A 144,179-nucleotide genomic window follows, 5' to 3' on the forward strand; every position below is an offset into this window, starting at 1 on the left:
GCTGCAGTCTTCTTGCCTTTTGGGACCATGTCTTCTTTGCTGCAGTCCTGGGCTGGAAACACTGAGCCCGGCTGTACTTTAAATGTGGTGCCTGGCATGATGAAGCAGCGAGGTGATGGCATGGCAGGCAAATTGGAGCCTGCCCACCATCGAAACGGTGTGTATCCCGGGAATGCATAATTAATGAGGCGGGTTTGGGAGGACACAGCGTGGAAAGCGCCATTGCAGCTGGCGGGTAAAACATCGTTTTACCCACCCACTACTGCACTTAGTGCAAATCTGGGATGATTCCGCCCACTGTGTGTTACACTCGCTGTGTGCTTCACTCCCTGTGTGCTTCACTCCCTGTGAAATTCCTTCTGTTGGCAGTTGTAGTACTGATATAGTACTTGTGGGGCAGAAAGTACCTAGATTCCTCCAGGATATTACAACCCACATCAATAATGCATTTGCTGTCACTGATTTCTAGATGCACCACTGTAAAGCAGTCCTCTACACTTTTATTTTTCCTTGTGATACATATCAATGATACTTTGGGTATAACTTCAGCTTAAGGTATGCTGTGCATTTGTCTCCACTGCACACTCAGTGTAATTCCTTGTTTCACATCATGGTCAGGATCATTATGTTTCACTTTTATAGAAATAAGAATAGAATTATGAAAGATGATACCAAAAAGTGGCGAAACTCCAGGAATCCCATGTAATAAAACAGGATTTAACCTATTCAACTATCATTAAGGATTGGCTCTGTCACTGGCCTATATTGTAGACTCTTAATGTTGGTTGTTATTTGGTTACCTTATTTTGTCGGTTTTCTGTTGGCCATTGTTCAGTGGGGGCACTCTTCCCTTGGAATCTGAAGGGCATGGGTTCAAGATTAATTCTAATGGGTTGAGAACAAAATCATGACGAACACTCCAACGAAGTAGTGAGTGAGTGCTCCATTGTTAGAGCTTCCCTCTTTTGGATGAGACATTAAACAGAGGCCTTGTCTGTCCTTTCAGGTGATTGCAAAAGATCCAGTGGTACTATTTCAAAGAAGAGCAGGGGAATTCTTCTGGTGACAAAAACAAAAATACCTGGAAAAACTCAGCTGGTCTGACAGCATCTGCGGAGAGGAACACAGTTAACGTTTCGAGTCCGAATGATTCTTCATCAGAACTAAGGAAAAATAGAAAAGAGGTAAAATATAAGCTGGTTTAAGGGGGACTGGGACAGGTAGAGCTGGATAGAGGGCCAGTGATAGGTGGAGATAACCAAAAGATGTCATAGACAAAAGAACAAAGAGGTGTTGAAGGTGGTGATATTATCTAAGGGATGTGCTAATGGTGACATTAAGGATAGAAAGCAGGACGAGCAAGGTACAGATATCCCTAGTGGGGTGGGGGGAAGGGATCGAAATAGGCTAAAAGGTAGAGATAAAACATTGGATGGAAATACATTTAAAAATAATGGAAATAGGTGGAAAAGAAAAATATATATAAATTATTGGAAAAAGGGGGATCGGAAAGTGGGTGGGGATGGAGGAGAGGGTTCATGATCTAAAGTTGTTGAACTCCATATTCAGTCTGGAAGGCTGTAAAGTGCCTAGTCAGAAGATGAGGTGCTGTTCCTCCAGTTTGCGTTGAGCTTCACTGGAACATTGCAGCAGGCCAAGGACGGACATGTGGGCATGAGAGTAGGGTGGTGTGTTGAAATGGCAAGCGACAGGGAGGTCTGGGTCATGCTTGTGGACAGACTGAAGGTGTTCCATAAAGTGGTCACCCAGTCTGCGTTTGGTCTCTCCAATGTAGAGGACACCGCATTGGGAGTAGCGACTGAAGTAGACTAAATTGAGGGCAGTGCAAGTGAAATGCTGCTTCACTTGAAAGGAGTGTTTGAGCCCTTGGACAGTGAGGAGAGGGGAAGTAAAGGGGCACGTGTTGCACCTTCTGCGGTTGCATGGAAGCTGCCATGGGAGGGGGTTGAAGTGTAGGGGGTGATGGAGGAGTTGACCAGGGCGTCCCGGAGGGAACAATCCCTACGGAATGCCGCCGGGGGGGTGGGGGTGGTGAAGGGAAGATGTGTTTGATGGTGGCATCATGCTGGAGTTGGCGGAAATGGTGGAGGATGATCCTTTGAATGCAGAGGCTGGTGGGGTGATAAGTGAGGACAAGGGGGACCCTATCATGGTCCTGGGAAAGAGAGGAAGGTGTGTTCTTCTGGTGTCCTGGCCAAATTTTACCCCTTAACCAACATCATTAAAATATCTTGTGTCCATGACATCTTTGTCAATCGCTCCTTAGCTCCCACCTATTCCTGACTTTCTATGTTGCTCCAGCTTTTCTGTGGATCTGGAATCACATATAGGACAGACCAGGTGACCTAAAGGACATTAGTGAACCAGGTGGGTTTTTACAACAATCTGTGATAGTTTCATGATGACCATTACTGAGACTAGCTTTCAATTCCAAATATCATTAATTGAATTTAAATTCCCACCAGCTGCCATGGTGGAATTTGAATCCATGTCCCCAGATTAGCAGCCTTGGCTTCTAGATTGCTAGTTCAGTGACCTTACCACTATGCCTCCACCTCCTCATGCTCGAGTAGTTGTAACTCCTATTGGTAGCTTGTAGCTTGTCCATTGTGATACACTGGTCCTTTTACAATTTGCAGGATATGTGGTGATGGGCTGGGGCACTTCCCATGGCAAAGAGGGTTCCTGGTTTCCATGTACAGATTCATGATCCTTGGGAATGAGTTACATACTCATAACTGTGAGATTTAGATGGTTTGCAATATAGGGTACCTTTATGCCTTTATGATGTTAAAAGTAATTTCGGGTGGTTCGCTTGGAGGAGAAGCATTGTGCTGGCTGGAAGGGTTTCCAAAATATATTTTGGAGGGATTTGTTGCTTCAGCTTCTCCTTTCTTTTATTGGCTCAGTGGTAACACTCTCATCTCTATGCTGCAAACCCCACTTCAGAGACTTGAACATGTAATCTAGGCTGACACAGCATTGCAGAACTTCTGGAGAGCTACAAGATCAAAGGTGCTGCTGTTCATATGACATGTTAAATCAAGACCCTCTCTGATCCCATGGAACTATTTGAAGAAGGGTATTTGAGTTCTTCAGATGTCCAATAACCATGGCTTTCTATAGTGTAGCAAAACATTCTTCCCCTTTATATTTTAACCCCCTAGTTATAAAACTTAACATTCCATTAGTCTTTACCTTTTTTTTGTATCGCAGAATGGTTACATCACAGAAGGAGGCCATTTAGCCTTTCTGTTTCTGCTAGCTCTCTGAAGGAGCAATTTACCTAGTCATACTCCCCTGCCTTCTCCCCGTAATGCTGCACATTCTTCCATTTCAGATAATAATCCAATTCCCTCTTAACTGCTTCGATTGAACCTGCCTCCACCACATACTCAGGCAGTGTATTCCAGATCCTAACCACTCGCTGTGTGAAAAGTTTTTTCTCATGTCTCCATTGCTTCTTTTGCCAATTACCTTAAATCTGTGCCCTCTTATTCTTGATCCTTCCATCAATGGGAACAGTTTCTCCCTATCTACTCTGTCCAGACTTTGTATCTTGAATATCTCTATCAAAGCTCCTCTCAACTTTCTCTTCTCCAAGGAAAACAGTTCCAACTTCTCCAATCTATCCATGTAACTGAAGTTCTTCATCCCTGGAACCAATCTCGTGAATCTTTTCTGCACCCTCTCTAGTGGTTTCACATCTTTCCTAAAGTGTGGCACCCAGAACTGGACAGTCCTGTAGTCCCACCATGCTGAGGAGCCCAGAAAAGTCCTGGGTCAGGGGTCTCAGCAAAGGGAGTGTGGGGGGTGCTGGGTTCAAGAAGCCAGGGGGGAGAGTTAAAGGGAGGGGAATGCCCTGCTGAGAGGGTGCCTCTGATGGGCCCAGGGAACTCACAAAGGATGTCCCCCCATAGGAATTTATATCTTTTATAAAACACCACACTTATAGTTCTTTGACCCGCAGATTACAAGAAAACAAACTGACTCACTCAAAATTTTGTTATTCTTAATGGGGTTAGTTTATTTGTACCCACAATTACAGATTTAACATGGGCACAGCTTTGAAACGATTATAGAACAATTAAACAATTAAGTCAGCATGGGTTTATGAAAGGGAAATCATGCTTAACTAATCTACTGGAGTTTTTTGAGGATGTAACTAGTAGAATAGATAAGGGAGAACCAGTGGATGTGGTGTATTTGGATTTCAAGAAGGCTTTTGATAAGGTCCCACATAAGAGGCTAGTGGGCAAAATTAAAGCACATGGGATTGGGGGTAATATGGATTGGGGGCATGGATTGAGAATTGGTTGACCGACCAGAAAAAGAGAGTGTGAGAATGGTAGGTGGTGACTAGTGGTATACCGCAGGGATCAGTGCTTGGGCCCCAGCTATTCATAATATATAGAAATGACTTGGATGAGGGAACCAAATGCAATATTTCCAGGTTTGCTGACAATACAAAACTGGCGGGGTTGTGAGTTGTGAGAAGGATGCAAGGATTCTTCAGGGCAATTTAGACAAGAGTGTGTGGGTAACCACATCGCAGATGCAGTATAACGTGGATAAATGTGAAGTTATACACTTCAGTGTGAAAAACAGAAAGACAGTATTATTTAAATGGTGATATATTGGGAAATGTGGATGTACAAAGGGATCTAATGGATCTGGGTGTCCTTGTACACCAGTCAATGAAAGTAAACAGGCAGGTGCAGCAAGCAATTAGGAAGGCAAATGGTATGTTGGCCTTCATTGTAAGAGGATTTGAGTTCAGAAGTAGGGATGTCTTACTGCAGTTATACAGGGTCTTGGTGAGACCACTCCTGGAGTATTGCGGCAGTCTTGGTCTCCCTACCTAAGAAATGATATACTTGCCATAGAGGGAGTGCAGCAAAGGTTCACTAGGCAGATACCGGGGATGGCAGGACTGTCATATGAGGAGAGATTGGTTCGACTGGGCCTGTATTCACTAGAGTTTAGAAGAATGAGAGGGGATCTGATTGAAACATATCAAATTCTAACAGGGCTAGACAGACTAGATGCAGGGAGGATGTTTCCCCTGGTTGGGGAGTCTAGAACCAGGGGCCACAGTCTCAGGATACAGGGCAGGCCATTTAGGGCTGAGATGAGGAAAAATGTCTTCACTCAGAAGGTGGTCAATCTGTGGAATTTTCTACCACAGAAGGCTGTGGAGGCCGGGTCACTGAGTATATTCAAGAAAGAAATTGATAAATGTTTGGATATCAGGGGCATCACGGGGTATGGAAAGTGGGAATATGGCGTTGAGATAGAGGACCGGCCATGATCATATTGAATGGCAGAGCAGGCTTGAAGGGCTGATTGACCTATTCCTGCTCCTAGTTTCTATGTTTCAAATGCTTAGTCATGCCAACAGAACACCACTGCTTCACATGCCAATAGTAAAGATTTTTTTTATTAATTCATGGAATGTAGGCTTTGCTGGCTGGGCCAGCATTTATTGCCCATCCCTAGTTGCTCTTGAGAAGGCGGTGGTGAGCTGCCTTCTTGAACCACTGCAGTCCATGCGGTGTAGGTATACCCACAGTGCTGTTATGAAGGGAGTTCCAGGATTTTGACCCAGTGACAGTGAAGGAATGGTGGTTCCCCTCCAAGTCAGGATGGTGAGTGACTTGGAGGGGAACTTGGAGGGTTACAGACCTGCAGCTGTCTCCTTTGATCCTCTGGCTTCTCCCAAGCCTATATTGCTTTAAATCTGCATCCTGAAGTTTCTCCCTTTAAACTTGGAGCCTTTCTCTGCTCCTCACTCTTAACTTTACTTAACAGAACCTTTTCCAGATTCCTGTTCGATCCCTTTGACTAGGTCGTCTTCTCCGGACCCCCCTTCTGTTCTTTGGGGAAACCTGCTTCCTGCAGCTCCCTCCTGTCCAGCTTCTCCTGGCAGCTTGTTTCAACTTTAGATTGGGACTTGCTATCTGTCCCTCTCCTATACTGATTCTGCTGGCAACTCCCTTCAACTTTAGAGTACACTGACCAACTGAACTCAAACTGCTTTTGGTTTCTGTGTGTGTCGAGCCTCCCTCCCTGCTAGGTAACAGCACAGTTTTTTTCTACTTTGTTTTAACTTTCCTAAACCACTACCCCCCTTGATAGCACGGCTCTCCATTTCAAGGGTCATAAAAATTATTAAAAATGCAGGCATCTTTTAAAGTGAATTTAAAACTCCAAATTCTCCCTTAACATACAAATACAGAAATACAAATCAAACTTAAACATTAAAGCTAAAACTCATTCCTAACACCCACCAATGCAAAATATAACTTACTTAAACTAGCTCTATTTCCTAACATTGTAAATAACCGAAGACCCAGCATTGGTCTTTGTGGCACTCCACTCATCATGGCCTGCAAATTTGAAAATGCCCCATTTCTCCCTACTCTTTGATTCCTGTCCAATTAACCAATTCTCTATTCAAACAGGCACTTCTTAAAACCTAGATTCACAGAATTATTCCAGCACAGAAGGAAGCCATTTGGCCCATCGTGTTGGCATGGGCTCTCCGAATGAGCAATTCACTTAGTGCTATTCCCTTACCTCCTCCCTGTAACCCTGCACATTCTTCCTTTTCAGATAATAGTCTAATTCCCTTTTGAATACCTCGATTGAACCTGTGTCCACCACACACTCAGGCAGTGCATTCCAGACCCTAGCCACTCGCTGTGTGCAAAAGATTTTCCTCGTGTCGCTTTTGCTTCTTTTGTTAATTACCTTAAATCTGTGCCCTCTCATTCTTGATCCTTTCACAATTGGGAACAATTTCTCCGTATCTACTTTGTCTACACCCCTTATGATTTTGAATACCTCTATCAGATCTCCTGTCAGCCTTCTCCTCAAGGAAGACAGTCCCAACTCCTAAAATCAATCTTCATTACTGAGGTTCCTCATCCCTAGAATCATTCTCGTGAATCTTTTCTGCACTGTCTCTGATGCCTTCATGTCTTTCCTAAAGTGTGATGCCCAGCACTGGATGCAATACTCTAGGTGAGGCCGAACTAGTGTCTTATACAAGTTCAACAAAACTGTTACAAACTTTAGATAAATGTAACACTTTTGTAATTTTGCCAGTGTGTGTTCTTCAGGTATTAATGCCAACCTTCTCCTCCGCCAACCCCCACCCCCAACCCCCACACACACCCGACACCTCTTCCCACTCCTGGTAACCTTAGCTCCTTTCTTTGCTGCACCCCGGTTCCTCTTCCTCTCCCACACAGCACCACCCCACTCCTCCAGCTGCCTCTCTCATTCAGCTCACTCCATGCCTCAGTTCCGCCTATGTTGGAAACAGTACTGGATGGAAAGGTTTTATGACGTGGATCAAACTTGATCATGTGGTCACAACGATTTTGTAATTTGTATTTTATTTCGAGATGCATGACTTGAATTCAGTAGTAATAAGCCTATCATGACTTCAGAGGTTTTTTAGAAAACTAAATTAAACATTTATTAACAAAAGAAAAGATTTCAAGCACAAGCACATACATAGGTCTACAAATTACTACTATAGTAACTCTTAAAACCCCGAATTAATCTGACTCCCAGTTACACCTCCGTTAAGGCAACAGTAAAAACAAATAGATTTAAACAGGCCTAAGTAAAGCAACACAATGCCCTGAACAGTCAAATTCAAAGTGAGTTTTCTCAGCTTCAGTTCCTGTAAACAGCAACTTGATGCACAGAGACTGGAGGCTTTTCACACTTGTGTTAGATCTTAGAATACCTTCCCCTCTTACACATAGCCTCATATCCTTTATACATGTTTCTCCCCTTTTAATGTAATTTCCATTGTTCCGATATGTTTTTGCAACGTTACGTTTCTCATAATATAAATCTTTCATAGTGCCAATTTTATCAGTAACTTTTGGGGAAAATAAACACACTGTTTGGCTTGGTTTCTTCTGGCTGGTATAACACCTTATCATCTCTTTGAAATTCAAACTACTCTGGGTTATCTAAAAATGCAAATTTTCCTTACACCTCACATTCTAAAACTTCAGCCATGTTTACGTATTTAGTATTAATATTTCAAACCAAGTTTCCTTGTTGATAACTCAAAACCTCCAGACCAGTTGTCTCCAATTCCGTTAAATCCCACATACACACAAACTAATCCAAACCCCACTATTAACCTACCTTTACAATAAATCACAATAATATTATGAAAATTATTACATTTTCATGACAGAAGAAAGAGGAGCAGGTGGGGTGGTGGGTTTGGGGGGGTGGGGGGATGCCAAGGGGATGGTAGAGGAACCAGGAGTGCAGAGAAATCATGAACAACACGTTTATTCATAATTAGCAACCATTAGCAAGCCATTGTTAATTTTGTGGATGGGGACATACGCATTTGGAAGGTTGGCTCCTGGATTTACACCTGAGATTACCAGCCCTAAATTTTTGCATGGAGAAATCTGTGCAAGCTCAGGAAAAACATGCTCCCTGTTGCTTTAAGAATAGAAACAACAGGACCATCAATGTGGGAGAAGCCCATTGTTATGAACCCTGTAGAAACTGATAACTTTTCAAAGAGAAATTCGAACTTCCAGTTAATAGTTGAAAGAATGACACAACAAGATTTCACATTATAAGCGGTTTACTTTAAAAAAGATTAAAATCACTATTGACTGAACACTATCTTTGTAGGCAACTTATACTTTAACCACGGAACAGAATGCTCCGTTTTTATTTTTAGCGCAACTGAAAAACACACTTCACAAGTATACATTACACTGCTCTTTAACTAGACATAATTTTCCCAGAAGCAGTCTAAACTGATTTTTAGCTCTTGAGGGTTTACTTCTGTTATTTTCCTTTCTCAGCTTGGTAACATCTAATCCTAGAACTGTCTTTCACGGTGCAAGTTTTCCTGGAGACTTCTCCCTTTAGCTAAAGCTAGGCAAATCTTCCAGACTCGTTTAACTCCCCATAAATTTTGTCCAGACATGAGCTTCCACCCAGATTCCAATGTCATGAACCATAGGGACTTTTGACCTCTAGCTGCTCTCTCTCTCTGTTGGACATTGCTAGACTAACTTGTCTGTGATATTCAGTGATATTTTAGGAAAGCCTGTAATCCAAAAGTTTCCAACCTTTTTTGCATGAGGGGCCACATTTCATTTTTTTCTCACTCATGGGCCCTTTGAGCAAATTTCGGAAAGATAAGGCATTAGAAATTTAGGAATAGGGGCACCTGTCTGTTCTATCATTCAGTTAAATCTTAGCTGACGTGTACCATAATCTTCTTTACCTGCCTTTAATTCATATTCCATATGCCCTTCCCTAATAAAAACAAATGACAGTCTTAGTCTTGAAGGCTCCAATTATCCCCCCAGTATTCAGAGACTGTTGAGGGAGTGAGTTCCAGATTTCCGCTACTCTTTGTATGGAAAAATGCTTCCTGATTTCACTCCTGAACAGCCCAGCTCTAATTTTAAAATTGTGCCCCACTGTTCTGGATTCCCCCACCAGAGAAAATAACTTCTCTGCCCCATCAAACCTTTTTATTTTACAAACACTGCAGTTATATGTTTGCGACCTACAATATCCAATCAATTGCTGCCAGGCTCATTCTACAGTACTCCATAAATCAGAATAAACTGTTTCCAATGAAGGTTTTTTAAACTGCAATTCATCAGAGCAGCTACATTAACACAAGATGTAATACATGGGAGATAATACAGTAGAAGCTACTGAATTAAATATTTGATTTGCAATTGAAGGAGATTGTTTGATTGATGCCAGCTTATTCTTCGTGCTCCATAGCCACTCTTTCAGATTTTTTTCTATCCCCACCAGTGCTCCCACTCCAGCCAGACTTTTGACCCACTGATAGTGTCACTATGAAGCCACTTCCTGGGAGTGCTCGAGAGGCTAGGATGACATTGCAATTTCCTTGGCGTTCCCACTCTAACACACTTGGGATGGCAGTGATTGGCATAGTCACTGACTCCATTCTGGACAGTAAAAGCATTTTGATTTCAGCTCACAGACAGAACTCATCACCTGTGTCCCTGATGAAATCAGAGAGAAATGTGGCGAGGATGTTGTTAATTACCTGTCCTTCCAGTGTCACATTGTTGGATTCCTTGTTGTCATTCTGTGGGTATAGTGTTATCTGTAAACTTCTCAGGAGATCTGCTTGGCGAGCCTTGCTCCTTAGATATATTGAACCTTGCTGAATATTGATTGCAGACAGCCACTCCTTTGCAGACCCATTGCCACCACTCCAGTGCTCAGACCTCAGGCTGAGTGCCACCACTCACCTTCCCACTGCTCCTCCAATCACAGGCTTTCTCTCCCGCATTTGCTGAGGCCCACTGGTGGGCTGGATAGAAAGCTTTGGCGGGCCAGACTGTGCCCCATGGACCGCATGTTGGACAACCCTCCTGTAATCTGATCTTTACAATGGCTTCCTCCGTACCCTTTCCATTTCAAAGCCCATCACCATGGCATTGTGCATCACATGGGCCTTGTATCCAGGTATAGATGCTGATTAGTTATCCTTGAGAGCCCAAATCTCTTTCAACTTGGAACTAAACAGACAGATTAAAGCACAGCTGTTTAAAACTGACATTTTCGACACTTATTTGGCACTTTGGAGACTCACAGCTGTCTTTGCCATAGTCTGCAAGTGTAAAAACAATGAACCTTCTCAGTGAAACAATCTGGGGCCCCCTTTAATCTCTAACAATCAAACTACCAGGCTTGCTGTCAGGCAGAACTCAGCACAGGTCACGTGACCCCCTTCATTTTTTTCCCCCCTAAATTTAAAGACACAGTCCCAAAAGATAATAATCTTATAAATCTCATAAACATAACACCAGTCAGGAACATCATAACTTCCAGATTTCAGCATAACTGGACCTGCCAAAAGTTGTGGTACTGTTGCTTCCCTTAATAGCGGTGAACTTCTCAGCATTTGCTGCTATTGAGTAAGGAAAATTGGATCAATTTGTGTCCTCAACTGTGAAGAGATAGACTGGATGAGATGCATCCAAAGATATTGATGGAAGTAAGGGTGGAAATTGCAGAAGCACTGGCCATAATCTTCCAATCCTCTTTAGATACAGGGGTTGTGCCAGAGATCTAGAGAATTGCAAATGTTACACCCTTGTTCAAAAAGGGTGTGAAGATAAGCCCGGCAACTACAGGTCAACCTTGGTGGTGTGAAAGCTTTTAAAAACAATAATTCAGGACAAAATTAAGAGTCACTTGGACAAATGTGGATTAAGGAAAGTTATTTTGGACTTGTTAAGGCAAATCAGGTTTAACTTGCTTGAGTTGTTTTTTAATGAGGTTACAGACAGTTGATAAAGGTAATACAGTTGATGTGGTGTACAAGGACTACCATTTAAATTACTGAACTAATAAACAAATTAACTGGTTGGTAGCCCCTCAAAGAGCACTGTAACAAAAATCAAAAACAAAAGGAAACTTGTAACCAAAGGTTGAGGAACAGCTTCATAAGATAGTAAAACAGAGGCTGCAACTTTGCACATCCAACGTAAACATGGAAGACGGACTTGTCAAGGCCACAGAAATTATGGGCAGCCTGGGAGAGGACCTGAAGGTATTTGTGCACAAATCATTGAAGACGGCAGGGCAGGCTGAGAAAATGGTCAATAAAGCATACTGGATTATGGGCCTTATAAATAGGGGCATGAGCACAAAAGCAAGGAAGTTATTGCAAGGGCTTGGCAGGATAGATGTAGATAGGATGCTTCCCCTGACTGGTGAGTCTAGAACCAGGGAACATAGTCTTAAATAGCCTGCCCCTTATTCTGAGACGAAGAGGTGGTATTTCTTCACTCAGATAATGGTGAATCATTATAATTCTGTACCTCAGAGGTGCTGTGGAAGCTCAATCATTGAACATGTTCAAGACAGAAATCGATAGCTTTCTAGATACTAATGGCATCAAGGGATATGGGGATAGTGCATTAAGTGGCATTAATGTAGATGATCAGGCATGATCTGACTGAATGATGGAGCAGGCTTGATGGGCCTATGTTCCTATCATAAACCTGTATGTAACACTGGTTTGGCCTCAACTGGAGTAGCGTGTCCAGTTCTGGGCACCGCACTTTAGGGAGCTTGTGAAGGTATCAGGGGGGTGCAGAAAAGATTTATGAGAATGGTTCCAGGGATGAGGGATTTCAATTACATGAATATATTGGAGAAGCTGGGGCTATTCTTTTTAGAAGAGAAGATTGAGTAGATTTGATTTGATTGTGGTGTTCAAGGTCATGGGGAGTCTGGACAGAGTAGATAAACAGAAACTGTTCCTATTGGCAGAGGAATCAAGAACCAGAGGACACCGACTAGAGGTGATTAAATTACAGTGACACGAGGAACAACTTTTTTTAATGCAGCAAGTGGTTAGGATTTGGAGTACGCTGCCCAAGAGTGTGACGGAGGCAGGTTCAATCAAGGTTTTCAAAAGAGAATTGGATCATTGCGTAAAGAGAAAGAAATTGCAGGCTACAGGGTAAAGACAGATAAGTGGGACTAAATGAATTGCTCTTGCAAAGAGCAGGCACAGACACAACAGGCTGAATGGCAACCTTCTGCCAATTTGCACACAGTAGGATCCCACAAATAGCAATTGGAAAATGACTAGGCACTCTGTTTTAGTGTTGTTGGTTGAAGGCTAAATATTGGCCAGAATAGCAGGGAGAACTCCCTTGCTCTTCTTTGGAATAATTTCACGGGATCTTTTATTTGAGAGGGCACATAGGACCTTGGTTTAATGAATTAACTGAAATATGGCACCTCTGATAGTGTAGCACTTCCTCAGTGCTGCACAGTGGCCAGAATGCCACCACTGATCTATGCCAAACACTGGGTAGTTCAGTTGGGTAGTAGCAACAAACTGTGTAATTGTATGGAATTCCTGTTTGTAAAGTAGGGCAAGGATCACTTCTATATCAGTACGATGATGAACACAAAGATTCTGAGAATTGAAGGGGGATTGCAGGACCTAGAAAATTAATTTGGGAGTTGAACTGAATCTTGTGAAGGCTTCAACACCGCCCCCCCCCAAACCCATGACATCCACCACTTCGAATGAAAAGGGCAGCAGACACATGGGAATACAATCACCTCTAAGTCACACACCAATCTAACTTGGAACCATATTGCCTCACTAGGTCAAAATCCTGGAACTCTCTCCCTAATAGCACCCTGAGTGTATCCAGGCCACACGGACTGCAGCGGTTCAAGGCGACTCAGCACCACCTTCTCAAGGACATTTAGGGATGGGCAGCAAACACTGGCCTTGGTGATGTCACTTCAGCCGATTACAGATGGGAAACCATACATGCTGAAGTTGCAATCATTTTGGTAGAAGGTAATCAAGAGTCATCCTGACTGGAGCCTGTCCATTTTGTACAGTCCGTGATCTACATATTCACTGCTGTGACCGCCACTGATCATCATTGATTTACACACCCGCCAATGAACCACAACAAAGCTGTTCGGTTTATTTATTCTCATCTTTATTTTTCTTTTTTAAAGTATTTTTTAAAATTTGTTTCAAATGTGATCACTGTAAAGTCGATCACAAGCGTCTGAAAACAAATAAAAATAAAAATAATTGTGATTAATGTCATCACTTCGAACAACTCTGCAAATGCGTTAATGCATAAAATAGCCCGGCGGTAGGGTGGTGATGTGAGGGAGGGATGTGTGTCGTGGGGTGGGGAGGAGAGAGGGTATTTAAAATCAATTCTAATACCATTAACAGTTTACAGGAAGAGACAGGCTCAAGGGCACCATATACACGGATGCAAAAATGCAAGATATAGGAATGATTTCGTTCTCATTTATATATATATATATATAAATCAGTGTTGTCACCAGGATTTCTAATGCACTGGTCGGTTAAAGCACTCAAGAAACCAGTACACACTTGTTGTAAGATGTCCCCGCAAGTTACTCCGACAGCCTGTCCTGCCGCCCCTGCAGTCTTCTCGCTCCAGATATAACCCGAGTTTGGAAGCACAGATTCTGTACATGGTAGAGCTCGGGACATTTTTTGATTTTGGGGGAAAAAAAATCCCCTTTACTAAGGGGAAGAGCGGGCTCGACGCTGGAAAACATGTGCCACCCATGGTAACTCAAACCCTAGTGACAACAGAGATTGCCTTTTATTTAAAAAAAAACACCATTAGTCACATGTACACAATAAGCTTGTACAAAGGGATCTCTTTTGTAAGCTCAGAGTCCACAGTTACTACAATGAGAAAAAAAGTTACTTTTACTGCTTTGAAAAAGTGCTGTATATATTTTACACAAGTTTAAACCCAGCAGATCTAAGCAGAGTCGTTGTAGAAAAGCTCGATTTTAAAAATGAAGTCAGAACGACCTTCCAAACCCAACTGAAGATTTTTATTTCCAAATATATGTTTTAAAACATTACATAATTAAAACAAAAGAGTTGAAACGATAAGGAGTACAAATCCAAGAGGGCGGGGAATCTGAGACAAGGCTGTTCCGGTTGAGCTAACTCCAATGAACACAGGGAGTTCCCACTCCCGATTCCAAATCCTCCGAACCGTGAATTGAGTCCTCGTTGCCGGTCACTAACACAGTAAACTTCGGAGCTGCCGAATAAACCAGAGGATGTATTTTTCCCCCAAAATAAATTGACTCATTAGGCGGGAGTGAATTACAGGCAATTGCAATAATACTGTGTTACAGTCAGTTATAGGCTAAAATGGGATTCGGATAGGTTAGAAAGAGAATTAAAAGCCTGTAAGTTATGGACTGGAATCGGGTCAGCAGAGGTGGTGATGCTCACCCGTGAGTTTTTGAAAACAGAAAACGCGGGAGATATTGCACAGCTCAGACCGCATCCGCAAGGAGAGCACAACCCAGTTATTTCAAAGTAACATCTTTCTCCAGATCCCTTTCCCTTGAAGCATCGGCTGACCAGCTGGGCGCCTCCAGTGTTCTATTTCCGTTCGCTTTAGGCAGTCGGTTTGCAGGCTGCAGCCTCTGTCCAAACCTGATGTGAGGGTTCAACCGAGACCTGCCTTCCCAGGACTCGTAAAGCGAGAGACACTCATGTTTTCACCTTCATCCGGTTCACGAAAGAGCTGCTGAGCCAAGTTTAATGAGCACCTCAACCTCCTCTACTGGGACACTTCGGAGGCTGTGGTTTTTCAACTGTAGCTTTCAAGATAGGTTTCCCAGTGCAGCTGATTTTATTCCATTTTATTTGAGCCCCGTTTGGGGGGGGGGGGGTAAATTAAAAATCCTTTTTTCTACTGCTCAAACAAAACCTCAGAAATCTTTACTCAACCTTATTTTGGGGGTCTGGGATAACTATCAATGAACGTGAGTAAATTATCTTCCAAGTGCACGGATAGAACAGCAATCTGTTGGGTCAGGGCCCAGTCTGATACAAGTGACAGATGCTGCTGGGTTTATTATCCCAACTCTCAGTGTAGGGTTCAGTTAGGGATTGGGAAACTGACTGCTACAAAATGCACATGGGCATCAAGGTGGGAACCCCATTCCATGATGATCAGGTACTCTAATACTGAAACTTCAGTCAGGCATTTGGTGGGGGGGGGGGGGAAAAGAGATGCGCTTTTTGGGGAAGAGAGAATGTGCAATAAATTTTTCATTTCACACTCCTACCAAAACATCCCACCTTTCAGACATTGATGGACGCAATAAGGCAGCAGACTATTTGGATTTCAACAAGGGCAGACTGTGTTCAGCAAATCATAGACCCTACATGGGGCAGACTGCTACCACACCACATCAGCTGGAGCAGCTCCCATTTATCACCCAACCTCACATCTCTACCCACTCTTCTTAATTAAAATACACTTCTCATGTAATAAACCAGCATCATTCCAAGCTCTGAAGATCACATTACAAAGTGCAGAAGTTGCAGCTTTTGTCTTTACAGTGCTTAGCTGTTTATTGTAAAACCAATATTGGAAATAAACCTGTCAAAGTAATAATGCCTTTCATAGTTCCTCTTTAATCCATTCTTGACTTTAGACTGAACAGAACTATATTAGACTGTAACATCATGTAATGGTGGTGGAGGTTAGGTTTCACAGATTCCATTCATTTGGTTAATACTATTGTTTAAACTACATGCAATACCCATAATATAAATTCTTCTTTCACCAATGGGTAGGATATGTGAATATATTCAAGTTATACACAGCACCAGAGAGAGAGAGAAAGGGTGGGGTGGGAAGGAGGAGGGTGTGAAAGAAATTAAACAAAGCAGCACTTTTAACATGAGGCACAACACTTGTGGAACCTGGGAGTGTTAACATAAAGCTGAAATCTTAAGATTAGGTCACACCGTTCTCTCTCCCCTTCTGAATTGCACATGGACGATTCCTCTCCCAGCCTGCAGAACTCTTAACAGAACCGACATTAGAGCGACAAACACTGCCTCAATCGCACAGCAATTTTTAAAGAACCTTCAGTAACTGAACACCTCACCTGTGCCTATAAATACCACAAAAATGAGAGAGTGAGAAGGGTCTGGGCAATGGAGCAATTTCAGAGAAAGCAAATTTGAAAGAGTAGAAACAGAGGGGTTCTGGGTGACTCAGCCTTCATCTGGCACTAGCAAGATTCTCCACTACACATCAAGACAACATTTATTAAAGTGAACACATGTGGGAATTGCTGGCAGTCCAAAAGGTCAAAGGAACAAAATAGTGAGGTTAGAAACAACAGTAACTGCAGAGCTAAACTGTGCTGTATTGCTGCAAGTAAGGGAACAATAAAGAAAGAACGGAAGAATAAATGGGGGAAGGTGGATTTGGCCAAAATCTCTACCTTGGGTTCTTTTTGGAGACTGAGTTGGCTTAGGGATGGACAGGCCATTTACAAGTTGATTGAGATTCTCTCCAACTCTGGGACAATTTTAACTAACTTGTCCATTGGGAAACTAAAAGTCAGGAGTAATATTGGGCCAGCTGTAAAAGTGATACGTCACCTAATCTTGCATGGGTTTCCTGCCTGGAGCGTGTTAGGCAGGGGCTCCCAATTGAGAGTTTGTGCACTTACCAGCCAAAGAAAACCAGCCCTTTCCTACTTTCTACAAGGTCTATCTAGTCGAAAGGCACATTGCATCGTCCTCCCAGGAGGAGGACAGATGAGCAGCCACCTATCACCAATTCTTCCATGGTGTGACTGCTTCACATACCTTGTGGAAGCTGGAAATTAGATTATTCTTACTGGTAAAATGCACTCAGCCTTAGCAGTCAACAACTTGAGCCGGGAAGATCCAAAAAAATCTAGCAAGAGCATCAAGAGATTTATGAGTGCAAGCAGAAAGTTACAGGACCACAATACCACCCTTCAGGGCTCTGTTGAATGTGGGCAACAGAAGAATATTTAATAGTGCCCCATATGTCAAAGGCAGGGTCAAAGACATGCCTGAAAGATTTTGGGTGCATCTTGGTAATCCTATTCCAATAGTGGCATTAACAAGGTACCACGAATTATCAATATGGGTTCTGTCATTTGACGTCATCACCAGCTGACTGAGAAGCTCCATTAATCCAAGTATTGTTCCAAATCAATTAGCACCTATGCCATTCTCCATGACTTGTGACACGCCTGTAGGGCTCATGTCCGATTTACTCTCCCTAGAGAGGTTTTTTTTGAAGAAATTGTCACAAGTGAGAGTGAAGCACTCGACCTGCCACCAGCACAGAAACCAAAAAGACGGATTTATATCACAATCACCATTTTTAAGCTTCAACTTTATTTGGCCAATAATGTAACAAAATTGAAAAGTGGGTGTCATTTTGAGGTCTGGGTCTATTTTTGAAAGCAGGATACTGTGGAGTTTAAGTCATTGGAGCTGCCAGCTTGTGGGTTCATGGTCTGTTGAGAAGCAGGGAAACCTATACTAGGGACACAACAGTGCGATTGAGAACTTCAATCGCTTTAGTACATCATTCCCCACCAGGTGAACTTTATCAGAAGGCCAGGAAAAAACATCTGAACTTGTCTCCAACCTTCAGTCTACAAATTGATAAATGCAATGGAAATCCATTGAGGCTTGTATAGAATCCACAATTCCTTACTTTCAACTCATTGACATGAATCATTTGCTCAAGGTGGCCCAAAGTGTGGGTGTTTCCACATCCAATTGAGCAACTTGAAAACTTAATGTAGAAAAACAAAGTCAGTATATCAGATACCATGATCTGAATGTGACCAATTATGAGACAATCAAAATGCCAGTTGATCTCTTCTATTAGAAATGGTCATCCCGTCCTCTTTTTCTCACCTTCCCTTTCCCATTAAATTCGCCATGCTTTGTTCCCCCACCCACCCAATTCCCCAGCTGGGGAATTTATACTCAAGGTTCAGAGGGATGGCAATAATAAGGAATAGGGTATCTGTCCTTCTTGGAGCTTGGACCAACTCCACTCTGCTCAGACTACACCTCAACAACAGGTTTGGGAGAAAAGTGCACCTTGCTTTACCAGTGACTCATTCACACATCTAAACCCTTCTCTGAGTCACAATATGCAAAGTCATTACTTCTGTACTAGGCTCCTTGCCAGACTCCGAAAGCATATAGAATTTTCCAAACTTGATTGGCACACAACCCACACCATCACATTTTCTTGAAGCAATTCAAAAACGAGGCTAGTGTTGACATTAAAGGGAGTGGTTTCTTAATAAAAGTTGCTACACATTTTTTGCAGACATGCTAAAAGGTACCAAAACTGTCACAAATCATATTTTATTACCCCGCACTGGGTATAAAGAGGACTGTGTCTTTGGTTATCTTTTCCATGACTATTTTCTAGTCTGATGATTTTTCTAAGATGTACTGCAAGCTGGATTCACAGTATTGGGTCCATCATGTCACCAAGAGTCACAAGGAAGAACAGAAGAGGTTCCTTGTAACTCCCATCTAATCTTAAAGCACAATTTATTCTGAATGTCACGTAACCCTCTAGCTTTGCTCTATATTCTAATATCATTGCAGCTTCTTTTCCCAATGGATCCAGGGCCTACAGGACTTTACCTACAAGTATCTGTGTAGCTCAGCACTTCTATAACCAAGAACGTCTTTGCTTGTTCATACATCTGTGGCAGACACTGGAGGCCATCATTATTACAAGTGTCTGCTTGTTACTCATATTACAAAATAGTGCAATGTTTCAAAAGTGTTCATAAATAACTCTAAACCCCTGTTTTTTTATATACAGAAATGTTTAGAGACACGCTGAGATGGCACTCCAAAAATTGCCATTTCTCTCATCTGGGAACAAAACAAAAAAAAACATTATTTTCGTATAGGCCATTTCTATTACAAAAATACTCCTGCCTCCACATGCAGTTTTCTCATTAGACATATTGCAGGTTCTTCAAACGTAAAATTTTGTGCAAATGTTTCTTTAAAGTTAAGTGAGATAATTAAAGACAGCATTTTACGCACATCGCTTAAACTAAGGTCTCTTTTAAAGTAACACAAGAGTATTGGAACTTCCTTATCTAATGTAGCTCAATAGAACTACCTGAAGCCTTACGCTTGATGTTCAATTCAGATGCGACATAGCTAAGTATTAACTTTATACAATGGAGAGGGGGGCGGGAGGTTTGGGGTGGGTGGGGGGGGGGAGGCCGTTGGGGGAGTGGGGGGGTGGGGAGGTGGTAGGAGGAGCAAGCACAGCTGACTATGCTCTCCTGCTCACCCATGCCCCTTGGTTTGAGTTGAAGTGCACAGAGTAGATCTCAGAAGGGATGTCCTGTCTTTTTGTCTTTGCTGTTCCGGACAACTGTACTCTCAAGGCCATGGTTCTGAGGGTGCTGCAGTCTGTTGCCTCCCATCACGGAGAGGATGCCATGGTTCTGCTGGTGCTGGAAAAAGGTCGACCCTGGGTAGTGACCTATGACCTCATTGTAAGTGGGCGGGGGTCCTTCCATTCGGCCGTTACTGCTGTAACTGGTGGCACTGATGCCAGAGTTACTACTGGGCGGGCAGGGCCCTGCGTTGTAAATCGATGTGTCTATCAGGTCGCTGTCGAAAATAGTCCTATTCGGTGGAGCTCGGACCGACTCTCGGTTCAGTTCCATCTGCTGCTCAGGGTCGCGGAGCTGGAGGGTGCAGGGCCCCTGGTACGGAGGGGGTTCCTCGCCGTCTGACAGAGAGATGGTAGGAGGAAGGTCGATCTCGTGCTGCAGGTAGGGATAGGTGGGCTGGAAGCGACTGAATCGATCCCGTTGTAGGAATGACGGGACTGTCAATCTGTCTGTCGATCTGGGTGTGTAGATCTGCTGCTGAAAGAGAAGACAGATAGTCAATCAACTCTGTATGAGCCATTTCTGGTTTTAGCATTGGCAAGGTAAAAAGCCAAGCCAAAATATGGCACCCAAAATTAAAAGTAGGAACCAAAAATACACATGGGCAAGTTGAACACATTAAATTGCTGAATTCTAATGAAAGGTTATTCAGATTTTAATTAACCGGGACAGAGATTGAAATGAATGAACTTGCACTTCCAAAGCACTTTTCATGACTTTGTGACATCCCAAAGCACTTTACGGCCACTTAACTATTTTTGAAAGTGTGTATTGTAGGAAATGTGGCCGTTAATTTAAGCACAGCAAGATCCCATGAACAGCAACGCAATAATGGCCAGACAATCCGTTTTACTGATGTTGGTTGAGAGATAAACATTGGCCAGGAGACTGACAAAATTTCCCCTGCTCTTCTTTGAATAGTGCCACTGGCATCATTAACACCCACCCAAAAGGGGAGCTGGAACCTTGGTTTAATGTCCATTTTGAAGACCGGCACCTCAATGCACACCTTCAGTACTGCGTTGAGTACAAAACTCAGGCTGAAACTCCAAAGCTCTGAAATGAGGCTTGAACCTACAACCTTCCGACTCCCAGGTGAGTGTACTCCTCAGTGAGGTAGAGAAAACCCGGATACTGAACAGGGAGCTGGCTGTCTTCTACTCAGAATTCAATGCTTGCTGAACCAAGTTGGGTTTATTAGGGGTTCAGGCTTGTTCTAATGTCACCAAAGGCACTTGCTTGGCTATCAATTCCAGTGGATTGCGATTGGTGGGGTATCCAGCTCATTCAAAATTCTGCTTTCCCTATCCCTATCTTAACATACACCTAGTACTGTTCATAATCACCTCTGTGCTCGCTGAAACAAATTAGCTCCTAATTAAGCAGCTCCTAGATTTCAAAATTCTCATCCTCGCCTTCAAATCCCTCCATGGCCTTGCCCCTCCCCATTTCCAATCTCAATCAGCCCCACAACACATAATTCTGGCCTCTTGAGTGTTCCAGATTTCTTTGGCTCAGCAGTGGCAGCCTTGCCTTCAGCTGCCTAGTCTCCAAGGTCTGGAATTCCCTCCCTAAACATCTCCGCTTATCTTTCAACTCTAAGACCTACATTTTTGACCAAGCTTTTGGTCACCTATCCTACAATCACACTATATGGATTAGTTTCAAATTCTGTCTGATAATGCTCCTGTGGGAGAGCCCCAGACATTTTACTATGTTAGAGATGCCAAATATATAAGTTGCTGTTGGTACTTGGCACTGGCGAGACAGACTTGCAGACAACTGCCCTCCACTCTGTCCCGCCAGTGACCGCCCAGGATGAATTCTGTGAGCCTTCATTACAGTTTCGAGCAGCAGGCCATTACAAACCCGAATGTCAGGCCCAAGGGATAGGGAACGGGGTCAGTGATCAGCTAAACTGCTCCTTGTATAACCTTACTGTCCATCCGATTTTAAAAACAAAAGTTGCTGCCGGAAAAATCGGCCAATTTAAACATACTGATGCAGCATTCACTCCCCCTCTCCCTAATCTACTCACTCAGTCATCTCTACCCACTGTCTGGCCACACACAAAGCAACATCGCTTAGACAGGTACTACAGGCCACCTGCTGCCAGATCTAAGCATTCCCAGATTAGCCCACAGTATCTTACAGCCCCATCCCCTGCTCCATATGTTAGCATAATTATAATGCTTCAGTGGAGATACAGTGCAGAGTGCTGGGCAACATTACTTTAAAATTCACAGAATTAGTTCTCAAGAAATTTAATGCATTGCTTCAGCCGGCTTTGCATTTGCCCCATGTATGATAACGAGTCTGTGTATATGGTGAGATATTTTAAAATAAATTTCTCTATGTACATTTAAATGTCATTCACAATCTCACCACGAGAAGAGTAAAGACGTTCCCTCCTGTGTCCTCGCCAATATTTATTGCTCAACCAACATCATTAAAAACAGATTATCTGGTGGTAGATGGGATATGATAGACTGGAATGCACAATTAGGTGAAGCGAGGATCAGACCTTCCAGGTTTACCTCTGACATTCCACTTGCTGCCACTGTGCTGTCTGAAGGCCACAGGCCTCCTTCCTGCACAAGGAGGTAAGATGATCAATTGAAAGGGCTTTGATCTACAGCTGTGTGGGATGGAAGGAATAGTTAATGCAAAATAAAATCAGAACGTCAATTAGTGTTGTTCCATAATATCACACTAGCTGACAGTTTTCAACCTGTAATTGGTGTGTGATGTGTTTAATTCATCCTCTCTAGCTGTTACCATGTTGTGTGACAGATCTGCCTCTACTAATACTCCAGTCTACTGTAATATATCTCAAAAGGTCCCTCTTGAGGCAAAGCCCGAATCAGGAAGGATAGCCTGTAATCATACTGCTCAGTCCTTTTCAAGGTTCAAATGGGACATGGCATGAAATGTTCACATCCACATTACTGCACAGTGTCAGCCTTGGCTCAGTGGCAGCACTCCCAGCACACAGTCTGAAGATTGTGTACACTGCATTATCTTTCAGGCAAAACGTTAACCAAGACCCATCTACTATCTCATATGGATATAAAAGATCCTATGGCACTATTTGAAGAAGAGCAGGAGTGTTCCTCCAGTGTCCTGGCCAATAAATACCCCTTAACCAACAGCATTAAAACAGGCCATCTGGCCAGTTTCACATTGCTGCTTGTGGGAGCTTGCTGTGCACAAACTGGGTGCCACATTTTCGACATTACAAAGGTGATTACATTACAAAAGTACTTCATCGGCTGTAAAGCACTGTGAGGCATGTCATTTTTGTGATAATTAGGATGAGGGATGTTGGCACTTGTGTTCCAATCCCTTTCCACTTCAGGCATTGGTACTGTTAGATACAGAAGGATAAGATGCAGAGCAAAGCTCTTGCTACTCCATCAGTGTGACAATTCCCATTTTTCACACCAGCTTCTTTTGGGGCCAAATTTCACACAGAAATTACAGCATGGAAATGTGTTATTCAACCCACCCATTCTATCTTGGTGTTTATCCTTTGGGGCAGTGTTAGTCCTAATCCCGTCCATCTGCTCTGTCCCCTATCACTTTATTCCCTCCTTCAACCATCTATCTAACCAATTCTTAAATGTCAGCATGCTCTCACTGCTGCAATCACTAGCTAGTGAACAAGGTAATTTCCACAGCCTCAAAATGCTCCTTGCAAAGAAGTTTCTAATGCTCTAGATCTTACATCTAATCTGTTCTTTATAGCCATGTCTCCTCTTTCTAGATACCACATTTCACACTGACTCAGCAGCTGTGTGCTGCGGGCCCCAAGATCACCGGAAAACTATCAAATTCATATTACATCTGAAAGGGCAGAGAAGAGAATAGAGAGGAGTGAGGGAGAATGAGATAGAAAGAGAGAAGGGGGTTTAAGAAAAAAGGACGAGGGAGAGAAGAGAGTGCGAAGGAAGAAAGAGAAGTGTAAATGAGAGTGAAAGAGGGAGGGGAGACAGTTCTGAGATGACTCGATTGTTCTATTCATTAAACCATCCATGTACATAAAGGCGTGTATGTGAAATATTGAACACATTTGAGTGACTAGGTCCTCTATGCCCTGCTGAAAATAAAGTGGTTTCTAATGGGACTGAGCACAAGGGCTCCGTGTGCGAGGAAGAGCCACACTGTGTATCTTTTTGTCCTTTTATCAAAAAGGAAAACATAGTAACTGTCTCAGAACAGGGTCAGCAGAATGAACTCTCACCTTGGGTTCCAGCTGCCATTTCCTATTCAGTGAAAACCCCTCGTTCTTCCTCCCCCCTAACCCCCAACCCACCCCACATCTCAAATCAACAGCCGTTCAACAATGACCAGAGATTTTATAACTTGTTCACCAAAACACTTTAGGGTCTACTCAAGTGACGGTGTATGCACAATACATAAAGCAGCACCCACTCTCCCTGGGCATGGGACTTACTCTCTCTCTCCAGATGCTCCACCTCCCGAGGCTGGGCTTTGTCCATTTAAAAAGTCAGGCGCAGTAACTCAACCTAACCCTCCATTACACCTCAGCCTCTCAATAATCTCACCATCACCAACAGATCATTTGACTTCTCCTCTTCCCCACCCCACCATTTTGTCAGGAAGTCCAACTTGACTGGATATTTCAGCAAATTAAAAATAAAACCACAGAAGGTAAATTGCTGCAATATTCATGTTAATGGCTGACATGGCAAAAGAAAAGCAAATGTCAGGTCTTCATTCCCCCACCTTACAATACATATTCTTGTGCAAATATGGAAAATTGAAGAGCTGATTAAACAAAAAAATTATTGAGGGAAGGTGGTTAGAAAGTTAGAGTCCTCTGATGGAGAAAAGTCTGAATTTACAGACTGATTCCTACCCTTGTAAAGAAAGTCTCGGGTATTCTTTTACTACTCGTTATCTTCATAGACCCTCTTTGAACACCATTATTCCTGAAAAGCAGATGAGCTGCAGTGCTCACACAGACCAGCAGATAATTAGTAGTTAGAATGATAAATGGCTGGTTGTTGTTTCCTGACATTAACTGTGCCTCCAGTAGGTGGCACCATTGCTCCAAGGATACAGGTGAGCAGGACTAGGAGCTCCCCAGCACACTGTCTGCAGGGACAGATTAGGGAGGTAGATACAGTCTAGAGGTGACTAGGCTAGAGGTACAGGTGGCAGATGTCATTGAGAGTAGCCTTTGTCTGGAGCTCTGCTCCTTTTCAGTATCTGTGCCAAAGAGCACCAGAAATGATAAGGTCAAATCACTGAACAATGTCACATCAACTCCCATTCATGGCCTCGTCTCCCCCCACACCCCCAAACAAATAACAAGGTAGTTGGGTCACACAATGGAAGGTTGTCAGCTGTCAAAACTGCTTTAACTGACTAAAAACAGCAAGTGTGGGCAGAATAATTTTACTTCGTATTAAGGTGACCCTGTGTCATTCATCAGCCACTCTGGGCAGCTGCGCTGCACCTGTAACAGGTGTCAGAAATAACCATGTCACCTGTACCAAAGGTGCTAAGGCAAGTGTACGTGCTCATGTGGCTGTGCCCATTCTTCACTGTACAATGGCTATCTTGCCAAGATGGTTTCACACACAATGTACATCACACAATTTAGGTTTAGCCCTGGATTCTAAATCAGGCTTCATTGCCAGGGAGCAACTTGGGAAAACATTTCTCCCGAGCTCGAAATGTAGTTCAGCATCATCTGGTAGGCTTTTAAATAAAGGAAGAAAAAGATTTGCTTTTATATAAGGCTTTTCACAGCCTCAGGGTGTCTCCAAGTGCTTTACAACTGATTAAGTACTTTTTGAAGTGTAGTCACTGCTGTAATGTAGGAAACGTGACAGCCAATTTTCACACAGCACGATCCCATAAACAGCAATGAGATCCGTTTTTAGTCATGTTGGGGCCAAGCGAGAAAGGCAGGGCAGTGGGGGAGGGCACCCCCGCTCTGCCTTAAATGAGTTTCAGCTCCACTTGAATCAGCAGATAGGGAGGTCTCATTTGCAAGCATTTCAGACAGTTCAGCACCCCCACAGTACTGCACCGGGCTGGCAGCCTAGTCTATGTGCTGACAACCCTCTGAGGGGGAAGTGCTATCAACTGCGCATACCATCAGTTCAAGTCTCCAAACTGGTGTTCAGGAATAACTGCACACAGTGTTAAAGGCAGCACCAACACTGGCTGTCTTTCACAGACAAGCCTCAAAGCTAACACAAATCGACCCCCTTACTTGGGACAGACTATCAAGCTGGGAGCAAGAGTTTATACCATCTTGTATTGTTGCATGGGGAAGAAGTCGCCAGATGGAAGGAGGTCCCCTAACATGACCACATAGAATGGCTGCTCTGGTCAAACAATGTGGGCCATTGTTGTTGCAGCAATAGATTGAAGTACCCAGCATAAAGTTCCTACCCCTTGCTGCTCAGTGCCATGTGAGAATCATTTCACATCAGCAATGGCACCACATGCAAAATGTTGATAGGAGAATCAAACTGTACCTGCCTTGTGTACAGAGGGAAGCCATTGGGTGGGAGCTATCTGCAGGGAAGTATCCTGGATCTTCCAGATGCAGAGGGAAGTGTGCACGCACTTCCCAACATACTCCTCTTACAAAAGGGAGTGTGAATCAGACAAGTGGGAACACGCTTAAGATTCATCTCTCTCCATTATTAACACACAAATTCCTGTCTCACACTTTTTAATATTAAGACCAGAAAGATTGCCCAGTCATTCCCAATCTGCAGAGAAATTTCCTCACCAACAGAAATTATAATTCAGACAAAGGAAAGAAAGATATAAAGAAGTCAATCTGACCGCGAGCTGACATGAAGACCAACTAGCCAGAATTAACTTCAAATCAACCTAGAAAGCCCCAGCATTTACACCTTGTGACTCCGAAAGGGACAATCATGGTTCAGGATTCCTCACCATTTTGTCACAGAAAGGGCCTGAGCACAAGTTCTGTTAAGACGTATTTATTTTTTTTAAATAAAAAAAGTGTAATCTGGTCAGAAGTGGGTTATCATTCCAATCCATGTGGAGGTGTGGGCTTGCAAGCTAGACTAATATTAGAGGGAGAGATGGGACTCGTTTCTTTCAGGGGACTGGTCCTGTCTGGTCAGAGAGTGTTAGCACCTGAAAATCTTTTCTGATTTCTGTTGAAGGCTAAGAGGCAAGCACAGGCAGTCAGAGCAGAAATCAAGAGTTTATCAAAAACTGCCCAGTATGAGGGCGGATGGTAGAGGTGCCATATCCTGTATTCCACACCATGAAACAGGTTAGCATGTGTGTGCACACTAGTATGTGGACTGTGTGTTATACTGAATGCATCAGATGCTCTCTCATCAGATCACAAGTTCTGTACTTTTTAACCCGATTGCGGGCCAAAGTATGTTCTGAATCAAGCATCATCTGGTCTCCTGCTAACCCAGTTCGAATGTGCAGAGGTTGAAGGGTAACACATGCGACCAGAGATCTGGACCGAACACAAGGCAGGTTCATGGCTACACTCCTGAGCCCCACTAGAGTCCACTTTAGCAAGAAAAGGCTTGACACCACAAGGGGCACTGACAGCACCAATCGCCAAGTAGGTGACCTGTGGCTGATCTAGATTAGTTAAAGGGGACAAACTACTTTGCACACCGCTTTGCTTTGGCAGTGGAGTGATGCACTGTAGATTTCCGAGTATAACATTCTAGACTTTACAAAATGGTTTATGCCGCTGCCTTTTAGCAGCAACGTCAAGGGAAATCTGGTGGTTTTTGTTCTTTTTCTAAAAAAAGAGACTGAGGTGGCAAGCTTCTGTTTCTAGAGACAGTTGAACGTGTGCATTTCCCTCGCGCACCCCCACCCCCAGCACCCCCACTGAGCATTCTCCTCCTGCTGGTTATTTTTCAAAATGACAGCCAGGTGCAGCTACACCTGTCCTGGTAACCGAGGGATTAATCCACCTGCCTCCACTCCATGATACAATGAGTTACTTGTCACTCATACACCAGAATGTCCTGCCTGAGGACCCAGATCCCAAGGTGCATTAATCTATCTACCTGGCGCACCTCTGCACTGATTAATGGAACTGTCACATTGATCAATTCCTACTGTACAAACAGCATAGGACTCACTGTTCAATGATGAGGTCGTTTGTACCCTTCAGGTTACTGAGATGGGGCTGTTTTTAAACAGGAACTCCAGTATTTGGGTCACTTTCAGATTTCACAATGCACAAAGCAGGCTAAATTTGCGCAGACCCATCTGCTACTGCTCCGCCCACATCCCTGTCATAGACTGCTGCACTGCATTGAGAGAAACTCGCATCTTGTGTAAAGCAAATCCGGGAGAGGGGTGGGGGGAGGGGTGGCAGAAGATGAAGCAGTGGTGGGCAGAATGTGTTGTACACGGCCCAGCAGTGTCTCACTAGCCAACGCCACCCAGAGAGAGGACGATGGAAGGGAATGGACAGTGTTGTAGTGGCGTGTGGGATGGTTTTGACAGCTGGTTCTCTGCAATCTAGAGTTTTTTTTCACTGTTGCCCATTATCTGGCTCCTTTCCAGATAAATAGGGCAGGTATGTGTTTCCCTCTCAACTCTCTCCCTAAGCCATCACTTAGAAGTCCAGGCTAAGGGGCAGGGGGAAAAGAAAGGATTGAATGAGCAAGGGAGTTTAGTGAGTTTGTGAGTTTAGTGAGTTGAAGAGAATTTAATTACATAGGGCATAACTGTCCTAATCTTTCATCCCCTCCACAAAATACACAGATACCTCGCCCCTGCTCCAGCTTATATGCATACAATTAGTCAAGAAAGATCAGGAGCAATGCACCTGGCCAATTTTAATGCTGGTCACTAAGAATGAGATGACCAAGTGTTGTGCAGTTGAGATGCAAACTTGCACTGCCCCATTTTGGAGTTAGGGTGGTGGCGGGGAATGGAACCTGAACCAGGAGAATAAGTGAAGGAATGCTGCCCTTCCAGAGATGGTGCCTTCTAGATGACACATTAAACAGGCTTTAATGGCCCTCGCAGGTGGATGTGAAAGATCCCATGTTATTTTGAGGAGGAGAAGGGAGGTTCTCACTCAGTGTCCTGGCCAGCATGCATTCCACATCAACGCCATTAAATACAGACTGGTCATTTGTGTGATCTTTCTATGTGAATATTAGCTGCCAGCATTTCCTACATATAAAAAAATTTGATTGGCTATAAAGCTCTTGGAGACAGCAAGGTTGTGAATGGCGCTATATAAATGCAGGTCTTTCATTTCCTGGTGTTAGCTCACAGATTATCCCATCTATTGAATCCATTTCCCCCAACTAGCCATGATGGTTTTTTATCTCAGGACTTGTGGGTTCCTGGTCCAGTAAAATAACCAGTAACCTACTGTACCCAAGCAATCATTTTTAAAAACCTTCAAAGTGTTTTATGCTTGTAGACGGACATCTTACCGATTGCAGAGTGTCTTCTTGCCTCCTCATGTGACTCGTTCTGTTTATTAAAGATCGTGTGGAGAGCTTGTAGTGGTTGAGCAGGCAGGTGATCACCACGACCATCACTATCATCACCACCACTATCACAATTATCTGGACAAACTCCAACTCAGCTGAAATGAAACACAAAAAGGACAACATGAGAGACTGCAGAGACTGGCAGTATCATTATGGAGACATCAAACCCAAATTGATGGAACCCACCAGCTCAGGGAGACCTAACCCACCTGACAGCTTGATTTAAGTACATTGGAAGATTAAACAATCGAATTACAGGTTCCTGAGCTGGTGAGTCTATACCATGAGCTCAAAGGTGGCTGTGGCCAATAGCTACCTTTGAAGCAGGCCATACTGCTCTTGACTATATTTCTGAAGAAGCTTTTATTATAACTCTGTTTCCAGGTGATGTTAATCTTTCTAACACACAGAGGGGAGAGTGAGAGAGAGCAGTGTGGGGTATGGAGGAGCAGGTAGTCTCACTACTTCTATGCGCCTACATTGGAGAGGTTGGGGTACAACTCTAGGGCTGGAGCAAAACCTGGTTTAAAAATGTGGGGGAGGGGGGTGGGATTTGGGGTTTGGGGGCCGGTCCTATTGGAACTGCGTTTAGAAAATGTTCAGCGTGATTGATTTGAGAAACAGTGGTTGCCCCAACAACGTCCACAAAACATTTCAATTTTAACAAGGGGGAGGGAGCCTTGGACAACAGCTTGTATCTATGAAGCGTTTTCAACATACTAAAATGTCCCAAGGACCTTCACAGAGTTCTGACACCAAACCTCAGATATTACAGGGGGGGGTGACCAAAAGCTTGGTCAAAGAGGTAGATTCTAAGGAGAGACTTTTAAGGTGGAACGAGAGGCTTGGTGAGGGGTTTCCTGAGCTTGGGCTGAGGTAGCTGAAGGCTTGGTTGCCAGTGATGAAAACTGGGGTATGCACAGCTAGAAGTGAAGGAATGCAGGGATCTCAGAGTGTTGTAATAGACCTCTCTCCTGATCACACAAATAAACCACTATAAAAGGCTGGCGGCTACACCTCAGCAGTGCTGCATTAATAGACTGTGCATCACTTGCAGCCAAATGGAGGTCCCAGACCTGCTTTCAACCAGCTACCATATGCAGTGAACAGAGGCAAGAGTTTCAGGGGGGTGCCAGGGTGGGGAAGAAATCCTACTGTAGTATTCTACAGAGGAGCCCAGACTTTTTATTTTTATTCATTCAGGGGATGTGGGCTTCACTGGCTGGGCCAGCATTTATTGTCCATCCCTGGTTGCCCTTGAAAAGGTGGTGGTGAGCTGCCTTCTTGAACCGTTGCAGCCTGACTGCATTATTTAAACAGTATATTTACTGTGGTGGAAATGTGTAACACCCCCCACCCCCCAAAAAAAGCAGTTCAGGCTGGAGGTCAATTGAAATTTTCAAAACTGAAGTAATTAAGTAAGGTTATTAAGTGTATGGAGTTAAGGGGTTCACTGAAGTGAGGTGGAGATAGAGATAAGCCATCATCTAACTGAATGATAGAACAGATTTGAAAGGAGCTGACTGGCCCTCTCAGGTTCCAATGTTCCGACTTCCTTTTCTCTTTTCTGACCCATCCCAATCCCCAGACATTCCTGACCGCAGGAGGACCCTGACCTTTTAAACACACACAGCTGATTCTGTCACAGACCAGCGTTGTGTTGGTGACATTTCAAGGGTAGTATAAAAGCATCATAGACAGTCTTGTTGCAGGAGGGTTAACTTTGGAGTTGCCAGCATTCTTTACACGTACAAAAACTAGGGATTATTTACTAGGAGCCATCGCCACAGTTTGAAAATTGCCTTTGGAGCTCACCAGGTCAGAGAAATGTCTTGCAGGAAAGATTAGTGACACAGGTTGTTCTCCTTAGAGCAAGTTAGGAGGAAGATTTAAATAGAGTTCAAAATTATAAATAGTTTTGATAAAGTAATAAGAAGGAACTCTCTCCAGTGGTGGTTTGAGGAGGGAATGTGTTTTTGGTAACCAGAGGACAGAGATTTAAGGTAATTGGTAGCAGGGAGGGGAGTTTTTTTTTATAAAGCGACACAGCAATTGATGATGATTTGGAACACACTGTCTGAAACTATGGATAGAATCAAATTCAATAGTAAATTTCAAAAAAGCACATAAGTACTTGAAAATAAATTTATGTTGGGGGTGGGTGGGGGGAGAAAGAGAAGGAAGGACTAGGGGAGTGGGACTCAAATGGATAGTTCTTTCAAAGAGACAGCACAGGCAAGGTGGATCAAATGGTCTCCTTTTGGGCTGTAATATTCTACAATTATATCACCCCTCCAGCTCAGGCTTTTGTGAACTGATCCCTTCAGAACTATGCTCCCACTCTGGGACTCCCTGACCAACAGAATCGCACTCAGAATTGCATCACAACTTTAGACAGACAACATAGCAAACCCAGGGGTGAAACCAGGGCCCAGGGACAGAGGGGAATCGGATGGTGGTTTGGATTCAAACACGGCCAACAATTATCTGCAGCCCAGTCACACTCCCTCCCCAGGACAACTCAGGGTTGTATGACTCTACATACAGCACCTTTACATCACCCTATACCACATGGTCTGGTTGGCACCTCTCACCCTCTGGGACCCTATTATTACCCCACACTGCTTAGAATGGTTACAGTACAGGAGGCCATTCAGCTGTGTGTGCAGCTGTCTGCAAGAGCAACCCAGCCAGCCTCACTTCCTCATACTTTTCCTGTAGCCAGGAGAATTTTCCCTGCAAGTGCTTATCTTCTGAAGGTGCCTACCTTCTGAAAGTTACGACTGCATCGGTCTCCTCCACACTCTGGCAGTCTATTCCAGATCCTAAACATTCACTCTGTAAAAACGTTTTTCATGTCACCTTAGGTTCTACTGCCAAACACCTTAAATCAGTGTCCTCTGGTTCTTAACCCGTCTGCCAATTTCTCTTTATCTGCTCAGTCCAGAGCCCTCACGATTTTGAACATTTCTACCAAATCTTCAATCGACCTTTGTAACTGAAGTCCCTCATCCCAGAACCATTCTTGTGAATCTTTCTGTAGTCTCTCTAATGCCTTCACATCCTTCCTAAGGTGTGGTGTCCAGAAATGGACACAATACTCTAGCTGAGGCCAAACCAGTGTTCATAAAGGTTCACCATAACCTCCATGCTTTTGCACATTATGCCTCTAATTAAAGAGCCCAGGATGCTGTATGCTTTATTAACCTTGTACTGACCCCTACAGAGATAAAAACAAAAAGCTAAAAGCTACTGCGGATGCTGGAAATCCAAAACAAAAACAGAATTACCTGGAAAAACTAAAACAGAATTACCTGGAAATCTGCGGATGAAATCTGATCCCTACAGTCCCATTATATATCTTCCTAAAGTCTCAAAAATGATAATTCTCCATTACTCTGTTAATTTTATCCTGGATTATCACTACCAAAGTTTTCCCTGCCACTGGAAGTTAAGCTGACTGGCCAGTAGTTGCTGGGCTTATATGCCCATTTTTGAATAAGGATGTAAACATTTGTAATTCTCTAGTCCTCTGATATCACCAGTGATTGGAAGATTATGGTCAGCACCTTCTCAATTTCCACCCTCACTTCCCTCTGTATCCTTGGGATGCATCCCATTGAGCCCTGGTGACTTATCAACTCTAAGTACAGCCAGCCTTTCTAATACCTTCTCCTGATCAATGTTTAACTCATCCAGTAAGTATTTCAACTACTTCCTCCTGCTATTACTTTGGCACCATCAACTTTGGTGAAGACAGATGCAAAGTACTTATTTAATACCTCAACCTTGCCCTCTACCTCCTTGCACAAATCTCCTTTGGTCCCTGAACAGCCCACCCTCCTCTTCACTGCCCTTTCATTTTTTATATGCTTATGGAATACTTTGAGATTACCTTTTAAGTTAGCTGCCAGTCTCTTTTCATACTCTCTCATTTGTTTTTTTTTTCACTTCTCCTCTGAACTTTCAGCCTGGTTCTTATTTATGTTCACTGATATGTCATACCTCCCCTTTTCTGCTTCATCTTACTCTCGCTTGTCATCCAGACTTTGGTTGTCCAGCCTTTCCTCTTCTTGGAATGTACTTTTTTCTTGATTCTTTGATGGGGTCTGGGTGTCACTGGTGAGGCCAGCATTCATTGCCCATCCCTAACTGTCCTTGAACTGAGTGGCTTGCTGGGCCATTTCAGAGGGCAGTTAAGAGTCAACCACATTCCTGTGCATCTGGAGTCACATGTAGGCCAGACCAGGTAAGAATGGCATATTTCCTTCCCTAAAGGTCATTAGTGAATCAGATGGGTTTTTTTTACAACAATTGATGACAGTTTCATGGTCACCATTACTGAGACTAGCTTTCAATTCCAGATTTAATTACTTGAATTCCACCAGCTGCCATGGTGGGGCTTGAACCCATGTCCGCAGAGCATTAGCCCGGGCCTCTGGATTACTAGTCTAGTGACATTACCACTATGCCATCTCCCCCTCAACTGTACCTAAACCATCTCCTCTTTAAAGTTACAGTTTTGTCTGTTTTTCTTTGATTCTAATTTACCCGAGTGGGATCGATTTCCATTCCATGAAATCGGCCCTCCTCCAATTAGGTATTTTTACTTTAAATTGCACCCTGTCCTTTTCCACTGCACATGACGCACTGGTTAGCTATGATCACTGTTCCCTAAAGAATGTTTATATAAAGAAAACTAAACTGGTTTGGGCCATTAGAACAGATTCCTGGAGAAACTTAATATTTAATGCTTGCCAGCACAAAACAGGTTCCTTGTATTCATTTACTCATTAAAACCCTGATAATAAAAACAGTCATCCTCTTTCCCTGCTGTGTGCAAAGTTCATGAAATATTTAACTTGTGACTGGAAATTATAAGCTGGTCACAGGGAGTGAGTGAAATGCAAGCCTCAGCAACAGCTGGCACACCACACTCTCTAGAACCAACATTAATTGGGCCTCACCTGTAGCCCTCCCCAGATCCACTATTTCAACACTTTCCAGGCCAACCACCACACCTTCTACTTTGTAAATTGGAGCTCATCTGAAGCTCTGCTGTCAGTATCCTAACCAACTCCAAACCCCATTCACCCATCAACCCTATACTTGTTAGCTTATATCAGCTCCCATTAAGGCAGTGCCTCAGATTTTAAAATTCACATTCTTGTTTTCAAATCACACCATGGCCTCGCCCCTCCCATCTCCAATCTTCTCTAGCCCCACAATCCTCCAAAATCTCTGTATCGATCCAATTCTGGCCTCTTGCACAACCCTTATTTTAATTGCTCACCCACTGGTGGCCTTCAGCTGCACAGGCCCCAAGCTCTAGAATTCCCCCCTTAAGTGACTGTCTCTCTCCCTGTCTCTGCTCCTTTACGACATCTTCAAATCTTCATCTTTGACCAAGTTTTTGGTCACCTGCCCTAACATTTTCTTGTGTGTTTTGGTGTCTTGGTTTAAAAGGAGCTATATAAATGCAAGTTGTTGTTGTTGGGCTAGGGAGGCATAAAATAGAAAGCAAGTCACCTAAAGTTCCCTGGACAGGTTATTATCCAGTGACTCAGCCACAATAGACGAACCAACCAACGTGGCATTTATATAGCACTAACCTTACAATTAAATATTCTGTGGCTTGTGTTTTCTGGGAGGCGAGGGGTGAAATTACTGGGCAATGGAACATTTGTAGCATTGTGAATTCAACATGAGATACAGCAGCTGAATTTGTTGTTCAGCCTTCAGAATTAGGTGGATTGTACCAGCATTGCATCACATTCCTGAATCCAGCACCCCCACCTCAGTTACATTTGCAGAGACCAGGCAAACAATGTACCAATTCTATGGGGCACCACTTCACACCACATTCACCTCAAGTCAGATGCAGGCAGGTCTGAGACAGAACTACAACTCTGTGGTGTGACGGAAAGGCAGGCAGTTAGCGAGTCCTTCATTAACTCACTTGGTTTGGGATTCCTGACTTGTTGCCATGCAGATGAAGGGAGGACTTTATCACTTAGAGGTTAGTATGTAAAATCTAATGGGTGGCCAAGGTTAAGAGATTGTAAGCTGTTGTTGCTGGAAAAGACCAAATTTGAGGGGTGACCTGATAAAATAATTGAAAGGATCCATTCAGATAGCCGTAGGAGAAGTTTCCCCTTCTAGGGGGACCAAAATTAACCACATAGTCACTAATAAATACAGTTAAGAAATTCAAGGGAAAATTCTTTACCCAGAGAGAGCAGTTAGAATGTGGAAGTCATTACCACATGTAGTAGTTAAGGTGAAGAGCATGGATGCATTTAAGGGGAAGCTGGGTAAATAATGATTGCGAAAAGAATAGAAGGATATGTTGATGGGGAGTGGGTGAAGGTTTGTGTCGAGCATAAACAGTGGAATAGACCTGTTGGGCCAAATGACCTGTATCTGAAATGCAAATACTTGGTTCTAAGCAAAAAATAAATCAGCTGAGCATTCAGCAGCACCACCATCCAATCCTTTAACTTCACCAGTTCCCCAATTGCATCAGCATCCTCAGCCAGGGTGGACACACAAGGCCATCACCAGTAACCTTAATCTCTGGGCCACTTACTACATTGAATGTTCAGAAGGGTTAAAGCCAGTTTACTCCCTCCATCTCTTGCCCACCTCAAACAGAAGTTTCAATCCTTTGACTAGCACCAGCATCAAGCCATTTAAAACAAATAGCTAACTGCCACTGACTGGAAAATCCAGGGCGGTATCTCACAGACCTGGACGGACAGAGGGAGAAAGGGGGGAGGTCAGATAACCTGCAGTGGGCCTTGACCCCCACAACCTTTGGCTTGGGGGTGAAAGAGCTACCAACTGAGGTACAAGTTTAAACATTTCAGCTATAAGGTGCTTCAATACCATGGTGAGTTTTTGCTCAGTCCATTTCTCTTTCCCCTTCTCCCTGTGCCGGTGTCTCTTTCTGTCTGTCTGTCCATCCTGATCAAGAACAAATAATACAGTGTAGGGCGAGCAGAGTCTAACGTACCCTTCAGCCAGCATTTTTGGCTCTGGCTGAAAGTTAAAAGGATATTTAAAGCCCCTTTGTCAATATTAAAAGCCAGGGCCCTGACGACGCAGACACACAGTCACCCCCCCTCTCCATTCAGCATGAGGCAGGCTTTTTAAAAAAAGTCAGAGAATCCTCCTACAGGGAAACTACCCCCCTCCTCGTCCCTCTGTTAACTGCTGTCGCCTCAGGCATACCCCTTCATTACCTAGACAGCTCTAAGTAGTTTGGCAGACAGATGGGGTGGAATCAAGAACTGAGTTCAACAGTCAAGGCTGCATTAGGAATTCACATCATGAAACTGCAGCCAACCTATAGCTCTCACTGGGCTGCAGACGTGACGGATTTCAACATCCAAGTTTGGATGGTCTGTCTGGGAAGCGGTGGGGGTTGGTGATGGCTGGCAATTTGCTGCCTTGCAAATCATTATTAAAAAAAGGCAGGAGTCCCCATGAGGGGGTGGGGTCAGTGGCGTGAATGCACTGTGAAGGGAGACCGAACAGCTGTCTTAGACACAATGAGGGAATAATCCAAATCGAGACAATTCTTAAATGGGACCAGCTCACAACCTTGTGCCCTGACAGCATCCGACCAGAAGGATGTAACTTCGCACTTTTAAAGCCCACAGCTTCCAGCAAACAAAACAAACCTCAGCTGCAACGTAGGCTCATAAAAGCAAAGAGTCTATCCCAGTCCTAGCAGCACCACCAGGCAGCTCTCAGAATTGGGAGTACTCTAGCACAAGCTCCACTTTCAACCACTCCCTCTCTCTCCTCCTGAGTAGCCATCTCACCATCAACATGTCCATTACACATCTAAATGGACTTACAAGTTACAAAATTACAAAAGCAGTTTTCCATTCTAGATGCAGAGTGTCAATATTTATCACTTGACTAACACCATTTGAAATGGAATATCTGGTCATTGTTGTTACTTTTGGGATCTTGCTGTGCAGAAATTATCTATCGTATTTCTTGCATTACAGCAACAACTTCACTTCAGAAATATTTCACTGGGACATCCTGAGATTGTGAAATGTACTGTATAAATGCAAGTTTTTCTATCCAAGAATGGAACTGACTTGACTTGGGAAGTGAGATAGGTTGGAGAGAAGCGGAGGAAAAGGAACCCTTGGAGCTAGGCAAAACTTCCTAGAGGGAGGGAGGGTGGGAATCACCTTCCTCTCATCACCATTTCGTGGGGTTTACGGTTTTTACAGCAAGACAGCGGAAATCTTCAACCTCCATTTACACTGCAAAGAGTACTAGGAAAATGAATGGGACTAAAGGCTGACAAGTCCCCTGGACCTGAAGCCTACATTATAAGATCTGAATGGAAGTGGCTGTAGAGTTAGTGGATGCATTAGTTGTAATCTTCCAAAATTCTCTAGATTCTGGAAAGGTCCCGGCTGATTGGAAAATTGCAGATGTTACACCACTAGTCAACAGAGGGTGGCAGAAAGCCAGGAAACTATAGGTTAGTTCGTCTAACATCCGTCATTGGGAAAATGCTAGAATCCATTATTAAGGAGGCAAAAGCAGAAAATCATAACACAACCAGGCAGAATCAACATGGTTTTGTGCAAGGAAAATCATGTTTGACAAATTGATTAACGTTCTTTGTGGATGTGACAAGCAGGGTGGATAAAGGGGAACTAGTAGATTTGGAATTCCAAAGGACGTTTGATAAGGTGCCACATCAAAAGTAAGATTATTATCCAATAGCTTATGGTGCTGGGGGTGATATTAGCATGGATAGAGGATTGGCTAACTAACAGGAAACAGAGTTGGGATTAATGGGTCATTTTTAGGTTTAGCTAATGCAGTGCCACAGGGGTCAGTGCTGGGACATCAACTAGAAATGATCTATATTAATGACTTGGATGGAGGGACTGACTGTATTGTAGCCAAATTTACTGATGATATCAAGATAGGTAGGAAAGCAAGTTGTTGGGAGGATACAAAGAGTCTGCAAAGGCATATAGATACGTTAAATGAGTGAGCGGAAATTTGGCACATTAAGTATAATGTAGGAAAATGTGAGGTTGTCCACTTTGGCAAGAAGGATAGAAAAGCAGAATATTATGTAAATGGAGAGAGGCTTCAGAATGCTGTGGTACTGAGGGATCTGGGCGTCCTTGTACATGAATCACAAAAAATTAGCATGCGGGTACAGCAAGTAATTAGGAAGACAAATGGAATGTTGGCCTTAATTGCAAGGGGGGGGTGGAGTATAAAAGTAGGGAAGCCTTGCTACAACTGTACAGGGTATTGGTGAGACCCCACCTGGAGTACTGTGTACAGTTTTGGCTTCCTTACTTAAGGAGGGACATAGTTGCATTGGAAACAGTTCAGAGAAGGTTCACTAGATTGATTCCTGGGATGAAGGGGTTGTCTTATGAGGAAAGGTTGAGCAGGCTGGACTTTAGAATGAGAGGTGATCTTACTGAATCCTATAAGATTCTGAGGACTTGACAGGGTAGAAGTTGAGAGGATGTTTCTCGTGGAGGAATTTAGAACTAGGGGCCACAGTTTAAAAATAATGGGGTCTCCTGTTTAAGACTAAGACAGGGAGAAATTTCTTCTCAGTTGTTAGCCTTTGGAATTCTCTTCCACAGAGAGCAATGGGGATTGGGTCATTGAACATATTCAAGACTGAGTTAGACAGATTTTTGATTGACAAGGGAATTGAGTGTTACGGCAGGGGGTGGGGAAGGGGAAGGCAGGAAAATGGAGTTAAGGGCATGATCAGATGGTGCATGATTTTGTTGAATGGGGAGCAGGCTCAATGGGCTGAATGGTCTAGTCCTGCTCCTAATTTGTAATATCTTACGCATTTCTGATGCCGGAAATTGGAAATAAAAACCAAACAAGCTGGAAATACTGTGGAGGGGCAGAACATAATTAACGAGTCATGTCAATGGCTATTGGTCAAAACAGTTGGCCTCATCCAGTGCTGTTTATTCCATGTGCCTGTATTTTTACTTATTCATGCCTGCTCCACACAAATGAAGTGCTCTCCTATGAACCTCTCAAACTCTTGATGGGTTCAATGCTGCGGGGAGGGTGGGGGGGGGTCCCAATCACACCCACTATAGCAGGATGGCCTTGCAAGGAATTTCAGCCACAATGTATTTAGCTTCCTCTTGTGACAAGCAAATAATAGGCCACAAAAAAGATAGCCAGTTTGGATGACTGTAAATACCACTCCCTCACCTTATGGCACACTCCACCATTGAAATATAGGAAGATTTGTACATCCTTATGTCTCTACTGCATTTGATTCTGCCAAGGAGCAATGATCAGACTGTGGAGGCACGAATTTATCCCAGAAGCAAAGCAGCGGAGTTTTGGGCCATACAGGAAGGGATAAAAGGAAAAAGTTAAAATGAACAATGAAGGTGCGAGGACCCAGCTCTGAGGCGCTGCACTGCCTAGCTTCCCGCAGAAGGTCCTTGTGGAAACAAAAAAATGGAGCAATATTGGCCGATTAGAAGAGAGCAGCTGCTAATCACTGTTACTATTCAATTAGCAGGAGACCTTGCTCAATTTTTCACCAGTAATTTGTCCTTGGGGATTCTTGATAGATGCCTGTAGTTTATGAGGCAGTCAGAGTTCTTCTGAATGCCAAGCAAGGTCGTGGAAATTGAATTCAGCTTAATATTAATATTACCCCTTCCAATATTTAATAAACAAACTGCAAAAAAGAGCAATATGTAAAAGTGCTAACCCACTTAGTTTCATAACACGACAGCTGGGAGTTAGTATCACTGCAATCACAGTAGACCTCCAACATTCATAATAGGGCGAGCGAGAAACTATAAACTTATTAAAGTCCAGATCTGCATGCGCTTCACATTCACCATATTAATTCTCTCAAACCAAAGAATTTATCTTCGCCTCACCTTTAGTAAAGGTGCAGGCTCGATTTTCTTGCCATGTGCCCATTCTTCACAGCAGGGTTTTCGACCACAAAAAGCACACACCTTCCAGTAGGGCTGCTGGATGGTGATCATGGCAAGCTGATTTTACCCCCTCAGCAGGAGCCCAGACGTCAACTGTGAACCTGACATCGTAACCCTGAGATCAGCCACTTGTAAGAAATACTTTCTTTAAAGAATATGCCTCAATCATGCCACACCTATCATTTGTACCTAATACTTTGCACTGCACCTGCTGAAAGTAGTGCTCTACTGCCTTAGATTTAACCTTGGTATTTAAATTACAGAAGGAGCCTTTGGGTTAGTGGTAGCATTCCCACCTTAGTCAGAAGGTGGGGGGTTTGCTGCAGACAGTCCCAGTGAGCAGAGACTGCAGCACTGGCTTAATTCTGAATTCTGGGTTGACAGCCAGCAGAAGACTTATGTTCTCTTTCTCCAATGTGGGAGCCCATAAAATTCTCCCACTGCAGAAGACTACCCACCTTATCAACTGCAATAAAGACAGTAATGGCCATGGAAGGAGAGTTCACATGGCAGCCTGTTAGACAGTTAAGCATCTTGTAAATTCATCCAAGGGGGTGTGTTAGAGACATCTCCAAGTCATGGTTCCCTCCTACTCCTGCTCAGGCCCCATTCCAGAGAGCTCTCTCCATTCTGGAAGGAGAGGGAGGAGATTGAAGATAAATAACCCTCACTAGATTGGGAGGTAGAAATTCCATGAAGACAAACTTAGATATTCTGCAACACAAGTTGATCTCAGCTAGGTGATTGATGCCAGGGTTGGGGGGGGGGGGGTCTGTATAAATCAACTCAGGCTATGGTGGAGGAGGAGGAATCCATCAGGGGCTCTCACTGCTGAATGCTGTCTACTAACTCCTGCTGGTAGCTATGGAGGAATGGGGCGAGGCGGGGGAAAACGTCTATATCAGAACTCAGTGTGAACAGACATACTCAGTTGGGCATGGAATAAAGGATAAATAATCCTAACTCTCAAATAAACGGAACACAGACACAATGTCTCCAATATTATCCCCTTTCTGCCAACAATCTACTCCTTATTTGAAATTGAAATATATTGTCATTGACTCGGTGCGACAAACTGGGGTTAGGTACAGCACAAAGCACTGGGTACTACTTTGCTAAAACAACAAAATATCCCTACCATTTTTCTCTGACCAAAAATCATTTGTCCATCTTTCTCTTTCAGATGTTGGGTGACCCAATGTCATTATCCAGTGTTTTCTGTTGGTGCGTTTTGAATTTTCAGATTTCCAGCATTTACATCACCACCAGCACCCTTTCGGAGCTGGGATCTTATAACCTAGTTTGGAAAATACCTGCAGCAAAGAGAAGCAGGAATTGAAACCGGAATAGTGGACTGTTGGATTGAACAAGCCTCCAGGACTTGCAGTGAGGTGTAAAACGTGCCCATTTTCAGAGTGGGGAGAAGACCACGTTAAAATCACAAGAATCTGGCCTCTGGATTCCTCGCCTCCATGGGATCAATAACATTTCACCATCTGGGAGGGAGTCTGCAAATCAAGGACAAACTCAGCACATGCGGCTCAATAAATACTTTTGAACAGATCTGTGCTGTGAGCAAGCTGCTCAACAAACGTGCCATTTCATCCTCTCCTTTCACCCCCTCCCCACAGATCACTGAAACAGTTTGCAAATGCCACTATTTTGCCTGTGTCTTATTGGCAATAATAAAGATATGGGGGAGAGACAAGAGAGAAGAGCGAGATGAAAACACAGACAAGAGAAAAAAAATAGGGATAAAGGGCAAGCAAAAGAGCAAATGAGCGAAAGTGTGAGCAAGTGAAAAAGCAAGAGTGAGAGTGTGCAACAGAATAGGGAAGAGAGATAAAGTGAAAGGGAGAGAGAGAAAAAAAGAGACAGAAGGAGACAGAATTGAAAAAGATCAGCTTTCTACAATTCCCCCCAACTCCCACCGAAAAAGCCAAAGCTTTTAATGGCTGATGGAAGGGGTCATTAAAACAATTCTCAAATGGCAGGAATCTCAGTTCAGTCCCAAACAATCCTATCACTCTTACACTCACACAGCTGTCTGAGCCAGTGCGCAGATATCAGGTATTAAACCTTAAACTGTCTGAATTTTATGAAAATCTAATCTGGGCTAATGACGGCTTTCTATGTGGCGAGACAGTGGAGAGAGCTCATTTACATTCCGATGGTCGGCTTCCTGCTGACTCACTGTTGGCTGGGTGCACAGCTTCATTTATCGTCTCTCAGCAAGCAGCTTCTTCCTCAGGTCAACTCACTGTATTAGAGTCTGGCTTCAGGAGATTCTTCAAAAAAAAAAGGAAAGCAGCTTTGGGGAACAAAATGTCCAGTTACAGCTGCTGAAAACAGAACTTCACTTGCCCATAATGTACAGCACAATTTAACAATCCAAGGTTGTGCAGGTAGCATTCAAAGAAATTCCTTTTATAATATATGCATTTTCTCATCTTGGTGAGGAATATCTGTGCTGGGAGAAATACATTCCCTGCTCGTCAATCCTCCAGAGTCTGGGGCTCAACATATCTCAACTCCTCCCAGCTGCGGGCAGGTTAACGCACAACCCAGGATCTCAGCCAAATAGGAAATTCACTGTGGCGTAGAAAAACAGAATATAGCCACTTGATCAGTCGCGTTACAAACATACAAATTAGGAGAAGTAGGCCACTCGGCCCCTCGAGCCTGCTCCGCCATTCAATAAGATCATGCATGATCGGATTGTAACCTCAACTGCATGTTCCCACCTACCCCCTATAACCTTTCACCCCCTTGCTCATCAAGAATCTATCTATCTCTGCCTTAAAAATATTCAAAGGCGCTCTTCCTCAAAAGGCAGTGGAAGCAGAGCTCCAAACACTCACGACCCTCAGAAAAAAATTCTCCTCTTCTCTGTCTTATTTTTAAACGGTTCTAGATTCTCCAACAAAAGGAAACACCCTCTTCACATCCACTTTGTCAAGATCCCCCAGGATCTGATGTTTCAATCAAGTCACCTCTTACTCTTCTAAACTCCAATGGATACAAGCCTAGGCTTCTAACCTTTCCTCATAAGACAACCCGCCCATTCCAGGTATTAGTCTAGTAAACCTTCTCTGAACTGCTTCCAACATATTTACCTTCCTTAAATAAGGAGACCAATACTATACATAGTACTCCAGATGAGAGCTCACCAATGCCCTATATAACTGAAACATAACCTCCCTACTTTTGTATTCAATTCCCGTTGCAAGAAACAAAATTCTGTTAGCTTTCCTAATTACTTGCTAGATCTGCATACTAATCTTTTGCAATTCATGCACTAGGACACCCAGATCCCTCTGCATCTCAAGAACTCTGCAATCTCTCACCATTTAGATATGCTTCCTTTTTACTTTTCCTGCCAAAATGGACAATTTCATATTTTCCCACATTATACTCCATCTGCCCGCTCACTTAACCTGTCTATATCCATTTGTAGCCTCCTTATGTTCTCTTCACATCTTACTTTCCTACCTATCTTTGTGTCATTAGAAAATTTAGCAACCATCCCTTCAATTCCTTCATCCAAGTCATTTAAATAAATTGTAAAAAGTTGAGGCCTAGCACAGATCCCTGTGACACACTACTTATTACATCATGCCAACCAGAAAATGACCCATTTATGCCTCCGCAGTTTCCTGTTAGCTAGCCAATCTTCTATCCATGCCAATATGTTACCCCCTACACTATGAGCTTTTATTTTCCACAATAACCTTTAATGTGGCACCTTATCAAAGGCCTTCTGGAAATCTAAGTACAGTACATCCACTGCTTCCCCTTTATCCACAGCATATATTACTTCTTCAAAGAACTCCAATAAATTGGCTAAACATGATTTCCCTTTCACAAACCATGTTGACTCTGCCTGATTACCTTGAATTTTTCCAAGTGCTCTGTTATAACATCTTTAATAATAGCTTCTAACATTTTCCCCATTAGGATGTTGAGCTAACTGGCCTATAGTTTTCTGCTTTCTGTCTCCCTCCCTTTTTGAATGAAAGGAGTTACATTCACTATTTTCCAATCTAATGGAACCTTCTCTGAACCTAGGTAATTTTGAAAAATTAAAACCAACGCATCAACTATATCACTAGCCACTTCTTTTAGGACCCTAGGATGAATCCATCAAGACCCAGGGTCTTGTCAACCTGCAGCTCCAACAATTTGCTCAGTGCCACTTCCCTGGTGATTGTAATTTTCCTGAGCGCCTCCCTCCCTTCTATTTCCTGATTTACAGCTATTTCTGGGATGCTACTTGTATGCTTTATAGTGAAAATACCTGCTCAATTCATCTGCATCATTTAGTTAAAGCACCATTTCTTGCGTGCTGTGTAAATATTCTTCAAGCCCATTTCTTCATCTATTTTACTACAGTCTGTCTTTCAATTGGGAGGTCAGAAGATACAGAGGGCCCCCGAATATGCTCAGTGCCCAAAGAGTTGTTAGTCTGGCTTTGGGCACAACACAATTGGCCCCAATTAGAACTGACTGCCCCCCAACCCCTGCTCCCTTGACATAGCTTGGATCAAACTGTTCCTACTGTCTTTTCTGCACCATTATAACTCCTGCACCATCTCCCCTCCACTTATAAAGCAAAAGTTACGGAAATGGGACCTTGTGGATGTCCTTTCAAAGAGCCAGCACAGTTGCGATAGGCTGCACGCCCTCCTTCTATGCTATACAATTCTATTGTGTCAGTCGAATCATTCATTAGGAACTGCCACAGCTTTGGGCTGGGGGAAAGTAGGAGGGTGGAATAGATCCAAAAAAAGCCATCCACATTGCCAGCTCTCCAATTATTATTTCCCATAATCTAGCGGTACCTTAGATTTGGAGCTTGTCCCCCTTTAGGGCTCAGACTTGCCTCATCATTTAATTCTAACATCTCAGGGGAGCTGGCTTGGTATCTGAGTTCTGTCACCCACACCCAAAGATGAGGGGAGCAACGGGCATGGGCAGTTCTGGTCAGATGCACTGCACCTTTCCAGACCCGCGCCCAAGAGTGGATGGATCTCTGCTCAGAGACAAGTTTGATTAGGGTCAGAATGAAAGATGTGAAATGAGCAGATGGTGGTCATTCGGCCTCTCTCATCTGTGCCAGCTGAAAAAAGCTATCCAGCCTAATCACACATTCCAGCTCTTGGCTTGTAGCTCTATAGGTTACTGCAATTCACCTACCTACTGAAGTACATTTTAAATGCACCAAGGGTTTCTACCTCTATTACCCTTTCAAACGAACAGCGAGTTCCAGATCACAAAGACAGAAATTTACAGAACAGAAAGGAGCCATTCTGCCCACCACATCCACACTAGCCGACAAGTAGCCAGCCAGCTCTTGGTCTGTAGCCTTGAAGGTAATGGCACTTCCAGATCCCCACCCTCTGGGTGAATAAAAAATCTCCCTCAACTCCCCTATAAACTATCATGCTTTTCATGACCTCAATATCTTAAAGCACTTTATGGCAAATTACAAACTCTGAAACGTATTCACTATTGTAATGTAGGAAAATGCAGCATCCAATTTGGGCATAAGCAAGATCCCACAAATGGAAATTAAATAATGACCAGATAAACTCTAAGTGCGGCTCCTCGAGGGATATTTTTTGGCCAGGACATCTGGGAGAACTCTTAACTACTCTTCTGCGAATTAGTGCCATGGGATCTTTTACATCTACCCTAGAAGGCTGATGAGCCTCAATTTAACATTTCATGTCAAAGGTTGGAACTTCTGTCAGTACTGCACTGGAGTCTCAACCTAGATGTTGTGCTCCAGTCTCTGGAGTGGGGCTTGAACCCATAACCTTCTGACTCAGAGGCGACTTCCTGGCTGTTTGTGGTCATCACCATTTGAAGTTAAGGGGCGTTTAGAGGCTGGTGGGGAAATTTAAACCTCGAAAGATCAACGGTAATTCATCAATATAATCTGTGTTCCATTTCCTATAAAATCCATCCCTGGCTATGAATATCATCATCTTCGACGTGGGGAGATGGTGGGGGATACTGAAACTGTGGCAGCCAACCCCCAAAACATGGAAAAAAAAATATCTTCAGCATTCCATTGAAAAAAGAAATTGAACCATTTGATCAGCAGCTGCAAACATCACCCATTTGCTGAGGTCTGGCGGTTTCAGCCTTGATAATAGGATCGTGTTTCACGTGCTAAAACATATCAGTAGGCAGGATTGTACCCAACACCACTGGCTGACCCTGAAGCAAAGCTTGAGGTGATGGTGGCAAAATGAAAAAAACAGACTGTTGCTGCTTATTCCGCTGCACAGACTCTACGAAAAGCAGCCTGGATGGAAAGGGGTAACCAACCGTACCCTCCAGAACCTTGATAACCCGGCATCAGTCAAGTGTAGCCATCAAGTCCCTCAGGACTGCAATGCTAAAATGATGGCTGAAATATTTATACTGATGTGTGGACCACACACTACTCTCAGGGGATACCAGCTCAAGAGGAGATAGGGTGGCCAGACATTGGATTTTTTTGTCAGTCTGGCCGCAGTCCAGTACCGGATGGTTTCACATCCGATAATTTGACCTGTAGTCCACTTACCTCAGTAAAGCACTGGCAGGTGGCTGTACTCACTCCTATCCCTGGCTGCAGCAGCCTTACTGCAATGGGGATGCAGTTTGCTTTGATACTTTTTTCTCCCCCACCCCCCCCATCTCTCCCAACAGCATGGAATTGCCAAACAGGATGATGTCACCGTGTATGTGACTACATCACTGTGTACGCACTGACATCACCCAATGCGTGTCACAAGGTTGTCCTGTTTTGGTGTCCCAGCAGCCTGCGACACCCTGTGAGGAGACGGCAAGGTGCCCTGGGTTTAACAGCTACAGGTTTTCCCAGGCGATGCAATACCACATTGATTGGCTCAGATTCTATAGTCAGTCACTTACACAGGTTGACTGCTCGTCAGTGACTGAGTCAATGCCCAGAAGTTTGCAAAATGAAACCGCAACATGATTAAACACCATTTTTAAAATAAAAGCACGAAAAATAAAATGTAACGTTAGATATTCCATTCATTGACTATGAGCTGGCACCAACTGGAGAAACAATCTGGGATAAAACGCACAACTCGTGCATCTGTGTTACATCAGGTTTTTTAAAAAAGCATTTGAAGAGGAAGGAAATACTCTGCACAACACAGGGAGATCTCTGACCTCTGAGTACAAGCCAACTAGGTTCTGGCTTAGCTCACCATCTGAAGAGAGAAAAAGAGGGGCAGAGAGATGAGGTGGAGGGAAGAGAGATGAGATGAGACATATGGAGGGAAAAGAGACATGAAAAGGGAATAAAGGAATATAGGCAGGTAATACAGAGAGAGTCAAGCTGTCCTGAGAGGATGCAGTGCAGCACAACATACTGAGGCACAACATACTGAGGCAGTCAGCTACTGCACAAGGTGAACTCAATGATTTATGCATCCAGCGTGCAGGTTAGAGTTGGATTGCAGTGAAAAGAAAATATTTCTTTTCAACCCTTCGGGAATGAGGAAAGTGCAGAAACGTCCAGCAGGCATCACTGGATAGCAGTCAGGAGTGGGAACCTTGCAGTGAGTTTTCCCTCCCTTCCACAGGTCACCAAAGGTGATATATAGTGCCCAACTACCCACCCTGGTTATGATTAGTCTTAATAGAGTCAGAGGTCCACAGCACAGAAAAAGGCCCTTCAGCCCATCGAGTCTGTGCCAGTCAAACAAGTGCCTAACTATTCTAATCCCATTTTCCAGTACTGGGCCCATAGCCTTGTATGCCATGGCATCGCAAGTGCACATCCAAATGCTTCTTAAGTGTTATGAGGGTTTCTGCCTCTACCACCCTTTCAGGCAGTGAGTTCCAGATTCCCACCACCCTCCGGATGAAAAAATTCTTCCTCACATCCCCTCTAAACCTCCTGCCCCTTACCTTAAATCTATGCCCCCTGGTTATTGATCCCACCAAGAGAAAAAGTTCCTTCCTGTCTACCCTATCTATGCCCCTCATAATTTTATACACCTCAGTCATGTCCCCCTCAATCTCCTCTGCTCCGGGGAAAATAACCCCAGTCTATCCAATCTCTCCTCATAACTAAAACTCTCCAGCCCAGCCAACATCCTGGTAAATCTCCTCTGCACTCTCTCTAGTGCAATCACATCCTTCCTATAATGTGGATTCTAGAACTGCAGGCAATACTCTAGCTGTGGCCTAACCAGCGTTTTATACAGTTCTAGCATAACCTCTCTGCTCTTATATTCTATGCCTCGGCTAATAAAGGCAAGTATCTCATATGCCTTCTTAACCACCTTATCTACCTGTCCCGCTATCTTAAGGGACCGGTGAACATGCACACCAAGGTCCCTCTGATCCTTGGTACTTCCCAGGGTCCTACCATGCATCGTGTATGCCTTTTTTGTCCTGCCCAAGTGCATCACCTCTCACTTATCCGGATTAAATTCCATTTGCCGCTGATCAGCCCATCTGACCAGCCCGACTATATGCTCCTGTAATCTAAGGCTATCCTTCTCACTATTTACCATCCCACCAATTTTCGTGTCATCCGCGAACTTACTGATCAACCCTCCTACATTCAAGTCTAAATCATTTCTATATACCACAAACAGCAAGGGATCCCTGTGGAATTCTACTGGACACAGGCATCCAGTCACAAAAACACCCCTCGACCATCACCCTCTGCTTCTTGCCAATCAGCCAATTCTGGATCCAATTTGCCAAACTGCCTTGGATCCCATGGGCTCTTACCTTCGTTATCAGTCTCCCATACGGGGGCAATTGGGGATAGGCAACAAATACTGGCATTGCCAGCAATGCACACATTCCATGGAAGAATTTTAATTTGGGCTGACACTCCAGTGCCATAGGCTGCACTGCCAGAGGTGCCATTGGACTTTAAACTGAGACACCATTCAGAAGATTAAGGAGTTCCCCTGGTCTCCTGGAGGAGTGTTGACCGGGACAAGCTTTTCAGATTGCCATGCATGATATCTCTCAACATCTACCTATCAAACCAGCAAAAGCAAAACACATGATCACCTCTCTAGTTTGTGGGGAATGACTGCATTCTCTCTGCCTGGTTAAGTGAAATGCTTTGGGAATTGTGATGAGGTACTGTATTAATACAAATTTTCTTCTTTTAGTTTCTGAAAAAGGAAATTTGTGATTTAAGCATGTACTCAGGGTCTAGCACCGATGCTGCATGGCCAATGTTAAATATTCCACTTACAGCATTCTCAAGGGCAGGCAGCTCAGAGTGATTTGTGCCAAGCCATTTGGAGAACCATCTATTGTTCATTAATGGGTGGTGGGTGGGGTTATCACCTTTAACAAAGATGCAAGGAGGGCGAGGGAGCAATGTGGAATAGGATTTCACATTTTCTCTAACAATACGAGGAAAAAAAATCAAGGACAAAAAGAAAGACTTGTCTGCCAAAATTGACAGTTTAAAGATTTGACTTAATTTTTCAAATGGGAAAAATTGACTTTTTTTAAACACTTCTGGATGGTCTACTCAAAAAAGGCAGACATATTATAGCTATAAGAAACTGCAAACAGTAGGCTGCAAACAGTCGACAATAATCAGTTTGGGTTGCATGGGAGGAGTCTTGTCCATCAGGGTTTTTATTCTCTTTGGAACATAGGAACAGGAGTAGGCCATTCAGCCTGTCGAGCCTGCAACACCATTCACTTAGATCATGGTTAATCATCTACCTCAACGCCACTTTCCTACACTATTCCCATATCGCTTGATGTCTACTGATTTCTATCTTGAACATGCTCAATGATTGGCAAAGAAGGCTGAGGAAGCGCAGTCAGATGACCTTTACTTGGAAAGGTTCTCGACTTTGCCCCTTTATGGTTCAGGCTTGCACCAAACAAAAATCCTTGGGCCTTTTACAGGGCCTTCTCAGCTCCACAGTTTTCTTCACAGCATGGAACCAGGCCACTCAGCCCAGCTGGTTTATGCTCTTGTTTAGGCTCCACACAAACCTCCTCCCATCCCTCTTCATCTAACACTATCAGCATATCCTTCTATTCCTTTCTCCATCATTCATATGTCTATTAGCTTCCCTTAAAATGCATCTATGCTATTCACATCAACCTGCTCAAGGGCAATTGGGGTTAGGCAACAAATACTGGTATTGCCAGCAATGCACACATTCCATGGAAGAATTTTAAAAAGTACTCCGTGGTAGGATGTTTGATTCTGCATTTAAAAAAGATAGAACAAAGTATGTCATCTTTTCCCCTATAACAATTAAATTTATCAGGCCCTTACACTAGTACCACAGGATGTAACCTACCAAGCCTTACAACCCTCAGGTCTCTGCGCTCCTCCAGTTCTGGCCTCTTGCACATGCCCGATTTTCATCGCCTCAACATTGACAAGTTGTTATTCGTTCATGGGACATGGGCATCACTGGCTAGGCCAGCATTTATTGCCCTTGTTCAGAGGGCATTTAAGAGTCAACCACATTGCTGTGGGTCTGGAGTCACGTGTAGGCCAGACCAGGTAAAGACAGCAGATTTCCTTCCTTAAAAGGACATTAATGAATCAGATGGATTTTTATAACAATCAACAATGGCTTCACGGTCATCATCAGACTTTTAAGTCCAGATTTTTTATTGAATTCAAATTCTACCGCCTTGGTGGGATTTGAACCTGGGCCCCCAGAAAGTTACCCTAGGTCTCTGGATTACTCGTCGAGTGACAATACCACTATGCCACCACCTCCCCAAGCTTGAACCTGCTCCCTAAACGTTTCTGCCCCTCTCCCCTCCTTTGTTCCTTAAGTAAATGTCACCAGGAATATTAAACGAGCTATATATATATATGCAAGTTTTGTTAGCTGCACACAAATCATAGCATGGAGGCAGTAATGAACTTGCTATTGGGCAAAGGATCCATCGACGTGCACAGATAAGCCATATTTCTATTTTCAATTTAAAAAAAAAGATTTAGTCTTTAAAGACTGCTGTGTGCTGAATATAGCTGTATGATTCTGTACTTGCTGCCAAGGGTGTTTGACTTCTTCTGGATTGAAAAGGGAAGTTAAACATTGCCACTGATAGACTGAGGGGTGCAGGCCCCATTATGGTATACAGCATTAAGAGACGAGACTGGGATGGATTGCAATAGCTAAACCTTTCCTTATGTTAGCAGCAATACAGAAAGGATAGCAGATGTCAGACAGTGAGAAACAATGAATCTCCAGATTCTGAGGACTCGTGTGATCAGCACACCTTGATTCAATTACTGCTTCATATATCACCACCAGCCAATGTTCACTCTTTATAAATACATGGTCAAGTATGACATTCATCAGTTTTTTTTTTCCCTCTTTATTCTTTCATGGGATGTGGGTGTCGCTGGCAAGGTCAGCATTTGTTGCCCATCCCTAGTTGCCCTTGAACTGAGTGGTTTGCTAGGCCATTTCAGAGGACACTTAAGAGTCAATCACACTGCTTTTTGTCTGGAGTCACATGTAGGCCAGGCAGGGAATTGGTAAGGATAGCAGATTTCCTTCCCTAAAGGACATCAGTGAACCAGATTTTTCTGATAATCAATGATGATTTTATGGCCACTAGCTTTCAAATCTAGATTTTATTAATTGAATTTAAACTCCACCATTTGCTGTGGTGGGATTTGAATCCCTGTCCCTATAGCATCAGTCTTGGCCTCTTTATTACTAGCCCAGTGACATTACCACTACACCATCTACCCAGATGCATTTTGCCTTTCTTGAGTATCTTTTTCCAACAGATGCGGAGTGACTATGATTCCTCAGTTTCTCTGCTGCCTTACAAATGATCGATGATTCCATCCTCTTCCAGTGCCACCCCTCCACCAAAAGGATACTTGACAGTGCTGAGGAGCACTGAAACCAATGGTAGCTCCTGCCCTCACTGCCGGCAGCTAAGTCAGCACCTTTCTGGTCTTTGTGCATCAGTAATGCACTGATCAGTACCTTTACCTGATTGACACAATACAATCTCTCCTCATAAAGGCTGTAGGTTTGTCCAGAAGGAGCTGGAGGGCAGACTTCTGTCAAGATTATTATTAGTACAAACTTTCAAGTGGATTTTGCTTTTGTATCAAGTGAGCAGACACAACAAAACTCTGAAGTAAAACGCAGGCAGAAACCGCTTTGCACAATCCAATGTATGAATCCTACTGCTGACTTACTTACTGATGGACAATATACTTGGGAAAAGCAGGTCCTTCAAGTGCAGATACTCCAATGCCAGTCTCTTCCCCTTATTTGAACTGCATTTCTCCCCCCACCTACCCCTCACCGGGTGGATGAAAGCAAAATAAATGTAGGACAATAGAAGTATTGCCATCACACAATTTGGTTGGGAATATTTCAATATTTTAAAAATAACCATTAAATTTCAAACATACAGCCACCCCACACTGGGAGAGGGGTCACAATTTTTCACAGATTGCTATATGGGCTTCATGAAGCCCATTATACATCATATGTCTACATGGATTACACTTACAAGGAGCTCCTTCAATGGACAAATACACCATTAGTTCGGGTGCCGAGACATGCAGACCAGGAGGTCCTGGATTCAAACACCAATCTGTGCCATGTTTGTCTAAAATGAGAAAGCTGATGGGTGACTTGATAGAGGTGGTCTTTAAAATGATGACAGGATCCAACAGGGTAGATGTAGAGACTATGCTCCCAGTTCTGGGGGAAACCAAGACTAGGGGTCAGTAATAGCCACTAATAAATCCAATAAGGAATTCAGGAGAAATTTCCTTATGCATAGTGCTAAAAAAGAATGGGGAACTCGCTATCCACTGGAGGCAAATAGCATATATGCAGTTAAGGAAAAGCTAGATAAGCAAAAGAGGAAGAATAGAAGGATGCGTTGTTGATGGGATGAGAAACAGGGTGGGGGGGGGCCTCACGTGGAACATAAACAAGACTAGTTCCTGTGCTGTGAAATTGTATGCATTAACTCCAAAGTCTGGTTGCTGTAACTACACAAAGCTTGGACTATGGAATGGGAAGTTCTTTGTCACTAACGTAGTGGCCTCTGGATGGACAACAGGGAGGGCACACGGGATCAGCCTCAGTTGCTGTGTCCCACTAACAGCTGACCCTTGTAGTGTAGCCACACACATAAAGGACAGGTGTTTGGGGTGATGCCCAAGAGCTGCCGTGGAATTGTGTCAATAGGAGTTTGCCCACACTTTCGGGAATGGATCAGTGAGACATCGTCACAAAATGAAATAAAAACAGAGCACAAGAGTTGTTTAACAGAGACAAACTTACCATTTGGGTTACAAACTAAAAACACTCGGATCCCAAACATGGAGCAGGAGTGGGAGTAAGAGAAGATGGAAAGAAAAAGTTAAGTATGGGCTCTGTTGCCTAGACATAACCCTTCATCAGCCCTTCTGCATGTTCCTCTGATCCTATATTACAACCCTTCACAGTCAGCAATCTCTCCTCCCTGCCTTTATGGGGAGAATAGACAAACCGGAGGTATACTGCAGGTGAAATGCACCACTGCAAGGTGCCGTACAGTGATTAGGAAAGTAAAAAGTATTAAGGGCTTATGAAGAAAAAGGAGTTAGGGTTGAAAACAGCTCTGCTAGCTAACCAAATGATAGAACAGCTTTACTGAGCGAAATGGCCTTCTCCTGTTCCTATGTACTGTTCATCCTGCAATTTGGGAGACAATACAGAGTAAAGAGGTGCTAGTAGGGGTTTCTCAGGTCTGGGTCATTGTGAATGTGAACATCTGATCAATTTCTAATCAAAGTCTTTATAGAATGCTCTAAAACTAACCCAAAAAGGTCACAGCAACCACATTGTGATATCAATCATTTAATACTCCATTAGCACTTATAACAAATATAAGGACACCCAAAGTAAGATTTTTAAAAAGGCAGGTTAGTCTTTATTTAAAGTTTACTTAAGCACGAATTTACAGAAAAAGTTACTTCCAGCATTGAACTATCGTTTTTATGTTAAATTATGGCAATATAGATTACTGTAGCACAGACAGGAGGCCAGCAAGGTCATCTCCATCAATAGCCTGTCTTAAGGAAACTAAATTACTACAGTACACAGAACAGCTCTTGAGGGCTAAATTTGTTTTTCCTCAGTCTCCCCACTCCTTGTGCATCTTTGACAGCGCATTGCACTGGAGCATCAGCCTTGACTATTTGTGTTAAGTCCTAGGGTGGGACTTGAATCCACAACCTACTGACTCAGAGGAGAGTAGGCTACCAGCTAAGCCACAGCAGACACCAGCACGAAAACCCTGGCTATTTACTGGAGTATAATGTATTTTACAGAATGGAGTGAATCTTCCATCACAATCTCCCAGCTCCCACCACTGACAAATCTTTGAGATGGGTCCTTTTTAAAATAAAAGTCTGCAAGACCCCAAAAAATCTAGTGATGGCAGGAGAAAGGCACCCTACATGTCAGTGGGGCGGGTGAAGAGAGCGGCACACTAACCATTCTTGGCTCTTTGTGGAGTCTGAGACGGATAGTGTAACTTCAGACACAAAAGGCTTGTTCTTTTTATTCAGTGAGCTGCATGAATTAACTCAGTGAAGCAGAGTCCCCATCTCTCTCTCTCTCTCACTCTCTGTGACAGCCGGCTACTGTTTATGTAGATGTGAAGTAACAGATCACTTTTGACCTACATTTGTCACATGCAAGTCTGTTTGTCTATTGTGCATGCGAAAAAAAAACAGAGGTCCCTTTAAAACCTCGAATACTGAAACCCCTTGTGCACTTCATTCCCTCAATGCCTTTCAGTGGGGTGGGGGTTGGGGATGGGGTGGAGGGGGGGGAGGGGGGCAGAAATGGAGGCGGTCGAGGACTTTCTCCACAGTCGGTGGAATCCTTGTTCTTACTAATGTGCTCGAGTCAGCACTGCTACGTAACGCTGACAGTGGAATTCTGCATCTGTGTCAGGTGTGCTTTACCCAGTACAGCGCAGTCTGCAAAACAGAAGTGGGGCAATGAAACTGCAAACCAAACTCAGCGACAATTGGGAGCTGCCTCCCCTTAAGTCATCTCATCCGTCTTTTGACATACTGCGCCAAGGCACCTTTGTGCAAGCAAGTATAGAAGATCAGAGTCAATAGAGAGGAAAATGAACTCTTCAATTAAAACCAGGAATACAGACGCAGAATAATCATTGTGGTTCACAGCGTAGGGACCCCAAAGGAATGGTTAAAAATCATTGGCAACTGGGAGCAAGGTGATTTGGACACAGATTCCTATTTGTCAGGGGACAAACTAATTAATGAGCTCCTTAAAACTGAAGGGCACATCAGAAGCATGAAGCAAGGAGGAGGCAGAGAAGGAAAAGAAGCACAAAGTCACAACAATTTTATCTTAGTATTGTCTGTAATGCAGCATTTATGCTTTGGTGCATTTTACATTATGTAATATTGCTGCAGTTTTCTCAAGAGCCCTGCTCAACCATTGAAGTCCTGTCAATTTAGGGTAGCTCTGTGACCTTTAAGAGATACCCCCTTAAGGTTTTAACAGTCAGTTAAAAGAAAAAGGCCCTCATGAAATCAGCAGCATTCTGCATCTGTGAGGCACACACTTGAGACAGTGAATGAAAACAAAGAGGCAGCTCCTTTAAAAGAAGAAATAATTCAATAGGAGCTTATATATTAAAAAATTACAATTGTATACCTTCATATTTCAAGTGACCAGCCAGCCTCTTGAAATCTGGCATGGCTTGATTTGAAGTTTCAAAGTCAAATGTAAACCCTTCTTTCTTTCACTCTTCCAGACTGCGATTGGGTGGGGGTAGGGCAACTGGAGGGCAATGCTAATGGCTGAAGTGTCACCCCTCCCCCGATGTCTTTCAAAGACTTCACTGCTTACGATAGCAACTGTGTTAATTAATGCATTTAATTCAGAGACAAACCAAAACCCCTTTAGGTGCACTTCAACAACTGCTGAAATTTTCCACTGAGGGCTCTTGAGACATCTCTCTCCCCTCTAAACCAGACAGTGACAGTGCGAGACTCAGACATGCACACGTAGGCAAGAGGGATGGACACAAGGGGGACACACAGACACAAGCACACCTCTCATCTGACTGCAGCGGTTCTAAAATTAACCATCGGCACAAAGGCCGGCAAACACTTCCCCACCCAGTTTATCTGCAAATTCCACTCAGAAAGACACAACAGTCTGCAGGCTACCCTGAAATTTGGGTCTCAGACTTTATAGTCAGACAAACAGGGATACAGTTCCTCAACCATGGCTGACCACCTTGTAGCTCAATATTTCTTTCCCTTCCTTATATTTAGGGTGAAAGCACCACAGACCAGCTACTCTTTAAAAACCTGCTAAAATCTGCAATTAAAAGTACTAGAAAGAGACAGCAGGTGTGTTAGAGAGAAAAGACAGGTTGATGTTTCAGCTGAAACCCATCACAGTTCTGGTCGACTGCCACCTCCAGCTTACTGCCACGGTTTGAGAATTTATGTTCAAAACATTGACATCCCAAAGCAAACAGGACTTAAACCCTAGAACAAGAGCTGAAGAAAGTCATCGATCAGTTAGAAAGACCCCAAACCGATTCAGAAGTTGTGTTTATATAGGGACAGTACATCCCCCAAGACCACCAGTGACACAGCGAACCAGTCATTATGTCACGTCCAAGGACACTGGCTCACCCATAACACTTATTGGGGATTTTACTGCTGGCATGTGAGTGGACAAGGCCTCAGTTTAGCATCTCAACTGCAAGACAACACCTCTGACAGGGCAGCACTCCCTCAAGATTTTAAATAATCCAAGCTGTGCTCTCCAAGTGGGAGATGTGCCTGTTGGGTGTTATGCAGTCTCCTCAACTAATAATAAGTCAGTTAGCCTTGGACTACCATCGATCATGTTACACCCAATGACATATTAGAGATGCTTTTTGATAGGGTTTCCTCTTGTAAATGGACTCAAAATAGGTTAATGGGAACTAGATCAGATTAATGGGAACTAGATCAGATTAGAGAACAGTTACACTTTTTTTTCACTCCATATTAAAATGAGACAGTATTTGTTTTTTTTTAAAAAAAGGAACATTTCTAGATTCTGAATTCTTGGTAGAGCACTTTCAGTTGGAAAGGCAATGTGTGTGGGTCTTGCAATCTAAAGGGATTATTTTTCGTTTGATGGGGCATTAAAATACAATGGTTTGGAAGGGCAGCTTCATCTGCTGGGTCAGTTTGTCCTTCTATTCTAGGTATGAATGCCACAGTGATTATATAGTCTGTAGCTCACTCAATGAAAGTGAAAGCACTTGCCTCTTGATGCAGAGCCCATCCATATAGACCATGGTGTTCCAGCTTTGATGCCTGGTTAGCGCATTAAAATTTATCTTCACACTCCTAGCAGGTGGAGTGAGGAGGTGTGGGAGTTGAAGGGCTGGCAGTAATCAGCCAGAGTTCCAATTGTCACATGGCCCCTCACCTCTATTGAAAAAGCATGCCATGTGCAAATCTTGTGAGTGCAGGAATGAGGCTCGACTGTGATGCCTCCAATGGTCACTCTTTGTCTAGGTTCATCAAACTTGCCTCACCCCACGGAATGTTACCACAGCAATCGGTAATTTAAGGTGGGGAAAACACCAAAGGGCAGCAGTTTGCTGTAGCCTCTATGTGCCTCAATTATATTAATAGGACTGGTTATAATTTAAAGTTTCCACCAAGTCTCCCACACTTACTGCTACTAAAGACAAACTTTCAAGCACCAAGACAAATAGGGGAAAATGATCCAGAGGGAAAGGAGGCAAAAAAAATGCCTTCAATACCTTTAAATAATACCCACATTCTCAACAGCTGCCATCCAGAGCTGCCACTTCTCCCATCCACAGCTGTATTTGAACTATTTTTGTGAAATGTCATTAAACAGTCTTGGCATGAACAAGCACAACCCTTGTGGTTACCTCAGCATTACAGGTATTGTGCAACACTCATTCTTGGAAGGTTGTGGTTTTCCTAATGGCGTTTTTCAGTCTGTAAACCTCTATCAAGCAAATAAAAAATACCTGCCTAGGAGTTTAGTGCCTTTAATTCCCCCATCTAGGAGGGTATATATTATTTACACCCACTGGGATAGCAGGAATACCTTCCCATAACTAGGGTCAGCAGTGTATTCAAATTTAGACTTATCACATGACCCTCATGCAAAATTATTATGAGTCTTGCTTTTCGTATGAAAACAATACCAATTTTCTATTGCTTCCACTGTGGGCCCATCAGCAGTCTTGGTCCCTGCTGAAAATCTCACTATCATTGGGGCAGTGAGTTGAGGACCGGGTAATTTGTTTTAGCATGTTGGTTAATGGATAAATATTGGTCAGGGCACTGGAGAGAATTCCACGGCTCTTCTTCCAAATGCCATGGGATCTCTTACATCCAGCCAAGGGGGCAGATTGAACTCTGTTTAATATCTCATCCAAAAGATGGCAAATGTGGCACTCGCTCAATGCTATATTAGTATCAGCCAGGATTGTGTGCTCACATCTCTGTGGTAGGGCTTGCCTCTGACTCAAAGGCAAGAGAGCAAACTTGTCAATGATCTCAGTCTTCCTGTGATGACACAAAGCAGACATCTGCACAGAACCCATGGGCCTTGTCCTGTTTCAATGCCATACTCACAGAGTCTGGTTTTGCACTTGGATGCTGTAGCATCCTGGAAACAAGGCCTTACAGGCTTAGAAAAGGCCATCTGTTAGGTTGCAGTGTCCAGGAAACATCATAACCCATTCTACTTCTCAAATACCTTTCATTCATTGTGAAACATTTTGGGAACGCCTATGGGCATGAAAGGTGCTATATAAATGTAAGTTCATTGCCATCTTTTGAAATGCGCAGTGTGTATTCCATTTGCCATTAATCCTAGGCCCAACCATCTTCAGCTGCTTCATCAATGACCTTCCTTCCATCATAAGGTCAGAAGTGGAGATGTTCGCTGATGATTGCACAATGTTCAACACCGTTCGCGACTCCTCAGATACTGAAGCAGTCCATGCCCATATGCAGCAGGACCTGGACAATATCCAGGCTTGGGCTGACAAGTGGCAAGTAACAGTCGTGCCACAAAAGTGGTGGGCAATGACCATCTCCACCAAGAGAAAATCTAACCTCAGTGAAATTTCCCCTTGACATTCAATTGGATTACCATCACTGAATCCAAAACTAACATCATCCTGGGGGTTACCATTGACCAGAAACTGAACTGGACAAGCCACGTAAATACCGTAGCTACAAGATCAGGTCAGGGGCTAGGTGAGTAACTCACCTCTTGACTCCCCAAAGCCTGTCCATCATCTACAAGACACAAGTCAGGACTGCGATGGAATACTCCCCACTTGCCTGGGTGAGTGCAGCTCCAACACCAAAGAAGCTTGACGTCATCCAGGACAAAGCAGCCCACTTGCTTGGCACACCATCCACAAACATTCACTCCCTCCATTACTGATGCACAGTAGCAGCAGTGTGTACCATCTACAAGATGCACTGCAGGAATTCAACAAGGCTCCATAGACAGCACCTTCCAAACCCATGACCGCTACCATCTAGGAAAACAAAAGAAGCAGACACATGGGAACACTACCACCTGCAAGTTCCCCTCCAAGCCACTCACCACTCTGACTTGGAAATATATCACCGTTTCTTCACTGTCGTTGGCTCAAAATCCTGGCACTCCCTTCCTAACAGCACTGTGGGTGTATGTACACCACATGGACTGCAGCAGTTCAAAGAGGCAGCTCACCACCATCTTCTCAAGGGCAACTAGGGATGGACAATAAATGCTGGCCTAGTCAACAACAGCCACATCCCATGAATATCTGCAAAGACAAATTCCCGTGAGCAGACAGGTGTAGGTGCACTGAACGCGTCCCAACTTTGGCCTACAGTGCCGAGGCAACTTGCATTTTTTACTCACCAGTTTGTTCTAGCTTCTGGCCCAGGAATAGCTCAGCTGTGATACCATCAAACCCTGCACTGCCCCATCCCACCTGCATGGTTAAGTAGCTTGCCAACACCGTATTGATTTGAAGCAATGGCATGGCTGTTTGGGTAAGGTGCTTAAGAGCTATCAGCACTGAGGAACTACATCTCGGCCTCCTGGTTGAGAGGAAGTAAAATTGGGTGAGATGAAATTGGGACAGAAGGCAGTAGATTGGGACAGTTCAAGGTTCGAGCCCATAATCTAGACTGACACTTGCAGTATTGAGGGGAAGTGCTGCACTGTTGGAGTCTTTCAAGTGAGGTGTTAAACCAAAGCTCCAGCTGCCCCTCAGGTGAATGTTAAATATCTCTTCTTCAAATAGTGTTGTGGGAAAGGAGTTATCCCAATTGAACACCATATATATTCCCCAGATAACACCTAAAACAGATCATGTTGTCATTATTTCATTGCTTTCTGTGGATCTTGCTGTGCATAATTTCGTAGCTGTGTTTTGGACTGCGCTTCAAATGTACTTAATTGTCTGCAAAGTGTTTTGTGATATCCTGAGATCATGAAAGATGTTATCTAAATGACTATTCTTTCTTTCTACGCTCTTAGCGATTTCCCAGTGCAGGATGGTTAACACAATGTGCTGTATGAAGCTTGGTTAATACAGGGAGGAGTGGACAATCTATCCTATGCATCTCCAGGTAACTTTTGAGTGTTTCAGTGAAGGGCAGCAGTAGATGTGTAAATTTCCATACTGCACCTGTTTGAACCCTAAAGAACACCCAGGAGACCAATTATAGTTTTGGTCTTCCTGGACTTGGATTGTATCAGGAGAGCAGTGAAATTATAAGATACATACATGTTATTCTAGTCAATCTGACAATTGCCAGGCATAACCCAGCATCTATACACCACATACTCTGCTACTTCAGTTGCACCAGTGTCAAACTACGCAAAGATCTCTGGCCTTCATCACCGCCCACCTATTCCAATGACTACTGCAGAAGATACATCACTATCCCCACCATAAAACCCTAAGTAAAAATAATAAAAAGATTTTAACTGGGTTCAAATCAAGGCCTGTTTCTACTTTGGGTCAATCTTCAGTGTTTTTTCCTCCTCTCTGAAGGAACAGACTCCATCATGGGTAAGGTGCCATCGATGCTGTTCAGCACCCTGATGTGGTCTTCAATCATGAACAAAACACGACAGTGCTGGTAGGACAGTCAACCAGGAAATGTCTCAGCCAAGACCGGTTCCAATCACCTATGAGTCAGTGGTAGAACTCGCCTCAAACTCAAAGCTGTGGATTCAAAATACACACCGGAGACCTGAGCATGTAAAAGGCATAATAGTGAACACTTGTTTCCACTCATTTGAGTGTATACCCTAGTCACCAATCATTAGAATGAAGGGCAAAGTATTTTCTCAAATATTACAAGATGGAATGCTTTACTACAAGTGCCTGCTGGGGTACAGGCTAACAATTCAAGCTCCAGGAAAGTACTGGGGCAGTGCAGCACTGCCAGAGGTGCCGTTTTTCAGATGGGATGTCAAACCCAGGCCAAGTCTACCCTCTCAGATAAGCATAAAAAATCCAGTGACACACAGGGGCGTTTGATCCAGTGTTCTAGTCAATATATATCCCTGAATCAACTTCACAAAACAGGTAATCTGGTCATTATCACATTGCTGTCTGTGGGAGTTTGCTGTGTGCAAATTGGTTGCCACATTTCCCACACTACAACAGTGACTACACTTCAAAAGCACAATGGGACATTGAGTTTGGCAGACAAGAAGTAGGCCCATGGCTGGCTGACTGCCTGCATCATAGTGCTTTGGCAGCAGGATGAGCAGTGTAAAAATAGGGTTCGCCTTCACGCAGTGAATTATCAGCAATGTCCCTTGTTCTCTAAACTCTCTACTTTGAAAGAGCTCTTTGAAAAATCTTGCAGTATCGGACTACTGCCTGTGGCAATGAGGTCAAGTAGAGTCAATACAAGGGCAACATAGGTAGAGCAGTGGGCAGCTGATTTGGCAGGATATACTCAACATGGTGGCATTCACTCGTTGACTTAAGCTGCATTATAAACTCTCACTTCATTCTACCAGGTACACTTCTACATAAGACAACAGGGCCTGATTAAGGAGAGGAGAAATGCAAGTTTATCATGTATTTGGCATTAGTCAGAGAGCCCTCCATTCCATGTTCTAGAATTACCCCTGAAGTCTGCCCCAACTCTATACACATTGTTCAGACTCTGCCTACATGTTACCTCACACCCTTCACCCCCTTCCGCCTCAACTTTCCTGAATAGGTTAGCTGCTCCCGACCTCAAACGTTTGCCATTCTTTGTTGCCCTTTAGAAAACAGACATCTGGGTTTCCATTCTCCCCTTTGAAGTTCAGCTTCCGAGATAGCCTAGTGCACATTTTCTCACACCAGAATGTATTCAATTTTAGCTAGCTAGCTGGCAGGGCGATGGAATGCTTTCTGCTCCAACAGGAGGAGGAGGATAAAAGGGGTTATAGCCAACTGAACTAAAATCGCCGTAATAAATCACAACATGGCCAACTTAAGGCCAGGTCTTTGTGCGTCCTCTCCATGGTACCAGGTAGAAAGGTAACCTGCAACCAAGTGGGTGAAATTCTGCTGAATGGAAACAGTAAAGATGCTAGGAATGAATGCCACTTGTAGTTAGACCAGATGATAACCTTTCTTCAGTTGTTCAATCTTGTCCCACTCTAAGGTGACCTTTCACTGTCCTTCCCCACAAACACCATGATCAAAATCTAAACTCACGTCTATCCATTTCCCAAGTTCAGTCTGTAGCCATTTGCTGCTATAATCAAAATTTGTATCAGCACAAATTCAGATCAAAAACCATTTCCTCTCATGTAAAATTCTGCCTGCCCTTCCATATGTCAAACAAAACAAGAGATGGGTACACACAGATGAGAGAGAGAGAGAGAGCAAAAATAGAGAGACAGACACACACGAGAGACACAGTCAGAGAGAATATCAATGTGCGGAATCGACTGGATTTCCTTTTCAACAAACTAATCAACAATCACACAGAAAGACAGAGCCTGCATCATGTCTAGACAGTCATAACAAAGGGCAGCTGAAGTACTCAAGCAAGCAGAGGCTGCAGTTTTCTCATTCCATGCAGGGGCTGCATTTATGCTGTTTCAGCTGCAAAAGCTTCAAAAGGTGCTTTTTGTAAAAAGAATCACTGTACTTGTCTCTTGAAGTCTGACTCAGTGAGTTGCTGCGTCAGCACTGTGATTTCGCCACCGCTCTTTCATCTTTCTTGGAGGCGGTGGAAGAGAATAACATAAACTTTTATGTAAATTGACTCAGGAGTGTTACAAGCACTGTCCAGAAAGCACATTACCGTGCAAAGGAACAAACCAGACACAAATCACAATCTCCATTCACTTATGCATGAATCAGCTGAGGTTGGTACGCCTTACACTGGTCAGCAAGGCAGGTAAGCATAAATTACAAGTTCTACACCTCTGACTATCAACCATTCCAGAGGGCTTTACCAAACCAGCCAGCAGGACTGGAAACAACAACCTTGATTTACATCACACCTTTAACATGGCAAAGCCTCTTAAGGTGCTCCAAAGGAGCATTAACAAAAATTGACACCAAGCCACATAAGGAGACAAGAAGAAAAGTGACCAAAAACTTGGTCAGCAAAACAAGTTTTAAGGAGATATTAATGTAGGGCGAGACTCCCCCCACCGCCCCAAAACAAGCTCAGAGTCAATATAGACAATTGCAAACAGAGTCAGGGCACAGATATGTGTGCCAAATCCTAGCTTTCACAAAGCACTACCTGGATTTGAGATCCAATAAGATGCAGCTTGTTCAAAATACTTACACTGGAGAATTGACCGTACCATCAATGCAAAATATGTTTAGTTATGTGTGGGCGATGGTCAAAAACCAAAAAAATAATCAATTAAGATTCCTTGGAAGCCACCTACACACATTACATGTAAAAGTACCTCTTAATGCCATGAAACCAGTTAAATTCAATCCCAGAAATAAGGAAGGTTCAACAGCACTAAGAGCCTAAATCCAGGGTGAAGATCTCACCAGTGTTAAAAAATGCTTCAGGAGGTCATGGACAAGTGCCCGGGGTCGAGATGTACAAGCTTGAAGACTGTAGGAGGAATGGAAGGCGCGAGCGCATGAGAGACAGAGGCAGAGGCAAAGGCAAAACTCCGCAATACACCAATGCTTAAAAAGATACAAAGCTGAGCGCTCTGTTGAAGGGCATCCTTACCATCAAGGGTAGCCCTGTAACAAAGCCGAGGGAATCATTACTCCAGAAGGCCATGCTGTGGCCAGACGAGACAAGAAATTTAACTGCCAGAAGTCCCAATGAGCTTTCGGCAGTATAATACAATGGGACGATATTATTCCAAGCATGTTAGCAATCTAAGTCTTCACGTCAGTTCACACCAAGCACACTACTGCAGCAATTTCTGCTCTCCAATCCAAATTCCCTCTCTTCGAAACTAGAACATTAATCAGTCATAGTCATCAGCTTCCTGTCATGGTGGGATAAGGCCTTGGGAGAATGTTAACTTCTGGAATCTTAAACTCTTTTGGGAGCAAAGTTTTAAATAAAAAAAACCACAATGACTACCTCCGACAGAACAGTGTGGAAAAAGGACATTCTCCTCACCACTGAATCTTTACATGGGAAGTGTAAAGGAGATGAATTTAAGATAATAAAGAAGTAAAAGAACTGAAGGGTGGGGACAGAGAGAGAACAAAAGGCAACATTTTTAAAAATTTGTTAAACGCAGCAAGTGAGAGCTGGAATACACTTCCCATAAAGGGTGGCGAAAACAAATTCAATAGTAACCTTCAAAGCAGAGCTAGATATATTTTTGAAAAGATATATTTTAAGGGCTCTGGGATAAAAGTGGAGTTAGTTTGATAGCTTTCAAAGAGCCAGCACAGACACAATGGGCCGAATGCACTATGCTCCTGCACTATAAGTTTCTGTGTGTTCTCAATTTCAGATACACCTGAACGAGAAAGGCAACCTTACATTTCCTAGTGGTCAGTCAAGGATCACCAAATGTTCTGGTCACAGGACATTGAACATAGCAAGGGTTGCCTCCCCTCCCCTTCTCTGGTCTAATCCTGGGGGTGGTGGGGCCAAATGGCTAACACAACAGAAGGCTGGGAATCAAACCTGGAACCTTGCAGTCTGCACAGCTCAGTACCAAAATGGTGCCACATCTATCTGTTGGAAGGGCCAGAGATCTGTGGAGCAGATTTTAAAACTTTGAAGCTCTGCCAGATTTAAAAAAAAAACAACCCCCAGCTGAAACAACATTAAAATCAGAGTCACTAGAAGCAACACAGATGCTTAACTTGGGCACTTATAAAAACACAGCCGGCTCAGTGTCTGCCCCCTACAGCTTGCCAAAGCTAAACACACTCTTTCTCAAAGAGATACCAATTCCTAAATTACCCATCGGCGTGGACAGTTTCTAGTTAACATAGGGGCAGCTGATTAAGTGGGGAGCACTTCAACAATGTCTACTTTATTTGAAAGCTGTCTGAGCGTTTGACCTTCTACCCAACAGCAAGTGCCTTGGAGTCTATTTACTAGCCAGAGAGATGGAATGGTCATCTGCTTAGGAGTTGGAGGGGGGGGGGGGGGGGGACTGACAACATCCTCCCCCTGCATCACCCACCCCCCCCCACCACCACCACCACCAAGACAGGTAGATGAAGATAGAAATTTCATTCCACAGGGAGACAATTTTTTCTCCTGCATCCATGCCAACTCTACATCAGCTCAGTCACTGCAATTCTAACTTCCTGCATTTAACCAGGACCCTTGAATCCTGTTTCCTAAAGTGTTTATTTATCCAATTCCTTCTTAAAACCATGCAATTGGTCTCAATTTCCCACTTCAATAACTTTGTTAAAAGTTCTAACTTTTTCTTTACATTTCCAGTACTAATCATAAATCTACAACCCCTTGTTACAGACTTATAAGCCAGTGGAAATCATTCACTAACAAACCATTAAAACTACGTTCGAAGGATTTAAGAGCTAGCCCTACATGATAACCAACGAAATGCACAGGGATTCTCTCTCCACTGGCCCAAATGAACATTGTTGTTCGAGTGCTGCAGCTTATCCTTGAGAATTATACTATACAGCTGGCAGGGGGAGGAAATCACTGAAAAAATGTCTGATCAGTCATCACTAATTGGAACCAAGAAAACTTGCACACTACTGACACCAGTGTAGAGACAACTTTGTGCACACCTGCTGACAGAACTGTCAAGTTGTTCACTCAAGTTTAAACACGTCACCTATATATACGTATCCCGCCACTAAATTTAAAGTAATTTAAATGCAGTTTTTAAAAATAATCAATCTCTCTTTTTTGATCATAAATCTCACTCCAGACATCACTCTAGTATTCTACACAGCTTCAGACTGCTTTAGTCTTAAAGTGGCATTCCACAGGCAGACTATTTCAGATGAGCCGATAGTTCAAGCCATTAAGAGAATTAACAAATTTTAAAAGGAGAAAGAAAGGATGAGATACTAACCACAATTAAAACAAAAGTCACATTTATTCTACAGTAGACAAGCAATCTGTATGTGGGAGAAAAAAGATGTCGGGGTGATTAGGGGAAAAAGGAACAGAGGCCAAACTACATTTCAGTAAATGAAGCAGCATCTAATGGACAGTGGTACAATTTAAATAATAGGAAGAGATCAGGATGCGCTACAAAAAAAACCAGAAGATTAGGTGCTTGCACGCACACAGCTCAGGGCCTTGGGCAATGCGGCTACAGCACAGTGGTCAGACTGCAAATACATCTTCACCTTCCTCACTCCTAATGAATTCCTGTGTGTCAAAATATACATCTGCAATAGCATGAAAAGCACCCCCGATACCAAATCTTGAGGACAGGTTGTGCAGAGGGCAGGTGGGGTAGCTTTCTAGACAGGCAGAGCGCTCTTGGGGGTGGGGGGTGTGGTTCACCTCCCCCTTGAAGCAGGAGCCGAAAGCTTACAAAAGCCAAATTACTGAGCTGTTCACAGCTGGATGCTAGGCACCCCGCCACTCCCTGACTAACTCAGCCCCCTTCAGACCTGTGTTTGCTCAGAAAAAAAGCTGCAGATGCAGACACATCACCGACAATATGCAAAATTCATATTGCAAATTCCCTCTACAGCATAAATACAAAGTTGTACACAGTTCAAGTTGTTTTCATCAAATGTATCACTGTGGACAGGTGCTGGGTGGAAGTTGACCATTTCCCTGTAGGGCAGAACACCTTGGCCATTCCCACAGGCTGTTTGTAATGCGACTGAACATATAGAACCAGGTGACCCATCAGTCACACAATCAAAAATTACAACACAGGAGGCAGTGATCCTCTCTCCTGGGCAAGCTCTTCAGCCAATATCCCTGCTCTTCTGATATTCTTTCCTTTCACAATACTCGAGGAAAGAAAAAGGAAGCCTGCATTTATATAGCATCTTTCATGGCATCAGGGTGTCCCAAAGTGTTTTACAGCCAATGAAGTACTTTCCTTATGATTGGTGATGAGGCCTAAAACTCAATGGAAACAGTTACATAGCCACTGAAAATCTTTCATAATTTTGAAAATGCCTGAGCACACTGTCTCTTTAACCTACTTTTTTCCAGTGGGAAAGAAAGATCCTTTTATTTTTGAGCCTTTGAGTAAAGTTGTGAAGATGATTATGAGGATGCTCAAGTAAACAGAAGACTGAGACAGCACATCATGCCAGGGTCTCAAGGGTGCTGAATATCATCACTGTTCTATCAAGGTCATCAGCTGACTCCCAATGGAAAGCACTGGGCGACCAAGATGTGAGTCTGTCATCACTCAGCCATTCACACACTTCTCCAAGAGCTGGATCAAGGGCACTAAGGAGTAGCCTAAGTTAGGTGGTCTGCTCATCCTTTTGAATGCAGAGAAAGGGGCTCTTGAGAACAGAAATGGTAGAAAAACCCAGGGAGGAAAGGGAAGAGGGGCAAATAACTCCAAGGCCTAAAGAGCAAGGATGCATGTGCTAAATCTGGGACACAGCTAAAGCTCCTGCCAAGAGGATTGAAGTTTGGAATCTAGGACATATCGTGCAGTCTCCAGTTTGCAGAATCGCAGTAATTTAAAAAAAAACTTTCATAGATCAGCTTTGGGATTTGCGATTCAGGCAAACTGTATGAGAAGAAAGAAATTTCCCGGCTTTGCTGCATTATCTTAGTCTACAAAGAGAACATCGGAGTGCCACATGAGGGCTGTCATGGCACACTACCAGCACTAAGATTTTACTGTGTCAGCTGTGACTCAGTGGTAGCACATGCGCCTGATTCAGGAGGCTGTGGATCCAAATCCACTCGAGACTGGAGCTCAGGAAACGCTGCATTGCCCGGGGTACAGCTTTCAGGTGGGACGTTAAACAGCACTCCTTGGTGTCCTCCTTGGTGGACAAAGAGGAGCTGGAATGCTTTTTCTGATGCCCTATATCCCTTCAAGTCAACTTCACTAAAAAAAAACACAACAGATAAGGTGGTAATTTCTTATTGCTATATGTGGGAGCTGGCTGTGTGCAAATTGGCTATGTTTGAAGGCAGAACAGTAACTACATGGCATAAGCACTTAATTGGCTATAAGCGCAAGACTCTTCGTGTACTAGGAACAAGACAGGGTTAACCATGTTAGGGACAAATGTATTAAAAAAAAAGCCAGGAGAGAAGGAAATAGATCAAAACCAGCCAAACAGTAAAAGGGAAACAACTCCATATGAGCATCTCACTGTAAATGTTTCATCATTTTTCCTGGATAACCCACAGAATGAGCCCGAGGGTGATGATTTAAGTAATCAGAGACTCTGGTTGAATCACAAGTTACATAACAAAGAATCTCTCATCATCTCGCCACCCTCAACCCTCTCTCTTCTCCCCACCACCTCTCCAAACTCTCAACTTTTCCAAAAAGTGCTCTCAGCTGCAATTACAATCCAATACTCACCGCGAAAAGAGAGAGAGAGAGAGCTGGCTGTTTTAATGCATTATACAGAGTGTATTTATGAAATATTGACTTCTTGTTGTGCCTACAGATAATCTTTATAATTGCTTCATAGTTACTAATCTCGGTTATTGCTCCTTTACCCAATTACAGTAATTGAGAATAACAATCAGAATGAATTAAGCTGTGGAGTAAATCCCACGACACCATACTCTAACATTGAGGATGAGAGAAGCATTCTGCACATCGGTTTTTAAACCAGGATTGTGGGTGGGGTGGGGGGGGGGGGGCGGCCTTGGGTGCACAGAAAGCTCGAGTTCTATCTGCCTAGCATTAGGTTTCTGTTTCCTTTAATTCAATCTTGGGATTCAGGCAGGGAGGTGAAAGGAAAATGGCTGTATTACCCTGAATGAAGCAGTGACAGTTGTGCTAACCTAAAAGTCACAGAAGGGACTTGCTCCCAGTGCTTTGGGCCACAGGGATTGATCGAAATTGTGAAGGCTGCCACACTCAGCTTCCATATTATTGCCCAGAATTGCTAAACAAGAGGTTATGACAAATGTGTAGCAGCATATCGCAATGGCCACAGTCCCACCAGCATCCCACCACCCCCCCGCCCCCAAGTAAAAAGTGCAATATGGATCGGATGTGGGATTGCAGCAAGCATTGATATAAACTTGGATGTATTTATCTTGAATGTTGTGCATTCTGCTGTGGGATCAGGTGTCCAACCAAACCTTCGTATTTCTAAAGTCAGCTCTGAGCACACCGAGCACCCGAGTCTCAATTTGTTTGAAATGTTTTTGGCAAAATGTCTACCAGTCAAAAGTCCATCCCTTTTGACTCAGGATATTCTTAGCAGTTACCAGTCATCAGGAAGAAACCAGCTCAATTATTGAGCATTACACAAGAATAAAGTTCCCCAAACAGGCAGGAGACACAATGAACACTACTACTACAGGCCTGGCATATGTCACGTCTAACCTCAGAAACATAAATTACTAACACGGGCCATTATTTTCAAACAAAACTGCACCACTCAGACACCAATATAATTAAGCAGGGCGTTAAAACCCTAATTTTAAACATTGGACAGACACTGTGCACATTAAACAGGAGAGGGAAGCTCCACCCAACCTTAATGTCATTACAAGAAGGATACCGTGACAAACAACAGGTGTGTATAACCAAAGCTTGTTAAATATACATTCTTGAAATTTACTGCCTATCCCTAGTTGGCGTGAGAAGGTTGCGGTGAGCCACCTTCTTGAACTGTTGCAGTCCCGGTGAAGAAGGTGTACCCACGGTATTGTTAGGCAGGGACTTCCAGGATTTTGAGCCCTGTAGTGATTTGATACAACCAAGTGACTTGCTAGGCAAGCCACCTCCTACAGCAATTAAGAGTCAACTGGTGTGAGATTAAAGCTACACGTAGGCCAGGCAAGGATAGCATGCTTCCTCCCCAAAGTGTATCATTGAACCAGCTGGGCTTTTAAATGACAATCCTGCAGTTCCATGGATTTTTAAAAAAATTAAAATTCTCAAACTTCCATGGTGGGATTGTAATTCAATAATCTCTGGAGTACTAGTCCAATGACATGACCACTATACTCCTGTACCTCGTAACAAGAACAGGAATGGAAAATATTGGCAGTTTACTTGGACCAGACCAGGTGGTTAACACAGGCTCTCTCTCTCAGGCAGTCAGTCAACAGAGCCGGAGGTCTCCAACTCTCAAGAGAATCACACGAAGCCTTAAGATTCCGTTACCCACCCACCCAAGCCCAATTGCTTCTCCATTATACTGGGACAAACTATCGAAACATTTCAAAATGCAAAGTTTTTTTAAAACTCAAAAAATTTCACACCAGATAGGCCCTACAAAATATAATTGAAAGCAAAGTACTGGGTGCAATTTGAACTCTATGCCTGGATAGAAAGATGATTGCTCTGCTAAGTACAAGAGCAACAATAGGAACAGTTTCATTCTATGCAAGAACAAAACTAGAATTTGAAGAGCAGTATTTCAACGTAGTCAAAACTTAATGCCACATGGTCCTACATAGCCTGCAACTTTCTTTCATCTGCCATCTCAAGGGTTTTTCCAAGTGGCCACCAACCATCTTCACAGAAACCACAGAAAATAAATTTTAACCACCCCTTCCCCCTGCAACCACCACCACCCCACCCAACAAAATGACAAACATCACCCACATGTGCAGAGTGAGATACTTGTAGTCAGTTTTCAAATCCCATTTCATACACTTGAGCACAAGAGTTTAGGTTGACAGTACCAGCGCAGTATGGAGGGGTTGCTGCACTGCTGGAAACGTCGTTATTAAACTGAGGACACGTCTGCTCTCTTAGGCACTGCAATAGGTTCCATGGTGCTAATTTGAAAAAAAGAGTCCTGCTCAATATTTATCCGTCAACCAACATCGTTAAACAGATTATCTTGTCATTATCACATTTCTATTTGTGGGATCTTACGATATACAAGCTGTTGTAGGAAATGTGGCAGCCAGTAACTACACTTCAAAAGTACATCCTTTGCTGCAAGGTATTGTGATGCCTGGAAAGGTGCCATGTAAATGCATGTCAGTCTTTGCTTTTGCTTCTTTAGCCAACATTCCTGAATCACTGCAGTTACATCACTGACCCAGACTCCCGACATACATTTCAGCTACCGACAGCTTATGCGAGGGGAGGAGTATGCACCAGGCTGCCTAGCGCGCCTTAACAGCCAGACGTCCCAACAATGACGCAATAGGTGAAACCAGCCACTGGTATTTCCTCATCTGAATGCTCATTGCTCCCAATTAGTCTGGATAATCAGCATCCTGCTGGATCACAGTTTCTCAGCTCAGGGTCAAACCGGGCTTGGGGTTGTTTCTGTCAAACCATTTTCCTTTCCAATCAGTTGTGCTCTAGGGTCTGTAAAAATTTTCAGACAGATGCAATTTTTTTTGGTCAAAGCATTTGCCTCCAAAAAGAGATGATAGAAAAAAGTGTGAAATTTTAAGAGTTCATTTGCAAAAATAAGTAACCCATTAAAATTTGGTGATAAACCAGTACGAACAAGGTTTAGAAAGATGAACTTAGAAGAAAATATAATTAAAGGGCTCCTAACACCACCGAGATTTATGATGTGCAACAAACTCATCTTAAACTGAGGGCTTTCTCCAGGAAGAATGATTACGGCTGTGACCCTGGAGAGATACTATTTATGTCAGTGACCAAACAGCAGCAACAATATGATGAAAGAGCAGATAACACAAACATTCAATCTGTAGAGGTTGAGGCACACATTAGAAATTGAGGATATTCCATACACATATAAAGATAACGTAGCATCCCTCACATAGGCTGAAAACATTAAGGCAAGATCATGTCTGGGAGCAAACGGCCGCATATTCACATGGCATAAAATAGGATCAGGCACAACAGCATGAAAGAGAAAATGTTTCAGGTTAAACCAGACTCAACCTTGCAAAAGAACGCAGCATCAAGGAGCATTAATTTCTGCACCCATTGAAAGCAGTCTGTGGAGGAAAAAGCACAAAAATCAGCTCTCTACACAAGGTTTTGAATAAAAAAAGTCCTTCATTCATTAATATCAGAAGACCCAAGCTAAACAGAGATGGCCCATTCCATCCACATGCCATCACTAGCATCCTTGTGGAGGTACTACCACTGGGATTATATAGCATCTTCGATCAAGGCACCTCACAGGACCATTATCAGACAAAATATGGCACCAAGCTGCAGAAGGAGTTTTAGAACAAATGAGCAAAAGCTTGGTAAAGAAGATATTTCCACCATGTCAAGAATTCAGTATTGCGACTGGAGCCAAGGGCAAGGCAGAAAATGTGAAAATCTTCAACAGACCTGTACATGGACCAGCGCCAAACTACAAGGGACAGTGGGTAGAGTGACATACATCAGTTACTACTCTCTTGGCATCATAGCAGCAGCAAAGTACTATTTCTCTACAATCAGGATTCCAGTTTGCTGGGCATGGAGCAGGATTCACCAAAACACTCCCTCCACTCACCTATCTGAAGTCACATTGCTTTGGACAAATAGTGCTTTCCATGCCCAAGAACTTGCAATAGAAACTGGTTGGGCGGGAAATCAAACAGCAGCAACCCACTGAAAAAGAAGGATTAACACAAAGAGTGCATCAGTAAGCACCAACAGGAAGCAAGGGCAATGCACAGAAGTCTCCAAACCTGAAAGGTTGGACACTAAGCGCAACTTAGACTAGTTGACAACAAGTGACAAGAGAACCGCTATGGCCAAGGCCAGGAACATTTTGTGTGGGGAGACAGACAAAGGGACCAACTCATTGCAGAGGTTACAGACAACAGCAGACAAGGGTTGGAGTGAAAGGCTGGTTAATGGTGCTTTCCAGTTCATTCCAGTATACTTGCCTGGCAGAGTGATGATGCTGGAACAGTAAGCTACTGTATTGCTACACAAAAGTGCCCTTGACCACAGTTAAGCAAGTAACCACAAATCAGAATTGCTCATCAGAAACTTGCGCTGCTACACCAGTTTGCAGAATGTGTCTCAATAATCTACATTTTGGCCCGTCTTGTGTCTTCACTGGTGAGCTACATGAAGTGCGATTCAGTAATTTTCAGTATCTTGGCCTACAGCCCATGCGCATGATGCCCTGTAGATTGGTACTGTGTATAAACTCAAGGAAATATTTAAGGAAAAAAAAAATCAAAGGATAGCTATTCCAGTGTCTATCCTTGCAATCTGCCCCACTCCACCCCCACCTCCCAAATTTCTGTCGGTGCTTCTCTTCTGACTTGAGTTTCAGCTTAGGAAATGATCAACTCAGATACCAGTGACCCACCAGCACTTCACCCAGGAAGTGAGGTTGGTATTAAAATTTAGGGGTGCTTTGCTCTCTAAGGCCAGCAAATTAACCAACATGATAGCAAGAACAATGGTGCAGCAGATCCCATGGCACCATTTGAAGAATAGCTGGTGAGTTCTCGAATGTCTTGGCCAATACTTATTGCTCAAGCATTCCCCAACAACAAATGATTTGCTCATATAGTCCATTGTAGAACGTTGCTGTGCACAAATTGGCTGCTGCGTTTCTTACAACAGGGTTCTACACATCAAAAAGTACTGATTGGCTGCAAAGCGCTTTGGCAGATCCTGAGGTTGTGAAAGGCATTATATAAATGAGTCTCCTTTGGGTTTCATAGAAGGTTAAAATCTGCGCAGTAGGGACCAGCTGCTGTCCAATCCGTGTGATATTTACATGGGATAGAAACAGGCAACAGTTACATTAGCCCTCCAGATCAGACATTAGGAAGGATGCCATTTGTCATTTCAGAGAACTCAGAATCTGGAAACCATCAAAGCAATTTCAGGACAAGAGGAAGCCAATTCCATACACTGTGCTCACTCCACATCAGAGCTATTGACTTTAATCCCATTTTCCTGCTCTTTCCCCATATCCTTTAATATTTTTCCTAAAGATATTTATCCAATTCGTTCTTAAATCCTTTCACAGAGCAAGCTTCAATAGCCATTTGTAGTGATGGACTCCACACTTATAAAACCACAGAATCAAGCCATTTGGCCCCTCACTTCCCCTTTACACTCCTGCTCGCTTCCCATGCCCTTTAAAATTCCTCTTCAAGCAACTATCCAATTATGTTTTAAAACTTTTGAAAGTACAAAAGAAAAATCTTGTAACCTTCCATTTTTGATCAATAAAAGGCATTGTATTATTCACTAGTGGAAACAACCTTTTACTATTAACTTATTAAATCTTGGTTATATTAAACCATATCAGAAAGACAATTGACAATCGCAGTAAATTCACATGTTCTCTCACAGCTCCCCATATATGCACAGTTACTATAATGCTGGTGTTGGTCTTTGGAAAAATGAATAGATTCCTGAGTGTCAGAATCTACCCATAAAGTAGTGATTCTATGCATCACAAATAGATCTGGCTGGACGGGGCGTTTGAACCATACAAGTGAGCAGAACTGGGACCTTCCATATCATAATGAGCATAGAACATTGCCTAGTGGGTAGCTCTCTTACCCAAGTCAGAAGGTTGTGGGTTCAAGTGTCACTCTAGAGACTTGAGCACATTATCCAGGTTGGCACTACAAATTGAGGGAGTGCTGACTTTTAGATGAAATGTTAAACTGAGACTATCTGCCACTCAGGTGGATGCAAAAGATTCCATGGCACTATTTCAAAGAAGAGCAGTAGAGCCCTCCCCGATATCTGACCGATATTTATCCTTTAATCAATATCACTGAAAAAGATTCTAGTTATTATTACATTACTGTTTGTAGGACCTTGCTGTGCACAAACTGGCTGTGATGTTTCCTACATTATAACAGTGGCTACACTTTATATTAGTATTAGCTATCCGTCACCAGCGAGGATGATTGCCTTCCATGAGTCGAAGGTGGCTGATTCAGGATCTGCAGACTTTATGACACGACATGCTGTCATGTGGAATGTCTGGTTGTCTATTATCAGTTCGGGCCATGGTGTATTCTTTTCACCACTCTCATTTTGTTATTGTTGGGTCTCAAAATGCTGGGATCCTTCCCACAGACACTGCTGCCATTCCAGTTCGATCCAGGGTAATGAACTCTCATGAGCTGATGTCAATGCTGCATTTCTTCATGTTGGCTTTCAGCACATCCTTGGAAGCACTTCTACTGTCCTCCTCTGGTGCATCTGCCCTGACTGAGCTGGGAGAAGACTGCCTGCTTTGGGAGCCTGATATCTGACATCCGAATGTGATGACCAACACAACGAAGCTGGTGGCAGATGATCAGAGCCTCGATGCTTGTAGTACCTGCTTGTGAGAGGACACGGATGTTGGTGCGTCTGTCTTCCCACATCTAGGCTGAAAAGTACTGAGATGCCCAGATTCCATGAGGGGAGCTGTATTTAAAGAGTATGGAAAACTTCATCTCTATTATAAATCCTCACATCCACCTACCCCTACAGAATTCAGGAACTACAAAATTCTGCTTTGACCACTGTCTTCATTTTATCAATGGGGATAAAACTTAAGCCAGGGTCAGTTTTCTGCATTTAGGTGAACTGTGGTATATCCTGTGGGTAAATGGGAAGTCTACATATGCAGATTTCTCAGTAGTTTAGTTCGGAAACTCATGAGGACATTAATAGCCTTCTGTCACACACAGCTGACCAAAAGAAAGAGAACAGACACCTCTCAATAAACTCAGGGGATATAATGACTTGTGCTGTTAGTTTACAAGTAACCTGTGCTAAAGCAATTGATGTGCGAAGACTTAAGCCATTACAAAATTGAAGCGTGCAAGATAACATGGTCCAAAGAGAATAAATTTTCCCTAAATAAAAAAAAGTGACTGCTGTAGAAAGTGAGTATGAAAAAATAAAGTCACAAAACTGGTTTTGCTTCACAACGCACTGCAGGAAGTGCTGAGATTTCTTACTTAGTTCATCTCTCAACACTGCAGGAATGTTGCTGCTGTTCTTGTGGCCTCCTCCTTTCATAAGCATTGCCTGATTGCACTGCACTGCACAATACACCTGTGTTCCCACAAAAGCAGCCTTTGTTGTGAGGCAAGGTTGTGACTGGGTATATCTTAGAATTCCTAGACAGATAGTCAGAAGATAAGGCGTTGACAGCAGACAGCCAGTACCCAGACTGAAGCCTCAGTTACACCACATGAAAAAAAGGGAGACAGGATGACACGTTCTTCCCTCTTAGTGAGCTCACAGGGCTCTCAGATTGCACTGTACGTTGATGTTCAATGAGGGCTCTATTGTTACCTTAAACCCTTCAAAGTGAGAGGAAAGAGAATAAATCTACATTCAGCTGGCATGTTTAATACATGTTTACGTCCAAGAATTGCTACTGTGATACAAGAGGGATTCTGGTACTGGAGACTGGCCCATTTATACAGCCAGGTGAGTTTGAGCACCACAGGATGAATGGATGGACAGACGGACACACACACACATGATTAAAGACTGACTTCTATTTTCTGGCTATAGACCCATCAGGCAAGGCTGTACAGTCAATGTGAACAATGTGAAAGGCATTCAATCTGCCTGTGGCCAAATACTGGAGTTACATATGAACATAGGAAATAGGAGGAGTAGGTAATTCAGCCCCTTGAGCCTGCTCTGCCATTCCACCAGGTCATAGCTGATCTTCCACCTCAATGCCATTTTCCCCACACTATCCCCATATCCCTTGGTGTCTATCAACCTCCACCTTCCATTGTTGTTCCCCATTCTCCCATTAGCTAGCTGACCAACATTAGCATCCAGTTCAACCACATAGATTTCAAATCCCTCCATGGCTTCACCTGCCCCCATGTCTATAACCTCCTCTAGCCCTGCAACTCTCAAGAGGTCCCTGTGCTGCTCAAATGCTGGCATCTCATGCATCCCTGATTTCCACTGCCACATCACTGCTGGCTGCATCTTCAACTGTCTAGGCCCCAAACTCTTGAATTTCCTCAATAATCACGTCCCTACCTCTCTCCATCTCTCCGCCCGCGCACCCCCAATCCACCACCCACCCGCCAACTTTTAAGATGTCCCTTGAGGCCCACCTCTTTGAGCAAACTTCTGGTCAACTGTCCTAGCATTTGTGTGTGGCTTGGAATTAAGTTTTTTTTTGATAGTGCTTACATTAAAAGCGCTATATAAATGCATCTGCGGCTCATTGGCTGTCCTCACTATGATAGCCAAATGCTATGTGGGGGCAGGGGGAAGTGAAGTTATGCACAACAGAAGCTTGCATTCCACAGGAAGTGAACCAGTCAACTGCCCTGGTCCTTCACATATAATCCTCACAAATCACTACTAGCCTCTCATTCCAAGTTTGCCCGACTGCCAATAATATTTGTTTTATCAGTAGACATCCTATGGCATTGCTCATGGGTAGCCTGGATAATTATGCTGAGCTCCTAATCCTAATTGCTGGTCAAGTGCTCCCTGTGATGACCCAGGTTCATTGGAGCCAGCTATAAAATTGGGGAGATACAAAACTTGTCAGGTTTCAGGTTAGAATCCGAGATGAAATGCTTGGTTTGCTTTCTCTTTTTTTAAAAAAAGAACAGCAATGGATCATGCCAGATACAAAACAATACAAGAATGCAGCATCTGCAGTGTAACGGATATGTGCTAGACTTGCTTAAAGCAGTGGAAAAAAAAACAAGATTCTACAAATAATGAGGTTTCCTGATACCATTAGTAATGAAGTCACCTTTCAGACAGTATTGATACTGAACAGGCCAATATTTTCAGCTGGAGCAGGGCTCTTGAGAAATACAAGACACACAGATAGCTATGATCTGGCATCCTGTTACCTTGCTAATCTAAAACCCAATTGATCAGTTCAGCAGAAAGCCATCATCTGGCCTAAATACTGTGCAGCACCTGCTGATTGGCAATTCATTATTTAGCTGGGGGTGGTGGACAGCGTAAGACTGTCGAAAGAAAAAAATTGCTGGAAAAATTCAGCAGGTCTGGCAGCATCTGTGGAGACAGAAACAGAGTTGATATTTCGAGCCTGTATTATTCTTCTACAGAGTTGAAGAGAGATAGAAATGTGATGGGTTTTATGCTGTTGACAAGGGCGGGGTGGAGCAAAATAGAAGGTTGGGAGAGATAAAATGACAAAGATGTCATGGACACAAGACAAAGGTAATGATAGTGTTAAAGACTAAGGCAGGTGTTAATAGTGGCATTAAGGTCGGATAGAAGAATATATTAATAGTAGAACAATGGCCAGCAATTTCTGAACCCAAAACATGAGAACAATATACAGACTGGCACTTGTGGGAGCGGTGGGGGTAAAGAGAGAGAGAGAGAGAGAGAGAGAGAGAGACAGAAAGAGGGATGGAGAAAATCAATATGGAGGACAGAGTTCATGGTCTGAAGTTGTTGAACTTGATGTGCAGTTCAGTAGGCTTTAAAGTGCCTAATCGGAAGATCAGGTGTTCTTCCTCCAGCTTGCATTGGGTTTGACTGGGACATTGTAGCAGGCACAGGACAGGAATATAGCATAAGAGCAAGATGGTGAATTGAAATGGCAAGCAAAAGGAAGGTCAGGGGTCATGCTTGCTGAATGAGTGAAGATGTTCCACAAACTAAAAGTAGTTACCCAGTCTGCGTATAGTCTCCCCAATGTAGAGGAGACTGCATTGTGAGCAGCGAATGCAGAAGACCAAATTGAAAGAAGTGCAAGTGTGAATCACCTGGAAGGAGTGCTTGGGGTGTTGGACAGTGAGGACAGAGGAGAAGGGGCAGGTATTTACACCTCCTGTGATTGCACAGGAACGGGATGAGGTGTTGGAGTTGATAGAGAAGTGGACCAGCTCTGTAGAAAGGGTGGCTGAAAATTTGATTTCTTTTGAGGAGGGGTGCAGTTCCACAGACCCAAAAATGTTTTACCCAAATCACAGTTCCTTGTATGTGAGCCTGGGCTTAATGAGTAAATGGCATGAGAGTCAGACTTAATCCTGTCATCCCTCAATGTCCACACAGGCATTTTCTATTAGGCGTACACCAAATCATCAGAAGCAGGGTATTCACCTTCTCTAACCCTGGAACTGGGACCCCATGGATAACGACAGTGTCTATTGTTGCACTCAACTCAATATTGCTTTCTATGGTCTGTACAGCTCATTATTACAGAGATAGTGCAATTGGTAGAGAGGTTACAGAGTTTAGATCTTTGCCCTGGGATTGTCTGCAGTGTTATGGGCTGAAAGATCCCACAGTGGAAGGTGCAGGCTGCTGCATAGGCCAGTTTCAAAAGTCACCATAGATGGGCCACAAAGTTCCAAAATAAGTCTTCCAATTGTTTCCTGAAGGTTGTCAGGGCGGTGTGGGTGGGGAGGGGTTTAAGGGCTGTTGCAGCTTTCCAGCGCCCTGTCAAGCAAATTTCAACAGTTGCAAGGGACACCACTGCCCAATCCGGCTTGGGCAAATCCTTGGCACGCATCTTTCTGCCCCGAGTCACTGGGTTCCAATCGGGAGGCTGAGCTCTTGCAATTCAGCACTCCACGTGTCCCCTTCCCTACCTAGCTTGAGGATTATAGAACCTGAACCCATGCCCCAGACTCCAAGATCAGACCTGGGATTTCTCTGCTCGAGTGCTGGGTTCCGATCGGGAGGCTGAGCTCTTGCAATTCAGCACTCCCTGTGTCCCTTTCCCTCCCAAGCTTGAGGATTATAGAGCCTGAACTCATGCCCCAGACTCCAAGATCAGACCTGGGATTTCTCTGCTCGAGTGCTTCTTGAGTAGCGATTGACATTATGAGGGGGCTTTGATTGTGTAAATGGGAAGAAAATGATCCCATTTGGCAGTGGATCAGTAAACTGGGGATGCAGATTTAAGATAACTGGCAAAAAAAACCAAAAGGGGAGATGAGGATTTTAAAAAATAAACACAGCAAGTTGTTACAATGCTACAAAGCTTGAAGGGGTGGTGGATGCAGAAAAAAAAAATAGTAAATTGGATGCATACTGGAAAAATATGCAAGGCTATGAGAAAATAGCAGGGGAGTGGGACTAATTGGATGGCTCTTTCAAAAGAGCCAGCACAGGCACGATGGATTGAATGGTCTCCTTCTGTGCTGTACGATTCCATGAGTATCAAGTGGGGCAGTGCATTTATCCACTGAGGTCTCAGCTGGAGCTTGTATCGGTTTTAGCATTCTTTAAAGTTTGATTATCACTTCCAGCAATTCATAATTTTGCAAAAATAACTTTTTTTTTTGGAAACTATGCACAATTTTTTTTGTTGAAAAATTCCAATTTTCATTGAAAAATGAAGGGAGAAGCAAAGTTGTCAAAAAAATAAAGATATAATTATCACCTCAAGTGAAAGAGAGTTATTGTACTGCAAGATGTCAATCTGTCCCAGTTCCCACTGGCACTTCAGAAGTCTTGTCATACTGCTTTGATAAAGGCTGTTGACTGTATGATAATTAGACCATTAACTCACTGGAACATTTTGTACAGGGAAAAGGTCAGACTACAGCCAATTTGGCCCGTGATGTAACCTTTTTCAGCTCGCTTGACCCAGTTTCTCCAAAGCAGCCAGTGTCAACAGCACACATCTAAAACTCGGAATCAGAGTACTCAGAACTGCACCCATGCCTCATTATTTGTCCCAGAAAAAGGCAATTTCCACTTCCATACACATGGAACAGAAGGAGGCCACTCAGCCCCTCAAGCCTGTTCAGTCATTCAGTTAGATCATGGCTGTTCTGTATCATAGCTCCATTTATCTGCAATACCCTTGCCTAACAAATATCTATCATGCTGTTCTGTCATTTTTCATTGACCTACAGCCTCAACAGCTTTTCAGGGAAAAGCTCTACAGATTTCCACTACTTTGTGCAAAAAAAGTGCTTCCTGACTTTAACCCTTGAACAAATCCACTCTCATTCAAATTATGCCCTCTGGTTCTGGACTCCACCACCAGAGAAACTACCCTCTTCTCCATCTAACCCATCAAATTCTTTAATCATCTTAATCTCCTCAATTAGATTACCCTTAATCTTCTATACCCAAAGGAATACAGTCTAGTCTATGCAACATAATTATCACCATTTCTCCTGCATTTATCAAGCTATCTTGCAAGCTAGAAGTGCAAGTCTGCACAAGAGGCAGTTCAAAGTACACAAGTAAAATGGCCATTCAGCCACCAAAGCCGATCTTTTAGTATCCCAACTCTTCCATCACAGCATCCAGCTCAATTTTGAACCGAGTTAACCTTGCAAACTAGTCCAACTGTTTATCATTAAGTAAAAGGTTTGTCCCGATATCTTCGATATTTACTTCATTATTTTCCCTTCACATCCCCCCACCCAAGTTTCATGGATTATCTTGAAACAATATTGAGTTCACCCTACCTACACCATTTTACATGCCTCATTAGGCCCTCCTCACAGTTCATGTACACTAGGGATCAGGTCTGATGTTGTGTGTTCCCCTCCCCAACATGTCCATATGCATTTTTGGAGTGACTGAAATTGAACACAGTGACCTTCCCAATGCATTGTAGATCCGCAGAATAAGATCCATAGTTTGAACCTTACTGTTTTGGCTGTATATCCTTGCATTTCATTAGCTTTTTCTGCCACACTGTCCATGATATTTGTCATATAAGGGCTGCTCTCTCTTTCTGTTGGCTGCAGTTGAGCATGTCTCAGTGCAGGACACAACAGCAAGATGGTGATAAGGGATGGGATTGAATTCTTTTTACAGTTCACAACTTCCCAGCTTCAATCGTCAACCCAGCATTAGCCAAGCTTGGCCAAGGCAGTAGCTAGTCCATTACACCCTGATTCAGTCACAAAAGTCAAACCACACAACAATTATATAGTGCTTGCCATACAATTAAATATTGAATGGCTTTTGTCTTCAAGGAGGTGAGGACGAGGGTGGAATTGCCAGGCAATAGGATCAAATTGGAATGGGATACCCAGTGGCCTCAACAGCCCTGGACTATAACCACCTCCAGCTCTATAACCCTCCAAGAACTTAGTGTTCCTTCAGTTCTAGTCCCTTGTTCATCCCCGCTCCCTCCATCCCACTACTGATAGCAGTGTCTTCAGGCATCTTAGGCACTAAACACTTGGAATTCTCTTACTAAAGGGAGAGAAGAGGGAATTTAGGAAGCTTTCAAAAATACATTTTTGGCCACATATTTGGTCAGCTGTCCTAATGTTTCCTCCCTTGACTTGCATCAATTTTTGTCTAGTGACTGAAGCACCTTTAGACATTTTACCATGTTAAAGATAAATGCAAGTTGCTGTTGCTGGGTGAGGGAGGGATAAAAATAAAAAGCAAATCGGCCAGGGTTCCCTCTACAGGTTATGTAGTGACTCAGTCACAATGCATAAACCAACACGACAGTTACCGTACAATTAAATATTCGTGGCTTTTATTGTACGGGAGGTGAGGGGTGAAATTGCCAGGCAATGGAACACTTCTTGCATCATGAATTCAACAACGAACGCAGTCAAGCTCCCCTGCCCCAGCTAGGCTGGAACAGCACAGCATTTCCAAATTCGGTCAGTTTCATGGGTGCTCTCAACAAACAGTGGATCATTGCAAATTTCAAAGAACCTGCACTCATGTGCAACTAGGTAGCGAGTGCCTAAACTAATCGCTTTCATGGAGAGAAGGTAAAACTTCTCTGGAGTTACAGTTCAACTCCAGATACCAGGTGTAGGAGGGCAGTGTGTAATACCCGTTCTTCTCAACTTCTGAAGGCACTGGCGGAGGGAAGGAAGTAGCAGCCAATACACCCACTCTCCAATAACAGGTTTGAAGTTTTACACGCAGCTTAATCACAAACTCATGTGAACAGATTCATTCTGCCAAAAGCAGTTTAAGGAGAATAGAAACCAGAATTATTTTTTCATGAATTTGAACGAATGCCAAAGGGCCATAACTTCCTCAGGAACGCTGTTAGCATTGCTTGCTAGTTTCAGGAAGGGCAAATTTAGGGAAAAAAAGAATCTGTAGCTGAAATATACACCATAAGGATCCTGATCACTATCTCTTAACTATGCTGCAAACACACCACCAGGAACACCCTGGGCACCTTCCAGTCTGGAGCTACAGGCCCCTTAAGATATATGAAGCACCAAGGCAGCTCCTGCTTTAAGAGCTGTTCCATAAATGGTCCCTGGGTTCTTCACAAAGGCGGAAGAGAACCAAAACAGCTGCATGAACATTTTAGGATTGTTCATCCATCAAAAAAGCACTTAAACATTGCCAAGAATTGGCAGGAGTTTCCAAAAGCAAAGCCATCTTATCGGAGTTAGTACAGTTTAGATAAACAAACAGTCTCCCTCTACGTATTTTCAAAAACAACTGAACCAAACTTGACCAGTTTCGGAGCCATTTCAACATGGATTGGGAGCCAATTCAACAAATGCAGAGAGGGTCAGCAAGTGGCGTCCTAGTAAATACAAGAACCTGTATTTATATAGCACCGTTAATGAAGCAAATCAACAAATACTGGAGGTCTTAACTAATTACTTGCCCAATAGGAATGGAGTTTAATGAGCTATTGCTTTCTGAAAAACGTCCAGAATTAGGCATCCAACCGTTGGAGCTTCTTGTTCTCCACAGGCCATTTTTCTACCTCAATTCCTAAAGGCAGTGATTTTTTTTTTTTGCTGAGGTGCTTGGCCACTATGGCTCTTCTGAAACTTTGTGTAAACACGTAATCCTAGTGCCAACAGGCTAGTCAACCACGAAGGGTGTCATAATTGAAAGCAATGTGGCCACAGACGTGTATTTCTGGCAAGGGTCGGGAGCAGGAATTCTAGATGAACTTCTGTCTCTCCCTAGTTCAAGCACCTGGAGGCCAACTGTAACATCTCTACTGCTGGCCCAACAGCAAACCAGAAATGCTCTCTTCTGTATGGCACCATATCACACCAGGCATTAGGACCATCAGTTTTCTACATGTTTAGTTGTTTAATCTCTTCCATAGAAAGAACAAACTTGCATTTATATAGCATCATTCATGTCCAAAAGCACTTCACAGCCAATGGAAATTGCTTTCAAGTGTAGTCGATTATGTAGGAAACATGACAGCTAGTGCACAGCAAGATCCAACAAACAGCGATTAGACTTGACCATAAATTCTGGGCAGTACTGAGGGAGTGTCGGAAGTGCCAGCTTTTGAATTTAAATCAGACTGGAGGCCCAATGTGCTGTTCTAGGTGGACATTTTAAACAACAGGAGAGATTGCCAGAAGGTCCTAGGTAATACATACATGCAGGCGATCATATGAATTAGGACCAGCAGTAGACCATTAGCCCCTTGAACCTGCTTGATAAGATCATGGCTGATCTGATTGTGGCCTTTACTTTCCAGTCTACCCCACATAGCCCTTAGATTCTTGACTGACAAGTGAATCAATCTAACTCAGTCTTGGAAATATTCAACGACCCAGCTTCCACTGCTCTCGGGGTAAGAGAATTCCACGGACAAATGACCCTCAGAAAAAATAATTCCCCTCATCTCCATCTTAAATGGGAGGCCCGTTATTTTTAAACTGTGTCTTTTAGTTTTAGTCTCTCCCACAAGGGGAAAACATCCTCTCAACATCCACCCTGTTGAGTCACTCAACTATCATCGCTAAAATAGATTAGTTGGTGTGTGTGGGACCCTGCTGTACACAAATTACCCACTGCATTTCCCTGCATTACAACAGTGTTTGCATTACAGAGGTTTCCTCGCTGGCTGTCAAATATCTTGGGATGTCTGGAGGAGGCGATAGGCACTATATAAATGCAAGTTTTTTTAAAACTGTCTGCTCAGATCAAGGAGGGACATGAATGCGTGGGGAATGAATCACAGCTTGATCACACTGGATTCTACCAGGAATGTGAAATCAACAATTAAATGTTATATAAACTAACTGAGTAAATCCTCATCACAAGCCGTCGATAGAATGAATAGATCAAAAATGGATGGGGAAAAGAAAAACTAAAACAAACAAAAAAAATTGACACATTTGTTGCATTTAATCTCATATGAATCATTAGCTGGGTCTGCAGTCTGGAAAAGGAACCCTAAAATTAAAAGCTAACAGCAGCACAGGCACCAATAAAATGAGTCACACCAGCCACAGACCCAAGCATAGCTCCAACACTAACGATAGATTTGCATCAGTTTGGCATGAACAGAAGTACCCTCAACCCCCTCTTTTCTCATCCAGAGAGAAGTCTAGGCTACAAACTCCCCCAAATGTACATCTATCTCAGAGCTTAGTCGCAGGCCACAAGGGACAGAAAGTAACAGGAAACCATTTAGCTGTGGGAAGCTGCATGGATGAATGAGAGAGAAAGAGGAAGGAGAGAAAAAAAAAGACTTGTATTTGTATAGCACGTTTCATGACCATCGGACGTTACAAAGCAGTTTATAGCCAATGAAGTGCTTTTTGAAATGTAATCACTGTTGTAGAAAAAAACAGCTAATTTGCTCTCAGTAAACTCCCACAAACAGCGATATGATAGTGACCAGATAACCTGTTCCTTCATGTTGATTGAGGGATAAATATTGGTCAGGAAACTGGGGAGAACTGCCTTGTTTTCCTTCAAAATAGTGCCATGGGATCTTGTACATTCAACCCCAGCAGACGAGATGGGACTTCGGTTTAATGCCTCTCCTGAGAGGCAGCATCTCTGAGTGCAGCACTCCCTCAGTACTGCACAGGAGTGTCAGCCTTGATTTTTGTACTCTTATGATTCAGAGGCAAGTGTGTTACCAACTGAGCCCCTTTTGAGAACATATTTCAAGATTTCTACTCCCACTTGTGTGACAAAGTGCTTCCCAACTTCCCTCCTGGCTCCAATTTTGAGATTATCCGCCCTCGTTCTCAATTTCCCCAGCAGGGGAAATAGTTTCTCAATATCCAACCGACTGAATCCATTTAACATTTTTAGCAGTCCAATCAGGTTACCCCATCAAACCTCTATACTCAAGCTGTTTAAGCAACCGGTCTTCATAAATTTAACCCTCCAAGCCCTGGTATCATTCAGTTTCAAGCCCCACTTTATATTTACTGGATTACCCACACCATCCTCACCCTCACCCCACCACCCCCCCATAACATTACAGGCATCAGCTGGAGCCTGATCACCACATACCAGCAGCCCAGAGCACAGATGGTCTAGAGATGGGAAGATGGTGTGCAATGTGAATGAGATTTCCTCAGCATCATACGCCACTTTGGTTTCATTTGTCAAAAGACCCAGTGTCGAGCCGAGTGTCAGTGCATACTCGGTGAGACAGTGTCAGTGCATACAGTGAGACAGTAAGAAACTATTTCCTCTGTTGGGCCATTCAGCAGTGGTGGCAGAAAGCATTTCTAAGAAGCAGTAACCTGGATCTTCTCTGCCCCAAGATGAGTCATTTGAAAGTTTCAAAACTGAGATTTTTTTTTAATTCATTGGATGTGGGCATCGCTGACTAGGCCAACATTTACTGCCCATCCCTAATTGCCCTTATTCAGAGGGCATTTAAGAACCAACCACATTGCTGTGGGGTTTGGAGTCACATGTAGGTCAGACCAGGTAAGGACAGTAGATTTCCTTCCCGAAAGGACATTAGTGAACCAGATCAATCCACAATGGTCATCATCAGACTTTTAATTCCAGATTTTTACCAAATTCAAATTCCATCATCTGCCGTGACGAGATTCGAACCCGGGTCCCCAGAGCGTTACCCTGGGTCTCTGAATTACTAGTCCAGAGACAATACCACAATGCCATCACCTCCCTGTTGACAAATTTTTTTGTTGAGCATGCATATAGTGTGTGTCAGAAACAAGGTGGGTAAATGGTGTTTAGATACAGATCACTGGTTATTTAATTGAATGTCAGAATAGGCTCGAGGGGCTAAAAAGAATGTAGGACTCAGAGACCAAAGTAAAAAGATAAGGAGACGCAAACAAACAAAAGCCCCAAAAAGAGAGCCATACTACATGCTGGCACTTCCAGCAATTCTGGGTGCGTATGTATGCGGGATGAGGATGGGAGAAGGGGGAGAAAAATGATTGATCAAAGTGAGAATAATTGAATGCTTCTTACTTCTGCAGTGCTTTTGTAACATTCATGAACAGAAGGCATTATCTGCTGATATCTTCAACTCCTGCTTGATTTTTCAACATTATAATCTGCACCGTTTCAAACCTCCAGATGAGTGTGTACAAGACAGCTGTCTGAGCTCTCCCAGACAGACTGTACAGCTTGCTTAAAGCCCAGACAGTGTGCACTGCGCATACCACATAGATTGTGCGTGAGAGGGTGAGTGCACGAGATAAAAAAAATACAAATTACAACTACCATACAAAAAAATACCAGCTGATGCATGAACGATCTGACCAAGGAAGGAACCAGCTGTCTTCCTCACATTGTGCTGCCACTTGCAGACAGCGTATTTAGGGGCACAACAGCTCATCCAATACAGACAGGATAACTCTCAGCAACAGCTCCAAATTTCATTTCCAATGAGTAGTTTTAACTCTTACTGCCACAGTGCTGAGATTGCCTGGTGTCATTGGATTTATGCAGCACATCGATTCCAATATTATTTGGGCTAGGGGTGGGGAGAAAGAGGGCAGGGAGGATAGAGGAGAAAATTCACTTAACGCCAACACAACTACAGCAGCTACCATTTATATAGCACCTTTAAATTTAGTAAAACCAATCCCAAGAAGGTCTGCAGAAATATTAACAGACAAAATTTGGCACCAGGCCACATTAGGACACCTGAGCAAAGGCTTGGTTTAACAGGCAGGTTTTAAGGAGTGCGGAGGGGAAAGAGGTAGAGAGGTGGAGTGATTTAGGGAGGAATTCCAGAGCTTAGGGCTCAGACATTTGAAGGCATGGCCACCGATGGCGGAGCAATGGAAATTGGCCATGTTCCAAGAGGCCAGAATTGGAGGAGTGCAGAGGTCTTGGAGGGCTGTAGGGTTGGAGGGGATTACAGAGAAAGAGAGGGGCAATACAGCATCATAATAATTCAAACTGCTCCCACGACTAAGGCACAGAAGCAGGTTATGGATTTGTGGAGGAGGCACTGAAGGAAAATTTGGAGAGAGTGGGGGAAGAGAGGGTAACTAAACCCATGCCAAACATGTTTAGAAGTGTCCCCCTCTGCATGGTTTTAACCATGATCTTCAGTCACGGTTCTGTACCCATTGGTAAGGCTACACAGTTCAAATCTGCACTCTCCAGGAACAACTTCTAGAAAGCCTCTAGTATTGTGCTGTCGAGTTTCTTGCCATTGTTTGGGTCGGCACAGACCAAAACTTTGACACTTCCCCCCCCCATCACTCCACTGAAATCCCAGCAAAAACAGTGCAAGGTGTTGTCCAATAAAATTCACTGACTAACCATAGGAGCGAATATGGTGATACCATTTTGCCCACATGCACCAATTTTAGTTGCACTCAATTCAAATAAATGTACTTCAGGTGTGTATGTTTACTTAAACAGACTCCTTTATGTCCTTGGTTACCGAATGTTAGCCAATCAAAAAAAAAAACACTTGCACACTCTTCCTTTCATCTTATCATTTTACCTAGGCACACATGGTTTGAAGTTCATGTTCAAGCACTGCGTGAATATGGGTTTTGAGATCACATGCCCAAACGTGCCAATTTCTCATCTTTCCGATTTACTAAGTCAGAAAACCAAATAGCCAACGTCTTGACTCCCAATGTCTAATGGCAAATGCATTGGGTGGTGCTAGTGTAAAAGCAACCTGAAGTCTTGGCCACCGATCACATGAAGTTTGCAGCTGCCTCTAACAACTAAGCGACTTTATCAAAAAGCAGTACAAACCTGTTTAGCTACAAAGAGCACCAGGCATGATGTACACAATGTCAGACACAGCAAATTAATGTAATCCCTCTTTCAACCCCCACACTACAGTTGTTCAGGGAACCAAGAGCTGTGTGGTTCAGAGAGGTCAAGTCCTTTAAAGGAGCCCGAACTGCACAGATTCCCTCCAGACTCATCAGCTTTTATAAAGTAAAAGCTTCAGCTCTCAATTAGTGCAGGCAAGTGAATTAAAAGATGCAGGTATCATCAGCCAAACCACCAATAGACATTGATTACAGCATGGTGGGGCAGGTCAAGGAAGAGGAGAATGGGAGTAGATAGGGAGTGTTCCTATCTACAAATGTAGTTTGTACCTGTTTTTGAGAACTACTCTGTGTTCCCACTGAGGTTTACACAACAAACGCCATCATGGTTTAATGGGTACAAAACCATTATTCCTCCTGAAGAATGTGGAATAAAAGAAAACTCAGCATGGCTATCACCTACAGGGTAAGTTCTAAAAAAAACAAACCCATTGTTTTAAAATTTTCAAATAAATGTACAAGCACCAGTTTCCAGAATACCATTATAGTCACAGGGATTAACTTTCTGCAGGATTGAGATTAGAGTTTTAAAAAAATACATGGTTTTTACTTTGCAGATCTTGCTTTCAGAAACAGTTATTAACCATTCATTACCAACAATACAAAGCAGGTTACCTCAAACAGGTCTACTGATACCACGTGCAAGACGACAGCCAAATTGTCCCTTCAAAACTCCCATCCGTTCTTTCCCATCTCTTCTGAAAGGTTAACTCTTGCCGGGCTGTGTGGTTCCACAGCTTCCAGAAACTTGCTCAAATGGCCAGCCTTATGATTTTTATCGTCTGGTCTTGCATATAAAGCCATTTCACCATAGTGGGCAGCTCTCTTGCACTGCCCCTTAATCTGGGTATCCTTCCAAACAACTCCAGCAAGGTTCATAGTAACCAGACCCACAAACCTAGCTGAAAATACACCTCCTCACCACAATTGTAGCACCTACAAAATCCTGCCCTGTCCTAGATCAGCTAACTAAGCAAAGACTAGGGGCAGAACCTTCTATTTTGTATTTCACTATTACACTGGGTGACGCTTACACTCTCAGTATCTTCTATTCTGATTCAAACCGTTACAAAAGGTCCCTAGCATCACAGATGCCAGTCTTCAGCCAATTCAACTCACTCCATGTGATATCAAGAAGCGGCTCAAGACACTGGATAGAACAAGGGCTGTGGGGCCTGATACCTAACAAGCTGTAGTAATGAAGACTTGTGCTCCAGAGCTAGCCTTGCCCATAGCCAAACTGTTTCAGTGCAGCTATAACACTGGCATCTACCTGACAACGTGGAAAGCCGGCCAGGTATGTTCTGTCCACAAAATGCAGGACAAATCTGGCCAATTTACACATCCTCTCGATCATCAGCAAAGTGATGGGAAAGGTCACTGACAGTACTATCATCAAGTGGCACTAATTCAGTAATAACCCACTCAACGAAGCTCGCTTGGGTTTCACCTGGGGTACTCGGCTCCTGATCTCATTACTGCCTTGGTCTAAAGTGCTGAATTCCAGAGGCGAGGCGAGTGCGCTGCCCTTGACATCAAGGCAGCATTTGACTGCGTATGACATCCAGGAGCCCTAGCAAAACTGGAGTCAATGGGAATCAGGGGGAAACTCTCAGACAGTTGGGAGTCATACCTAGCACAAAGGGAGATGATTGTGGTTATTGGAGATCAATCACCTCAGCCCCAGATATCACTGCAGGAGTTCTTCAGGGTAGTGTCCTAGGCCAAACCATCTTCAGCTGCTTCATCAATGACCTTCCCTCCAACACAAGGTCAGAAGTAGGGATTTTCACTGATGAATGCGAAGTGTTCAGTACCATTCGCGACTCCTCAGACATTGAAGTAGCCCATGCGCATATGCGGCAAGACCTGGACAACATTCAGGCTTGGTTTGACATGTGGCACAAAATGTTATTTGCCACACAAGTGCCAGGCAATGACCATCTCCAATAAGAGAGAATCTAACCATCTCCCCATGACATTCAACAGTATTACCATCACTGAATCCCCCACGATCAATATCCTGGGGGTTACCATTAACCAGAAACTGAATGGAATCAGCCATATAAATATTGTGGCTACAAGAGCAGGTCAGAGGCTGGGAATTCTGCAGAGAATAACTCAACTCCTGACTCACCAAAGCCTGTCCACCATCTGTACATAAGCCAGGAGTGTAATGGAATACACGTGCTTCTAACACACTAAGTTCAATACCATCCAGGACAAAGCAGCCTGCTTGATTGCCACCCCATCCACCACCTTCAACATTCATTCCCTCCATCACCGATGCACAGTGAAAGCATTTCCCACCTAAAAATACAAGGTAGCAGGCACATGGGAACACCACCACCTGCAAGTTCCCCTCCAAGCCACACACCATCCTGACTTGAAGCTATATCAACATTCCTTAACTGTCGTTGGGTCAAAATCCTGGAAATCCCTTCCAAACAGCACTTGGGTGTATCTACAACGGTTCAAGGCGGCGGCTCACCACCATCTTCTCAAGGGCAATTAGGGATGGATAATAAATGCTGCCATTGTCAGTGACACTCACATCCCAACAAAGAATTAAAAAACCCCATAATTAACATTAACCAGCCTTTCCACTTCTGTGCATGATAATTTGACCCTAACGTTTGGATGGCTTTGAGATCAGGAAACTTCTAAACAACCCAGCTGAAACAACTGTTCAAAAAGGCAACACTATGGACACTGGCTCTCACCCTACAATTCCACTAGGCTAGGTGCCTCAGTAAATTTGTCAGACATTGCTTAAAAATTACTTTTATATACATCCCACATCAGCAAGTATTTCACCAGTCTGCCTATACTATTGGGTAGAGATGAAGAATCATATTTTACATAGAAAATGTAACATGGAAACACAGTCTCTTTAGCTCAAACTGTTCACATTGGGCATTTCTCCTCCACACGAGCAACATCCTAATCCCATGTGCCCACTATGTTCCCAAACACACACTCTTTCAAACCATCCTTTTAACCTATTTGTAAATATTGACATAGTCCCCACTCCAATCACTAATTCCTGGAGTGCGTTTCACATCCTCATGCCCCTAGCGTGAGAGACATTTCTCCTGTTCTCTGTCCTAAACAAGTCAATAAGTTTAATACGGTGCTACACAGCAATAACTTAAATCTATGCAGCACGTTTAATGTTGTAAAATGTCTCAAGGCACTTCAAAAGTATAAATCAAACAAAATTTGACACTGTCAAATAAGGATTTATCAGCATAAATGGCCAAGAGCTCAGTCAAAGAGGTAGATTTTAAAGGAATGTCTTAAAAGGAGGTAGAGAGGTGAAGAGGTTTAGACAAAGAAGCCTACAATTTAGGGCCTAGGCAGCCAAAGGCATACCCACCACTGTTAGAAAATCAGGGATGTGCAGATATCAGAGAGGTGTGGGGCTGCAGGAGGTTACAGAGATGGGTAGTGGAACGATGGCAAGCGGTTAGGGCCAATCTGTTCCTCTGTGGGCAAATTCAGCAATCTATTCACACAAAATGCATGCTGGGAATACCAAATGTAATCCAACGTGTGGCAGCTTTCGCCTGAGGGTCGTATTTTCCATGTCGTGAAGGGAGGTTCTGATTGTCCATCATTGCTCAGTAGCTTGTAGGCACTATTCAGATTTAGACTGGACTTAGTAAACTGTTTGAAAACAAAAGGAGGATGATAACTGTAAAATCCAGGTTTTGCTATCTCAGGAGCCAAAGCAGATCAGCGAGCACAGGGGTGATCGGTGAAAAGGGACTGGATTCAAGTTAGGACATGGGAAGAGTGATATTTGATCATCTCAAAGCACACCCACACTTATCACTGCCAAGTGAGACCAACAGTTTTTGATACCACTGTTACACAGCTAAGATACTTTTCCCCCCCAAACACAACCCAAGTCTGGAGGAACAAAATCCAGAACTATACTGCTGGCTGCTTCTTGCTGTTTGAACAGACGTTGTTCAGATGCCTCATAAGCCCCTAGCCTTCCTTAAACTGCAGCAATACAGGCCAAAGATTTGCTATTTAATAGCACCTGTACAGATTAAAGATCACACTATATGGTCATGTATCACACAACAGTTATTACATGGGTACTACTCAGTACTTATCAGCAGGTTAGTTGATGAAGAATGAGAAAACACAAGAAATAGGAGGAGTAGACCACATAGCCCACCAAACCTGCTCCACTATTCAATATGATCCTGGCTGATCTTGGGCTTCAACTCCATTTTCCTGCCTGCTTCCCATATCTCTTAATTCCCTGAGACACCAAAAATCTCTCTATCCCAGCTTTAAATGAAGGCTAATAGAAGCTAGTGCAAAACAATATTTTTCCATGATAATGACACCATGCAGAGAAAATTCATCTCTATCCAGCAGCACTATATCCATCCTATCTCCACCTCTTCCAGCAAATACAATGCACCTTAGCATAACTTGTAGTTAAATAGCAATTTTCACATTTATAGCACATCATAAAGCATTTCACAGCCAATGAAATACTTCTGAAGTACAGTCACATAGGCAGCTACGGCAGTTGGCGGAAAGCAAGGTCATGTCATGTCACGTGTATTCTGCCTGAAGGCAGGTCCTATGCTCTGCTGTAGGTCTGCTGATGCTTCATCCCAAGCTGTTTTCTTGGCAGTTTTGTCAGCGGTGGTTTCCATTGCCTTCCACTCTCAGGGGCTGGGCGAGGAGGCAGGTCCCAAAGTCTGCCTCAGCCATAATGGGAATCGAACCTGCACCACTGGCATTATTCTTAACTACACACTAACCATCTAGCCAACTGAGCTAATCAGCTCCCTGGAAATCAAGGTTCCAGCAAAATATCATGAAATAAATTACCAGATAATCTAATGAGGGTGTTGGCTAAGTGGTAAATGCTGGAAAGGACATTGGACAAACTCATGCACATTCTCATCTTTTAAGTCAGAAGATTGCAGCTTCAAGTTCCAGTGCTGCTTGAGCACAGAATCTACGTTGAAACTTCAATGCAACACTGAGGGAGCACAGTACTGTCAGAGATACCATCTTTCTTGTTCAAGTGGTTCAAAGAAAAGCAGTGAATTCACCTAGTGTCCAGGCCAATATTCCTCTGTTACCACGAAGAAAATCTGTAAAGGCCATTCACCTCATTGTTGTTTGTGGGATCTTGCTGTGTGCAAAATGGCTACCACAGTCTTCTAAATAACATGAATGATTGTACTTTAAAAAGTGATTCATTTTATGCAAGAGCCTTTGGATATTTCAGAGCTGGTATTAGATGTAAAATAAATACAAGTTTTTTTCCCCTTTTTCTCTGCTTCAATACCAGAGTTGGCATGACACGAACAGAGGCCCATACTGGTTTGATCTGCAACCCTTGGCCTTAAAGTAGCCTGATGTCAGCATACTGTCTGTGCATATCTTGGCATAACTGGTGTCCAGGGTATAGCGACAGGCAGTAATTAAAGCATCTGAATGGTGCACATGACAGGCAAAGAGTGCCAGCTCTTCCAAAATTGGTGGAAAGCAGAATGGCTTCCACTGGTCTCATTTTGCAGGCGACACAAATTGTCCCATCATTTCCACAGTTCTCTCTGCTCCTTTCACCCAACCCCATTCTCCTCATCCTCTAATCTCTTCCACCCTCTCCATTGCCATTTCCTTCCTCCCTGTCCCACTCCCGCCTTTATCCCCTCTCCCATCATGCCCCCACCCAATCCAGCCTTCTCCAGTCTCTCCCCCTTACTCCTATCGCCTCTGCTCAAAATTATGGGGGGTTTTGACAGTGTAAATAAGGAAAAACTGTTTCCACTGATAGGTGTTTCGATAACCAGAGGGCACAGCTTGAAGATAATTGAAAAGAGAACTACAGGAAAGATATTATTTTTTTACAAAATGCAGCAAGTAATGATGATCTGGAATGCACAGTCTGAAAAACGGATTCAACGGTAATTTTCAAAAAAAGAATCTGATGTATATGTAAAAAGCAGAAATTTACTATGGAGAAAGAGCAGGGCAGAAGGACTAATTGGATAGGCTGGTTCAGAGTCCACTTCCTTTGGTATTGTACAATTTGCTGATAGCACCACATACTAAAATAGGTCTCAGTCATCCCACTGAAGCAGACACTGCAACACTGATTCTTAACCACACAGCAGGTAACTCGCCTTAACTACACATGTACCTTAACCATTACCCCACTGAATAAGTGGGAATAAAGCTCACCAAACTGAACAAATTCCTGAATCCAGTTTAAAATATATCCTGGGAATAATGTTAAATGAAGATCTTTTTAACGCAACAGGCAAGAGTAGAGATTTAGTTGATTTCCATATCCCCAGGCTAATGAGGAGGTGGAAGGGAGTAATAAAAGAGACAAACATGTTTAAAAAGCAGTATCCCTGCACCTGCTTATTATCTAGCCAGCCTTGCTAGGAGGTGCATGTGTGGATTCCAAGTGCGGAAAGGGTTAATAGTCAGTGCAATAGTCCCTGCAGTCAAACAGACTATGCATCGGCACTCATGGTCCATCATCAGACATGCAAACTGGCAAATTGAGTGAGGTACTGGAAGGCTGTCATCCTACTGCTACTGTACACAGGGGAAAGGAAACACTGATTCAGAGACTGAAGGGGAAGAGAAACTTGAGGGAAACAGCACAGCTCTCATTTCCAAACAAACCGTCTCGACCCAGTGGGTCACAGCTTTGCTGCCGGAACATGAGTCTGCTGCCAACCGCTGAGGCTACAGGATGCTAAGACCAGCCATATTGACAGTTACCCCCTATTGCAGTCACTCACTACAACACTACCACTTGGGATGGTACACTAATGAACTGCCTGATACGCATTCTCAGCCATGATTCACGATACAGTTCTCAGTTCTAACAGGGGTAGGAGAGCAGCCAAAACACAGGGTACTAGTCAACCTAAACAGCTCTCACCTCTCTTAATGGTGCCCTTAAAACAGGGTACAATAGAAGGGAAATCAAGGCATGGGACCATCAGATTTTGTCCATAAATTACACACAATTTGCATTCATGAAGATTTTAAACCAAATTTGGAAGGTTTTGCAACACTTATTTTTCATAGCTATACAGTCAGACAATGGTCACATTTTTGCGAAAGCAACTGATTAGTGACTTGCAGATAGGTGATTCGAGCACTGGCACAAAATAAAATTCTAAAACAAAGATACCCCAAACCTGGGAAGACTGCTTTATCCTAAAGCAATAGCTGAATAGAAGAGGGATTTATTGCCCAGGAACACACACATGCACCTGGAGGTACCTTCAGTCAATCACAAATTAAGCAGAGTAAAAAAAAACACTATTCAGCAGAATCTGAAAAGTCTTTCAGGATTCACCTGCCACTGTTAGTCACAATGTCCATTAAAACATCAGCAACCGAAGGGGTATTTGACCACAGAAAACTAGTAGTGTGGAATGAAATGTAATACTGTTGCACCAAAGGTAAATTACAAACCAGATTCCAAAGATTTGATCCGAGAGGGGAAGAGAGGAAGAGAGAGAAGGTCACGCTTCTCTCTTTCGCAACTCAGATACCAAATTTAATAGAGCAAACAAAATCTGCTAGACCGACACAGCAGGCAAGTTGGTAGTGCACCCAAGTATTACCACCACTGTCTAGAATCAGCAAATGGGATTGTCTGCAGAGCATGTATCAGTTTATTCACTATCACCAGCTCTTTGCATTTTATACACAATGTATGGTAATAATAGATCAAAACTAATGGACAGCAGAAATAAAAAAGGAATAAGAACTGCAGATTCAGGACAACACCATACACTAACTAACAGATGTTCAAAAATGAACAATAATTTAAAAAGCCCATGTTAGTCCATGACAAATAAAGTATCTGAATGGCGCATTTTAAGAGAGGGGAAAAAATACACATGATATTTTAATCCGCAACTCTCTCAGGAACATCTGAAGTCTGACAGTTGGATCCTGATTTGAAAAATCCTGGCAGATGGGAAAAATGATGCGCATGAATCGGGATCTGTACATTGTGACAGTGACTGTTAAGAGAACTGAGTAATACTGACCTCACAGTGATGCTGTTTTGACCGAAATACTGAACACTGGACTCTGCTGTAACCTCTGCACCCCAAAACCCTTAATTATATGCCTGGTGGTTGACTGGTTACTCAGACCAGACACAGCTCCTTACATCATACAAAATAATATATGGATTAAGTAAAGAACAGCAGCTGACCCACACAGACTGGCAAGGTAGTGTGTGCTCGCAGTAATCAGGTGGATGGCTGGGATCTGAAAAATCAACACCCACCTCTGCAGGATTAGGTGCATCATCTTCCCAGGAAGCAGTACATCTGACAAGGTGGGGAGAGCACAGGCAGTTTCAGTAAAGTGTCCCTCCGCTCCAAATAAGCAGAGAAGACAACATTTTAAAGTTACATATTAAGCTGATTTTTCAATCTTACTAAGCTGGGGTGGGTGCAAATATAACGTTGGGAAAAAAATGAATTTAAAACATCCAAAAAGACTGATTCATCTTAACATCTCAACTTGAGGGACTTTAATTTTCCCAATAATCCCAGAAGTGTTATGATTTTAATTGGACAGTCTTGTCCTCCTCATTCTAAAATCCAACACTATGTTTGGTCATCATATTGCAACTCTAAGATTACCCAATAGGATTTGTATTTTAACAGAACGCAGGGGCTCTCCAAGTCATTCTTCAGTGGGGTCAGGTCTTAAAAGAGTGACTCACTCCTTTCACCAAACATGAAATCATGCTAACACGATACTGTGAAGAAAGGGCTGAGATTTAAAAGAAAATCAAATCTCTTTAACTTCTTTTTATTTAATTATGAGAAATGCTATATTGTGTCACCGTGTTTTAAATACACTGCATGAAGGGTTATCTGATGGATAGAGTGGGTCTGACTGGACGGACGCCCCTGGTCAAGTGCAGAAAACCAGAAACAGAGATCAAAAGAGGGGAAGCGAGGAGGGTGAAAGGAGAGAACACCTCGACGAAACCGAGCGACACTAGACTGTGAGTCAGTGCTAAGCCGTTGGCTGATTAAACGGTTTTGCAAATAAACTGGTCTCAAAAAGAAAGAAACCGAAAGTGGCCCAAAGCTTTCTGGAAAAGACAGGGCGTTCTCAGAGGAGAGAGGCGGGGGTGGAAAGCAGACGCCTCTTTTTCTAAAGTCAGGGTCTTGGCTGCTTTTTTTATGTGTGGCCTCGAACTTGGCCGAGAGGCGGGGGTTGGTGGAGGCGGCTTGGGGAGCAGATTCCCAAAACCGGCCCCATCGAAAAATCAGGGAGAGAGAGACACACACACAAAATAAAATCAAACAACTAGGGACAGAAAACACAATTTAAATAAAAAAAACCCAACGCAGTACAAACTCTGACAGGATTGAAAACTCCAGGCAGTCTGAAAGCTCGGGAGACGCCGTCTTAATTAGCAACACTGCCAGACAGAATCCACCCCCCAACCCTATAATGGAGGGGTGGAAAGAGTCCCTTTTCATTTGGTACAGATGCCAACAATCACTAGCTTTATTTTTAATCACCAGTAACGTTACCGTAACAAAATGGAACAGTATTTAATAAATTTTTAAGAGTACTCACTGATCTCCATACTCTGGAACAAAGAGCGTTTGCAGTTGCATGTGCAGGAGACATTGGGCTGATTCGTTGCGGCTGTGCTGTTCAGACCCATCAAGTTGTACATTTAATATTTGAGGAGGGAGGGAAGGGGGTAGGGGAAATAAATAAAAAAAAGAGTTAAATAAAAGCAGCCAGGCGCCCCAGGGTGGGAAGAGGAACCTTCGCTGACTGAGTGCTGCTGGCTGAACCCCTTGGAAGAGCGGAAGGAGAGCTGGCTATCTCTCAGATGTGAGAAACCATAATCAAGGAGTGAGTGTTAGTCCGGGCCGGTTCCCCCCTTGTTTTCTCTCTCTCTTGTTGCTCTGCCGGCTCTGGATACACCAAGTGTTACTTTGTGTCCGCTTCTCACTCGATACACTCACACAATCAAGTAGCGCAGCCCTCACACCGCAACCAAACCTCAGCAGCTGCCAATCAACCCGGCCCCGCCCGCCCACCACCTGATTGACCGGCCGGTGCGCCAATCGCTTCACTCCCTTCCCACACTCGCTCGGCCAATAAACGAGGGGGGAAAGCGGTCCTGGAGGCGGGATTTCAGAAGTTCGAGTTCGCCTCTATGACGTCACCGGCCAGACAGGGCTCGACGGGCGAACTTTTCCCTCGTCGGTCCGCCTTTGCTGATTGACATAGTGATGACCAATGAAAAGTTGGCAACTGCTCCTCGGGAGGCGGGGCTGCGTTGAGGATCTAACCAATGGTGACTCAGATAACGGGCGGGGCTAAAGCTATGACATAAGGGGCTGGATTTGATTATTGACGGAGATACTATCCATTAGAAACACAGTCTATGGGGTGTCCCGTATTGTCATTGGATGATGGGGACAGGGTGGGCGGCACGGCTGGAGCGCACACGTGGGTCAGTAGCACTGAGCTAGTGAGCACAGGAAATGGGAGGACAAAAAGGACCTTGAAAGTTTATCCAAAGTCTCTTAAATATATTTCACGTTCAAAAAATGCGGGCTACAAAGACTGTACGGTATTTTATACCTCTTTGACTCATCAGTCAGAAAGGAAACAATGATAAAACTAGCTTCAAATAAATTAATACAAAACCTGAATACCGTGGATGCTGGATATCTGAAAAAAGCCTAAAATGCTGGAAATACTCAGCAGATTTGGCAGCATCTGTGTCGACATTTAGTTCTGTTGAATCGTTAGCTCTGTGTCTCTTCATCGATACTCCTGCTTGGTATTTCCAGCATTTTCTGTTTTTTTTATTTCAAATGCAATTAACCCGGCTGCATAAAATATTGAAGATACAGTCATTCTTTCTAACAATTTGAAATGTTCCAAGTAATTGAACTCTCGCTAAAGCCCGAGTGTTTGCTGAAGCTAAAATAAACAGGCGCACAACACTGCCATCTTTGTGCCTTGGTAATATGGGCCATTTGGAGGACTTTTTTTTAAAAAAAGGATAAACCTAACTTTCAAAAGTTGTCACGGTTTTCAAAAAGCTTAAACTGGATCAATTTCGGGGATAACGCTTCGAGATTTCAATACAGGGCAGGCCAACACGAAGGGAAACAGGATGCAGGAACCTTGATTACATTTTTCCCTCTTGCTCTTGGTGTACACACATCCCTCATTCCTCGTAACGAATCCAAACAAAAAAAGGTTGGGGGAGGGGGAGCGTCTGTGTATTCAGACAGACTTTACAAGGCAATCTGCTCTTGTAAATCGTAACCTTAGTTTGACCCGAAAGTGATACAAACCGAATAGACTCTCCCTCCCCACCTCGTCTGAAAAAATCATCCATTTCCTGATGCAGTAGATGCGATTTGTAAAAATGGAATTTAGGAATATCGTCATAAGAAGTATGAAGATTAATGCAAGTGGCAAAAAGAGCATGAAAGGCTTCGGTGCAAATAACAAAGCCTGATGCGAAATTTCCACTCTGCAGCCCCCCTGTCGACATCCGAGAGTCTTATTATCCGCAAGCTGCATGCAAATCCCATTATATAAACGCGATGTTTTTTAGCGTTAGATCCTCTTACAGCTCCCAGGGAAAGTGTGGTGTGAATCATCTGGAATTGCTGATAGATGAATTTAAAATCTTTCCTCTTCTATTTGTAGGTGATTTCCCCCAGGAGGATTGGGTGAGGAGCTGGTGGGGAAAGAGTGGAGTGGAGCGTTTAGTCTGTTCTTTGTGCTTGGCTGGTCACGGTTTGTCCAGTGGATGGGCTGCCCGCCAACCAGCTGAAGGAAGCCTGTGGCTTTTCTCAGCGATTGTTGTCTGCATTTGCACTTGGACTTAATGCCTGGTGTGTGTCTGCAACTGGGAGTGGATTAGAAAACAAAACAAAAAAAAAAGCAGACAGACATGAACCCTCCCTTTCCAATACAAACAGAACGACTTCCCCCAAATGAATCGAAGCGGTCGGTTCAGCTAGTTCCTCAGGCATCTGATCTATTCCAGTCTGAAGTCTCACACATCTCAGCAACATTAGAACCTTTCTGTCGAGGATCTCCGTGTAGCTCACCATTCTTCCTTCACGATTGCTAATACCCCTTAACAAGCCCCAACTCGATGGTTTCTTGCAGCACTGAAAAAACACGACACTCATTTTTACAGTCCCAGTACCCACGAGGAAGAGCTGAATTCACTATTGCCGCCGTCAAGTAATCGCCTCCACTTTCTCACCTCCCTTTCGACAAGTTCGTTGGCCCTGAGTCATATTGTGGCTGCGGAGAATCGTGGAAAGGGACAGCAAAGGAAGGAGGCCATTCGGTCCATCATGCCCGTGCTGGCTCTTTGAAAGAGCGGTGGAGCTTAGTCCCGCGCTCCCGCTTTTTGTCTGTAACCTTGTCAATTCCTCATCCTTAAGTGCCTGTTCCACTCCCTTTTAAAATTATTTGTGGAATAAGCAGAGCATTCCAGATCTGGACAACTCCCTGTGTGAAATAATTTCTCCTAATCTTCCCACTAGATGTTTTGCCAATGATTCTCTACCTATGATTTCTAGCTATTGACCCACTCACCAGAGGGAATGGTTTTCTCATTTTGAAAAATTCTATTAAGTTACCTCTTGACGTCCTCTCTTCCAAGGAGAACAGGCTTAATTTTGTCAAGCTCTCCTCATAACTAATGCCCCTCATCTCTGGTCTCTCTGCACACTCATGCTTTTCAAATCTATGCTGTTTCCATGTTAGTCCTCCCAAAGTGCATCAGTAAAGCTTATCACACATTCGAGCTCCATCAACCATGCCCTCGCCCATTTCCTAAAATCATAGAATGGTTATATCATAGAAGGAGGCCATTCAGCCTGTCGAGTCTGTGCCAGCTCTCCGCAAGAGCAGTTTAGCTAGCCCACTTACCCCCTTTCCCCATAGCCCTGCAAATATTTTCTCTTCAGATAATTATCCAATTCCCTTTTAAAAGCCATGACTAAAATGCCTCCCCCACACTCCGGCTGTGTTCATTCCAGATCCTAACCGCTTGCTACGGAAAAAAGGAATTTCTCATTCCGCCTTTAGTTCTTTTGCCGTTCACCTTATATTAGTGGCTTCTTCACCCTTTCACCAATAAGAACAATTTCTCTCTATCTACTCTGCCTTGACCCCTCATCATTTTGGACACCTCTACCAAATCTCCTCTTTGTCTTCTCTCCTCTCAGGAGAAGGACCCCAGCTTCTCCAATCTATCCACGTAGCTGAAATCCCTCATCCCAGGATCCATTCTTGTGAATCTTTTCTGCATCCTCTCTAAAGCCTTCACGTCCTTCCTAAAGTATGGTCCCCTGGGCAGGACACAAAGCTCCAGCTGAGGCTGAGCCAGTGCTTTTATAAAGGCACATCATAACTTCCCTGCTTTTGTATCCTGACTCTGCTACCCTCAAGCCTATAGCTATCCTCATCACTATCTATGACTTTGCCAAGTTTCGCACCATAATCCTTATAATGCTGATCCCTACACTCGACACGAGGTAATCTAAAAAAATTGCAAAAAAGTTATGGATTTAAAACAGACACTTGGGGATCACCACTCTCAGTCTACCTGTCAGCCTGAGAAATGTCATTGAGCCAGTTTTGTATGCATACTGTCACTTTCCCCTTAATTCTATGAACTTCCATCATCCTAAGAAACCTCCTAGGTGCTACTTAAAATCACAATCCAGGATTTGGCTATTTGATCTGAGTTGACCTTTCAGCACTGAGGGAATGCTGCATCATTGAATTTAGATAAGACTTGGAACTGAGATTCTTGTGTGCCTATTCTAATGGATGTTAAAGATCCCAGAGTACTATTTGAAAAAGAGCAGGGAGTTCTCCTGGTCCTTGATCAGCATTCCTCCTTTAGTCAGCACTCTGGTAATTCATATATAAGTATCCCACCTTTTGCAAAACACAGCTACATTTCCCTACATAACAGTCACTGCACTCAAAAGCAATTTTTTTTAAGAGTGAGGCTTCTGCGAGACTTGAAAAAGGTGATTTAAAATTTAATTACGAGCATATACCGAGCTGACGGGCATGGATACTATGATCAAGTGATAATCTTCACATAAATGTCTGGGCAGTAAGTGGGGACTATCATATATGAGCATAATTCAGTCCACAATGGGACATGCTAATGATCATCCCATAGCCATCAAAAACACTGCCTAATTATTCTAATTTCCAACCTAGTGGTGCTGTGCCCAAATGTAAAGAAGAAACAACTGAGATCAGATCAAATCAACTGAGATCAGATCAGAGACAATGGCGCAGTGGTATTGTTACTGGAATGGTACTCCAGAGACCCAGGGTAATGCTCTGGGGACATGGGTTTGAATCCCACCAAGGCAGATAATGGAATTTGAATCCAATGAAAATCTGGAATTAAAGGTCTAATGATGCCTAATTCATGTCAACTGTTGTAAAAACCCAATTTTAGGGAAGGTCCTCACCTGGTCTGGCCTGCATGTGACAGTAATGTGGTTGACTCTTAAGCAAGCCACTCAGTTGTATCAAACCATTAAAAAGCCAATAAAAAAAAGAATAAAACCAGATGCCCACCTGGCATTGACCTAGACACTGGAAATGACAACGGCAAGGCAAAGTCCCCCTTACTAACATCTGGAAAGCTGTCTTACAGACAAGCAACAGCCTTATATAGTCATACTCATGGATCATGTCCCAGATACCATCACCCCTGCAAAGGTGGCAGCACAGTGGTCAGGGGAGGGAGGGAGTTGCCCTGGGAATCCTTAACAGTGACTCTGGCCCCCATGAAGTCAGGTCAAACACGGGCATGGAAATGTCCTGCTAATTACCATGTATCCCCACCTTTCCCCCCACCCTCAGCTGATGAATCAGTGCTCCACCATGTTGAACATCACTTGACGGAAGCACTGAGGGTGGTACGGGTGCAGAAATTAGCACCATCACAGACTGAGTCCTAAAGAACATAGTTGCTGGACTTAGGTCTGTGGCAGGTGGCGAGGTAACCAACAAGAGGAAAAAGGAACATATTTGAACTCATCCTCACCAGCCTGCCTGCGACAGATGCATCTGTCCATAACATTATTGGTAGGAATGACCACCGCACAGTTCTTGTGGAGAACAAGTGGAGCAGTTCCTACAGATTGGAGGATGGCAGATATAACCCCACTATTTAAAAAAGGAGGGAGAGGAAAAAACAGAATTACAGACCTGTTAGCCCAACATCAGTAGTGGGGAAAATTCTAGAGTCTATTATAAAAGACGTGGTAACAGAACACTTGGAAAGCATTAATGGGATTAGACAAATTTAGCATGGATTTATGAAAGGGAAATCATGCTTAACTAATCTACTGGAGTTTTTTGAGGATGTATCTAGTAGAATAGATAAGGGAGAACCAGTGGATTTGGTGTATTTGGATTTCAAGAAGGCTTTTGATAAGGTCCCACATAAGAGGCTAATAGGCAAAATTAAAGGGGGGTAATATACTGGCATGGATTGAAAATTGGTTGACAGACTGGAAACAGGGAGTGAGAATAAATGGGTCTTTTCCCGGATGGCAGGCAGTAACTAGTGGTGTACCACAGGGATCAGTGCTTGGGACCCAGCTATTCATAATATATATAAACGACTTGGATAAAGAAACCAAATGCAATATTTCCAAGTTTGCTGACGATACAAAACTGGGCGGGGTTGTGAGTTGTGAGGAGGATGCAAGGAGGCTTCAGAGTGATTTAGACAAGTTGTGTGTGTGTCGGCAAACACATGGCAGATGCAATATAACATGGATGAATGTGAAGTTATACACTTTGATGTAAAAAACAGAAAAGCAGAGTATTATTTAAATGGTGATATATTGGGAAATGTGGATGTACAAAGGGACCTGGGTGTCCTTGTACACCAGTCAATGAAAGTAAACAGGCAGGTGCAGCAAGCAATTAGGAAGGTAAATGGTATGTTGGCCTTCATTGCAAAAGGATTTGAGTTCAGAAATAGGGATGTCTTACTGCAGTTATACAAGGCCTTGGTGAGGCCACACCTGGAGTATTACGTGCAGTTTTGGTCTCCCTACTTAAGAAAGGCTATACTTGCTATAGAGGAATGCAGTGAAGGTACACTGGGCTGATACCGGGGATGGCAGGACTGTCGTATAAGGAGAGATTGGTTCGACTGGGCCTGTATTCACTAGAGTTTAGAAGAATGAGAGGGGATCTGATTGAAACGTATCAAATTCTAACAGGATTAGATGCAGGGAGGATGTTTCCCCTGGTTGGGGAGCCTAGAACCAGGGGCCACAGTCTCAGGATACAGGGCAGGCCGTTTATTACTGAGATGAGGAAAAATTTCACCACTCACAGGGTGGTCAACCTATGGAATTCTCTACCACACAAGGCTGTGGATGTTGGGTCACTGAGTATATTCAAGAAAGAAATTGATAATTTTTTGGATATTAAGGGCATCAAAGGGTATGGAGAGAAAGCGGGAATATGGTGTTAAGATAGAGGATCTGCCATGACCGTGTTGAATGGCAGAGCAGGCTCGAAGGGCTGAATGGCCTACTCCTCCTAGTTTCTATGTTTCTATGAAGTCCCATCTTAACATTGAGGATACCCTCCATCTTGTTGTGTGGCACCACCACCATGCTGAATGTGATAGATTTCAAACAGATCTAGCAACTCAAAACTGGGCATCCATGAGGTGCTGTGGGCCATCAGCAGCAGCAGAATTGCACTCAACCACAATCTGTAACCTCATGGTCTGGCATATCCCCCACTCTACCATTACTTCCAGGCCCAGGGGGATCAACCCTGGTTCAATGAAGAGTGCAGGAGGGCATGACAGGAGCAGTACCAGGCATACCTAAAAATGAGGTGTCAACCTAGTGAGGCTACAACACTTGTGTGCTAAACAGCATAAGCAGCAAGTGATAAACAGAGCTAAGTGATTCCCCAACCAACGGATCAGACCTAAGATCTGCAGTCCTGCCACATCCAGTCTGAATGGTGGTGGACAATTAAACAACGCACTGGAGGAAGAGGCTCCACAAATATCTCCATCCTCAGTGATGGAGGAGCCCAGCACATCAGTGCAAAAGATAAGGCTGAAGCATTTGCAACAGTCTTCAGCCAGAAGTGCTGAGTGAATGATCCATCTCGGCCTCCTCCTGAGGTCCTCAACCCCACAGATGCCAGTCTTCAGCCAGTTTGACTCTCTTCATGTGATATCAAGAAACGGCTGAAGGCACTGGATACTGAGCAAGAGGTGGAAGTCCCATCTCCAGTCAATTAATGCTTATTGACCACTGGGTGTCAGATAAGCAGTGCTTATCAGAAGCCCAATGGGCTAGTGGAAGGGAGGGACATGACAGAGGCAGCTGATTGGATTGTCTCAGTCTTGGTGACAAATCCATGAGCTCCTCATACTTGTTGTTGGAGGCGAGGGTGGAGGAGACATCCAGGCCAGCGTCAAACAAGGCTATGTGATCACCCCCACCTTGGTCACCATTTACCTAACCATCATCGTCAACCTTAGCTGAGATGAGCTACCACCCTGTGTCAGCATTCAGTATCATCTAGACGGGAAGCTGTTCAATCTTGGCCGCTTCTGGGCAAAAACAAAACTCGCCACCATGGACATCCACGACCTTCAGTTTGTGGGTGACTGCTGTGTGATGGCTCACTCTGTACAGGACATGCAAAGGACGCTTGACCTCTTTAACACCTCAGCTTGGCCTGTCCTTAAAAATCACCAAGATGAAGGTCCTTCACCAATCTTCCCCAGGCCAGTTGAGCATCCCCCGTACCATCCACACAGATGGAGTGGCTGTGGAGTGTGTGCAGCACTTCCCTTATCTCAGCAGCCACCTCTCCCAAGGAACTACCATCGATGAGGACGTCCAACACTGAGTCAACTGTGCCAGCACTGCCTTCTTCAAGCTGCACCAACGTGTCTTTGACAACAGGGACCTTTGCAAGTCAACAAAGGTTCTGGTTTATAATTTATAATTTATAATAATTGTACCGACCACTTTCCTCTATTATAGCAAAATATGAACTGTCTATCAATGCCACACTAAGATCCTTGAGAGCTTCCATCAGCGATGCCTGTGTTGAATCCTGAGGATCAAATGGGAGGACCGCCGGGCCAACATGTGCATCCTCCATGAAGCTGCATCTACCCAAGATTGAAGCCCTGCTCCTGCGGAGCCAACTCCGATGGACCGGCCATTGTGTCCGGATGCCTGAAAACTGCCTCCCTTGGCGGGTTCTCTTCTCACAGTTCTCCATTGGCCAACGCTCAAAGGGCAGCCAAAGGATATGTTCAAGGTCGCGCTAAAGGAGGGCGGCATTAACACCACTGACTGGGAGGAGAATGCTGCCAATCGCTTGGAATGGCAACACCCGGTCCATCAAGGCACAAGCCACTTCGAGGCTGAGCGACTTGACAGCGAGGTGGAATGGCAGCAGCAGAGGAAGGAGAAGGAAGCCAACCCGGGGCTGCGATTTCCACTCCCCTGCACAACAACATGCCCCTGCTCGGAAGAACATGTGGATCCTCAGTCATCTGAAGCTTCGCCAAGCCTGACAGATGTCATCCTCGATTCCGAGGGACTGCTGACGACGGAGGAGACGGGGGAGGGGTTTAAGAAGACGGTTTGCAGCATTAAAAGAAGCCAAGGGTTATCTTTGCATCCCAGGATGCTCCTGGAAAAGTGAGCAATTTTCACAGACATTAACAGGACCCGACAGTGCTTTGTGGGGAGGCGATGGCGTATTGTCACTGGACTAGTAATCCAGAGACCCAGGATAATGCTCTGGGGACCTGGGTTCAAATCCCACCATGGCAGATGGGGGAATTTGAATTCAATAAAAATCTGGAATTAAAAGTCTAACGATGACCATGAAACCATTGTTGATTGTCGTAAAAACCCATCTGGTTCACTAATGCCCTTTAGGGAAGGAAATCTGTCGACCTTACCTGGTCTGGCCTACATGTTACTCCAGACCCACAGCAATGTGGTTGACTTTTAAATGGCCTAGCAAACCACTCAGTCGTATCAAACTGCTACAAAGTCATAAAAAAAAGGAACAAAACCATGAAAGGCATCAGCCTAGGCACTGGGCACTGTGAGTGTACCTACGTCACATAGACTGCAGCGGTTCAAGAAAGCAGCACACCATCACATCTCAAGGGCAACTGGGGATGGGCAATAAATGCTGGCCTAGCCAGTGAAGCCCGCATCCCGTGAATGAATAGCGGTGAATGAATGGCGGTGAATGGCTAAATCTGAGTAGTACTGTAATCTCTCTTCCTAGCTGTGATGTCACCCATCTACACCCATCAGAGACCAGATGAGGAAATGGCTCTTCTGTGGGTGTGAGAATCACTGAGTTTTGATGCATGTGGTAGCCTGAGAAGCATTGTGTTGCCATGTATGCATGGTCTTCCATGGAATTTTGGAACATAGGGAACATTGCAACAGGGTTAGGCCATTCAGCCCATCGAGCATGGGTGATCTAAAGATCCTAGCAATTTACTACTTGGAAAATACAGAAAATCAAGAACCTTAGCCCTTTTGAGTTATTGGCCTGGATTTTGCTGTCAGCAGCGAAGTGATATTGCTTGCCGCTGACCTTGAACAAAACTCTAGTGAGCTCTAGTGAGCTTCATAGTTTCATTCCTTTTTTTATGACTTTGTAGCAGTTTGATACGACTGAGTGGTTTGCTAGGCCATTTAAAAGTCAACCACATTGCTGTGGGTCAACACTTTACCAATGTTAATTTAATTCTGATGCCAGCTATAGGTGATGCAATCAAGCGGGCTAATCAACCAATCACGTGAAGAATTCTCACAGAGAGCAAGCCAGGAAGCAAAAAGCAGGTTTTATCATTCATTTATTAAAATTTTACAGAAAAGGAAATAAAGATTGGGACATTTATGTCAGGTAACTGACCTTCTTTCAGCACTGCATCGAGCTTCTCAAGGCTACACTACTGGCATTGATCTACACGGTTTTCAGCTCCCATTCCCTTCTCAGTGTTTGTCTGGAGTGCCTCCTGGTCTTTTATGGATAGAGGATCTCGCTCCTCCTGTTCAGCTGCAATAAGGTTTCCAGTACAGCCCAAGGAGAACTGTGGAATCCACTCTCTGTTATGTTCTGCCGTTCCTGTGCCTTTCCCAGGCCCAAGTCACTTCTGCAATGCATTTCAGCACCTGCTCCAGCCTAAAAGTGCCTCCTCTTTAGGAAGTCCAGATTTGCTTTAATTAGTGCAGCTTTGATGTCAGTCTAGCTTCTCAAGATTTTGCATCTCCTATTCAGATGGCTAATCCCTCTCCTTATCTCCATGTGAAAACGAGAACTCTGAACTGGAAACGTCAGTCATGACCATCCTGAGCTTGTTCTTTACATGTTAAAATGGGTGGCAGTGAACCAAACTGGGGGTTTGCACAAAGGGCGGTCGGCTCAGTGTTTGGTACAGTTCTTCACAGGACACATCGTTCTAAACTCAGCTCAGCACCAACATTTCTAAATCACTCCCTGAGCCTGGACTCAATAGAAGAGAGTTTTCATGGAATGGAACCGCTTTAGCTCCATTCTCTCAATTCCTAATTTCCCTCCATTTGCCCCAGCCACCAATCTTTCCTGAACCCTAATCTCTTCCAGCTCCCATTCTCTGATCCCCATTCCCAGTCTCTCCCACCAGCGGAGAAGGGAAAGGTGAATGAAGAGGTTTGGGAACAGAGCAGGTGTATGGGATTAGGTCCACTGTTTGTTTGGAGGAGAAACATCAACAGAGGTTAGTTGAACCAAACAGCTCTTTTTCTTGCTGTAACTTGTACGTAAATTTAACTAACTGACCAATAAACTGGGATCTTACTGGTCTGTACCACTGAACTGGTTAAACGAGTGAGTAGCTATTAGAGGAACCTGCATATTAATGTGATGCAAAAATTGAATCGTTTACAGTTAGTTAAATCTCTTACTAATTGGAAGACAGCAAATTATGTGCAATTTACAGCCTGATACAATTTAAACTGGAGAGATACACAAAACCACTTCTAACTCCTGGGTAACTATACTACAGACCACCACTGAATGCCCTGACTATACCCGCCTCCTAACTATCTTCCCCACACACCCACTCTCCCAACTAACCCCTGACTACCCTCACCTCCTGACTACCCCCGATCTCCACCAACTACCATCCCAACCCCCTTACTAATCCCAACCCCTGACTACCCATCCCAGCCACGACTACCTTCCCAACCCCCCGGGGGGAGGTGGTAGAATAGTGGTATTATGTGTTCCAGACTCTCAGGTTATTGCTCCAGGGGCCCAGGTTTGAATCCCACCATGGCAGGTGGTGAAATATGAATTCACTAGAAATCTGGAATTAAAGTCTGATAATGACCATGAAACCATTGCTGATTGTTGTAAAAACCCATTTGGTTCACTAATGTGGGAAGGAAATCTGCCATCCTTACCTGGTCTGGCCTACATGTGACTCCAGACCCACCAGCAATGTGGTTGACTCTTAAATGCTGTCTGAACAAGGGCAATTAGGGATGGACAATAAATGCTGGCCTATCCAGCGACACCCACATCCCATGAACAAATAAAAAAAAATACCCTGACCACCCTCCTCACCCCGCCCACACCCTCACTGACCGCCTCAACCCATCCTACCCACCTCCAGGCCGTCCTACACCCCGGATCCATCCTACCACCCTCAGCAACCCATCTAATGCTCCAACCCTTCCTACCCTTCCACAACAGCCTGTCCTACACCCCCGACCCCTTCTACCCCCCAACCCATCCCGCCCCCCCACCATGACCTTTAAACTTGCCTGCTTTACAGCAGCTACTGCTGTAATAAAGGGGGTATGGCATGACATGCCCACGCTTCTGCCCTGCATTGGGAGGCCTTGGGAACCCACTGCACTGCACATTTCGTAGCAGGCCTGAGTCGGAAGCTAGAGTGAGAAACATGCAGCTCTTGACTAAGATGAGTAAAAAGGCGTGGAGTGGAGTGGCAAACCGATCTGTGGTAGCCTCTCCTCGGAAGTTTTGGCTCCACAACTTGGAATCAGACTGTTCGGCCCAACTTGTTTGTGTTACCGTTCATGTAAGCTTATGAACCCATTCAAGTTAGAAAGTCAACACACTTTTGTAATTGGCTTTGTTAAGTTTAAGATTTTTTTTGTGATTTGAATACTGTAGATCGTGGCATATACGTCACCCTGGCATATAAGACAACCCCATTTTTGGGCACCAAAATTCATGTTTAGGCCTATAACTGGACTATAAGTTGACCCCCTTTTCTACTAAGACATGCTATTCTTGTAGTAGGAGTCGGCCTCAATTTTACACCTCAGAGATGCATGGCATGTTTTACTTACCTTATAAATGGCACATGGGATTAACCAAGTGATACAGACTGTGCTGCCAACAAGGAGTTTAAGACACGCCCAAACAGAGCAGACCGCACATGGCAAATGATGAACAGAAATGGGTACTCCAGTAAAAAGAATGAAGTAAGATGTTGGTTTCAAACTTAAAGTTGTAACATTTGCTAACTCATCAAATAACTGTGCTGCAGCGAGGGAATTTGGTGTTAGTGAAAACTTGGTGTGAGAATGGAAGAAGGAATCTTCCCAGAGGAAGGTGCTCAAGACTAAATGCATCACTTGAACAGGGACCAGCCATTGGAGAAACATGTATCGGAATGAGTGCTTGAAAATCATCAGAATGGTTATATTGCCCCCAGAAATGCAATGCGTATGGATGTACTTAAGTGGGCCAAACCAAACACTGAATCCAGCAAAGGTTTCTGAGAAACAGTCATTTGGTATAGCTGCTTTATGGAATGAAAATGTCTCATGTTGCGGCAAAAGACTGAGATTGCTCAGGGACTGCCAAAAGACCTCGATGCCAAAATGACCAGTTTCCAGCGATTCATCATCAGAAAGTGGCAAAAACACAAGTACCTATTATGTAACATCAACAACGTGAATGAAATGTCCATGGAATTTCGATAAGCCCAGCAACCTAACTGTGGAGTGGAAAGGTTTGAAAACTGTTCTAGTGAGAACCACAGGACATGAAAACACATGGTGGTACTAGTCTGCAAGGCTGATGGTTCACCTTTTATACTCAGCATATAAGTCAACCTCTGTTGTTAGAAGGAATTTTTCAGGCTTCAAAGGTCAATTTATATGCCACAATCTATGTCATTTTCTAGCTTAATGTGCAATTTAATTGTATTATGATCATTATTTCCCAGTGGACCTTTTATTATGACATTGCTAACTAACCCTGCATCATTGCACAATACTAGTTCCAAAATAGTTTTACCTCTAGTTGGTTCCATAACAAATTGCTCCAAGAAACTGTAACAAAAGCTCAACTTCTAAACCACCTTTGCCAATTAGATTGATCTAATCTTTATGAATATTAAAATCTCTCACAACTATCACATTGCCTTTCTTACAACTCCAACAATTTCTTATTTAATGCTCTGTCCAATGGTATAATTACTGTTACGGGGTCCGTGAACTACACCCACCAGTGGTTTCTGAAGCTTGCTATTCCTAATCTCCACCCATACTGATTCTACTTCCTGATCTTCTGAGCCAAGATCCTTTCTAACTAATATCCATATGTTATTCTTTATTATCAGGACCCTTTCCATTCTACCTGTCTTTTCAAAATGTTGTGTACCTTGGAATATTTAATTCCCAAACATGGTCAGCTTGTAACCATTTCTCTGTGATGGCAATTAGATCAAAATCATTTATCTCTATTTGTGACACGAATTCGTTTATCTTATTGTGGATGCTCTGAACATTCAGATAAAGTGACTTCAATTTTATTTTTTATTACTATTCCCCGCATGGACCTTACTCTCTGATGCACCATTACCGTTAAACTTTCTGTCCCTTCCTGTCCCAGTGAGCTTGTCTTTATCCACATCAATATACTTTTCTATTGTCTCAACTTATATATTTGGATTTTGAAATCTCCCTTCACGTGGAACCCTCTTCCCCCTCTGTTAGTTTGAAGCCCTACCCTGACTATATTTGCTGGTGCACTCTTATGTTTGTACACTCTGTCCCTTCCTGTCACACTCTGGCTGTCATTACCTGTATTGCTACCCTGCACTATTGACTTTTTCCTTTGCTGCATTGTTCCAGTGAAGCCCAACGCAAACTGGAGGAACAGCACCTCATCTTCCGACTAGGCACTTTACAGCCCTCCGGGCTGAATATTGAATTCAACAACTTTAGATCTTAAATTCCCCCTCCCCCCATCCCCACCCCGTTTCTTTCCCCACCCCCCCCCGCTTTTTTTTTTCAATAATTTATATAGATTCTTCTTTCCCCACCTATTTCCATTATTTTTAAATCTAAAACTAAAACCTTTAGTCTTTCCACCCCACCCCCACTAGAGCTGTACTTTGAATATCCTGTCTTCCATTCTTAATTAGCACTTTTCTCAGACAAATACCACCACCTTCAACACCTCTTTGACCCTTTTGTCTGTGACATCTTTTGATTATCTGCTCATCTCCACAATCACCACACCACACCCTCAATGTCTCTCTCTCCACCCCCCCCCCCACCAACACCCCCCCCCCCCAAAGGGCCATGAAGGCTCGAAACGTTAACTGATTTCTTCTCCGCCGATGCTGCCAGACCTGCTGAGTTTTTCCAGGTAATTCTGTTTTTGTTTTGTCCTTTCCCTTTAACTTCCTAAATCTTCCCTCAGGTGAACCCTCCCCCTCGCTATTTAGTTTACAGCCCTCTCTGCAGGTAACTTTCCCCCTCTCTGATGTATCGCAGTGTCTGAAGCTCTGACTCCAGCTCAACAATTTGGAGCCGATATTCCTCGAGCTGCAGACACTTACTGCAGATGCAGTAGCCGTGGATCACCAGTCTCACACGCCACAGCTGCAGCACATTGTCCCCCCGCCTGCCGTTTTTGTTGCGTATTAGTTAACTAATTAGATTTCAAGCTTGGAACTATTACTCAACAATTATTTGAAGTTATAATGAGTTTAACTAGTTAAACTATAAATTTAATCCAATAATTTTTATTTCCCTGTCTCAGATAAACCTACTGCCCCAGTAAATTAATGCCTTTAGGCCTGCTCTGTTCTTAAACTCTTATTCATACGCTTCCTGTTGCGGTAACCCGATTGAAAATTTTAATTTCTCACTTAGAGTTTATAGAAGAGAGGAAAATGCTCACCAACCAATCACTCATCAACTTTTCTCTGATGTCACATTAAGAATTTTTTTGATCGTGCACCTGCAGCTAGCATGGTGTGCTTTATGTTTAATGTGTTTATGCTTGTGCATGGTCTCGCTCTGCTCTCAATGTCTTGCTGCTGCTGCCACTCTTTAATGCTCCCCGCTCGTCTCACTCTGTTCTCACTCTCACTGCTGTCAACCTCTTTTGTGCTCCCTGTACATGTCTCATCCTGTTCTTGGTCTTGCTGCTGCCGCCACTCTTTTATCTCCCTGCTGGTCTCGCTCTGTAAATGTGTGCATGCAGAAGATTGGAGCTCGATGTGAGAGAAAAGTTAAACATGTTCCTTACTAGTAAAGAGAAATAGATGAATCTCAGTGTTCCAATAATGATTGCAATCTTAATATAGATATTAAGGACTTAAATGGATTTAAAAAGGTAATTCTTATTCACTCACAGAAATGAATGAACTGGGAACTGAAACTATTCTGCCTTAACACATACTTATTTTTAAGAACAGGACATGTTAAGTATACATCTGCTAATATCCTACACTGTAGTTTCCACAGATATTGAAACCTCATGTACTGAAACACCTATATGAAAACACTAAATGTAATAAATCACAACTATTAATAGGATCCAAGTCGGTTGGTGAGGCCGAAACCAAGACACAGCTTTTCTTTATTGTGAGTTTATTGACTTTGTTCAGTCTTACAGCACTCCTCTCACATCCAGTGTTCCAGCTGTCTCCTATTTATATGTGCTCAAAGTACTTAATTAAACAATGCCGTTAACCTGTGTATCCTAATGATATAATTAACACCATTAATAACAACAGACACTGGAAAACTGCATGTACTAAAACATCACATGCACGGAAGCACCACATCTATTGAAATGGGGCTTACTGCACTGTGCTCAGTAGACAGTCATTTCCCATCCATTAAACAAGTCAGAGGAAAATTGTGGGAACTTAGGTTAATAACCCTCTGAAAACTCTGTGCTCCTCCTGTTCTTAATTGTTGTACATCCTTGATTCCCATCACTCCACTGTTGATGGCCATACCTTCTACTACACTGGCCCTAAACTCTGGAACTCCCTCACCACATCTCTCCACCTTTCCTACTTTAGGATATTTCTTATACCTTAAGCTTGCACCAAGCTTTTGGTCACCTGTCCTAGGAACTCTTCATTTGGTTCATTGTCAAATTCTGTCTGATAACACTCCTGTGAAGTGCCTTGGGAAATTTTATTAAGTTAAAGGCGTTATATGAATGTGAGTCGTAGTTGTGTCACTGACACACAGAAACAGATGCACTGAAACATACAGAAACAGGTGTACAGAAATATGCATGCAGAAACATGTGCTAAAACAAGTGTACTGACACACATGTTGTGAAACATGTGTATTGAAACGCGTATACTGAAACAAGTACTGAAATGCATAGACTGAGCCATGTACTGGAAAAACACACACAAACATATGTGATGATGCATCATAAAATCTCAAAGGCAGCATGTATGAAAAACAAATGAGCCCAGGACCTATAGAATCCCTGTGGCGTGTTCCAGTTGTAATCCCGGTAGGTGTGCAGTGGAAGGTGGTGAATTATGGTAGGACCTGGATGTGGTGCTGCATTTCCCTGGGAGTTTCCACCGTGCTTTGTAAAGGGTGAGTGTCCACCACTGTGATCAAAGCCAGCAGTATAGAAGGACAGTGGTTGCTGGTGGGGTCTCCAAGTTTTCCCAGACAAGAGTGAGTCTCTGGAATACAATGCCTCCTGGTACAGTGTGTGCTGACTTTCTGAACAACTTCAAGAGGGGGCAGGACCAACCTTTTACCCAGAGAATGGTTAGAATGTGAAAGTCACCACCATAAAGAGCAGTTGTGCTTGTCAGCATAGATGCATTTAAAAGAAACTAGATATGAACGTGAGGGGCAAGGGAATAGAAAGAAATCTTGATCGGGTTAGGGTGAGAAAAGGCTCATGAAGAGCATAAACACCAGTATGGATCATCCTGTGCAATTCTATGTAAAGTTAATGCTAAATTGAGCAATTCTTCTGAATTGCTTGCTAAGCTGCTAACCTTGCACTTAGCGACTTCAAATCTGACAGCATTGGCTGTTGTTGTTGTGGAGTGTACAGAATTCCACTTTTAGTTCTGTGAGGTTGAGGTAAGAGAAAGCCAATACACAGAGAAGGCCCTTTGCTAGCTCATTCCCAGAATCCAGCGCACCCTGCTTGCTCGCTACTTAATTAAAATTTTTGCAATCATCACATGTTCATGCCGCACAGGAAAGTTTAGCTCACACGTCCAAGATGTTACACATGTAAGCTGCACAACTCACTTTCAAAATTCCTATCACTCTTATATGATTGGCTCAAATAACCATCAGATTGAACCAAGTAGTGTCAAACATGAAAAGTTAAAAATCCCTAACCAGCATCCCACGTGGACCAATAAATTAAAAAGCTCAGTTTTTTCTTCAAAAACTACCAATCAGGCATAAGAAAAGAAAAAATTGCATTTCTATAGCACCTTTCACAACTTCAACACATCCACTTTGGGTTTACTTTGGCTTTACAGCCAGTGAAGTATTTCTGAAATGTAATCACTGTTGTGTTGTGGGAAACACAGCAGCCAATTTGTGCGCAGTAAGCTCCCACAAGCAAAATGTGATAATGTGGTGTTGTGGTAAGGTCACTCAACTTGTAACCCAGCAGCCTAAACTAATACCTTACTGATATGGGTTCTAATCCCACCATAGCAGCTGGTGGAATTTAAATTCAATTAATTAATTTTTTAAAAATCTGGAATTGAAAGCTACTCTCAGTAATGGTGACTGTGACATTATCGTTGATTATTGTAAAAATGCATTGGGTTCACTAATGTCCTTTAGGTAAGGAAATCTGCCATCCTTACCTGGTCTGGCCTACATGTGACTCCAGACCCACAGAAATGTGGCTGACTCTTAACTGCCCTCTGAAGTAGCCTTGCAAGCCACTAGTTCAAGGGCAATTAGGCATAGGTAACAGATGCTGGCCTTGCCAGTGGTGCCCACATAAAGAAAAAAAATGACCAGGCTATATGTTTTTGTGCTGCTGGTTGAGGAATAAATGTTAGCTAGGACACTGGGAATAATTGCCCTGCTTTTCGTTGATGATGGTGCCACTTGAAAGAGCAGGCAGGGCCTCAGTTTACGGTAATCTCTCAGGTGAAAGGCAGCACCTCCAACAGTGCAATACTCCCTCAGCACTGCACTGGAGTGTCAGCAGAAGTACTTAAGTCTCTGCAGTGGGACTTGAAACCATAAGTCTTCCTGGCTTAGAGGCAAGACTGCTATCTTTTCAACCGTTGTGAGGAGAGCGATCTAAGGTACTGTGGCCCAGGAAGTACATTGTGGGTAACTAGTGCCGAATGAATAATGCTTTTGTGTGAAATTCTTCTTTCCAACATCTTAGGAGCGTGTTAACTCATTGAAAATAAACAGGTTTGCCTTCCCTGCCTGAACTTTGGAAGAGCCCACAAGTTTCTGTGTGCGTAACTTGCACGTTTTTGTGGCTTGCAGAGGCATGTGCGGATTAATTACTTCCCATGCTTGGCAAAGGTGAGCATTTCAACACTACACATTTCAATGGCTTCTTCAGGTTAGAGGTTTCAGAGCTGAAATTACTATAACTCCATTGATTGCTAACATATTTAACAGTGTCCCTGAGTATCTGGAAGTTCTTGATTGCTGTTAAGCATTGTTCTACTGCAGCAAGTAGTTTGAATCAGTCACATGTTATATCCAATTCAAAGGAAACATTTGCATGACATATTCACAGACGTCTTTGTGTACAATTTTTGGGGGAGGGTTTAAACTAGATTGGTAGGGGGATGAGAACCTGAGTGAGGAGACAAAAGAGAGGGAAACAAATATAGGAATGAAAGACAGAAAAGTAGAAAGCAAAAGTGGAAGGCAGAGGAAACAAGGGCTAGCAGCAAATAGTACAAAGAAAGATGTGTAAAAATGTTAAAAAAACAAGTCTAAAGGCACTGTACCTGAAAGTACGGAGCATTTGCAATAGGGTAGACGAATCAACAGTGTAAATAGATGTAAACAGGTGCGATATGATTGTGCTTATGGAGACATGGCTGCAGGGTGACCAAGGTTGGGAACTGAATATCCAAGGGCACTTGGTATCTCGGACAGACAGGCAAAAAGGAAAAGGAGGTGGGGTGGCGTTGTTAGTTAAGCATGAAATCAGTGCGATAGTGAGAGAGGACATTGACTCAGAAAATCTAGATGTAGAATCAATCTAAGTGGAGCTAAGAAGCAACAAAGGGCAGAAAACATTAGTGGGGGTTGTCTATAGACCTCCAAACTGTAGTGATAAGGTAGGGGATGGCATTAAACAGGAAACTAGAGATGCATGTAACAAGGTTGCTACAGTAATCATGGGTGACTTTAATGTACATATAGACTGGGAAAACCAAATTAGCAATAATACTGTGGTGAATGAATTCCTGGAGTGTGTACGAAATGGTTTTTTTAGACCAGTATGTCAAGGAACCGACTAGGGAACAGGCTATCCTAGATGTGGCATTGTGCAATGAGGAGGGTTTAATTAATAACCTTGTTGTACGGTGTCGTTTAAGGAACAGTGGCCATAACATGGTAGAATTCTTCATTAGGATGGAAGGTGAAGTAGTCCGATCTGAAACTAGGGTCCTAAATCTTAACAAAAGAAACCTCGAAGGTATGAGGTGTGAGTTGGCTAAGGTAGATTTGGGAATGTCATTAAGGTGGGGAGGTGGTGGCATAGTGGTATTGTCACTGGCCTAGTATTCTAGAGACTTTGGGGACCTGGGTTTGAATCCCACCATGGTAGTGAAATTTGAATCCAATAAAAATCTGGAGCTAAAAGTCTAATGATGACCATGAAACCATTGCCAACTGTTGTAAAAACCCAGGCACTGTAAACAGATCCATGTTCTGCATTGGTACTGTGCTATGCCTGCCCTAGCAATTTGTGGTTACCTCCCTAAAGGGACCTTACCTTTGTGCCTAATATTCATGAGAGGAATGCTTATAGTAGCCTAAAAATCAAAGCAATTGCACTAACTGAATGTTGTTGAAGCATTAAGCTCATTAATCAATCATTTGGTGTTTATGGAGGTGCAGTAAACTTGTCTTTTTTACGTTACACAGTAGACTGTCCAGTGAGACAGCTTCATTAATGGGCTATGGCCATTCAGCCCGCTGAGCCTGCCCTTGACCCCCTTATTGACCATTGCTCTCTCTAACTCAGCCTTGACTATATTCAATGACCCAGCCTCCACTGCTATCTGGGGAAGAGAATTCCACAGACACATAACCACACCTGGTTCACTAATGTCCTTTTGGGAAGGAAATCTGCTGTCCCTACCTGGCCTGGCCTACATGTGACTCCAGGCTGACAGCAATGTGGTTGACTCTTAAAAATGCCCTCTATATGAGTGCAATTAGGGATGGGCAATAAATGTTGGCTTAGCCAACAATGCCAACATGAATGAATAATAAAATAAAATTAAAAGACACGATGGTGGGTAGTCAATGACTAATTATTAAGGAAAGAATCTTTGCATTGCAACAGTTATACATTCCTTTCTGGTACAAAAACACAACAGGAAAAGCGGCCCAACCATGGCTAACAAAAGAAATTAAGATTCAAAGAGGATTCATATAAAGTTGCTAGAAAAAGTAGCAAGCCTGAGGATTGGGAACAGTTTAAAATTCAGCAAAGGAGGACCAAGAGATTGATTAAGAAGGGAAAAATAGAGTATGAGAGCTATCTTGCAAGGAACATAAAAGTAGACTGTAAAGGCTTCTACAAGTATGTAAAAGGAAAAAGATTAGTGAAAGCAAATGTAGGCCCCTCACAGTCTGAAACAGGAGAATTCATAATAGAAAAAAGGAAATAGCAGAGCAATTAAACAACCACTTTAGTTCTGTCTTCACAGAAGGAGACACAAATAACTTCCCAGAAATACTAGGGAACCAAGGATCTAGTGAGAAGGAGGAATTGAAGGAAATTAGTATTACTAAAACAATGAAAGCCAATAAATCCCCAGGGCCCCATAATCTACATCCCAGGGTACTAAAGGAGGTGGCCATGGAAATAGTGGATGTGTTGGTTGTCATCTTCCAAAATTCTGTAGATTCTGGAACAGTCCCGGCAGATTGGAAGGTGGCAAATGTAACCGCACTATTTAAAAAAGGGGGGATGGAGAAAACAGCAAAATATAGGCCGGTTAGCCTAACATCAGTTGTATGGAAAGCGCTAGAGTCTTTTATAAAGGATGTGATAACAGGACACTTAGAAAATATCAACGGGATTAGACAAAGTCAACATGGATTTCTGAAAGGGAAATCATGTTTGACAAACCTACTGGAGTTCTTTGAGGATGTAACTAGCAGAATAGATAAGAGATAACCAGTGGATGTGGTGTGTTTGGATTTTCAGAAAGCTTTTGATAAAGTCCTACTTAAGAGGTTAGTGTGTAAAATTAAAGCACATGAGATCAGGGGCGATATATTGGAGAATTGGTTAGCACACAGGAAACAAAGGGTAGGAATAAATGGGTCTTTTTAGGAGTGGCAGGCAGTGACTAGTGGGGTACCGCAGGGATCAGTGCTTGGGCCCCAGTTATTCACAATATATATCAATGATTTGGATGAGGGAACCAAATGTAATATTTCCAAGTTTGCTGATGACACGAAACTTGGTGGGAATGTGAGCAATGAGGAGGGTTTAATTAATAACCTTGTTATGCGGTGTCCTTTAAGGAACAGTGGCCATAACATGGTAGAATTCTTCATTAGGATGGAAGGTGAAGTAGTCCGATCTGAAACTAGGGTCCTAAATCTTAACAAAGGAAACCTCGAAGGTATGAGGTGTGATTTGGCTAAGGTAGATTTGGGAATGTCATTAAGGTGGGGAGGTGGTGGCATAGTGGTATTGTCACTGGCCTAGTATTCTAGAGACTTTGGGGACCTGGGTTTGAATCCCACCATGGTAGTGAAATTTGAATCTAATAACAATCTGGAGCTAAAAGTCTGGTGATGACCATGAAACCATTGCCAATTGTTGTAAAAACCCAGGCACTGTAAACAGATCCATGTTCTGCATTGGTACTATGCTATGCCTGCCCTAACAATTTGTGGTTATCTCCCTAAAGGGACCTCACCTTTGTGCTTAATATTCATGAGAGGAATGCTTATAGTAGCCTAAAAATCAAAGCAGTTGCACTAACTGAATGTTGTTGAAGCATTAAGCTCATTAATCAATCATTTGGTGTTTATGGAAGTGCAGTAAACTTGTCTTTCTTATGTTACACAGTAGACTGTCCAGTGAGACAGCTTCATTAATGGGCTATGGCCATTCAGCCCTAGCAAAAAATCAAGGCGATTTAGACAGGTTGAGTGAGTGGGCAAATACGTGGCAGATGTAGTATAATGTGGATAAATGTGAAGTTATCCACTTTGGTACGGAAAACAGAATAGTAGAATATTATTTAAATGGTGATAGATTGGGAAATGTTGATGCACAAAGGGACCTGGGTGTCCTTGTACACCGATCACTGAAAGCAAGCATGCAGGTGCAGCAAGCAGTTAAGGAGGCAAATGATATGTTGGCTTCATTGCAAGAGGACTTGAGTACAAGAGCAAGGATGCCTTACTGCAGCTGTACAGGGCCTTGGTGAGACCACACCTTGAGTATTGTGTGCAGTTTTGATCTCCTTACTTAAGGAAGGATATACTTGCCATAGAGGGAGTGCAGCGAAGGTTCACCAGACTGATTCCTGGGATGTCAGGATTATCATATGAGGAGAGATTGGGCCAACTAGGCTTGTATTCACTGGAGTTTAGAAGAATGAGAGGAGATCTAATTGAAACATAAAATTCTGACAAGGATGGACAGACTAGATGCAGGGATGATATTTCCTCTGGCTGAGGGGGGTCTAGAACAAGGGGTCACAGTCTCAATATATGGGGTAGAGCATTTAGGACTGAGATGAGGTGAAACTTCTTCACTCAGAGGGTGGTGAACCAATGGAATTCTCTACCACAGAAGGCTGTGGAGGCAAAGTCACTGAATATATTTAAGAAGGAAATAGATAGATTTCTGGACTCTAAAGGCATCAAGGGGTATAGGGAGAATGCAGCAGTATGGCGTTGAGGTAGAGGATCAGCCATGATCATATTGAATTGGCTCGAAGGGCTGAATGACTTACTCCTGCTCCTATTTTCCACGTTTCTATAACTAACCAGTGTTTTGAACGTGAGCCCAGGACTTACTTTTCTGTTTGCGCTCCCTGCCTGCCCTTGAATTATTTGCTCAGGATGAAGAGTCTAAATAAGCAATATTATTTTGTACATTTCCTTCCATCTATTTTTAGATTTAAACAGATACCTAATGGATGAGCAGCTTCTTACTGCTTTCTATTGGACTAGCCTCACTTTATTTTTTTGGTTTAAAGAAAGAACTTGCATTTATATAGCACCTTTCTCATTCCAAAGTGCTTCACAATCAAGTACTGTTGTAACATAGAACAATACTGCAGCCAATCTGCATACAGCAAGGTCCCAGAAATAGTGATTTTATGAATGACTGGGTAATCTGTTTTTACTAAAAACCTTAGTTAAGGGGTATTGGGCAGGACTGCCCTAAGCTCACTTGAATAGTGCCACAGGTTCTTTTATTTCCTGGGAGTGTACAGTTCTTACCTGAAAGATGGCAGTCCTGAGAGAGCAGGACTCCCTCAGTATTACACTGGAATCAGTCTAGATTATGGGCTTAAATCTTTGGAGTGGGATTTGAACTCACAACTTTTTGATTCAGAGGTGAGAGTGCTACCAACTGAGCCATGGCTGATAATGAGCAGAAGAATATAGAGTCCATTATTTTAAAATCTGGCAACCATACCTGAGGAGACATGTCACTGACTTGGATTTGAATCTCAGGACAACCCTTTGTTTGAAGGTTGCGCCTCAACATTAGATATTTTCCCCCGGTCAGTGTCATTAATATTTTTAGTTGGGCTTTGTGACCTCTCCTGCCTGAGTCGAGGGTGGGGGAAAAGGTGCAGAGAATGACTGGCTTAGATCTCGAAGACCTCTAGCAGCTTCCCAAAGCTGGTGGTCTCTATGTTGCATGGTAAAAGTTTGAGAAGTTAACTTTTTATAAAGAAGGAAACCTGAGTGTAGGGCATAGGTCAGCCTGCAATTGATTTCATAGGCCTTTTGACCCTTTAAACTTTAAATGTGTCATGGTAACCTGTAACAACACTGGACACTAGCAACAGCTTCACTTGAACCATGCTGGAACAAGTGCCCTGGTGATTCATATAACTAAGGCTGGAGAGAAGGAAATAGTCCGGTGGGGGCCTGGGGTGGGGGGTGCGCAGAGAGTCTTTACATGAGAGGAGATTTAAAAAAGTTAATGAGAAAGGACAAGACAATAACACGGGGTAGTGAAATGGGCAATGATAACCAGAGTGTGACAGGAAGGGACAGAGCACACAAACATAAGAATGCACCAGCAAATAGTGTCAGAGTAGAGAAAATGATAAAAAGACAGAATGAAAAGCTCTTTTGCAACATTTGTAACAAGCTGAGTGAATTGATAGCACAAATAGAAATAATTGGGTGTGATATAATAGCCATTAAAATGATGTGGTTGCAAAATGACCAAGGTTGGGAACTGAATATTCAAGGGCATTTGACATTTTGGAAGGATAGGAAGAAAGGAAAAGGAGATGGGGGTAGCTCTGTTAATAAAGGATGAGATCAATACAGCAGAGAAAAGATCTTGGTTCATGAGATCAAGAAGTAGAATCAGTTTGGGTGGAGATAAGAAATAACAAGTGAAATAAGTCACTGATGGGAGTAGTTTATAGGTTTCCTAACAATAGCTATACTGTGGGACAGAGTATACATCAAGAAATAAATGGCGCTTGTTAAAAAAGGAACTGCAATAATTTTTGGTGATTTTAATCTTCATATAGATTGGATGGATCAAATTGGCAAAGGTAGCCTTGGGTATGATTCATAGTGTGTATTCAGGACAGTTTCTTAGAACAATACATTTTGGAGCCAACCAGGGAACTTGCTATTTTAGATATGGTAATGTATAACGAGGGGGGCTTGTTAGCTTAGTTGGTTAGACAACTAGCATGTGGATCAGATTAACACCAACAGGTTTAATCCCTGTTCTGGCTGAGGTAGGCTCAGGGCCTCCCTTTGTGCCCTACTCATGGTAAAAAATAATGCCACTTTGCCATGTTTCAGCGAATAATCACCAACAACCTGCCTTCTGGTGGAGAAATGAAGAAGAATGTATAATGAGACAGAAATCATTAATTATCTCATAGTAAAGGATCCTCTAGGCAAGACTGATCATAACATGATGGAATTTCACGTTCAGTTTGAGGGTGGGAAACTTGGGCCAGAAACTAAAGTCTTAAACTTAAATAAAGGCAATTCCAAAGGTATAAAGACAGAGTTGGCTACAGTGGACGGTGAAAATAGGTTGAAAGGTAAGATGGCAAATAAGCAGTGACAGACATTTAAGGAGATAATCCATAACTCTCAACAAATATATATTCCATTGAGAAAGAAAGACTGACAAGAATGATGTACCATCTGTGGCTAACTAAATAAGTTAAGAATGGTATCAAATTGAGAGAAAAGGCGTACAATGCTGTCAATATTAATGGTAGTCCAGAAGATTGGGAAAATTTTGTAAAACAGCAAAGGATGATTAAAAGAAATAACAAAAATAATAATAAAATTAAAATATGAGAGATAACTAGAAAGAAACATAGAGCAGAATTTTTCCCTTGTTGGGCACCGCGTACTCTTGCGATATTTCTCTCGGCGAGCGCACGGGAGAGATAGCAGCTCACCTGCTGACAATTAAGAGGCCTATTAAGGCCCTTAATCAATTAACTAATTTGAATTTTTTGCTACCCGTCCAACTGTTCTGTTGGCAGGCGGACGAATAGGCCGAGCGGCTTTTGGATTTTTGCAAAACCTCATCCACGGGTGGGATGAGCTTTTGACCAGTGATTAAAAAACTAAATAAAAACTTTTAAAACACATTTTTAACATGTCCCTGACAGAGTCACATGAGGGGACATGTTTTCCTTATTTTTCCATTTTTTATTTTTAATGTTAAAAATTTTCAGCTAGGACAGCTCCTTCAATGAGCTTTCACTGAGCACACCCCCACGCATGCACTGACTCCTGTGTTTGCCTCCCACCCCCCGCCCCCCCACCCAGGCAGCATTGAGAGTTTCAGCATGCGATTCACACTGGTTGGCCGTTAATTGGCCAGCCAGCATGAAGTAGCGGTTGGGACCTAATCGCAAGTGGTGGACTGTTGCGCGGCCGCTCCCGGGCCCATCCACTGCGCCCACACAACGAGGGGAAAATCCGCCCCCCCATAAGGACAGACAGTAAGAGCTTTTACAAATATATAAAAAGGAATAGAGTAGTTAAAGCAAGCATTGATCCTTTCGAGATGAGACTGGGAATTAGTTATAGGAAACAAGAAATGGCAGAGATGTCAAACAAGTATTTTGTATCTTTGTAAATGGTAGAAGACACAAAAAGCATCCCAAGAATAGTAGAGAATCAAGGGGCAAAAGGGAAGGAGGAACTTGAAACAATTACGATCACTGGAGAAAAAGTAATAGAAACACTAATGGGACTAAAGACTGATAACTGCCCTGGACCTGACGGCCTGCATCCTCGGGTCTGAAAAGAAGTGGCCGAAGATGGTGGATGCATTGGTTGTAATCTTCCAAAATTCTGGAAAGGTCCCAGCAGATTGGAAAACTGCAAATGCACTATTCAAGAAAGAAGGGAGACAGAAAGCAGGAAACTATAGTCCAGTTAGCCTAACATCTGGCATCGGGAAAATATGGAAGTAGTTGCAAGACATTTAGAAAATTATAGTATAATCAAGCAGACCCAACATGGTTTTATGCACAGAAAATCATTTTTGACAAGTCTATTAGATTTCTTTAAGTATGCAACAAGCAGGGGGTATAAAAGGGTACCAATATATATAGCCGTACTCGGACTTCCATAAGGGATTTGATAAGGTACCACATACAGAAGATAAGAGCTCATGGGGTTGATATATTAGCATGGATAGAAGATTGGTAAACTAACAGGAAACAGAGAGTCAGGATAAATGGGTCATTTTCAGGTTAGCAAACTAACTAGTGGAGTACCACAGGAATCAGTGCTGGGGTCTCAACTATTTGCAATCTATATTAATAACTTGGGGGCTGGTTAGCTCAGCTGGCCAGATGGCTACCATGTGGTTCAGGATAGTTAATAGTATGGGTTCAATTCCTGTTCTGGCTGAGGTAAATTTGGGACCTGCCTCCTTACCTTCCCCATGCATGATGTGGAGTTGTGTCCCTCAAGCTATTTAACCAATTGTCTCTCCCTTATAGAGAGAGATACCTACAGTTCCTCAGGACTATGGCTAATAACCTACAGATTAATGACTTGGATGAAGGGTCTTATAGCCAAATTTGCTGATGATACAAAGATAGGCTAGAAAGCAAGTTGTGAGAAGGGTGCAAAAAGTCTGCAAAGGTATATAGATAGGTTAAGCGTGTGGACTTAAATTTGGCAGATGGAGTATAATGTGGGAAAATGTGGTGGGAAGAATAGAAAAGCAGTATACTATTTAAATGGAGGGAGACTGCTCAATGCTGTGGTACAGAGGGATCTGGGTGTCCTTGTACATGAATCACAAAAAGCAAGCAGGTACAGCAAGTGGTTAGGAAGGCAAATGGAATGTTGTCCTTTATTGCAAGGGGGATGGAGTATAAAAGTAAGAAAGTCTTGCTAAACTTTTACATGACACTGGTGATATGACACATAGAGTACTGTTTTGGTCTTCCTATTTAAGGAAGGATATGCTTGCACTGGAAACAGTTCAGAGAAGGTTCATTAGGTTGATTCCTGTGATGAAAGGGTTGTCTTATGAGGAAAGGTTGAGTAGGTTGAGCCTATGTTCACTGGAGTTTAGAAGAATGAGAGGTGATCTTATTGAAACATATAAGATTCTGAGGGCGCTTGACAGGGTAGAAGCTAAGAGGACGTTTCCCCTTGTGGGGGAATCTAGTACTAGGGGACAAAGTTTCAGAATAAAGGTCTCCATTTACGATGGAGATGAGGAGGAATTTCTTCTCTCAGAGGGTAGTTAATCTTGGAATTCTTTATCCCAGGGAGTAGTGGAGACTGAGTCATTAGATGCATTTAAGGCTGAGTTAAGACAGATTTTTGATCCACAAGGGAGTCAAGGGTTATGGAGACAGGCAGGAAAGTGGAGTTAAGGCCACAATCAGATCAATCAGATGGTCTTATTGAATAGTTGAATAGCCAAATGTCCTGCTCCTATTTCTTATGACCTTATGTCCTTATGTGAACAGTATTGCAATGAGGGTGGCATAATACTGCCATCTGTATGATTGTGTGTGGGTGGATTGCACACCCAACATCACTTCTGGTGGGAGATCCTGGAAGTGGCACAGAAAGCAGGGATGCAGCCCCAAAGAGGTTTCTGCTACTGTCTTAGAATCATGTCTAGCTCAAGTTATCTGAATTCATAATCCCCATTTCTGGTTCTGATTTACACTTGTCATTCCTCATTGCCATGCTCAGGTTTTCCTCAATCTTGCATCACCTAATGAGCAAAAAGTGTGCTCCCTTAACTTCTCCTTGCAGATCTGAGGTCCAAAACCATTCCTCTTCTTTGAGTCCTTCTGTTTTGATAGCTATGGTTACCAGAACCAAGCAAGTATTTAGTTTTCTCTTTATATATATATATTTTTTGCAATATTCTCCGTTGCAACATTCTTCTGGCTGCTCTCCCACCCTTGCACACTCCATAAACTTGAGCTCATCGAAAATTCTGTTGCCTTAACACATACTTATTTTCAAAGGCAAAACATATTGCACACAATGGTCTGAATACGCAAAGTGCTAAATTCACTGCCCCCTTGGCTAAAATGTTGGGGAGGGGGAGCCTCCACGGGGAACACTGGCTGCCCTGCAGCTATTTAAAGGCCACTTGGCCACTAATGGACTGGAGGTGGGATTTGTGTCCCTTATGGACAGGAAGTCCTGCCTCAGAGAGCTGCTGGCCAATCAGAGGTCAGCACCTCTCCAGTACTTCTGGACAGAGGCCTGCGGTGTTGGATCAGGATTTAGGTCAGTGTTTTGGTGTCTTGCTGGGTGAAAATCTGGCAGGCCCCGGTGAGATGGTTTGGGGGCTGGTCCTGTTTGAGCTGGTGGGTAAGGAAAACTGGGGGGTAAAATCTTTGGGGGAACCCTCCAATGGGCCCAAGGGACCATTAAGGAAGGACACCCAGCTGCCCACCACCAGCCTGCACAGGGAAACCTGCTGAACTTGCTGCTTGGCGTGAACCTCTCCCACTGCTAGTTAAATCCTGATGGTGGGATGAGGCCCTCAAGTGGGAATTAATTGCCAAATTAATGGCTTCAATTGGCCCACTGACAGGCGGGCCACCCTATGCCACCCTTGCAGCTGGTAAAGTTGTGTTGGGTGCAGGGGCGGGTGGGTGGGTGGTGGGCAGAGCCTGTGCTGGATTTAATGATCCCCCCACCTTCAAAGCCTGGGGTGGGAAGAGTAACACCCAGCCCAGTAATTTCCACAGGTACTGGAATATCACATACTTAACCACGTGCATGAAAACACCGGGCGGAATTTTCCATTCCGGGCCTAAGTCCCGTGGCAGGGACGGGAAATAGGAGTGTTTCCTGCCACAGTGGCCGATGGGAATTTGCACTGTATCATGCGATGTTGGCCTAATTAATTATGCAGTTGGGGGTTTCCCGACATTTTGCTGCATGGCGGGCTGGATGGCATGTGCCCCACCGTCATACCTGGGCGCCATATTTAAAAGCGCCCATAAATCAACTTACCCATCGCTGAAGGGGGAGATGGCCCACCGATCATAGGGACCTCCAGCCCCCAAAGTCAGTTATGCATCCCTGGAAGTCCTGCTAAACGCAGTACAGGCCAGGAGGGGGCGTCCTCTACCCCAAGGATGGAAGGAGAAGGCCAAGCCGTCAGACCAACCCTGCAAGGGAGGAAGTCTCTAGGGTAGTCAATGCCCAGGACCTTCACCATAGGACTGCCCTGCAGTTCAGGAAGTGGATTAATGACCTCATCTGCTCCGCTATGCGGTGGCTAGTGGTATTGTCACTGGACTATTAATCCAGAGGTAATGCTCTGGGAACCTGGGTTCGAATCCCACCATAGCAGATGGTGGAATTTGAATTCAATAGAAATCTGGAATTAAAAGTCTGATGACAACCATGAAACCATTGCCGATTGTTGCAAAAGTCCATCTGGTTCACGAGTGCCCTTTAGGGAAGGAAACCTGCTGTCCTGACCTGGTCTGGCCTACATGTGACTCTAGACCAACAGCAATGTGGTGGACTCTTAAGTGCCTCTGAACAAGGGCGATGAGAGATGGCAATAAATGCTGACTTAGCCAGTGATGCCCACATCCCATGAATGAATAAAATGGAAACTACTCACACCTGCCTCACTGAATGGTAGAGGGGACATGGGTCTCAGTGGCAACTTGATAAGGTGATGTCTCATAGCCCCACTGCAGTCCATCTAGTCCCTGACCCTTCCACACAGAATTCAGATACTGTCTGGGGGGATGGGGAGGGGGTTAAGTGTTGAGGGCACCAGAAAGCACTGCTAATGACATGCCTCTGTGAGCCTTATCCTTCTATCTGCATGGGCTCACCGCTCCGGAGAGTGCTTTCCCAGAACCCTTATGGACAACCTGCGGTGCATCAATCACATGGCACACAATCCAGCAGGTCATTTGGAAGACTGGAAGCATGAGAAAGATATCTGAAACCCAATTGCTCACAACCCCATCTTCTCTCTTTGCACAGGAAAAGCTGAGGCACAACAGAGAGAGAGAGAGAGAGAGAGCGATGGGAAGGGTTTGACCTGACCTCAAGGGCCTGACTGACTTGAGGAGCGGGCAGTCCAGCTGGCAGGGGAGGAACCTGACCGAGCCTACGGAGATGGAGAGGTCAGTGGGAGGCCTCCATCCAGTAAGGATCCATGCATGTCACATAGAAACCTAAGGGTCATGCGTTCCTCCATGTTGGAGGCAGCTCATGCAATCACTCGCTCTCTCCTCTCTCACTTACAGGTCCCACCAGGAGGAGGGCAAGGGAACAAGAGGGGACCCTGTCCAGCAGTTCCTCCAGCCCATAGAGGACCGAGGAATTGGGGAGGAGGAAGAAAGTCAACTGCAACCTCCACCAGCACAGAGACACACACCTTGGTGGGTACTAAATGTAGTTTAGACAGGACCTCACGTTCTGGTGTTCACTGCTAGGACATACGTCCGCAGCAGGAGAAGGCAGGGTCAGCCAAGCTCACTGGCATTTGGAGGACTGCTGGGGAAAAGGCACCTGCAATGTTTGAGTCAGATGACGAGCCTCTGGGATTGGGCCTGCACGAGATGCTGGGGAAGCTGTAAGGGATGAGGGAGCATCAGGCAGAGGTGGTAGAGGCCCTCAACAGAGTGGCACATGCTCTCTGATGAAATGGTGCTAAATGTGTGCGCCCTCCATGGGGAGGGTAGTGGACGCCATGGAGAACCTGGTCCAGCATTCTGCTGGACATGTGCGCAGACCTGCACTCCATTGCTGTAGCCGTGGGTGAGCTTTTGCAGTGGCTACGCAAGAGGGGAATGAGACACCTTGACCTCCCTCCAGGTGCCCCTTCCCCTCAAGGAATCAGGTTGGGGCCCTCAGGCACTCAAATTGAGGAGGAGCAGCTGTTGGACACCCCTAGGACCTCCACTCAGGACTCTCTGTGGGTGTCCGGCTCTTTGGAAGCCCCCTTGCCTGTGACCCCTTTAGCTTCATCCTCTGTGACCACAGAGAGAGCAACTGCCCCACAATAGGACTGCCAAAGTAAGCGTGGGCCCGCCAGGCCTCGGGAGTCCAGGGGATGGCCGCCAAGATCATCCAAGATGACAGGGCAAACTTGACAGCAGTCGGTCTCCTGCCACGGATGTTAGGTGAGCACCTAGAAGTGGTGGGAAGGCAAGATTAAGAACTTTTGATTTCACATGTGGTTACACGTGTGCACTAGGATTGTTAATGTTATGACATTTTTTGTAAATAGATTACATTTGCACTTTAATGAGGTCTGATACGGTTTATTTGCATTTTGTGCGTCCCTCCCACCATCTTCAGATGGACACCCCAGGCCGGGCCTATCACCGTCAGAATCATGCATGTGCAGGTGGGCAAATGTATTTGCCAGGGCCTATGCGAGCCATGCGCAAGAAGCCTCCGCGCACCATGAGCTTTTGCCCTTCACATACTTATCTGTACCAACGCCCTAGCACTTTAAGTACTATATGTTGGGGTTCCCCTTCAGTTGGCCAGTTGAGATGACCTGCAACTCTGCCCAACCCCAATGACCCAAGTCCCATGAAGCCTCTCGAGAACTTTACCACAAGGCTCTGGATCGTTGCGAGCATCCATAGTGCGTGTAACATTTCATGTTGAGTTCAATACCTTTACCCCTCCCCCATAACATTCACCCTCCTCACCATAACCATTGACATCCCCAGGTGTAACATTTGACCTTCCCACGGTGTCTTGAACAACTGATTACAACCCTGAATTACTTATGGGCATATTGAACTTTTTAAGGAAGATGTGTGTGTGTTTTTAAAGAAATACAAGCAAGGATATGGAGCAAAATATGGCTGATAATGTAAAGTGATCACTTTCTGGAAAATTCTCATGTGGATTATACTGACAGACCTGCCCCGAGAGAACATAGAATGTCACACCTGAAAAGGTGTCATGGCCTTCTTCAAGCACAGACGCTTGAAAGGAAGATAGGAAAGATGCAAAAGACTGAATTTAATCTCCTGTGGTTGCAGAGACAAAAGACTGATTACCACGGCTCAGCAGTCATCTAAACTCCATCTCCGGTTGATTCATATCTCCAAATGTGTAAAATTGTTGGAGATCAAAGAAAACAGGCTCTGGGCACAAGACATGTTTTTCTTTTTCCCTTACAGGAATACACAGGGAAAAATTGGTTAAAAAGCTAGCTGCAGAGCAGTGTAGTATGTGCTGGGGCTGCGTGTGTGACAGCAACAAGAAAGTCCACTAGTCACCCCTACAGTTGCAGGCAAAGTCTCTCTCTTTCTCTCTCTCTCAGTTGCTGGAGACAAGGATCAACAGAAGCCACAATCAAAAAGGAAATAGGACAGCTTCTTCAGCTATCCTGCAGAACCAAGTTTCTCCAAACCAACTATGAAGCTCCAAAGTCAGCTCAACTGGAATCACCCAATTTAATGGCTGCAACATTTCACCATCTACACCTCATGGACAAGCCAAAGACTGATTTGTATATCTTTTAAAACTTTTATTTGGACTCTTAACTTCTTATTTCTGACCTGTGTGTATGTGTGTTGTGTTTTTATTTTTTCTTGGGTTTTAGTAACTAATAAACTTACTCTTTTTTTGAGTCAATAAGGACAGGTTGAATTGGCTCCTTCTAAAAAGTAAATATATTTGGGCTGGGAAAAGGTATCCATGGGGGAAGGGATCCCTTTTAAATTAACCTTGTTGCACCCAACCGTGGGGCTTGAATAAAGAAGGAAAACCAGCTCATTCTTCCTCACCCAGGAGCATAATAAAATTCCCGTTTGGGAAGCTAACAAATTAAGGGACCTTGCCCAGGGACCGGTCATAACAACGGTTACCCTTCAACCCTCCCGCATCATCCTCATGTCTTCATGACATGTCCTCAACCTTCCCAAGGAGCCCACCCACATGGTAGATCTGCCCCCCCAGCACTTGGCTGACCCCCAGAATTTGCTTCTCCTTCCATATCCTCTCCAACGACCCTCAGCGCCCCTTGACCCATCATCGCTGAAACCTCACTCTCCCACCTCCCACTGCCCCATTTAACCCTCACCATTCCTTCCTATCAACAATTCCCTCAGTATGTCACCCAGGATTCATCAGCTGACACCACAGATGCCTCCCTCTGAACTCCATTCCTTTCTTCCCCCCCCATTCCCATTCACACCTGCACACCTTCCCCCCCACCCTCACCGCCTGCATTCCAGTGCGCCCTTTCCACCCTCCCGCTCCATACAGCTCACCCATTCCACAACCCCGCAGCATCTCTCTCTTTCATCGATCATCCTCAACCTCCCCTGCCCCCCTCTAGGTCTCCACACCCACCCCAGCTCTTCACCCCTCACCTCCCTGTCTAATTCCACCCCCCAACCTCTCCCTCCCCAGCGCAGACCATTGCTGCCCAACATTACCTCGTGCAGCTGCCAAGCTGCAGCTTGAAGATCCAACTCCTGGAAGAACTGGCAGAGCGAAGGTCCACGTGGTCGATGCTCCACCCACCCACTGCTGCACGTGGTGTTCCAGGGTCCGCGCCCTTCACCTTCTGATCTCTGCAAGCTGCCTCAGGCCTTCTTGCAGGTAAGTCCAGCGTGTGCAAGCCACGTTGGTCCAGATATATTCCAGAATGGCATGATATCCCTCTGGAATATATCTGGACCAACTGGACAAGGGGAGATGATCCTGCTCAGGCCGTCATCTGCATCTCATTAACAGGAAGTAAAATGGTTTCACGCCAGCCTCTGGTGGGAATGGCGACCCGCCACGATAGGCAGGAGTGCATGTTCCTGCTGCCATTTCACGCCGGCAGGAAATCGATTTTTCAGCTCCTGCCACGTTGTTCCCCGCTGCTCACCCCACCCCCCTCTCCCAGCCCACCATTAAACCCACCATGCTGCTGGAAAATTCTGCCCATTAAGCGATGACTCACAACAGACTCGATTCGAACACCGTACGTACTGGAATGTTGCAACACATCTGATAAAATAAAGAACGCCAGGATCACTGCCCTACTTCGGTAGCTAGTGATTCTTCTATGCATCCCATCTGGAAGAGAGCATCTCTGACAGTGTACCACTCCACCAGTGCTGCACTGGAGTGTCAGCCTAGGTTTTTATGCTCTTTGGACTGGAGCTGGAACCCACAACCTTCTGACTCTGGTGAGAGGGTTACCACTGAGGCACAGTGAAGGTGTAGAAGGCAGACCACCTGACGTATCCAGGTAGGAATGGAGTGGTCTCTGAACATGGCAGGCAATACACCCACTTAGATGTCATTCGGACTTGCAAACATTGCTCCCTCATTAGCTAGCCTTCCTGATGCAATTCATGCAGCATTATGAGAACAGTCAAAGGGATTTCCATCCTCCCCAAGCTTAGCTGTCACTTGGACTGCAGCCTCCATTGGCTGGACTCCAGTAAAGTGCATCCAAGCAAAGCTGAAGGTTTCAGCAAAAATGTAGAGGGCAGTAGAATATTTAAACAGTTCAATGCACAAGTAGGGAAATATGAGACTTTGACATTCAATGAAAGAACAGCAGCCAGAAGTTAAAAAACATTTCAAAGCAGACCATGGCCTGAATTTTTCAGATGGCGAGGTCTCACTTCCCACCATCCAAAGAGCCAACAGGGAACACATCCTCACCAACTATGCCTGCCCCGCAGCCATTTCACACTCGAATGAGCTTTAAGTGGCTGCAGGTGGGACTCCCACCCTTCACTCGGGAGGAAGTCCCGCCTTAGAGAGCTGCCTGCTAATCTGATTGGCCGGCAGCTCTCCAGTCCCTGCAGCGGCAAGAGTTGCAGTAGACTCGTGAGGGAGTACAGGAGGACGTCTGAAAATAATGACAGAATTTTCCCTGCTTGCTGGCGGTGGGCATGATAGGTGGCGCGTGTGGACAATATGGTGCAATCTGTTTCACGATGGCAGGAAGGTAGGTCATAATTGTCTGCTCAGCCAACCAACGGCGGGCTGCGTTTCCTGCCAATGGTCGTTGGGGAGCTCATTGTAATAGATCAGAAAATAGAACCATAGAACCATAGAAAAGTTACAGCACAGGAGGAGACCATTCAGCCCATCTTGTCCTTGCCAGCCCGAGGACACCCAGGTGCCCTTTCTAATCTCACCTTCCTGCACCCAGCCCATAGCCCTGCAGCTTACAGCACTTAAGGTGCAGATCCAGGTACTTTTTAAAAGAGTTTAGAGTTTCTGCCTCTACCACCAACTTGGGCAGCGAATTCCAGACACCCACTACCCTCTGCGTAAAAAAGTTCTTCCTCATGTCCCCCCTACACCTTCTGCCACTTATCTTGAATCTATGTCCCCTGGTTCTAGAATTCTCCACCAATGGAAACAATTTTATCCTGTCCACTCTATCTATTCCCCTCGTAATTTTGTACATATCCTTAAAAGGCCATCCCGCCAGGCTCTTGGAACCCTGCTGGATCATCCACCCACGTCGGTGGGAAAGCACGTTGATGGGTTTGACAACAGCACACAGGCGATGTGCACTTGGCGGCCTTCACTTTGGGTGAACTGAGGTGAGTGAACAGCATCGTTCTCCACAGCTCGCCAGGGTCGCCTGTTGCTTTGCAGGCTTCAGGCACTGGGGGACTGGGGTGAAGTGCCGCCCTGCCACGGAGGCGACTGTTGTTCAGGGGACTGTCCAGGGGCAATTGCTGCCCAGCCCCGGAGGTGACTGTTGTCGGAGGAGGGGGTGCGTGTCTGGGGGTCAACTGGTGTCCTGGCGTTGGATCCTGCGCAGAAGAAATCGAGGTGGGCGCAGGGTACAGGGTAAGCGAGGGAAGTGGCCACGCATTACGGACACCTGTATAAACTGACCATTCCTCTGCAACTGAGACAGATCAGGCGCAGCCACAGTGATATGATTGGGGTTGAACTCCTAGACTGCCCACCCACACAAGCATCATGAAGGCACCAAAGTGCCACCGAGCACTCCAGACCTTACCACCCCCCTCCCCGCCCCCCCGCGACCCCCCTCCCCCCCGCACAGACTGCGAGTCCGCCATCACTTTATTGGACTGCACACGTTGTACAATCTCCTCGCCAACACTGGCCATGTAGCAGTCACTGCTGGAGGTGCTCACAGCCCCTTGCAGTCTCAGCATCCCAGTTTGGACCAGTGTCCCCCATGTTGCAGGTTGATAGGACAGTCATGCAGCACACTCATCTCTGGCCGTCCGAGGGGTGACCAGTGCTGTCCGGGAAGCATTCAGGGGCGGCCACACAGAGCCAGAGAAGGTGCTAAGTACACTCATGCTAACCACATCTCTTTCTCTTTCATCCTGTAGGAGGGCCACATCAGGAGCACGGAGCTTGGTGACTTAGCTGTATGCCTCATGGCCTACAGAGAGCAAAGAAGACAGAGGAGAGAGCGACTGAGGCTCCTGGACATGCATAGGCAGGAGCAGCAACCTCAGGAAGAAGGGGCAGCTGGGGCTCCCGCACACGATGCCCAAGAGCGACAGTGAGCCGTGGTTGGTCGGTGCCTAGTGACACCCAGGGTCTATAGACACTGCCTGTTATCCCTGCAGATGTCTGAGAACCAGTGTCGCCAACGACTGCGCATGTCTAGGGACCTGGTGGCTCACATCTGCCTCTTGCTGCAGGACTTGGCACCAAGGGGACATGGAGGGCATCCAGTGCCAGTGGCTGTGAAAGTGATCGTGGCACTCAATTTCTATGCCAGTGGCTCCTTTCAGGGCTCCACAGGCGACCTCTGTGAGATTTCACAATCTGCCACCCACATATGCATCCATGAGGTCACGGATGCCCATCTTCTCCATGGCAGCTTTATGATTTCGTCTGGGACCGGCAGGATCCAAGGGCCATTGGATTCGCCCTGATCTCGGGATTCCCACAGGTGCAGAGTGCGATTGACTGAGCTCATGTGATGCTCAGATCTCCATTGCTACGCTCGCTGGACTTCATCAACTGCAAGGGCTTCCACTCACTGAACGTGCAGCTCGTATGTGACCACCAGAAACGTATCATGCAGGTATGCGCATGGTTCCCAGGGAGTGTGAACGATGCCTACATCCTCAGTCGGTCACAGATTCCTGGAGTCTTCCAGGGTCCACAGAAGCTGCAGGGATGGCTCCTTGGGGACAAGGGCTACCCACAGAGGCCGTGGCTGATGACACCCGTGCGGTGGCCTCAGACTGCAGCAGAGCGACGCTATAATGAGGCTCGTGCAGCATCTCGCAACTTGGTGGAGCAAACCATTGGGATGCTGAAGGTGTGGTTCCGGTGCCTGGACTGGTCTGGTGGAGCCCTGCAATACAGTCCGCAAAGGGTATCACGCATTGTCATCGTCTGCTGCGCCCTTTACAACCTGGTGCTGCAACGGGGCGAGGAGCTGGCTGAGGAGGAGATGGAGGAGCTGCACGTCTCCTCCAATGAGGAGGATGCTGACGGGGATGAGGGTGAGGGGGTCCTCGGTGGTGACAATAACGGGGATGAGGTTCTCGCACTGGCCAGACGAGGCAGGCACACCCAGGAGCCCGCATAGCTGCCAGATTTGTGGAGGATGATGACAACATACAGTGAGGTGACCCCATAGATCCTCACATTGCATTTGTGAACATTTGACTCCAGTCTGGCTTATTGCAGCATGAATACCCTCTGTAAGAATGCTCCTGTCATGGAGATGCAGTGGAGGCCCTAATAGTCACTTGATTATAGGAGGATGATGACGACATGTAGTGAGGGCACTCCATAGATCTTCACATAGCCTCTGAGTAGGTCTGACTCCTGTCGGGTCGAGGCCAGCTCACTTGTGCTCTGTGATCAGGGCCATCTCAGAGACGCAGCCATGAAACTTTAGAAGCATCCGATGCTTTGTCTGCCTTCAGCATCTGAGCCCTTCAGGAGCTGGATCACAGCATCACTGCTCACATATACTGAAAGGATAGGGGCCAGCCCCAGCTTAAAGGTGCTGAGAGCACACAGAGAGAATGATGGAACTCTGTGGCACCTGCCCACTACATTCTGGCAGCAATGACCAGCATCGCCGAGGTGCAGGCATCAGTAATGTTTCCAGGGAGTGTGAGGCCGGACAATCACTTTGGTCTGAAGGCTGCACAAAGCACAGGGAAGAGGCCCTGGACTGAGCCACCTGCCTTTATCTTGTGCAGAAAGGTTTCACATCTAAGTGACAAGAATACTGCTCATCAGAACAAGGAGCCATAGTCAGGGAGACATTCTTGGGAGTTTATTGACAATAGTGAACAGTATGTACAAATGATTAAGACCCGTGCCCAGGCTGTACAACTAACTCTCTTTAACTTTCCTAACCCTGCCGCTACGTCTTGGTGCTCCCCGGACATCCACAGCGGAGGTGGAGGCAGCCTGCTGACTGTGACGCCCTGTCTGTGATGACTTTGGTGGGCATCCTCTGGAGGGCCGAGACTTGGAGGGCCCCAGCCTGCTTTCAGGGTCCTGCTGTGTGGCAGTGGCATCCTCTTCGGCCTGTGGAGCTGGAGCTGCTGAGGTCACAGGCCTCCTGAGAGGGCCAGGCACTCTTGGAGTCACCTGGGTGGATGGCCCTGGAGCGTGCACCTGCTGACGCTCCTCCCTGTGGGTGCCCGGAGGCCCCAGGCTGACTCCTTGAGGAGAAGGGGTATCTGGAGTGAGATCGAGCTGCCCGGCACCTCTCTCACATGCACAGTGTTGGAGGCCAACTATGGCATCAGCAATGGAGTTGAGCCCGCGTAGCAGTGCAGGAGTGACGTCCTGGACCAAAGTCTCCATGGCAGCTACCATCCTACCAGTGTTGACCTCAGTGCATTGGCATGCTGGCACTATCACCTCAGCCTGAAGATGGATAGACTCCTCCTTCATGGCTTGCAATCTGAGGAGTGCAGTGGATATCCCTTCCTGATGTTCCCGAGCTTGCCTTTGCGGTTCCAGCAACTGTGACATGACCGAGTCCAGAGGCTCGTCATCTGACTCGGACTCAGCAACATTCTAGCCTCCAGCAATACTCCGAGTGCCGGGGACCTGGGCAGCTGCCGTCTGCTGTGGATCAGAGAGTGTGATGTGCTCACCAGATTGTGCTCTCGAGGCTACTCTAAATCTAGGTCCCACTGAGGTGTGTGCCCCTATGCTGGTAGAGGGTGTGGGTGAGCGCGGTGACAGGGCTTCAGGGAGGGTGCATTCAGACTCCTCTTCAGAGGTTTCTTCTGGGCTTGATTGGAGGCCCTGGGTCATGGACTCTGTCGGCTCTTTGGCAGATGTGCCTGTGAAAGCAAGGAGAGATAATTAGTGCATGGCAGTACCTGTGAAAGAGACACATCACTCACGGCTCATGGTTGTCTGATGGATGTTGCACTGCTGGACCCTCACTTGGTAGAGCAGCACCGACCTCACCGTCAGCACAGGACCGGTCCCGGTCATCGCCGGCCAGCTGGATGGCTCTGTTTTCAAAGTCCGTGAGGACCTTGATTTTGGGCATTCTGCCCCCGGTCTGCAACCTCTCTCCCTTGTTGTGTGCCAGCTCGTCCTGCATGAATAGAGATGGAGAAAGTGTAAACAGGATGCCTGCCAGGCCAGATGATAAGTATGCCTGGCCTTTGTGGGTAGTGAGTGGTCCCATGAATGGGATGAGGACAATGATGGTGTGTGTGTGAGAGTGAATGGCGATGTCTCTTGCGCTGGCAGTGAGTGAGGGCCCTGGGGATGTGTGATGGGTTTGTGTGTGTGAGTTGGGAGTAATGAAAAGAGTGACTTACCCTGGCGGAACGGAGGAGATCATTCATCCTTTTGCGGCACTGGGTGGCTGTCTTCTTCTGAAGGGCATTGGCACTGACCACCGCTGCCACAGCCTCCCAAGGTGGATTGGTCATGTTGCTACCCATCCTGCGGCCAGAGCGGGAGGTAGAGCACATCCTGGCGGGCCTCCACGGCATCCAGCAGTTGCTTGAGGGACCCGGCATTGAAGCGGGGGGCTGTAGTCTTTTTTCTTTTGCCATGTCTCCTGGGCAACAGTGTAAGCTGGTGGCGATGAGTGCTGTGCTGGCAGCTGCCTTTTAAAGATGGCGGCCAGTGTGACACAACGGCAGGGTGATGGCAGGCGGGCGACTGAGAGCCCACCCGCCATGGAAACGACATTTTTCCTTGGAATGCATAAGTAATGTGGTGGGCTCGGGATGATACGGCGTGAAAACCCGTCATCATCGTTGGCGGGTGGAACGTCATTTTGCCCACCTGCTACCGCTCCTAGAGCAAATTTGGGAAAATTCCGACCTAAGTCCGGATACCAGAGGCCCAGGTAAATTTAAAGGGTCCCAGTACGGGGAGTGTAGGGGAGGCCTGGCGGGTCAGGGGTGTGGCGCGAAGGGAGTGATCAGGGTCTCGGGGGAGAGAGCTAGGAGGGGAAGGGAGGTCCAGGGGACACTGGGCGGGGGGGTGCCTGACTTCCGAAGGGGGCTTCTGATGGAGGCATCCTCCCCCTTCCCGCCTGAGATATAACTCTGTTAATTTTTGAGAAACCCCAAGCAACTTCAACCTTCCCACCAGCCTAAAAGTTGAGGCTGGCTGGGAAAATGGCCCTTAAATGACCAATTATTGGCCACTTAAGGGCCTCAACTGGGGCAAGGGCAGGCTGCCCGTCCGAGGCCTTGCCAGCCCCAATGTAAAATCATTGTGTGGTCGGTACAGGCAGAAACGTGGTGGGAATCCCGTCCCTTCAATTTCACACCCCCGCCTAAAAACCCACTGGTGAGGGGCATGAAATTCTGGCCCATGTCAGAAATAACATTTTCCCACCATGAGGATTGGGGACAGGCTCACAAACGATCTTGTGAAATGAGTGTGTGGGACCAGAGTGGCACTAACATTGGATTAAAGTGAGGTTCCTGATTGCCTGAAGCCCAAGGTAGTGTCTTGGCAAACTTGGGAGAGCCTGTACATTGGCTATGGAATACCGAGCACACAGTTTCCTGGGGCTGGATGTTCGGCCTGGTGGGCTAAAAATAGCCCTGCCTGCCGCTATGCCGATTCCCTGACTCCATCGGCCTCTGGGTCATTTTTGCCGAGACAGAATCAGGGGGATGGCCACCAGTCAGCCACAGCTCATTAACAGCCTCATTGAGGCCAATTAAAGGACAGGGTCTGGAATTTTCCAGTCGGCCTCCAGGCAGGATGGCAGGGTGGGGAGGAGTTGGGTCCAGCCTGGAGGCAGCCTCCTAGTGGCAGACTGGCAGGGCCTGCATTCCCAGGGGACCTACCTACAGGCCCTCCCTGTCTGTCCTTGCGCAGTAGCAGCCACAGTTCGCCCTGTCGAGGGGTTGGCTCCCACATCACCCGGCCATGGTGGCTCAGCTGCAAGATTCGTTTTTCATTTTAAAATTTAAGAAGTTGGAGAAGGGGGCGCCTCCATTTTGAAGCTCCTTCTCTTTTGCTTTTTTTGCTGCCTGGCGCTCCTTTCAAGCTGGAAGGCTTCTGGTTGGCATTCTGGCTTGGCGATCTGCACACCGTCCTTACTAGGCAGCGAGCCTGTCTCCATTAATGAACGGGGTGCCCCCGTGAAAATCACAATGAGCGAATGTTTACCCCCAGGGATGGGTTCAGCACTTGGAACCATTCCTGACCTCTGGTTCCCAACCCTAGAGAAAAGACCTTGACTCAATGAGGCTCCGCATATACCCAGCATAACATCGGCAAACCCAATCTCTGACCCTAACTAGAAGCTTGTGCTAGCAAGAGGCGTCAGTTCACTGGAATAGAATTTTGTTTCTCTCTCTCTCTTTTAATGTATATATCTATTTAAGAAAATTGCAACACATGAAGTATGAGAGAAACAAGTCTAAAATTTCACATCTCAGTTAGAAATGGGAACATTCAAAAGGTAATTCACCCCCTCCCCCACCACCCCATTTACTTTCCTTTCAAGGTAAAAATGAACAATGCTCTATTTTCTCTCGCTGACGCTATGGCTGTTAACTCAAGCTCCTCTTAGAGTTCTCCTGAGCAATGCGGCTAGGGTCTCAGACACTGTGTTCATAACTCAGACAGACAGTGTGCTCAGAACTAACATTGTCAAGTGGTAATTGCATATCAATTGTGCTTAATTATATACTGGTGAAGGGCATTGATTAGTGTTTTACTTGAACATATATGAAGAGACACTTCCTGGTAATGTGAATGGTTGAGTTTGGAGGTATTTGCTTGTAATGTTTCACTCTGTAAATAACTATAAACCTGAGTAAAGATTGGTTCTAGTATCATCCTTCACCAACTGGCTTTCTGGGCTAGAACATCAGGGTCATAACATAATTATTATGAATAGCAGAGTTGCCACTGTAGACTGCTCTGAGATGGCAGTAGTTGCCTTGATCTATTCCCCACTCATGTCAGCTCTCTCCCAATCCACCATACAATTTGCCACTTGACTATTCATGGCATCACAGAATGGTTACAGTACAGGAAGAAGCCAATCGGCCTGTTGTGTCTGTGCTGGATCTCCAAAGGAGAAATTCAACTAGTGTCACTCCTCCACCTTCTCCCCGTAACCCTGCACATACTCCCTTTTCAGATAATAATCAAATCCCTCTTGAATGCCTCGATTGAACCTGCCTCCACCACACTCTCAGGCAGTTCCTAACCACTCGCTGTGTGAAAAAGTTTTTCCTCATATCGCCATTGCTTCTTTTGCCAATTATCTAAAATCTGTGCCCTCTTGTTCTCGATCCTTCCACCAATGTGAACAGTTTTGCCTGATTTGCTCTGTCCAGACCCCTCTTTGAATACCTCTATCAAATCTCCTCTCAAACTTCTTTTCCCCAAGGAAAACAGTCCCAACCGCAATCCATCCATGTAACTGAAGTTCCCCATCCCTGGAACCATTCTCGTGAATCTTTTCTGCACTTAC

General features: G+C 44.2%; 1 protein-coding gene across 3 annotated transcripts; it reads right to left on the reverse strand.

The window, feature by feature from the left end:
* Positions 1-19,714: 19,714 nt before the first annotated feature.
* On the reverse strand, positions 19,715-99,994 carry LOC144689202 (protein TMEPAI-like). 3 transcript variants are annotated; one of them, XM_078556315.1, is made up of 4 exons: positions 99,564-99,645; positions 98,248-98,290; positions 29,334-29,488; positions 19,715-20,352 (listed from the first exon to the last, which is right to left on the reverse strand). In XM_078556315.1, exons 3-4 carry the CDS (start codon positions 29,445-29,447, stop codon positions 19,807-19,809), a joined length of 660 nt encoding a protein of 219 aa, XP_078412441.1. In that variant the 5' UTR covers positions 29,448-29,488; positions 98,248-98,290; positions 99,564-99,645; the 3' UTR covers positions 19,715-19,806. The 3 variants fall into 3 exon arrangements, with proteins under 3 accessions (XP_078412441.1, XP_078412440.1, XP_078412439.1); XM_078556314.1 differs by lacking the exon at positions 98,248-98,290 and having other exon boundaries at positions 19,715-20,349; positions 99,564-99,994; XM_078556313.1 differs by lacking the exon at positions 98,248-98,290 and having other exon boundaries at positions 99,564-99,994.
* Between the last annotated feature and the right edge of the window lie 44,185 nt (positions 99,995-144,179).

Source organism: Cetorhinus maximus, chromosome 13 (genome assembly GCF_964194155.1).
Source record: "Cetorhinus maximus chromosome 13, sCetMax3.hap1.1, whole genome shotgun sequence".
NCBI lineage: Eukaryota > Metazoa > Chordata > Chondrichthyes > Lamniformes > Cetorhinidae > Cetorhinus > Cetorhinus maximus.

Coding starts and splice junctions, on each gene's coding strand:
- LOC144689202 (XM_078556313.1), bottom strand. CDS start 99,666: ATGTACAACTTGATGGGTCTGAACAGCACAGCCGCAACGAATCAGCCC. Junction 29,489..99,563: donor GTTCCAGAGTATGGAGATCA/GTGAGTACTCTT, acceptor GTTTCATTTCAG/CTGAGTTGGAGTTTGTCCAG. Junction 20,353..29,333: donor AAGAAGACACTCTGCAATCG/GTAAGATGTCCG, acceptor CTTCTCTTTCAG/CAGCAGATCTACACACCCAG.